This window comes from Octopus bimaculoides, chromosome Z, assembly GCF_046866305.1.
Source record: "Octopus bimaculoides isolate indiv1 chromosome Z, ASM4686630v1, whole genome shotgun sequence".
In the NCBI taxonomy this organism is placed as follows: Eukaryota; Metazoa; Mollusca; class Cephalopoda; order Octopoda; family Octopodidae; genus Octopus; species Octopus bimaculoides.
Genome location: NC_142944.1, coordinates 28,078,732 through 28,188,731, shown reverse-complemented (window position 1 = coordinate 28,188,731; position 110,000 = coordinate 28,078,732). Strand labels below are relative to the sequence as shown.

The 110,000-nt window shown below is 36.5% G+C and overlaps 1 protein-coding gene and 1 long non-coding RNA gene across 3 annotated transcripts; one reads left to right on the top strand and one right to left on the bottom strand.

The window, feature by feature from the left end:
* Positions 1-1,637: 1,637 nt before the first annotated feature.
* Positions 1,638-4,231, top strand: LOC149132187 (uncharacterized). Its single transcript, XR_016244728.1, has 2 exons — positions 1,638-2,666; positions 3,757-4,231. It is a non-coding gene; the product is annotated as an uncharacterized LOC149132187 (long non-coding RNA).
* A 12,945-nt stretch (positions 4,232-17,176) lies between these two features.
* Positions 17,177-74,230, bottom strand: LOC106874705 (RWD domain-containing protein 4). 2 transcript variants are annotated; one of them, XM_014922524.3, is made up of 8 exons: positions 73,537-74,230; positions 73,304-73,438; positions 39,870-39,932; positions 39,556-39,636; positions 26,766-26,875; positions 24,762-24,807; positions 22,883-23,005; positions 17,177-17,452 (listed from the first exon to the last, which is right to left on the bottom strand). In XM_014922524.3, exons 3-8 carry the CDS (start codon positions 39,891-39,893, stop codon positions 17,255-17,257), a joined length of 582 nt encoding a protein of 193 aa, XP_014778010.1. In that variant the 5' UTR covers positions 39,894-39,932; positions 73,304-73,438; positions 73,537-74,230; the 3' UTR covers positions 17,177-17,254. The 2 variants fall into 2 exon arrangements, with proteins under 2 accessions (XP_014778010.1, XP_014778019.1); XM_014922533.3 differs by having other exon boundaries at positions 73,304-73,435; positions 73,537-73,992.
* Positions 74,231-110,000: the final 35,770 nt, after the last annotated feature.

Sequence of the window (110,000 nt, the reverse complement as noted above, 5' to 3'; positions counted from 1 at the left end):
CGAAAACGGGTGGTATACGCATTCTTTACCTCCGCCCATGTTGTATATATATATATATATTTATATACATTATACAGACATATAAATAAATACGTAAAGCTTATATATCTATAAATATGTGCGTTTGTTTCGGTGTGTAAACATATTTGTATACACGTACATATATATATAGATACCGATGTAGGTACTCACACTATATTTACATGTGTAAGCGTTTCGATACACAAATGGACTAACGTACGAGTGTGAAAGCAGCGCGCGTAATTTTGAGTTCTTTATATTAAATTCAGTATATATATATATGAGTGTGCGTGTGTGTAGAAGTATAACGAAATTTAAATGTAAACTGTAATAAAATCTCATAATAAACGGGATATAACTACATTTGATCATAACAGGATGTATATAACGAATACTTACTGATGTTGTTATAAGATTAAAAAAATGATGAATATGAATAAAATGAAATGGCGGCAAGTTAACCCGGAAGTAGGTAGTTTTCCCCCTTTATAGGACTCTCTTATAATCCTCCTGTGTCCTGCGTTGTAAAATAAATATTATTGTTGTGTTTCTTTGTTTTTCTTGTAATTCTTTTTGTATAGTACAGAGACAACTGAGTAACGCCGTTAGTAGGAGAAGTTGGGAAGGTGAAAGAGGAGTTTGAAGTGTAGAATCAGAATAGAACAGGGGACACTAAGAGAAGTGAAAGCACTTGTGAACATGACAGGATTTAATAAACAAGTAAAGGAAAGTAACATTTGAGAAATGAAATAATGAGAAAAGTGAAAAATGAAACAACCCGACACCAGTACATTATTTTATTGTATAGTTTGATGCAAGTTATTCTGCGACGCTCCTATCTTTTCAGATAGTTTATCTCTTCTTACACTATAATATATCCTTTAAAAAAAAACTAGCGTGTGGTTTCTCTTAGATTTAGGCAATATCTCTTTCGCAGAGGTGCCTTTATCTAATTCCTTTATCAGTTAATGTTGATTTCAAATTTTGGCACAAGACCAGCAATTTCGGGGAAAGGACATGTCGATTAAAGTGACCTTACTACTCTACTGTTACTATTTTATCGATCCCGAAAGAATGAAAGGTATGATAGAAAGAAAGGTGGCGACCTGGCAGACTCATTAGTACACCGAGAAAAAATGTTAAGCGGTATTTTGTCCGGTTTTTTTTTTGGTTTTTTTTTCGTTCAGAGTTCAAATTCTGTTGGAGTTGACTTTGCCGTTCATCCATTGGGGGGGGGGGGGGGGGCGATAAATTAAGTACCAGTGAAACACTGGGGTCGATTTTAATCCACTCATCCCCTCCCCCAGAATTTCAGGCCTTGCACCTATTGTAGAAAGGCTATTAAAAAAAATGAAATCACTGAAAGTAATTGCTCGGATGAAGTTGTTACTATGTTGGCATACCTACACAAGTGTGCTCTCCGCCGACTTCTTTTCCTCATAATTTCCAGAAAATTGAGTATTTTTTTTAATGAAATTTTCAACAAATACGTTTCAAATTATCTGAATTTGATTTGAAATGATTTTTTCCAATAGTGTGGAAAGGAGTTTCGGAAAATTCACGAGTCAGCTTTGTTTCCTCTTTAAGAAAAATGAATATCCCTCTTTGGTAAAATTTTCTACAAACACCTTTCAGCTGATTTAGGTTACCGTTATATCGGAATTTAATGTGAAAAATAAGATTGTTGGTCACGCATACATATATACATATATATTACAATTTCTTTTTTTTTAATTTCAAGTTCCATTTTGGAGATGTGTATCAGTATATATGTGTGCAAGACCACCAGTTTTTTTTTGGGGGGGGGGGGGGCATATTAAATTCCGATATAATAGTAATTTATACCAGTGCTAAATCATCTGTTAATTAGGTTGACGGAAACATATATACTAATAAAGAAGCAAGTCCGAAAATAGCCAAACTTTCGAGCTAATCTTAACTGACGAGGCAACGGAAATTGCTAAAACTAAAGTCAGTATTAAGAATTCTCAATTGGCATTTTTCGGACGATTAAGGTCCCTGTTACGTATATGTTTACATCTATGTATATATTTACATCTATGATTACAGCATTAGAGCATTTTAGCTCTTATTTCTAGCAGTATAAGTGTTTCTAACACCCTAGTCACATTTAGTGACAATTATAATTCACCTTTTTGGTGAAACATTGCAAACTGCTGTTTATATTAATTTTTTGTACACACATTAACAAATCGCTAAATCATCCATTAATTTGGATGACAAAACATATATATTAATAGAGGAGCAAGTATGAAAATAGCCAAATTTTCGAGGCAATGGAAATTGCTGAAACTGGTGTCAATATAAAGAATTCTCAATTGGCATTTTTCGAATGATTAAGGTCCCTCTTAGTGTATATGAGCGTTGAATACAACATTAGAGCATTTTAGCTCTTATTTCTAGTAATGTAGGTGTTTATAACACCCTAGTCACATTTAACGACAATTATAATATATATATTTTACATACATATATATAACAAATGGTAGATTCAGAAAATGGAATATGTGAAAATCTTTATTGCTCATAACAATTATTTGGACCCATCCTGCATCGATCCCTCGCAACTGGGATATCATGCAAGTGGTATTGGTGCATCACTCAGTGTAGACGTTTCATATCAGGTGATGTTATAAAGGGCATCTCATTAAATCAACCCTGTTTTGCTCAGTTTTAATACAGTATGTTGTTAGTGGCTGTATGTTTAATCCGATGGACAGATATATTCCATTTTCCATCTATATCATTTGTTATGCTTGTCATCGCATTACTTAGCCTGTTGGTAATACTTTTACGTGATTAAAGAAAAAGACGGAGAGGGAAGCATCCATGACATAAGATAGAGCGAATATAATTGTAATGCTTTTCACATGATTAGTTGAAGGAAAAGAGAGGAAAAAGAAAAGGGAAAGAGAAAAAGTGGGTAAGACAAAGAGTGAGACAGAAAGAGAGATAAAGATGGAGAGAGAAGCATCATGATATGAGATAGGATGAACGTCATAATTTTAGCAGAGAGATGATGTTCTGATGGTGAAGTTAAAGAAAGGCACACAGATGTATGTGGTTGTAATGGTGGTGATAAGATAGTGAAAAGTGTATTTTTTTAAATTGAACTAAGTTTTTTATATCACCTGTCACTTAACACATGCACAAAGTGCAATTCCGTGAAATATTCACGCTTGTTTACATGGCAGATATATGCAATTTAACTAAAGGTTGTATCATATGTATGGGATATTTTTTTTTTGTTTATGGGGAAAATAGAAATATGAGTGCTGTGTATTAAGTCTATAAAATTGTGCCTAAAGTGTATATATAAAGTGCATTAAGTAATCATTGTGTAGTGAAACCTCTCTCTCGGGTATTTATTTACAAATGCGAATGTAGCAGGTATCATCTAGCCTTCAGCTTGCCTTGGACCCTGCTGTGTCCATCACCCTGATTGGCTCTTATTTGCGCAACATTTGTCTCCAGTTTTGTTTCGCGCCAGGGTGAACATCAACCAATTGTGACCTGATAAGGTCACGTGAGAGAGTGTTTTTCTGCTGTTTCTGGAGCCCCTTTTTCTCCATAAATAAGCCTACTTTATCCACGCCAGTTTGTTGCGATTTTTTTTTCAGACCTTTTCAGGTCTGGTCATAGATCACACACAGATCTATGACCAGCCAGTTTCCAGTGATAATGTCAACACCACCGTTCTACTGTCTTCTACAGTCTCGTCGCCAGCGCCAACATGATGCCACTAGTTCATACTACCAACTACAACTGCGGTTCCATCTCAACACTTTGTGTGGATTGTTTCCACCTTGAAAGAACAGTCAGAACAACCTGCGAGAATCTTCTGTATTCAAGTAACCGGCTTGGTATAGAAGCCTCATCTTCACGACACGTGACTTAGCTCTGCCTAGAACCACAACCTCTTATGTACAGACATTCTATCTACTGTGGGACTCAACTATGAACTGGTATTTTCCTATCTTTGTGTTCAGGACGCTTATCATCTATGTTACAGACTCTTATTCCATGCTCTGTATTGCTCATTCACTCACACACACATATTTATGTGTACATACTCTTGTTTACACGACGGCCCATCATACATATTGTATTATTTATATTGCTGCATGCATGCACACACAGACACACAGTTGACCGCTAATAAACTTATTCTATATATATATATATCTAACGGTTGTGTCTCTCTCTCTTTCCTTGCTGGCATTTCCTCGCATCTCACATGTGAGCCCTCTTATGTTATATAATATGTTTTGTATCGACTGTGCAACGCATTAAAAGGAGCCTGTTTCCATTCATCGCCATTCTCCTTTGGTTCACAGTCATTCTCTACAATTGTATTCCAATTTCTTTCACGTTTCAATAAGTAACAGATGAGTGACTCACTTTTGATACAGACATAATACAGGCTATGATTTCAGGGTTTTTGGATAACGTTTTCAGAAATAACCCAACAGGTTTACCATTAATTCCATAAAATATTCACAGGTCCTGCTAGTCTATATCATTTGTTATAAACTCAACAAACACTGATGAATTTCTGAGGTAGATTCAGCAACAATAGTGTAAATGCTGTGCATGATTGTCAGGTATCATAGTCAGGTAGTCATAGTCATATGCAGCACTGGCTAACTATTAGGAACACACCCAATACTTAAATAATTATATATATATATATATATATATATATATATATTCAACTAGAATTCAAGGCAGTACTCCTGCATGGCCTCAGTCTAATGACTGAAACAAGTTATGTACATATATACATATTTATATATATACTTTGTCAACCAAGCATGGACTTCTTCATAATGCCAAAGTAGTATTAATATAATCCCTGGTTACATATATATTGTGCAACAGTAATCGTTTTGATAGCCCTTAATCATTGGCTTAGTTATTATTTTTATGCATATGTTTTACACTTAGGCATTTGAACATTTAATTCTTTCAAATTAAGAAGTTTTGCACCCCAAAATGTTTTCATATTGATAAAGATCTATATAATGATCTTTTGTAGATATTAAAAATTTAGGAGAATATGATTATTGTAAACTAAGTACAACTGAATGCTTTGCTCAGTGCAGACTTTATAAAAATACATTGACAAGCAAAGAAAATATGTCTCTTGAATAAAATGATTTTGTGAAATGTATCAGGTTGAGTAAAAAGTAAGTAATATTTTGAACCATGAAGAATTTGTACCTGATTTTTGCAGAGTTTTGAATTTTTTAAAACATTTTTTACAGTTGTCTGATCATGCTAACATAGACTTGCCCAAATGCATCAATAAATTAACATTGATATTTTTTTCACCATTGTTACGACCATCTGAAATGGAACTATCAAAGCACAATATTCGAGCAATTTTGCTATTCAACTTCAAAAAAAGGACATAAAGCAGCTGAAACTGCTTGTGATATCAACAAAATGTTTAGTGAGGAAATGACCAATGAGTGATCAGCTCGAAAATGGTTTAAATGATTTCGCAGTGGAGACCTGAGCCTTGAAGACCATGAGCATAGTGGACGCACTTCTGTCATTGATGATGGTCAGTTAAAGTCTGTCATTGAGAAAGATCCACACAAAACCACTTGAGAACTGGCAAAAGAACTTCAAGTTGGCCAGAAAACTGCCTGCAACCATTTGCATGTGATGAGAAAATCAAAAAGCTTGACAAATGGGTTCCACACGATTTGAGTGAAAATCAGAAAATGTGTAGATATGAAATTTGCTCATTGCTTCTTCTCCATAACCAGACTGATCCATTTCTCAACTGTATTGTAACTTGTGAGGAAAAGTGGATTCTGTACAATAATAAAAAAACATTCTTCACAGTGGTTGGACCAAAATGAAGCACTGAAAACCTTCCCTAAACCCGAGCTCTTCAAAACAAAGGTCATGGTGACTGTTTGGTGGTGTACTGGACTCATCCACTATAACTTCTTAAAACCTAGAAAAACCATTACTGCAGAAACATATTGCTATGAAATTGCCAAAATGGACAAAAAAACTGCTACTCTTCTGTTGCAGACTGGTCAACAGAAGAGGGCCAATTATTCTTCATGACAATGCTCGACCACATTTCACTAATGATGCTCCAGAAATTGAGGGAACTTGGCTATGAACTTCTTTCCAACCCAGCTTATTCCCCAGACCTTTCTCCTACTGATTACCACTTTTTCAAGCTCGTTGATGGTTTCCTGTAAGAGAAGGAGTTCAAAAATCAAACCGATGCTGAAAGCGCATTCAAAGAGTTCATCTGCTTTAGAACTCCAGTTTTTTATGCTACCAGAATAAACAAACTTGTAACTCATTGGCAAAAATGTGTCAAATATAATGGTACTTACTTTCATGAATAAAATTTCTGCATTGTTGAAAGATATTGTGATGAATTTCATGTTTCAAAATGTTGCTCACTTTTTACACAGCCTGATAAAAGGAAATTCATCTTAATTTTTCTACACTAAGATCAATCTTTAGAATCTTTTTTGATTGAATGCCTAGTAGTGAGTAGATTGGAAAGATTGGTGATGTTGAAAGGTCATATCTTAATTCAGTTCATTATATATATATATATATATATATATATATATATATATATATATATATATATATATATACATATATACATTTTATATATATATAATAAAAAAAATTTTAAAAAAAGTCGAAAATGGGTGTGTAAACAACAAACAGATGCATTAGTTTGACGCTTGGGAAGTAAGGTTAGTAGAGTTAGTGGTTGGAATGACCATCTAAGGGATAAGAATATCCATTATACTACTGGTATAAATTACTTGTTAACCCTGATAAACTCTTGTCTATATACAGAAATTGAGGGAACTCAATTATATATATATGAAGTAATGTTTTATGATTATTCTTTGTTATACCAGTTCTTAATTGAAGCAATGGATGTGACTTCTCAAGTACTGCATATCTCTAATCATCCTGGTCTTCTCTGTAAGGTTCAAAGTCTTGAAATCAGATTTCACAACTTCATCTATATCTTTCTGTCTCTACTTTTTCCACTAATTCCATCCACATCGATTGTCACTCCTTTATGCAGCTTTATATATATTCTCATATATATGCATCATATGCCTATCCTAATGCAGTTTTTTTTCTTACACACTACATCTGATTCCTCTTACATTCAATTTTTCACTCAACAGATTTAAACTTTGTTATTCAAGTACACTTATATTGCACATTCAACAGAGTATACTAGCTTTGTTCTTTTTCTAGCTTCCACATGTACTTTGCATTCAGACCCATCTCTCTCTACAATGTAGATTTTTATCTGCCTTTCATTGGGGGACAAACCTTTTGTTACCAACAGAGATAAAAGCTCTCTGAACTTTCTCTATCTGTTTCGTATTCTAGCAACTATACTCCCAGAACATCCTCCTCTACTGCTAATTAAGTAACCCAGATAACAGAGACTATCTTCTACCTCTAAAGTTCCTCTTGGCCATTCCAGAAAACCTATTTCTCATGTGCTCTAAGTGTTTATAGCTCATGTGCATCTGCTACATGCAATGTCTAGTTTCTCTGTCAACCTTCTTCTTGTGATACCGTAGCACCTTTTATGTGTCCATAGTTTGTATGGTATTTCTACCTACTCCTTCTCTACATATTGAGCAAGGTCACTCCTCTAATGGAAGTAGAGATCTGCCTGTTTCCTTTCTTACAAGAGCTTTTGTTCTTATGAAGTTAATGTTGAGATCCTTTGCTCCCACATTTTGCTTCCATACTTGGAATTTCTTTTCTAATTTTACTACAGATTTAGCTATAATAATAAAGCTATCAGTATAAATGAGTTTCCATAGACAACCAGTCTTAAACTTTTCTGTTATGGAAGAAAGGGACTAAGAAATGAGCCCTGGTGAACTACTTGTGCACTAAATTCATAGGTATACTCATTGTTAATTCTCACCTTCCTGACAGCATCTCTGTACATGGCTTTTATGGCTCTCACAAGCCATTTGTCCTTATAAACAGTCAATGTCAAACTGACTATCAAGTAATTCAGTTTCAAATCTGCTACAAGACCAAAAGATTTAATGCTACAGGGTTTTTGCTAGTTAATCACAGAATAAATTATAAGAAAGATGCTTTAACAGATTTTTGAATAGTGATGGTATTTAGTTTTGTAGATCAGAGGAGCAGAATATAAAATTGGGTAAGATAGAGAAAGAAGAGCAAATTGATTTTTTAAAATATTGACTAAAATGTTTATGTATGAAGCATCAGTACCATCCTAGATATGTAAAATACAGATTTTTCTATATTACATATTCATGCTAGATGTAATTGTGGGTTTACTAATAAACAATGCTATGATTTTGCTTTTGGTAAATTTCTTAAATGCAAGAGACTACTAGTAAGGCTTATAAAAGAGCAGGTTATTGGAGGACCTGGCTTTCCAACTGCTGTACTTTTTGTCACTAAGTAGTAAAAGGCACTAAAAATGATAAAGTTGACTATTAGCAACTGTCTCTATCATATTGGTTTCAAATTTTGGTACAAGCCCAGCTGTCTCTGTCATACTGGAAGTGAATACAGTAATCCCTCGACTATTGTGGGTGCTACATTCTAATAGGTGAAAATCTACAAAGTAGAAATAGTATTGTACTGTATATTTTTTGAAGGTTCAGAACGTTTGGGCAACACTGTTGGGCTTGAAATAAATTCACAATTTTACACACAAATGCAAAACAACACTACACACTCACCACCTGAATTTTGTTTTCCATCCAGTATGTGCGATTCTTTAATTTTGTTAACTTATCTACTGGACACTATGTATTTTCTTTTAATATATTTTAATTAATGTGTTATACAATACAGAACTGTACTGTATTTTTTATTTATTAATTCTTGGGCATGAAAATGCTTATTTCATCACAGAAATAATTAAAATCTAAAAAAATATAAATACCTATTTATCTGTAGAAACCTGCAATATACTGAGGAGTCCATGCTATAAATTTACATATATTAACCAGAAACATCTGCAATGTACTGAGGACACAATAGCTGAACCGTGACATGGCAAGTGATTACTGTAATACAGATATAGTTCAAATCTTTGAGAGGTTGCCTGTACTGCATGCTGAGATAGATATCTATAGAAAGAGATGATCAATAAGATTTGATGAGAATCTCACCAATTGAAAAATGTCTAGTTGTGTGAAGTCTGATGAATGCAAAAGGTATTATATTAATTTTCTTCATTCAATCCACCTGTTTCACAAAATCTTATCAAGGTCGGCCCTTACATTAAGGTAAGTGAGGGGGTGCTCCATCTTACTGGAAATAAAACTCCATGGCTTCAAAGTCTTCTTGAATGCTTGGCATGACAATTTGTTGCTGCAAGTTTAAATAAATGGGATCAGTCACTGCCAAAAAGAATGGCCCAATTAATTGATACTTAGCTGCACTATACTGAGACTCCAGATAAATTAACATGATATTCCTCCATAATACACAGATTCTGAGGTTCCTAGTAGGTGCAATTGAGCCATCTAATTTAAATATAGTCTCAACACTCCAATCAATCTTTGCTAGTGTGCATCTGCTACACATCTTGCTAAATACCACTTGCAAAACGCTGTTCTTTGATCCTAATTATCTTCGTTGGGAGCAAGGACTATTCTTTAGATGCAACTTTTCTGATGGTAGCAATATGTAATGGATTCTTGATTTTGAAATTCATATCTCACAATTTGCTGTACAGATTTTGTTAAACTCTTGACAATATGTCTACTGCTCCCTTTCTTGCTTTGTGAGACTTATCACTATCCACAGTCTTCCAGAACATTTCTTGTGGACATTCTGAACAGCTCCATCAATTTCAAACTTAACTCTAATTCGAGGTCATGTAGGTGGGTCTGTTTGAAACTTTCTCCTAAGCTGTTTTGTACTTCAATTGTATTTTCAAACTTCCAGTAATCTTATTCTGGCTTCCTGCATTATTTCTAACAAGTTAAATTTAAAAAGAAATGTGTTATCACCTGGGGATATGCAGTATAAAAGAGAATATTGTTGTTTTTTTTAACTAAAATCAGTATGTATTTTTTTAAACAAATTAGTGTACAGATAATAGTCTGTAGTTTACAAGCTGATTCCCTCATTTATTCAAAAACTTGTTTTTAATATTGTCATAACTTGGTACAATGCTGAATATAAACATAAAAAAGATCAATTGCCTGAATTTTAACAGAGAATGCTAAGCCCTGTCCAGTTGATTACAAATGAGGGTAGGTTGAAAAGTTCATAGGCTGACTATGAAGGAATATTGCTAGAGCTGTGAAATCTTGCATGCATTAATTTCAACCCTTCTAATTAATAACTGCATTGTTTCTTTCAAGGTAAACTGATATCTGACTCGTCAAAGAAGACTTCAAAAGTAACTAGTAGTGACTTTTCTTGAAAATGGACAAAATTTGGCATCATGGTGTTATCAAATACTTGCAGAAAAGGGTTTAACCCCCAAGGACATTCCTGCTGTCAAGGTTACTACATTATCAACAGAGAAAAAGTGGGCAGTTGAATTTAGCTACACATTTTTGCTCTGTTGATAAAGCTGGAGTATCATCTCCTAATGTAGTAACCTTGACAGCAGGAATGTCCTTGGGAGTTAAACCCTTTTCTGCAAGTATTTGATAACACCATGATGCCAAATTTTGTCCATTTTCAAGAAAAGTCACTACTAGTTACTTTTGAAGTCTTCTTTGACGAGTCAGATATCAGTTTGCCTTGAAAGAAATCAACTGAATTTAGGTTAAAATCAACTGAATTTAGGAGGGGAAGGAGGTCTAGAAGATGACCCAAGGTCTGGACATCCTGCAACTACCATCCCTGATGAAAACATTGATTATGTTCACCACACGGTGATGAATGACAGGCAATTGACTATAAATCAAATTGCCAATGTTATTAGCATATCCCATGAGAAAGTTGAAAATATTCTGCACAATGATTTATTTTTGGAGCAACTGTACCCAAATCATTAATGTTCTTGAAAAATACTTTCACATGACAAATTCCCATTTTCTCTCCTCTCTAAAAATAAAGAAAATTCAATACTGGTATCTTATGAACAATATATTTTTAACTAATTTTGTTATGCAGGTGAAATTACTTCTTTTTACATGTTAAACGCTTTTGATAAAGGCCATAATGTCATAATTTATTGTCTTTTCTACATATATATATCATAGGTGAAATTTTTATATAAGAAACCTCTTTAAGTTTAGACTGGCTCAAGCCTAAATTTATAACTAAAATTCAAGGGAGTTAACTCACTTTGACATATTTTACCAAAAATAGCAATTTCTTTCAAATTCAATTTTTTTACATTTAATAAAACACAAAAGGGTTTCAAATCTGGTCATGCTGGTAGAGGGAAACAAAAACAACCGATGGACTTTTCAAAATATTACCAATCACATAATGTTTATAAAAAAATATATATATTCTTTAATTTTTTCCTTTTATGTGTCAATCCATTTTTTTTTCCAAATAAAGGTTTAATTTATTTCACACATTTCCAAAACAGTACGTTATAAAGTTGTTGACAACCCCGATTTCCACGATTTTTCTTAGAAATGTAAACAAACATGCCTGCACATAATACTAATTAAAAATAAAAATTTTAAAAGTAAAGTAAAAATAGTTTTGCCAAAAATAAAACAAAGAAAATATTAGATTACTTAAATAGGCTTAAATGTTACTATAGTCAAACATTTAATTTAACCTACTTTCTTTACATTTGTAAAAAGATTTAACTACTAATGTTAGAAAATATTATAGCAGTTATCACTTTATTTTCATGTATTAAAATAATTTAAATTCATGGAAGCAATGACCAGTGACCGAGACCTTTGGCAATATGCTGTGCTTGAGAAGACCCATCAAGCCAAGTGAAATAGTCATGGCCAATGCCGGTGTCACGTAACTGGTACCCATGCCAGTGGCACGTAAAAAGCATCTTTTGAGCATTGGGCCTCACAGAAGCAAGGTGGTTGATGCCTGTGGCATGTGAAAAGCACCGTTTGAGTTTTGGGCTTCGTGGAGGTAATGATAAATGACTGAGACCTTTGGCATTATGTTATACTTCAAAAGAAGACCCATCAAGCCAAGTAAAATCGTAGTTGTGCAGATATTGGTGTTACACAAATGGCACCCATGCTGGTGACATGTAAATGCATCCACCACACTGAGTGGTTGGCGTTAGGAAGGGCATCCAGCTATAGAAATCATGCCAAATCAGACGAGAGTCTGGTGCAGCTTGCCAGCCCTCGTCAGACCATCCAACCCATGCTAGCATGGACAATGGACATTAAATGATGATGATGATGATGATGTGTGTATCTTTGTGTCTGTTCCTCCGCCCATAGCTTGACAACTGTATTGGTGTTTGTGTCCTCATAACTTAGTGGTTTGGCAAAAGAAACTAATAGAATAAGTACTAAGCTTACATAGAATAAGTCCTAGGATCGATTTCTTAGACTAAAACCTTTTAAAGCAGTGCTCCAGCATGGTCACAGTCAAATGACTGAAAATGTGTAAAAGAATATATATAATAAATATATATACTTCAAGGTGGTGCCCCAGCATGGCTACAGGCTAGTGAATGAAACAAGATATATATATATATATATATATATATATATATATATATATGTAAGGGACGACCGTGCGAACTCAAAAAGGAGATATGGTGACGAATGGAAAAACAGAGGACTCCTTTTATTTAAACGTGTCACACGGTCGAACATACAAATATATATCAAAGATGATATACATGATATGTTATGCGACGATAACATAGATGACCAGCAATGAAAGACCACAACCATATTAGATGAATAACAGAGATATTTATTATGGCGTTAAAGATGTATGTCTGTGTGAGAGTGTGAATGCGACATATAAGAACATAATCAAAGACAGGCCGTCATGCAAAGAAAAGTGTGTATGTGAGTGATACATGTATGTGTATGTGAGTTATTACAGCAGATGGAAAGAGAGTCAATATATAACACATGAACAATTATACCAGTTCTTGGGTACACAATAATATGAATCTGTATGTGAAGTGAGTTGGCTGAGTTTGGCAGAGCTGATCACTTGTTGTGATGTCGTGGCATCGATGCTGGGCCGTGTTTCTTGTTATACAGATGTTCGTCGCTGGCTGAGAATTTCTTGTCTGTTTAAGAACTCGTCTGTTTATTTACCGTGGTGAAGCTGAGTCACCTAACAGAATCGAAGAGAGAGATGTGCCGCGGTAGTTTGGTGTGGTGTACATAGTAAGTCGTGTTGACGCTGGTGGAGATTGATGCTCGGTAGTAGTAATCATAGAATCGTGTTGGTCATGACGATGATGCTGGATAGTAGTCGTAGACTCTTGTTGCTGATGTGGCGACGGCGGTGGTCATCGTTGGCTGGACGAAGCTGTTGAAGTGGTCGCTGGAACTGCTGCTGCTGTCGTGTGGTACACGGAACAGTTCTCAAAGAGAAACTGGACCGAGACGAATTTGTGGGTTATGAGTTGATCTATATATAGCGTTAAGAGGGCTCCAAATGCCTTCAGAATTTTACTCTATCACGTGACCTTATTAGGGGCCGTGATTGGTCAGTTTGCGTTCTGGCGGGAAAGGTTCGAAGAAGTTGCCGATTCGAATAATAATCAGTCACGTGATGACAAGGAATGGGTTCTCTACTACGCTCGCATTTATTTATATTTAAATGAGAAGATAGTATGTAATGGCGATAGTAGTTTTGTATCTAGTGACAATAGGTAGTTTCACTACATATATATATATATATATATATATATATATATATATAAGTCTATTAGAAGGATCCAGAGATGCAAACCAATATGGAAAAGGAAGTTGTAGGAGGTCAAGGATCCTTCAAACAGGCAGAGATTTAGAGACGTTCTTAATGAAGCCTTTGATGAGAAAGAAGAAAAGATAGAGACATACAACATAGAAGACAAAGTTCTTATGAGACAATCTACTGAGGGCAGCAGACTAAATCTGTGGTTGGAGATATGAAATCAGGAAAAGACCCTAGTCCATCAGGAACTACAACAGAGATACTCAAAATGTCTGGTAGGGTAGGATACAGGCTAGTCACCCATGTAATTAATCAGGTTATTCAGGAAAGCATAATCTCCAGTGATTGGTGTAGCAGCATTATAGTTAACTGCTACAAGAATAAGGGAGATGTCTCAGCTAGAAGGAATTATCAAATTACTGGACCAGGTGATAAAAATTACTGAGAGAGTTATAGCTCAATGAATTAGGAACAGAATTAGGTTATATGAAATCCAGTTTGGCTTTGTCCTGGGGAAAAGCACTATTGATGCTATTTTCATAGTCAGGCAGCTGCAAGAGAAGTACTTAGCTAAAAATAAACCATTATACTTGGCATTTGTTGATTTAGAGGAAGCCTTTGATAGAGTCCCCCCACTGTGTGATATGGTATGCTCCAAAGAGGCTAGGGATAGATAACTGGCTTGTGAAAGCTGTACAGGCCATGTGTAGAGATGCTGTCAGTAAGGTGAGTTAACCACAAGTACAGTAAAGAATTTGGTGTACAGGTAGGTGTTCATCAAAGCTCAGTCCTCAGTCCCCTACTTTACACCATTGTCCTCCAGAGGAATTCAAGACCAGCAGCTCCTGGGAACTATATGCTGATGATTTTGCCCTCATAACAAATTCCATATCAGAGCTAGATAAGAAATTCCAAGTGTGGAAACAAAACCTAGAATCTAAGGGCCTTAAGGTTAACTTAGTGAAGACTAAAGTCTTAGTAAGCCACTTCAAGTAGGTGGCTCTGCTTGATTTGTAGGAAGGATGTAGGCAGGAACTCCATATGGTGTACCCAGTGTAAGCTATGGTCACACAAGAGGTGCAGTGGAATAGGAAGGTTATCAGAGAAAGTAGTGTTCATATCTGAAAGATGCACAGGATTCATAAAAACTATAGATACTTGGGAAATTGATTCCCTCAAATGCCCTGGTGGCTCATTGGAGACAGTAGATAATTTCTGCTACCTATTTGACCAAATTAGTAGTGGGAGAGGATGTACGGGGAGTGATAGCTAGAATAAGATGGAGAAAATTCAGAGAGCTGTTACCTCTGTTGGCTACAAAAGACTTTTCTCTGAGTTAAAGGAAGACTGTATGCGTCATGTATGTGAACAGTGGTTCTACATGGTAGTGAATGAGGCTAGTATGCTCTCTTGGATGTGCAATGTAAATGTTCAAGTGCGTGTAAACAGCTCCTAAAAAAGTGCTGATACTCAAAGTGGGTGGAACTCATGGAAGTGAGAAACCCAGGAAGAGATGGGACAAAATACTGAAAGACACTGAGCCTTATGGAAGAAATGACAAAGGACCAACACTGAGCCTTATGGAGGAAATGACAAAAGACCAACATATCTAGTACCGTGTTGTTCAGAAGAAGACCCATCTTCCACAGCAGAATTATTAATGTTCCTGAAGAAGATTGGCTTGTGCTGATGCCATGTAAACAGCTCCCATGCCAGCACCACAAAATAGCATCCATGTTGGCACTGCATAAATGCATCCCATGCTGGTGTCACACAAAAAGCACTCAGGACATCCTATTAAGTGATTGGCATTAGGAAGAGTATCCAGCCCTAGAAGCAAAGCCAAATCAGACTGGAACTTAGTGTAGCTTTCATGCTTGTCAGCTCTGGTGAAACTGCTGGCATGGGTTCATGCCAGCATGGAAAATGGTTATTAAATGATGATGATGATACACACACACACAAATATACAGGCACATGAATAGGCCTGGGAAAGTCTTCTACTACAACCCAAGACTATAACTTTGTGAGCAGATTTAGTCAATGGAAACTGAAAGAAGCCTATCGTGTGTGTGTGTGTGCGTGCGTGCGTGCGCACACACATATGTGCATGTATACATACATATATAATTATCATCATTTCAAATACATGTTTATGTATGTATATATATGTGTGTGTGTGTGTATATATATATATATATATATATATATATATATATATATATGTACATATGTATATACATACATATATATATATAGTTATATGTAAAATCTTCTGGGAAGGTAACAGGGATGGAGTAGGTTGTGTGGGTATACTCCTTGCTGAGAAATGAGTGGATAAGTTCATAGAGTTAGTTAGAGTCTGTGATAGAGTACTTAAGCTCAGGCTAGTCTTGCAGAATAGTATAGTGACAACTATATCTGCCTACGCCCCACAAGCAGGCCTACCAAATGAACAGAAGGACCACTTTTATGATATTCTTCTGCAGGCTACCTCCAAGATGAGTGACAATGATCTCATCTTCATGGCAAATTTCTATGCTGTTACCACCTTACAAATATGCTTTGTTTGTATATTACTCCAACATTTCATATCAGGCCAGCACCTCTAAAATATTCTGCAAAGATGACAAAACAGTTTTAGTCAAAACCTTCAAGACATGGATACTATATATCCAAGGCAAATAAAAAAAAAAGCATCACAATAAGGCATTTCTCTCTTGAACAATAGACAGTTTAAATGTTCACATTTCTTTAAACTACAAGCCTAATAATTTCTGGTAACTTCCTTTCAAATAGGTAAGATGGGGCACTAATGTAAATGGATAAGGTATACTGAGTGATAAGCATGTCATAACTGACCTAAAGGATCTGTAAATGCAGGGAATGAAATACGTTCTGCTCATCACAACTGCCCCAGGCCAATAAAAAAAGACAACCCTGGTCTTGCTTCCCTCATGCCTTATCTCGCTCTTCCTGCTTTGGTGGGACCCCTTGACCATTGACATCACAGCCCTTTCCTCCTAGTTCACCTCATCTCTACATATACCAAGTCTGACCACAATCCTTAAGACTCAAAAATGATATACAGAAAGATAGCATGTTGGTAACAAGTCAAATCCTGCAAGCATAAGAAAAGAAACATCATATAAAATAAATATTGTATGAGTATAATGCCAAACTATATTGATCGCTTTAGACTAACACTCTCCTGTTAATATTTTCAAAAGTATTTTCTGGAAAACACTGAAACAATGAATTTTTTAAACAAATGTGTCAACTTTATTGCAGCTTTTTTAAAATATACACATTTTTTTATAATGATAAGGCAAAGAAATTAATTTGTATGCAGCTTATTTCCAGTTTGACTCAGATGCTTGATAACATCAACCCAGTTGGAACCACGAACAATTTCACCTTGATTTCCAACTCTATCAAATAATTTTTTCTTTTGATTTTTGGTTAGTTGTTCTTTTTTTTTCTTTACTTCACACTGTTTTTCTTGTTTAGGACTGTCCTCTTTTATGTTCTCAACCTTGAAGGAAAAAGGAAAAAAACAAAAAGATGAAAAACTACTTACTGAGCCAGACTTCGAAAATTTAAATGTTTAGCAATTCTGTACACTTAACAATCAATGTTTAAAATTTAATAATGGTATTGTTAGGTTATTGACATTTTACATCTTATATACTTATTCTAAATTTCTGCCCCTTGAATAACTTGGATATTGCATCACTACTAGCAGAATAAAAGTTGTTAGTAAAATCTGGGTATATTTAAGCATAAAAAGTTGATAACCATCCACTAGCAATATTGAGATCAGTCTTTCACATGAATCATACTTTTTTAAAAATCTTTTTATTTACTTTTCAAGTCTTCTTTTGACCTTCAAGTATAATCTCTGAAAGATATTTCTCTTATTTTCTATAATGACATGAGCAGGAAATCATACAGTATGTCATTGACTTAGCGTTTTATCATTTCCTCACTGAGGCTCAGCAGCCTGTGATCTGATCTCAGCAATTTTAATTATTCTCCTACTATTAAACTGATTAGAAATAAAATTGTTGAAGTGAAACAGATTAAAGTAGCAGGCTCAAAAAAGATGAAAATAATTTTTTCTTATAAAAAAACAAAAGTTTTAGTTAATTTTTTTTCTTGTTTTCTAACCAATGAAGTGCATTTATAAAACAGCTTTATCAAGAGTGTTTTCTTCAACAAATGCACAGACATCATATGTTAAGGACCACTTGGTTCATTAGTATTCCATCACTAGTATACACACTTCAACCTCTGGTTCACAGGTATGCTGTCTCCTCCCACTGGAGTCTTTTCTACTGGAACTGGTTGGTCTTGTACCTCCACCTCAAAACATCCAAAATCCACTCATCACTTCACTTCTTAATACCCTTGGTGCATCCAACTGCCACTTTCTCTACACTAACCCCAATATCCAACCATTTCTTCCCCAGAACCTCCTGGAACTTCTTCCCCACAGGGGTTAAACTTCAACAGTTTGAACAGAACATTAACATTGTCAAACTCATTGGTCTTGGAGGGCCTGCAAAGGTCATGAGTACTGCTTTCCTCCAGATTCAGCAAGAGAAAAAGAACACTTTATGACAATTTTAAATGCAGGCAAATTCATAAATTATTTTGTATCTCAGTTCACAGAAAAACATTTTCAGAAATGTTTCTATTATATGAATGAAACCATTTTTTGATTATAAAAATGCTAACACCAGTAAAATAATACTGTTAATGATAATTCATTTTATTTTTGGCACAAGGTCAGCAATTAATTTAAATTAGACTGGCTAATTCTATCCACATCTATACCATATGACAAAGGTAAGAAATTCTGCCCATTATGCAATACGGAACTGTTCTTCATTTTATTCTCGAAGAATAAACTGGTGAACACGTTCATCGAAAACTCATACAGATGTAAACACTGGCAGCAACACGTATTTTTTTCCTTCAGGTAAAAAATACTTATTTATATAACGTTGACAACTCAACTTGTAACATATTAGTTCCTCAAATAATTCAAGAGACACATGTTAATTATACCTTTATATGTAAAAAGATATGGTAGACTTATCTCGCTTGATGTATGTTATCTAAACACTCTTAATTTTTGAACCCAAATTAGAACACCAATAACATCTATAAACATATACTAAAACATTACTTTCAGTTCAACTAAACATAAACATTACTTCCATCGATGCTCAATTAACCTTATTCATTTGATTTCATAGCTCTTTCATACATCCATATCATTCATTTATTACTTTGACTTTATTCAGCAAAAACAGTAGTTATTCATCCTGTTCCAAGTTATATTAGTGGCATTATTCTACGTCTACGAATTCCATTTGTCCTCTTAAACTTTCTTAGACACACCTAAGATTCTGAAAACAATCCTAGTTCACTTGTTTACATTCATCGTAAGATGAATCCAAAACATATAAATATTCTCTTCTCTCTGCTCTATGATGTATAAATTACTGTACAATATAACATTCTATTTTATCTCTTGGTAAACCCTTGCACCAACAGATATAGAACGTGATTACTGAAGTAAACTTTGGTAATAATATTAACTTAGTCTTTACAAGTAATTTTTACTCCTTTAACCCCTTCTTCTTGTCCCTTTCATTTCCATCTAACTTAACATAATCTATCTCTGTAGATTAATAGACCACCAATTACCTTTATTAATTGTCAATTATTTAATATCTTACTAATTAATATAAGCATCATTTTCCTATACATATAGCACTGCTTTAATATCAATCACCACATGGCTACCGTGTGTATATACGTACAAATGTGTGTATATATATGCATGTATGTGTCCATGTGTATACATATGTGTGTGTGTGTATATGTGTATGCATGTGTGTACACATTTATGTATATGTATAGAGTTGTGTATGTGTATGTATGGGTGTATATATATATATATATATGATTATATACATTTATGTCAACACTGCTTGTATAAATACAAGTTTAACTCCCCTTTGCGGTACCATTATACATAAAACACAATTCTCCCATTTTTATCGGGTTTAAATCATCTTATAAACTCCTAATTCTAAATTCCTTTTCTCCTTCTTTTCTCCCCTCCTTGTCCAACGTACTGTTTCATAGCGTTGCAACCTCCAACGGTTTTTTCAAATAAGTTACATAGCAATCTTCTCTAGCTACAGTTATCACATTCGATTAAAATGTCTTACGGTTAAGCTAGTTCCTAGGTATTTCCCTGAAGAGAAGATTACATCTTTATCAACATCACCTATTCTTTTGGAAGGAACCATTTGTAATCTTCGAAACATATGTTGGAAATAAAAGTATGCAGTTAACATATGTGTTTTACTCCATTTACATACATACATTATATATATATATATACACACTAGTAAACGCACCCATCCTTTGGATGGGTTAAGTTGCTTTAGTGGTATTTCCTTCACCTTGTTCCAGGTGCCACCTGAGCTTGGCAAGCTGTTTGCTCAGTGGTATTTCCCATGAACTAAATTTGAAAGAATCGGTGTTCAGCATTGTTGACAGGAAGTATTGAGCCTATCCGATGATAGGTTTGGCCCTGAGTTTTGAATGTTGGCTTTTAGGAGTCTTCGTGAATGGGTTTGTGACTGAACCTTGTCATCTGGAAGGCAGAGTTATAAGTGCGAATTTTCTGTATAAATTGCTGCAAATCAGGGTGTTGACTAAGGAGTAAAGAAAGCAAAGGTTGAGGAGTGTTTTGCAGGTGAGGAAAGCAAACATTTCCATTTGAGCAGCATAGGTGACTGGATTCTCCAACCCACTTGAGGGCCTAGCAAAATGGACATATTACAGACATATCCCCTGTAACAATTTCTTGATGAATGGCATAATCCTCAGCAGGATCGTAATCAAGCACCTTTGATGCCCATCGACTACTTAATGGCTTCCAATGGTTATCGTCATCTGCCAACCTCATGGCAGAAGTGGAAGTAGCATTGTGTGCTTGATAGATAGCATTCTTTTCTGGGGCTTCTTTGGCCCTCATGAAGTGGATGCAGCGTTGCATGTCCGATGGCATATAGGGTTTCTACAGCCCTTACGACAGCAGCATACACTCAATAAGTTTCACACTGCTCTGGAGTAGCTGCAGCACTTTTCAACAGTCTACAGCAGGGGGTTTTCAAACTGTGGTCCGCAAGGACAAGACAGGGGGTCCGTGGACAGCAAATACTTTTTATGGGCAATTTGATTTTATATGTTTTTTAATCGAAATCTTTTAATTGACAATAAACCTATTTGTTAAATACTGTTAAATAAATAAATGTAAAAATATATGTTATTTTAAGCAAATATTTATGTATAAATTTCATAAGCATTTATAAGGGGGTCTCTAAGGTAAAGCCTGAAATATAAAGGGGTCTGCAAGTCAAAAAGTTTGAAAACCCCTGGTCTACAGGACCTCTGGTCCTCAGTTTTCTTGGCCTGCCAGCACTGCTGCCTTGCCACTGTAGAAGGCTTTCTACCAATGCATGCTCTCTTTTTAGGTGGTATGCCTGTATTATCTGGAAAAGGAAAATGGGTTTTAGTGTACTAAGTGATTACCGATTCTATTACAGGCTAACAAAAGCCTCTTTATTCTGTCTTCCTACATAGCCTGCGCATAAAGTAACAGCAAATGTCACATAATGTGAAATTGGTATGGAGCTTTCTGAAAGATACCTATAACTTTCACTAGCGGAAGCAAAACTCTTATTTAAAGGTTGATTCTTTGGGACGAATCATATGTGATTGTTTCAAAAAGGCTAGAACAACAATGCTAAAACATATTTGAAATAATGGACAACAGTTGAAATATCATAATGGATAGGTATGTAGTGACGTCATTTGGCGCCAAAATACAGTCACCATTACTGCGTTTTCATCCACGCATGCGCAGGGAATAGTTCCGGAAGGAACACGGGAAGAGTCTCATGCGCATACGTGGAATTCAACATCTAAACGTTCCCGCTCTTTTCATTCTCTTTTCTCGCCGGCCGGCGAAGAGGTAACACAGGTCCAACAGAGCTCTCTCACATGAGCATGGTCGTATCAAGCTGTCTCTCCAACATTCCAACTCTGGGGACAGCTCACAACAACATTCCGGCGTCTCAGCAACCATGCCTATTTTCCTCCATGAATAAATATTGTTATGTTTCTGGTTTAGAGACTGCGTTATCCGTTCTTAAATTTTTCCTTAAAGTTTGATGTGAGGAATTAGTTATTTAACCTAAAGGTTGAATAAAGAAGATATTTCTTACAGGTAAATAAGCATCCTGAAAGTGAAACAACGCTTTGGTAAACAAAAGCATTAACAAATAGAAGAGAGGAAAGGGAACATCACCTTTCAAGTAACTCAGAATAGGTAAAGGTAATCTTGCCAAAGTTTAATTAATGCAGCTTAAATATGGAGATTAAGATTGTTTGGTATTGGATATTCATTGCGTACAGTGTTCCTAGTCAATTTAATCAATTGCAGGTGGACAGTGGAAATAAATAAATAGACAAAATCCTTACACTTTCATATTCTCTGGTCTGATGCCACATAAAAAGTACCCAGTACAGTTTCTAAAGTAACTGGCGTTAGGAAGGGAATCCAGCCATAGAAACCATGCCAAAGCAAACATTGGAGCCTGGTACAACTCTCTGGTTTGCCAGCTTCTGTCAAATCATACAACCCATGCCAGCATGGAAGATGGATTTAAATGAAGATGATGATGATTGTTGTAAAAAGATGGTAGATACATAAAGACAAATGGCTGTTTATAATTAACTTTACAGATGTATTTAATTTCACTTTAATATGGTTAAAACAAAACCAAACTGTTAAGACAAAAGTTAATGCCATAACTGACTGGTCTTTATTACAGAATGAAAAAATTACTAAAAATAAAAACAATAGTACATTTACCTCAGGTTCAGCAGTAACAGGCACAAGAACAGTACTTGGTTGATAAACCATCAACATGCCAATATTCTCCTTAACCCATTCAAAAAGTGTATAAGTCATTGCACACCCTAACATTTCATCTGCCTGAAGAAAAAAATTAGGTAACCACTTACATTTACTGAATTTTAACTATGTTTACTAAACTATTTTCTTACACATAAATCAAGATTTAAAAAAAACCAACTTAAAATAACTAAATATGATTAATTATTTAGAAATTTGTTAATTGTTTACAAACAATTTTACAGGTAAGTTTTTAAATCTGTAACTTGAAATAAAAGAGTCACATTTGAATGAATCCTGACACTAAACACTCAGGAAAGCCTTCCAGTGTTACCAATTCTTTTGTTAGTTTGTTTAATGTTGAAGATAACACTGGCTTGGTAAGCAGTAGCATGTGTCAAAAGAGACGAAAGAAAATGTTTAGTCAAACATGACATCCTAAAAAATGTTGAGATTTGAGCATTTCAACATGAATATGAAACTGACACAAGAAAAATTTGATGATATATATTTGATAAAAACTGTGTACATCAACTTTTAGAAAATCAGTGTATCACAAATTCAAATAATATTGCAGGAATGGTACTAGTGATATTTGGTGGGGAAATCTTTGGCCAAAAGCTATAGCATTTTCAAACCCTTATAACTGAGAGGTAAAGATGATAAGAAGAAAGTTCCAGAGAGATGCAGTTCTTGGGTAAGACATAAGAAGAGGCAGCTGCATCAACAATTTTAAGAGGAGGTTGTAGAATTAGAAGCAACTTCCAGAAAGTGATGGGATAAAGCACCAATTATTGGGATTATTTTACTAAATAGCTTGTCTCCTGTAATATTGTGGTGAGCCTCCTCTAGGATATCTTTTTAACACTATCTTCTGACAATTAATGGCAGAAGGTAGATTAATAAGCAGTGAATCAAAGACGGCACTCATATCAACATCAAAGTAAATAGAGAAACATGAGTCAACATTTGTTTATTGAGGCACAGGAATTATACAAGTTATCTTTCCAAACTCAGAACTATATTTTAGTAACATTGGTATTTTTTTTTTGTTTGTTTTGCAGTCTCATATAAAATAATTTTTTGCTTTAATCTTGGAATTAAATGGTTTTGATTTACTGTCAGATGACTTTTGACCAACCCTGTATATAGAAGCAGGGACACATTATTAAATGCAACATTAATGTAAAAATGTTTAGCCACATCAAATCCCAGCTATAAGTAAAACGTTTTCTAAAATATAATTTGTTTTGCATCTTACAAGCAGAGCAGTTGATAATACAAAAAATTAAACTGTCATTCACTTAATATTTTCTGATTTATCACTAAAAAGTTCATTATAGTCCACATTAAATACTTAACTCAGAAACAGTCATCCTTAAAAATATTTGACTTCATTAGAGAATTAGATAGTAACTTGATAGTGTGTAAATAATGCAATGGATGCAAGAAATGGAAGCTAGATTGCTAGGATGGTTTGCAATAATTAAGTTGTTGTTTATATAACATAAAAAGAGCTGGAGAGTTCCCTAGTGATGGCACCCTGGACAAATGAAAGAAAGCAAAAGAGAATCAAATGAATGTTGTTCTTGTTTGGCTCATTTCTACATTTTAAAGCCAAAACAGTAAATTTTATAATTTCTATCTTTTCTATTGCTAATCATGTGACTCATCAAGACAATAGGTGTTGTAGATTCATCAGATATTCAACCCCTTAAGCTAACAATTTTTATTCTCCCATTTGATTTGTAAATCCATATCAGAAACTATGTGAAATGAAAAGTATAGTTTGCTGTCAACTTATAAATATGAAATACAAAAAATTTGTAGAACTTACTTTCTCGTTAATTTGTTGAAATAGGAAATCTTTGCACTGTTTCTCTCTGAAGTAGAAAGTAATGTGAGAAAAGACATAACCAACTTATATAGTTTATTGAATAATGATAATACATAGAAAAGTTATCTATTCCATATACAAATTAGAAGTAATTAATAAGAATCTTAACACAGGTATACAACAGTATTTGAAAAGAATTTTAGCCAGAGAAAAGCAATTATATCAATTAAATTTCACTACTTTTGCAAATGTTTTCTAGCATATGAAATACATGCTCTTTCACAATTAGATTTATATGAATTATTATTTTCTTAAGGAAGACTTGCATCCATAAATTGTAATGGATAAACATTAGAAAGATTAATCTAAATTCTAGTAGATGAAATGTTTTGTGGAAATACATTTTAGGTGGTGTTATAATAACAAAAAAAAAAAAAATGTAGTGTTTAATTAGAGTGTTTTTAGCTCTGGTTGAAATGCAAAAATTTTCTTGTGTTATTTTACATAAAGCTACAGTTTGAAACAACTTTTGATGTATTTCAAAACAATTTTCTACATAATTTAAACAGATTTCTAGTATTTATTTTCTTGGAAGATCATTCAATAATATCAAGAATTTCATTTACAAAGTATTTTAAATAGAAATGCTTCTATAGCTAAGAAGCAAACATTGAACAAGCTTTAAAATGAGGTGTGTATTTTAATAAAGAACATTAACCCCAATCATTATTCTTTAATCAAATTTAATACTTTTCTTCAAATTTATTCTGCATGAGGAACAGAAAAAATTAGTTAACAAAAAGAATAAGCTATTCAGTGCAGCGAAAAATCAGATTAATGTTTTTTAACCTCTAATGATCTGCATAATCATATTCTTATATTGGTTTCAGCCAGAGGCTGGGGCCATACTGGAGCACCACCTTTAAAACTTAAATATTGGTTTCAAATTTTGGCACAAGGTGGTAATTTTAGGGGAGGGGGTATGTTGATTACATTGATGCCAGTGATCAACTGGTACTTATTTTATCGACCTTGAAAGAATGAAAGACAAGTTATTAACCTTGGCAGAATTTGAACTCAGAATGTAAAGATGGAAGAAATGCTGCTAATGACAGTGTGCTGATGACTCTGCCAGCTCATGTAGATTTTATAATCATACATAATAATGATGTACATTAAATTAAGTTTTATACTTAATGGCAAAAATTGGTAATTGTTGACATTTTTTTTTTGTTATGTCTAAATGACAACAGTTTCATGTAGATAATTTTAGCATTAAAATATATACATACACTACATGAAGAAGTCTACATTCATATATAGCTGATCTTTAGCTGCACAGAACATCAAACTGATACATAACTGTAAGTTTTGTATTCTAAATATAGGGTACACAGAACTAATTACTTACACAGTAATTTGCAAATGCTAAGTAACTTGAAAAGATTGATTTACATACTGTCTGCTAAACTGAACATCAATATAATATTTTAAATATTCTGCAGAACATACCCATATAAAGACCTAATATTTAAAATCTATGAAGAAATCTTTGTTATTTAGCAAATGACTCTTATTCTATGATAAACAAATGGTTTTTTACTTCTTTTATTTAAGCTCAAGGTCAATTTGTTAAAGAGGAATATAGTTGATTCAATTGACTGCAGATGGAATAAAAGTAAAGCCAACTCTAGCAGGATTTGAACTCAGAAAGCAGAAGAATGTAATTAGGTATAATTCTCGACTGCTTCTGCCATTTTGTTATTTAAACATCTTTAGTAAATATGAGGATATATAACAAACTATTTTTCAAAGAACCATTAGTTACACAAATGGTAGGCAATTTTCAGAAAAGCACTTTATCTTAGAATATGAAAAAATATACAAAAATGAAAATTTCATCTGTATATTGATACTCAAATGTAGTGATCTAAGATTACATGTGTATGAAATTATATGTTTTCTTTGGTCACAAGAGTATGCAAAAAATTCTTAGTTACTTACAAATGATTATTATAAAAAGCATCCAAATTAATACAGGGAACTTCATCAGGGTATTTTTCTCCCCAACTGATTTCAATCAATAAGGACTGAGATGATCCATCTTCACCACACTAAAGCAAGAAAAAAAGAAAAAGAGATAAAGAGATACTGTTTGAAATAAATTGGCTAAGAGCTTAAGTTGCTTAACTTAATTTTGATTACAGAATTATATCTTTACAAAGAGAAACTACCATGTCAAAGGAGATTTTTACTTGCTTCAATTCAACTCTAGACAAAAATTTATAAAATTATCTAAACTATAGTTACTTATTATAATATTTAAATATATGTGCTGTGCGTGAGAAGACCCGGCAAGCCAAGTAAGATCGTTGCCAGTGCCCCTGGACTGGTTCTTGTGCGGGTGGCACATGAGATGCACCATTTTGAGCGTGGCCGTTGCCAGTACCGCCTGACTGGCTCCCGTAGGATTTTCAAGCGAGATCGTTGCCAGTGCCCCTGGACTGGCTTGTGCGGGTGGCACATAAAAGACACCATTTCGAGCGTGGCCGTTTTCGTGCGGGTGACACGTAAAAGCACCCACTACACTCTCTGAGTGGTTGGCGTTAGGAAGGGCATCCAGCTGTAGAAACTCTGCCAAATTAGACTGGAGCCTGGTGTTGCCATCAGGTTTCACCAGTCCTCAGTCAAATCGTCCAACCCATGCTAGCATGGAAAGCGGACGTTAAACGATGATGATGATGATGATGATGATGATGATGATGTTTTTTTTAAGCATAAAGAAAGCACTATCTGATCAAATATGACAAATGCTTAACACTCAGTCTATTAAAGGTGTGGATATCTTTTTTGAGAAGTGAACTACATGAGACACACCTCATCATCAAGTAGGCAACACTACTAAAAAATATCAAGGCCATTTAGAAAGTCCAGCAGGCTGCAGGTTGTCCATGACTGGTTTATTACTTAGAAATTTTTGTTGTCATTGTCATCACTATATGTCACTCCTTCCATGCTGGCATGGGTAGCTTGAATTACAATTCACTTTGTAAGAGATTTTTTTTCTTCCCATTTTCAGTAGTTTATTTTTACTCCTACTTTTTTAAATTTCTTCTTGCTCATTCTTATGAGCACTTTTTGCTTTTGATATTCTATTCCTTTATCCCAGTACTTTGACTGATACTTCTATTGGTTTAAAGTAATTGTGATATGCAGCTGAAATAGTTTGTTGAAATATTTATGCATACTGAATGATATTGGATAATTATGGACACTAGTTTAGTTATGCTGACAAAGGTGAGAGAGAGGCTAGTTAATTACATTGTTCCCTGGATATTTATTTTATCAAACCTGAAGGGATGAAAGACAAAGTAAACCTTGGTGAAATTTGAACCCAAAATGTAAAGTATGAAGATATGCTATTAAACATTTTGTCAGGATTGCTAATGATTGTGCCTGCTCATAGAAAAAAAAAATTGTAAGTGAAGAGTGCTGACAACTGAATCAACTCCAATAAAAGTTAATCACTTGCCTAAGTGACATTAGCAGAGTAGTTGCTTAAACAGTAAGATTGGAGATTGGGATTATATTTAGCTTGCAAACAATTGTTGAGTGGCAGGATGATAAGAAAGGAAAGACAAAAGAGTATCCGTGGAAACTGAGAAAAATATTGAATTCTAAGATGAATGTGAGAAATGTAATTTTGGCAATAAACTTGTGCACAGTTGTTCAGTATGGCACTGGAATTCTTAAGTGGACAGCAGATGAACTGAAGGAGTTGGACAGGAAGACAAGAAAATTTCTAACAATGCATAGAATCCATCATACACGTGAAGACACTGAACACTTACACATGAAGAAGTCAAATGGAAGAAGGGAACTGATAACTGTGGAAGACTGCATGCATATCAAACTTGGGAACTTGGTGAGATATCTTTACCAAATTGAGGAAACTTTGTGAAGGACAGATAGAGATGAGGGCAGATTAAAATCAAGAAAAGAGAAAAGAACAAAACAAGAAGTACAAGAAGGACATGAAAAAGCACTAGTCAAGAAGGGACTATGCATTCAATTCCATGTAGCCATAACTGAGTTGCTGGAAAACATAGGTGGGGCTGCTTGAAGAAGAGAACACTGAAAAAAAGAGACTCAGATCACAATACTGGCAGTGCAAGACCAAGCTTTGGCCACAAGTTGGAGGGTCAACTTTAGGAATTAGCAAGTGTCTCCACTGTACTGAATTGGTAATAGAGTTGATGAAACCACTGCCCATATCATGAATGAATACCCTCGACTTGTCCAAAACCAATAAAGGTTGTGGCGACACCATCATCATCACTTAGTGCCCATTGAGTTGGCTGGTTTGACAGGAGCTGCACCAGGCTACAATGTCTGTTTTGGCATGGATTCTACAGGTGGTTGCCCTTCCTAATGGCAACCACTTTACAGAGTGCATTGGATGCTTTTAACATGGCACCAGCACCAATGCTTTTTACATGGGAGCAGCACCAACAGGGTCACCAAGTAATTTGCCACTACTCCCTCCTTAGCTGGGAGGAGGGAGTAGTTGCAAGGGGTAGTGGCTTTGTGCCAGTTGATGAGAGATTAGAGGTATAGAGGGACAGGGGTAGGTGTCCTCTTGTAGAGTAGATACATAAATACCCCAGCATGGGTTAAAAAGTAAGATAAAGAGAACGGGTAAGACAGAAAGTAAGATAAAGAGGGCAATAGTTAGTGAGATGGTGGCAAAGATGTGTTGGGACATGCCCTCCAGAGAAATTGGAGGTGGTTAGAATATGAGAAATGATAAAATGGTTTAAACCAAATCACTTCAATTGTTTCTGTGCATTAGTTTCAGCTGGTAATTGCTGGGTGCTTCACATATTACACCCATTCTTGTATTAATGATTCAACAATAACTGTGCACATACATGTCTTCAAATGAGTGGGTTTAAGAGCACTGCTGGATCACCTACAGTTTCTCATTGTTCTATACTCATATTCTATTTTTAGAATTCTGTTGGCAATGAATAACATGGAAATACTAAGAGATACAAATGATAAAAGATACCAAATAAATAAATTAATTAATGGAAGTGAAAATGTAAAGTCTAAAATAAATAGACCAAAATATGTGAGAAAAACAGCACCATGATGCAATTCACTCTGCCAGACATTTGTGTACTGCTGGCATTCATGCCAGAAGCTCCAATACTAACATTTCAGAGTGTTTGGATGTCAATTCGAGGACCGAGAATGATAAAAATCAAACAACCAGTCAACATCATCTTGGCACACAGCCTCAGACTCAACATAGAGGCCTACATCAAGTGCCCTGGGTCTAGAGGGTGACTGTTGGAAGACCCTGTGTCTGGCAACAGAACTCTGCACCATGCCACACAAGCAGGAGAACCCAGTCATGGTTGTAAGACAATTTCTGCGACCACATCACCCCTAACATCTGGTCACACTGCAACCCCATTGATTATTATATGTGGGACACAGTTGAGTAAGAAATCAACAAAACTCCTTGTAACCCCAAATATGAACTGAAGGCAAGGATTATGGCATCATTCACCAGCTTAAACAAGGAAATTGTCCAGAAGAGTTTCAGGAGATTTCGAAGTTGCCTAGAGGCCATAGTTGAAGCCAATGGCAATTTTATTGAATAAATTTACTCTTTAATATTTCAAGATATTTTTATGTAATTTTGGTAAATATATCTGTTAAAATGAGATGTCAGTGTTATTTTCACTTTTGCATAATTTAGATGACAGTTTATTCACCACACCCTGTATATATATATCTTTATTCAGGAAAAAAACTTTTTCTTCATAAAAAAATTTTTTTTTCTTTTTTAGGGATATGTTATCCAAGCGGGCATCAGTTTTGTGCTATTATCGAGTGATGATTCTGGATATTATTCATGTGTTTATTTACTAATGTTCTTGGTTGGTTTATTTTATCATTTTAGTACTTTTCACTTATGAAAGTCCAGTTGTCTCTATGGAGATTTTATTTTTTCTGATATAGGAGAAATAATTAATAGTTTAAAGTAAACAGAGGATATACATAGAATAATCGTTTTTTAATCATAGTGAAGTCAATAAGTTCTTATTTTTTTGACTACATTACGTTTCAGCCAATTGTTATTGTCCATATTTGCACCTTTAAAGTGCATTATGATGTTATAAAACAATGGCCTCTTCTGGGCTGCTATTTTTTTTCTTCGCTTCTCTCAGAAGGAGAATATATTCCAACCGATTGGTAAGCTTTTAGTTCTTTTGCTTAACTGCGTGTTGGATGTTGTTCTAAAAAGTTCAAAATTGACTTTTTGACCCTACTGGTCAAGGGAAGAATCTGCTGCCAAGAAACTAGGCCATGTTACTATTCCACACTTATTGGTTTATTTTATTCAATCATTGTTTCGCCAGTGTGGTCAAGGTCTTCATTTTTTGCTGCTACCAATCACATATTTTGTTGACACTCTATATATTCTATTACTACTATTTGTACTGTCCCCCAGCTTTCACCCTTAAGTTTTCCTCCTATAAGTGTTATTGATTATAATATTAATATATCTTTTATAGATATTATTAATCTGGTTATATATATCTTACTGTTGCTGTACTATATTTAATTATATTTTGGAATACTTCTTTTGTTGTACTACTGTTGGTATCATATTTTATCATGTTGGTAATGTATTATGTTACTATAATATTTGGATATCATGTTGGTAATGTTTTATGTTACTATAATATTGGATAATTCAATTTCCTATTATGTTAACATATATCTATATTTCCTAATTTATATCCTAAATATCACATATTCTACTTGTGTTTCTTATATGTCTTATCCCTAAGTTTCTTTTACTATTATTTTATTATCTTTATACCTATTGTATGTATGTTTAACATTATATACACAACATAATCCTCTTTCCTGCTTGCTATTAATTGGTTTACATTTTGATGTAATAATCTGGTAAATTTTTTTGATGCATAGCTTGCATCTTTTTCTCCCTCTACTGTAAGATTTTGCTTGGCTAATTATTTCCCATGTATTTTTAACTTTAATCAACCAAAACCTAGGAAATGAATATAAAGATGTTAGAGGCTAATGCATTTCTAATTAATATTGGATGGTTACTTAGGAAGTTAATATAACTTAAATTAGAATTAGGTTTTCTGAAAGGTTCATACAATCCGGTTGTTAAATTGAAGTTAACGTCTAAGAAGTTAATTGAATTATTATCCCTCTCAATAGAGATAGAAAGACCATGCCTTTTGAAAAATTTATAAAATCTTTTCTTAGGTAGTTCTAATTTTCTATTGGATGCATTTTTTATAATGAAAAGTGCATCATCTTCATACAATCCTCCCCCAATTTCAGGAAATTCATCATGCAGGTCGAACAGAAAATAGACTCCAACAAGGTCAGTCACTTGGGTGGAGTCTGCGGTGCCTATTGTGATATCAAAGCAACTGAGTGTCCTTTCTAGAGTCCAGAATTTGTTGTCAAAATTGGTTATGGATTTATGGGTCGTTAGGATAACGTTGATTCCATTCATGCTAAGATTAATCTATTTCTATTAAAATAAGGACACTATTTAATATAATGAAGTTAATAGAGTAATAATAATTGTCGATGTCTATTTATAAGAATTTATGTTTGTCCTTGTTTGGAATTTTAGTGAACCAGCTAATAGCTTCCTGAGTGTTAAACCGTAGTTCAAGTGATATTTTCTTAAGTATGGATATATATTTATCTAAAATTATTTTGCTTAATCTACCTAAGTCTGACTTGCTGGGGCATATTTACCTAACTTCATGGTTGGTTTGGAAGTTATCATTATGGTCTTTTAGTGTTATCTGAGGTCTGACAGGTATGAATGGTTCAGTTTTATCATTGATGCAATATTCAGACATGATCTTTTTAGCATCTAAATTAATTGTTCTAAGTACATCTGTTTCCCTTGTATGGAAGGGTTATTCCATTGGGGTGCTTACCATCTCTACTGTCTACAGTTGTGATGGGAAACCAGATGTTCAAACCCACTTCTAATTATGTCATTCAGAGTGTCAGCTGAACCCCCACCAAGATGGGTTGATGCTGTGTACGGCATCCAGAATTCAGCTTCACTGTAGCACACATTTATCACCTCCAACATGAACAGGTTGATCTCAAACCCAAGAAGCTTTAGGGCTGGGATGATCTGCTGAAGGTTCCCAACTACAGACTCAGCCAAGTTATCCAGGGTTGCATCATTAGGTACCAGACACTGAAGGGTGAGTGGACTAATCAGGCAACAACAGCCAATGCAAAAAAGAGCACACCAAGTAGGTCGCCCTACTGGATACCTTTAAAAGAAGTGATCCTGTTGTCAGCAGCCATTAATGTGTTATATGCAAATGGGCGTAATGAGGGAGCACATCTTAGACATGTCTCCAAAATGTGGTTCTGCATATTACGGTTCAAATCAATTTTTTATATTCAGCTTCAGCAGGAGAGCAGGAGGTGTATGCTGTATGTTGCGTCTGGCCACATGGGTAGCAACCTCACATCCACACTTGGCCCCCACCACCAGCTGGACAGGGCTTAGTGCCTCCCTTGGGTTATCCCTAACTGATCTACATGTTACCTTGACTACAAATTGTCAAAGCACATTAGCCACCACTATCGAATAGATGTTTCTGTTTTACTTCTTTAGCATGATGAATTTGGCTGAGAAGAGATCTTGGGTATGGCAGGAGAGGTCCACATAAAGAAGACTGTCTGTTAAAGCAAATGTGCTCCTGCCTTGGCAGAGTGTATCAAGATTAAATTTCTGAGGTGGCTGGGTTGCAGGTCATCTATTCCACCACTGCTGCTCACAGGGAAAGATCTCAAAGCAGCACATCATCACAGGATACAGCTGTAACTCGGTAGTAACCGAGTCACCAATTTTTATAACGAGCTGAAAACTCGTTAATATAAATATTAAAGATGGAAAGGAGAAAATAGACTTACAAGATTAACTCAATGTTTATTGAACAAGAGAGGTGCGAAATTTAAGATGTGACTTGTTACAATATACATGTCTGAAGAAGACATAAACAAGCATGACAAAATCCAAAAGAACTGGTAATATATACTTTAAAGGTGTTCTATGAAGAGATCATAAAATTGCGGTATAATTCAACATGAAAGAGGAATGACATTAATGTTGTGTAAGTTAATGAAGATTTCTGAGGGAATGCCAAAAGTCATATTCACTTAATGAGTTCATTGCACCAGAATGCTTTAGGAAGTTGATGTTGGGGTTGGTTGCAATAAGAGCTGGTAGCAGCAATATCATCGAAGTCTGTGGTGATGAATCACAAATAAGGGAGTTATAGCTTCATGAGGTAAATACAAGCTAGGCTGGTGAGCTGAGTAAAACTGCTCTATTTAAAGAAATTGATAGGCTCCAAGGAGAGATGAAAATTTTTCCGCCAAGAAAACACGTGATCCATTTTAGTGCATCTGATTAGTTAACCATGTAATTTGGCACAATTATTTAGGAGACAATTTGTGCCTAAAAACTAACCAATCAGAACAATGGTTATGATCTGGTCTTTATAGCTAAGTGTTTTCTGCTACATCCAAACAACAACTATAAATCAAAGGGAGAGAGAATAATTTGCTTTCTGTTATTTTGCCAATCTGTTCAGCTACACAGTCTTGTAGTTCAAAATACACGATTATTTATTCAGATAAAATATTTGGTGTGATTTGCTTCATCTCACAAAGTCAAATCTGGGAAAAACACTACTTTTCAGCGTTACCTCCATTAATTTTGCAGTTATGCAGATAAAAGTTTTTTTTTTGTTGCTCCACTATTAACAACATTCACAAGTTTTGCTATTTAAATCATTAACTTAATTCTCAAGGGTGAATGGAAACCCTTTCATTTGTCATTATACTTGATCTTTCAGTTTCTATATTTTAAATAAATCTGATCACATCCGGAATGCTCCAAATGTGACAAGGAGTAACTTTTATGGTAGACTGCTTTCCTTGGAGATGGGATGGATACATGACAGCGTATTTTAAAAGATCCAAGAAGATCTATGTAGAAAGGAAGGGCTTGAAGAATTTAGTGACTATAGGGGCTAGCTCTTGGGTGCAGTCCTTCAGGGTAATGAAAATAATATTATCAAGCCTGATGGTTTGAAGTGACTAGAGGTGCTTTTGAACTTGGAATGTGTGTTTCGTGGTGAGTTTGAAAGGATGGAACAAGATAGACTTGAAGGAGGTTTGACAAGTAAAAGCAGTGTGGAGTTAGTTCAATGCAAAACGAGCAGCATAGACCAAGGCTTTCTCTGTTCACAGAAATATTTATGTTGTGCAGTGGAGAGAAAGCAGATTCTGCAAAGTTGTTAGAAATACTTGTAACAAAGGACCTAAAGGCTTGGTTGTAATTTGGAAGGTATGATAGCTTGAAAGCTGTACAATGCACGAAGTCATCTTTTATGGAACAGATATTTATAAATGCCAAAACCTTCCTTGGCGAAGAATGTACACCCCAACACAGATTAGTAGTTAGCAACTTCGGGATCAAGGCAAAATGGGTGCCCAGAAGTAGACTGGCTTGGAGGAGAAGGGTGTGGAAGCTTAAAGACCCTGCAATTGGATGTAGATTTAGAGACATGCTACTCGAAGCATTTGACGAAATAGAAGGGGATATAGCTTCATACAACGTGGAAGACAATTGGAGATTTCTGCAGGACAACCTGCTGAGAGCCACTGACCAGATCTGTGGCTGGGGTAAAGTCCCCTCTCGACCCAGAGTAACGTGGTGGTGGAACAAGGAGGTAGACAGGGCTATTAGACAAAAGAAACAGGCTTAGAAGGACTGGAAGAACGGTGGTAGCAGGGAATTGTACCAATGTGCCAGAAGGGAGGCTAGGCGACAGGTTTATTTAGCCAGAGGGGAAGCAGATAAGAAAAGATTTGCCAATGTTCTGCGCCGTGAGGACCAAAGACTCGAGGTATTTCGTGTTGCAAGACAGTGTAGGAGAGAGAATAGTGATGTTGTAGGAGAGAAATGTGTTCGCATGGATGATGGTACGCTTGCACTAAATGAGGATGCAAAGAAAGAGGTCTGGAGATGCCACTACGATAGATTGCTTAATAAAGAGAATGAATGGGAGGAAGAGAGCCTGCCGTATGTCGACCCAATAGAGGGACCAGCTATCCGAGTTGACAGTACCATGGTAGATAAAGCAATTAAGAGTATGAAGACAGGGAAAGTCCTCTGCCCATCAGGAATCACTGCAGAGATGCTCAAAATATCTGGCAGTGTCGGCTATAGCCTAGTCACCCATATTACAAACCAGGTGATACACGAAGGAGTCATACCCAATGACTGGTGTAGCAGCACCATAGTCAACTGCTACAAAGGTAAAGGTGACGCTCTAGATACAAATAATTACAGAGAGATCAAGCTGTTAGATCAGGTTATGAAAGTTACGGAGAGAGTCATAGCCCAACTAATTAGGGAGCAAATCAATTTAGATGAGATGCAGTTTGGGTTCGTGCCAGGTAAAAGCACCACTGATGCCATATTTCTAGTAAGACAGCTGCAGGAGAAATACCTAGCCAAGGATAAACCTCTATACCTGGCTTTCGTTGACATGGAGAAAGCCTTTGACAGGGGCCCCCAATCCCTTATCTGGTGGTCAATGAGGAAACTTGGGATAGAAGAATGGTTAGTGAGAGCTGTGTGAGCCATGTACAGAGATGCTGTCAGTAAGGTGAGGGTTGGAAATGAGTACAGTAATGAATTCCGGGTAGAGGTAGGGGTCCACCAAGGTTCTGAGCTCAGCACCCTCCTATTTATCATAGTCCTCCAGGTGATCACAGAGGAATTCAAGACAGGTTGCCCCTGGGAGCTACTCTATGCTGATGACCTTGCCCTAATTGCAGAATCACTATCAGAAATAGAGGAGAAGTTTCAGGTGTGGAAACAAGGACTAGAATTGAAGGGCCTTAGAGTCAACCTAGCTAAAACCAAAATCCTAATAAGCAGGAAGGTAGATAAAACACAAACCCCTTCAGGCTTTTGGCCCTGCTCAGTATGTAGAAAAGGAGTAGGTAGTAACTCTATAAGATGTACCCAGTGCAAGATATGGACACATAAGAGGTGCAGCAATATCAAAAGCAGGTTAACTAGCAAGTTAGTTTTTGTATGTGGCAGATGTTCAGGTGCAATAAACACTGTAAACAAACAGGAAACGACTTCTGTCTCATTCCAGGGAGAAAAACTAGAGGTAGTCGATTGCTTCTGCTATCTGGGTGACCAAGTTAGTAGTGGGGGCGGGTGCGCTGAAAGTGTAGCTGCTAGAATAAGAATAGCCTGGGTAAAGTTCAGAGAGCTCTTACCTCTGCTGGCGACAAAGGGACTCTCACTCAGAGTAAAAGGCAGACTGTATGACGCATGTGTACGAACAGCCATGCTACATGGCAGTGAAACATGGGCTGTGACTGCTGAGGACATGCGTAAGCTCGCAAGGAATGAAGCCAGTATGCTCCGCTGGATGTGTAATGTCAGTGTGCATACCCGACAAAGTGTAAGTATCTTGAGAGAAAAGCTGAACATAAGAAGCATCAGTTGTGGTGTGCAAGAAAGGCGATTGCGCTGGTATGGACATGTGGTGAGAATGGACGAGGATAGCTGCGTGAAAAAGTGCCACACCCTAACAGTTGAGGGAACCCGTGGAAGAGGTTGGCCCAGGAAGACCTGGGCTGAGGTGGTGAGGCAAGACCTTCGAACATTGGGCCTCACCGAGGCGATGACTTCTGACCGAGATCTTTGGAAATGTGCTGTGCGTGAGAAGACCCGGCAAGCCAAGTGAGACCTAAATCCAGGGCCTCTGCCAGCCCACTTACGCATACCTTTCCTACATTGGACACTAAACTTCGCTTGCGAAGACTTGTTGAGGCAAGTGAAATCGAACTAAATTCGACGACTGGCAGCTGGGCCAACGTCGTCTCCTTTATTGGACACGAAACTCAGCTTGCGAAGACTTATTGGGGCAAGCGAAAGTGAAATCGAGATAGCACCTGTGCCCAGCGTCGCCTTTCTGGCACTTGTGCCTGTGACATGTGTAAGGATTTTCAAGCGAGATCGTTGCCAGTGCCCCTGGACTGGCTCTTGTGCGGGTGGCACATAAAATACACCATTCTGAGAGTGGCCGTTGCCAGTACTGCCTGACTGGCCTTCGTAGGATTTTCGAGCGAGATCGTGGCCAGTGCCCCCTGGACTGGCTCTTGTGCGGGTGGCACATAAAATACACCACTTTGAGCGTGGCCGTTGCCAGTACTGCCTGACTGGCCTTCGTGCGGGTGACACGTAAAAGCACCCACTACACTCTCAGAGTGGTTGGCGTTAGGAAGGGCATCCAGCTGAAGAAACTCTGCCAAATCAGATTGGAGCCTGGTGTTACCATCCGGTTTCACCAGTCCTCAGTCAAATCGTCCAACCCATGCTAGCATGGAAAGCGGACGTTAAACGATGATGATGATGATGATGATGATGATGATGATGATGATACTAGTTTGCGGATATACTGTCTAATATAGACCACCCAATTTTTCTGAAGGGGGGAGAGCACATTACAAGCTTTGCTTTTTGACTTAACAGCCTCAGCACAAGTGTGTATGAACTACTTAGGGTAGTTGGGTCATTGGGTTTTGTTGTATGCAGGATGTGAAGGGATATGCCTAAAAGGATTGTTTCAGTCACTTGTCTAGAAGAATATTTTCCTGCCCTTGTGTATATTTACTGTTGAGATGAATTAACAAGCTGACTGACTGGAGAAATCTCAAGAGTGTTACATAAGTAATAAGTGTTCTGAGAAAAAACATAATAAGGACAATAATTAGAGTATTAAAATATCTGAAATGAGTTGTAGTCATTGTTATTAAGATTATAATTTTCTAATTTCTTTTAATGCTATAGTTAACATATGTAGCTAGATATGATCCTGGAGAGCTTGAAAATAGGGGTTCATAGTTTGAAGTATGAATCCCTATTATATACATTGTAAGATAAAGTTAATAGTCAGCAATGTCATAAACTTAACAACTAAAATATTGCCAAATAAGAAACTATTTTGTATACTAGGCAACTACAAGTAGATGTTTAACCATAATAAAATAGAGCTGATGATTAAAGGTGTTCCAGCTGTAACCTGTTCATTTTCCTTGTATATCTAGAACTGTCCAATGCATCTTCATTTTTTGAAGGCATCTCAGAGATTTGGCTGCTATTTCTTGCAAATTGAGCAACCATTTTGCTTTTACAACTTGGTGTTTTCAATGAAGATAGAAAATGTGAGTGTGAGAAATATGAATGCAACATGGGATTTGCACCATTCATACATTTACCAAGTACATTAGAGATGCAAAGTTAATTAAGATTGGACATAAACTTCAAACTCCATGTTTGCCACTTCTTAATTGGGTAACAAAAGTTGCACATAAGAGTTGCAAATCAAAACCTGCCATTATTACAAAGAATTATAAATTAAGAATGTAAATAGTTTAGCAAGAGGCATAAATTTAACTATGCATGTGTAAAATGACTGCCAGGAAGAATTGACATATAAAGTAAATGCCTTTTTAATTTCATAGCTATTCTTGAAAGTACACAACTAGAAATACTGTCTTTAAATTCATTGTCCTGGTATAAGCACTGAAGTTTGTGTTTGCCTATTCAAAATCTTCTTGCAAAATTATACATGTTGCCAATAGATATAATTACCTTATACTGAAAGGTTGTATTACTAATTTTTTTAAAACAGTCATCTCCAGCATAAATGGATTCCAAGACTTCGAGCTCCTCCTAGAAAGCAATAAATAAAAAATAATTTCAAGAATGTTAATACAAAATAAAGATTGTCATTAAAAATTATTAAATGTCACATTTTGGTTAAAGAATATCAACAATTTAAAAGTGGAATTTTTGAAATTATATACTTATTCAAAATAGCACATATGTGATGAGTATAGTGTATTAAAAATGCATTTAATTGTAATTCATTTCAAGTTATATTTAGCAATCAAATTTCTATTTACCTGTTGTAGCTCTAGATAATTCATATTTAATCATTATTAGAAAGTATCCACTCATGGAAGAAACTGAAATAAAAAAACATATAAATGAAAGTATATGTTATACGCTAAATGACAAACTGAAGAAAACAAAAATTATTATTAAAGAAATAAGATTTCAAATCAGAATTCTCTTCCTACAAAAATGGAGATGATGTCCAGCAAGATGAAATACTTTTTAAAGAAACTCCAACATCATAGCTTGCTTACTTTTCAGATTTGTTAGTCACACATGTAGAATAGTATATAGCATTCTATATTAAATTGGGGGCACTTAGAAGAAAACCATATATTTTTAAATGTATGCCATTTGCATTTGAAATCTTTTATACTACTTTGCTGTGGAGTCTCTACATAGCTACAAAAGGCAGACAAATTTCCCTCAAATCACACTACCACCTTAATAAGGGAAGCTGATATTGTCATAGATATACAAAAAGACATTCCATTCAGCAAGAGTCTAACTTTTTGGACAAAAAAAATCAACAGCTTTCATGATAAATACTTAGGAACAGTTTGGGGTTTGAAAGTAGCAATTTTTTAATGTAAGGGAATTTAAGTTCACTTGACATTATTAGTAAATAACTTCTACTGGTCAACAAGTAACAGTGGGGAAAAATATATTATATTGAATTCTATAGAGTAGTAAAATATAAAATGTTATCATAGATACATAAGTATATTCTTTTGTTTGTTTTATGTCCATTTCCTTTACTAAGCATGGATTGGATGAGACAGTTTCATAACCTGAGACCCTTCTTGTTGCAAGCAAGGGTTTTTATTCTACATCATTGAAAGTGCATAGCTATCAAATAATTTGTTGAAGAAGAATTATTAAACTTCAACAGTTGTAGCTCATTTGTGTGCAGAATGTAAATATACACACAGACATATGTGCATGCACAAACATGAACACACCAGGCTTTGCATAATTTCACTCATGAAGAATTGGTCAGCCTGGACTATAAGAGAAAACATCTGCTCTAGGGGCCATGCAGTGGAACTGAACTTAAAACTCTATGGATGAGAAGTGAACTTCTTAACCAAACTGCCATGCCTGTGATATTTATAATGCTTGATCACTAATGATGTCCATCTCTTTACAAACTAGATAAAAATTTTAGACTTTATGCATTACACAGACACACTTGAGAGGAGTCATTATCAAATTAATAAAGCCCACAAAAACAATACTGATACATGAAAATAAATGCAGGAATAAAAAAATAAAAATATAACGACTTTATTTTAGAAATCAGGTTATATTGCTATTTAAGGTATAAAAATATAGATAGAATAAATTAACCATATCTCAGAAGTCAGAACATGATATCACGGTCTAACCCCTTATTTTGTATCTCCCCCACTTACCTCTCTCATTATCTTTTAAGGTCTTTTGTCTCAATCTCTGTCATCCAGTCTCTTAATGATTGTAAGTTAAGCATAATTGCTTTGTCTTTTAGAAATTGTACTGAATATTATTATACCCTTTCCTCTAATTTTTCAACTACTATAAATACTCCCCTCATCCCTTCCTGTCACTGTAATGTTTTTCCTATATTGACAACTAACCTGGTTAAGAGAATGGGCTACTAACCCTAAGATTTCAAGTTCAATTCCAGGGAGTGACCTGAATAATAATAACAACATCGAAAAATACCTTAGGAATGAGAACCCAGGCTCAAAATTTCCTCAAGACACCTGATGAAGGCTGAAGGATATATCAGCTGAAACATTGTGTTAACAACAAACAAGACAAATATCCGTCAAATGTAAATAATGTAAAGATGAAATGGTCAGCAAGTATGCTATACTGCAACTCAAGCATGAAGTATGAGCCACAAGAAACATGAATTGCATGATGGTACTTTTAACCTATGACACCCAAAAGGACTACATCAGTAACCTACAAATCATCACTAGAAAAATGAACAAATGCTATCAACATTGCTATGCCAAGAAGTGGCTTGTAGGAGCACCAAGTTCTGAGGCAAAGTCATGCATCCAATAATACAGGACATTTCAGAATTTCTTTAAAAAAATATGCTCTGACAGGAAGTATCAGAAGTATGATACTTCATGAGCTGCTTTCTAAAATACAGCATGCTAAAAAATATTATCTAGAGAAGACAGGGGCAGATCAGACCTTTGATTCTGTACACCTTATAAAATAAAGAAATAACAGTAATAACGTCAGTGAAAAATAAATATTAGGTAAATTGCCTTTACATATTTATCACTTAGAAAATATTTTTCATTTTTAACTTCATATATAGTATGCACTAGAAATTTTGACCTTTAAATTTTTGGAAAAGAGTGTGGATTATACTCGAGGATTTACGTTATATATTATGCACATATGTATAACACATACATGTGTGTGTGTGTGTGTATGTGTGTGCAATATATATATATATATATATATATATATATATATATATATATATATATATTTTATATAAGTTAACTCTCAGGCCCTTTCATTCTAGACCTTGCTTCCATACCTAAAATTTCTTCTCTAGTTCTGATAATGAGTCAGTGATAAAAAAAAAGTCCCAAGGGCAGCCCATCTTAAATTCCTTTGTTATGGCCTGGGGGACTATGATGAACAAGAAGTGGCTGAGAGGCAATCCTTGGTTAACTCCTATGGTGAATTCATTGCTATTCTTGTTAACTTTCAACCTACTAACAGCATCCATGTACATGACTTGTACAGCTCTCACTAACCACTCATCTATCCTTAGTTTTTGCATTGCCTACAAGATAAGGGAATAGGGGAGCCTGTCAAAGGGTCGACAAAAGCCAAGTACAAAGGTTTATTTTTGGCTAAATATTTCTCCTGCAGCAGTCTCTCCAGGAAGATAGCATCAGCAATGCTTCTCCTTGGCACAAAACCAAACTGCAGCTCGTCTAGACTAAATCTTTTCCTAATTAGTTGCGCTATGACCCTCTCTATAACTTTTATCACCTGGTCCAACAATTTGACACCTCTGTAATTACTTCTGTCCTAAGTATTACCTTTAACTTTATAGCAGTTGACTATAGTGCTGCTACACTGTCCATTGGGGATGACTCCATCATGGACAATCTGATTAACTATACGGATGACTAGGTCATATCTCACTCCACCAGATATTTTAAGCATCTTAGTGGTGACTCCAGTTGGGCCGGGGGCTTTCCCTGTCTTCATATCCTTCATAGCTTTATCTACAATACCACTGTCTATTTGGATAGCTGGTACCTCTGTTGGGCCCGCATTAGAAACACTCTCCTTTTCCCATGTCTTCTCTACATTTAGCAACTATTCATAGTGGCACTTCCAAGCCTCTTTCTTTGCAGAGTCACTAACTTGTCATAAGATGAAAGTAAACATTATAAGATGAGGTTTTAAACAAAATGAAAGCAATGTGTGAAAGCTAATACATATGGAAAGAGAGTGTCAAAGAGTATGGTAAATATATAGACTGGTAGTGAAAGACAAGGACTAGCAGAGTTGTCAATCTAAAAGTTAAGTTATTTGTCATAGAAAAATTAATTTTATTATTATTAATGGACAACCTTCTCTTTGGAATGCAGATTTCAAAAATCAAATTCATTTTTCTCAAGGATGCACCATTTCAGAGTCTTTTTGGACTAAACACACACACACATAAACACATATACTTTTATTTTTTATCTTTTACTTGTATTCATTAGACTGCAGCCATGTTGGGACACTGCCTTGAATTTTTAGTCAAATGAAATGACTCTAGTACTTATTTTTTTAAGCCCTGTACAAGTGGCAATTGTGGTGGAACAAACACACATAAACATTTATATACATACAACAGGCTTCTTTCAGTTTCCATCTACCAAATCCACTCACAAGGATTTGGTTAGTCAGAAGCTATAGTAGAAGATACCTGTCACACAGTGGGACTAAACCCGGAACTATGTGGTTGGAAAGTAAGCTTCTAACTACACAGCCACCCCTGCAACTATATACATTCGCCATATTGGACCACTAAACTCAACACGTCTTATTTCATTCTCTCTATTTATTTATTTCCTCTTCTTCCTTTCTGTCGAAGAGCATAGGCACAAAATGTAAAAGACTTTTCCATTTTTCCCAAGCATCAAACTAATACACTTGCTTGTTGTTCCAACATCTATCTTTTTCTTTCTATAAATTTGAACTATCATCGTTATCATCACTGTCGTTTAACGTCCATTTCCATTCTGGCATGGGTTGAACAGTTTGACTGAGAATTGGCAAGCTGGGAGGTTGCACTGGACTCCAATCTGATGTGGCAAGGTTTCTACAGCTGGATGCCCTTCCTAACACCAACCACTCTAGGAGTGTAGTGAGTGTCTTTTACATGCCACCGGCACAGGAACCAGTCAAGCGGAACTGGCATCGGCCATGCTTGAATGGTACTTTTTACATGTCACCAGTATGAGCACTAGTTAGGCAGCACTGGCATTGGCCACACTCGAATGGTATTTTTGTACATACAACCGGCATGGGTTCCAGTCAGACAGCACTGGAATCAACCACAACTATGATTTCACTTGGTTCAACAGGTCTTCACAAGCACGCCATATTGCCCAATGATTGAAGGGTGCTTTTAAACAGGCCAGTTATGCGACACTGACATTGACCACAACTAAGATCTCACTTAGCTAGCCGGGTCTTCCCAAGCACAGCATATCTCCAAAGGTCTCAGTTGTTTGTCTTTGCCTCTGTGAAGCCCAACATTCAAAGGCTGTGTTTCACCACCTCATCCCATGTCTTCCTGGGTCTACCTCTTCCACAGGTTCCCTCCATTGTTAGGGTGTGACACTTCTTCACAGAGCTATTCTCATCCATATGCACCACATGACCATATCAATGCAGTCGTCTCTTTTGCACACACCTGATGCTTCTTATGTCCAACTTCTCTTGCGGGGCACTTACACACTGCTGTGGATGCACACTGACATTACACATACAGCAGAGCATACTAGCTTAATTTCTTTCAAGCCTACGCATGTCCTCAGCAGTCACAGACCATGTTCCGCTGCCGTGTAGCATGGCTGTTTGCACACAGGCATTGTACAATCTATCTTTCACTCTGAATGGGAAGCCTTTTGCTACCAGCAGAGGTAGGAGCTCTCTGAACTTTGTCCAGCCTGTTCTTATTCTAGCAACTACTGACTTGGTCATATAGTTAACAGAAGCTATCAACAATTTGGAATCTGTTTTCTGTACATTTTCAGTGTTTATTGTACCTGTGCATCTTCCACATACAAAAACTATCTTCCCAGTTAACCTATTGCTGCACCTCTTATGTGTCCATAGCTTACACTGGGTACATCTTATGGAGTTTCTACCTACGCTTTTTCTACACATCAAGCAGGGCCATCAAGCTGAGGGGATTTGTGATTTGTCTGCCTTCCTACTTACTAAGACTTTGGTTTTAGCTAGGTTAACTCTAAGACCCTTTGATTCTAGGCCTTGCTTCTACAACTGAAACTTCTCTAGTTCTGGTAGTGACTCAGCTATGAGAGCAAGGTCATCAGCATAGAGGAGCTCCCAGGGGCAACCTGTCTTGAATTCCTGTTATTACCTGGAGGACTATGATGAACAAGAGGGGGCTGAGGACTGATCCTTGGTGAACTCCTACTTCTACATGGAATTCCTCATTATAATCATTTCCAACCCTCACCTTACTGACAGCATCCCTGTACATTGCTTGTACAGCTCTCACCAACCACTCATCTATGCCTAGATAAGGGATTGGGGGACCCTGTCAAAGACTCTCTCCATGTCAACATATGCATACAGATACACAATTCTTTATCCGGAACCTTTGGGGACAGTTCTGTTCAGAATTTTGATTTTTTTCGGATTTCAGAACTAGCTGTTCCAGATTGTAAACTAGACATCAAAACAGACGTCCTACTATGGTAGCATAAGCACGTGTATACATAATCACAATCAGTGGGAAAAATAAAGATTACAAATATTATTAGTTTATTTTTAGAGTAATATACTGGTAAATGAAATAGTGAGATAATTAAGATCACAAGTAAAAAAATACATATAGTGGGATAATTTAAAACCAAAATATATGATCCACAAGTACAAGTTTACACATTACCATAATATTTCTGTAGAGAGACACATAAGTATTCACACTAATTTGAATAAAGAAAGACTACAAATGGTTTATTTATATGCTTGAGTCATAAATTGGTTCAAACTAAGCTAAATATGTAGTTGCAGTTAAGATATGGAACAGGGTCATTCAGTGTCACCAACATTGTCATCAGGTTGCGGGTGAACTTCTGATGATGGGGCAGGAATGAGACTCTCAAGTGATGAAGTAGCACTATGAGAGAGGGCATTTTTAAAGACTTCTTCAAGTGTCATCTGTCAAAGCAATGTCTCTTTAATTGACTAAACTCCCATAATCACTTGTTCATTGATAAATGCATGTTGTTCAAGGCCAGCTATTAACTGATCACAAATTTTCACCGTATTGTCTACAGGAATTTTTCACCTGTGTTCTCTATGTCATCATCACTACCGTGTTCATTCTTATTCATATTTAACATCATTTTAGCAGTTTCAAGTCGTAGTAACTCCACTTTCTGCCTTATTGTTAATGATAAATGTTTCCTTTTCTTTGGGTATCTGCAGTTCTTTTTGACATTTTCAGGGTAAATTATATACAAAGTCACAGGAAACAACACGAAGACATCAAATAGCAAATGGACATCTCTCTACAAGCACTGGGCCATACTTGTTGCTTGGCAGTAAGTGGTGGCCAGCCTGTCGGTTTTGGAGGCTTTTCAGATTTTAGATTTCTGGAGGAAGGATTGTGTACCAGAATATATATATATATATATATATATATATATATATATATAGGGAGAATTCACAAAAAAACAAAAGATGAAGACTTATTTCTTTTTATTAAAATTTTCATTGCATCTTGCAACCTTTTCAATAGTCATTAACTCTGTCTGTTATCAGAACTGCGTTCTTTTTGTTTTGTGTGTTTGGGTGCATGTGTATGTGTATGTATTTGTCTGTATGCATGTATGTGTGCATATATGTATGCTTGTGTAGACATTTGTATGTATGTACTCTGCAGGTATGTGTGTATGCATATATATATGTATGCATGTGTAGACATTTGTATGTATTCTAAATATCCATGTGCTAGTGTGTTCATGCTTATGTTTGTGTTTTTGTATATGTGTGTGTATCTGTGTGCACCTGTCTCCTTGTGTGTCAAGTATGGGTTTGTGTGGCTATATAAACTGGGTATTGGGGTATGACACCTATGTATATTTCCTATTTAGTACTGGGGATATTTCATTAATGAGGATGTACTCGTGTATTTGTCTGAGTGTTGGGTCCTTTGGGTGCTTGGATAAAATGTGGGTGTCAAGTTGACCCAGTGTGCCTCTATGTTGGTCTTTGGCATGTTGGAATAGTATGAAGGATTGTTTTTTGTTGTCATATTGTCTCAAATGTTCATTCAGTCTCTGCATTGCTTCTAGATGTTTCACCTATATATCTTATGTTCATGTCTTTACAAGCACCTCTATGCACCTTATGTCCTACATAGTTGTGATCTGATAGTGCTCCCTCGCTTTTCAACGATCTTAAGTTCTGTATATGTTTTTTTGTTTCATTAGGTTCGCATAGTGGGGCAATGTTGTTCATTATCCTAACTAGGTCTGCTATCAGTATGTTGATTTTCATGTTGTGTGACAAAGCTGAGCTCTTGTGAACAATATATTTAGAAGCTATAGGTTTCATGTAATAAGAGTGGAGGAGTTGGATTCCATTGTTCACAGTCTCTAACCAAAATTTGATATCAAAGACAGTGAGTTTATTGTTAGGGTGCCTAGTGGGGTAATCTATAGTTACCTTGATACTTTGATGGATGGAGTTAGCTACATACTGGATGCTTTCCATTATGCTCCTTTCGGTTTTTACATTGCAGTTACTAGAGTTTGTCCTAACTAGAACGTTAATGTCATCTACATGCCTACAGTAAAGTAAAACGGTAGTGGATTGTTCTACTAAGGATTGTTTTAGTTTTCTGTCCCACCAAGTCATGAAGAGGCTGGCTGCATCTCCAGCCACACTGACACCAATGGCTGCACCTTGAACCTGCATGTATAGCTTCTTGTTAAACTTTACTATGTGGTTCTTATGTTAGACCCTATTGCATGTGCAATCATTCTTTTCATCTGACTGTTGTTCTCAGGGTCTTGGGTGGGCGTGGTCCAGCAACTCCAGCGCTATCTTTGCCACCAAGGTGATAGTGGGTGGTCTTCCTCTCTGTAACCTGATAGGGCAGAATCTACTAAAGTCATGGTTGTCTAGATATAATTTCCCTCTACCCATCTGTAAACAGATTTTGCTGTGGAAAAATGCATTGAGATTATCTTTGAGAGTGAAGAAGAGTTCTGTGAAGTCAAAACGAGGGATGTGGGTCTCTGCCTTAAACTAAGCTAAGACAGTAACTATCCAGACAACCATGACCTTAGTTGATTATGTCCCACCAGGTCATTGAACTTTGGTTAGAGACTCAACAACAAAGTGCAACTCCTCCACTCCTATTACATGAAACCGATAGATACTAACTATGTTGTTAAGAACTCAGCTTTGTTACACATGAAAATCAACATACTGTAGCAGACCTATTTAGGATAATGAACAATGTGTCCCTATTATGCAAACCCTATGAAACAAAGAAACGTACAGATTCTCATGCACTGAATGCAATTCTCTGGCTATGCTCAGAAAGATAGGGTTCGGGTATACAGGGTGCCAGAAAGAAGTTAGATAGCATTATAAGTAATGAAACCAGTGGTACCTGCCTTAGATATAGAAGTAAAGACTGGAATAGGATACAAAGAGTTTGTGACAAAGCAGATTGAACACATGGGACAAGACTGACAAATATCAAGGTGTGATGTTTGTAGAGGCCACAACCCATGGAGAACTAGCCCATAGATTTAGGAGAGCTCTGAAGGAAGCTAAACTCAACATTAAGATCGTTGAAAAGCCAGGGAGCTCCATCAGATCACAACTATGTAGGACATACTCCCTTTGAGAATACCACATGCACCAATGATAACTGCATGGTATGTAAGATTAAGCCTGGCATTAACTGTAGAACTAGAAATGTAGTCTACAGCATAAGGTGCAGAGATGGTGCTTGTAAAGAGAACATAATATACATAGGTGAAACATCTAGAAGCAATGCAGAGACTAAATGAACATTTGAGACAATATGACAAAAACAATCCTCCATACTCTACCAACATACTAAAGACCAACATGGAGGCACACTGGGTCAACTTGACACCCGCATTTTATCCAAGCATTTGAAGGACCCAACATTGAGACAAGTACAAGAGTACGTCCTCATTAATGAAACATCCCCACTATTAAATAGGAAGTATACATAGGTATGACACCTATACATAGGTGTCATACCCCAATACTCAGTTTATATAGTCACACAAACAAACATTCAAAGCATGTGGGAACCTGTATCAATTTCGTCATATACTGTTTGGAGTCACAAATGGTATATGGTATAGCTTGTTTTCAACATATCATTGATAATCTTATCAAGCAAAACAAAACTAGAGGATACCTTCACCAACGTTGACATCACAATAAGCGAGCACAACAGAAGAGAACATGATGAGAATTGTGAAAGATTCCTACAAGTTGTGAAAACATACTTGCTTACCTTCAACGATAAGGAAACAGTCATTGCCACAAGGACTCTCATGCTCCTGAGTTACAAAGTGTCCAAAGGGATAATCAGACCAGATCCAGAATGGTTCTACTGCTTATGCGAGCTCCTGTCTCCTCAAGATGCCAAAGTACAAGAGATGATCATCAGGACGTTTGCATATTATTCTCACTGGATCTCTCATTTTCCTGAGAAAATTGCAGCCTTTATACATAAGAACTTTCCCCTCCCTGATATTGTCAAACAGTCATTCTGGAACTTCAAGTCAGAGCTTGAAGGCACTGCTTTGGTCACCATTGACTATCAGGTACCTTTGGTTGTGGAGGCAGATGTTTCTGACACTGCTATCACCGCAACCTTGAACCAGAATAGATGACCTGTATCCTTCTCCAGAATACTTACTCGCAGTGAAATGGAACTCATTCCTCAGTAGAAAAGGAAGCCCATGAAGCTCTTTGTAAAAGGAAGCATTACCTTATTAGAGTTCATTTTCAGTTAGTGACCAACCAATAGTCCATGGCTTTCATGTTCAACAATGAACACAAAGGTAAAATCAAGAATGATAAGATATTATGATAAAGGATTGAGCTATCTTGTTTCAAATACAATGTTGTTTATTGGCTGGGTAAGGAGAACAAAGCTACAGATACCTTTTCTTGGGGTTACTGTGCATCTTTAACCCCCATGGACCTTACACAGCTCCAAGATTCCTTGTGTCATCCAGGTATGACGTGATTGCGCCATTTTGTGTAGTCAAAGAATCTACCATTTTCCACCCATGATGTAAAATCTGTGACATCTCAATGTCCCACATACGCCAAACTGAAGCCTTGATTTTCTGTGCCACTAGCTGTTGGAGAGGTTATGTATAGACTTCAAAGGTCCACTAATCACAACAATTATCAATTCACCATTATTGATGAATTTTCTTACTTTCCGTTTGCATTTGCATATTCAAATATATCAGCTGTTACTGCCATTCATTGTCTCTGCCAACTATTTTTGATTTTTGAACTCTCTTCTTTCACCTATTCTGATCATGGCGTTGCCTTCATGTCAGCTGAACTGAGACAATCCCTCCATGGTAAAGGCATAGTGACCAGCAGGATGACCACAAACAATCCAGTGAGGAATGGCCAGGTCAAAAGGCTCAATTCAACCTTATGGAAAACCATTACTTTGGCTCTGAAGTCTAAGGGATTAAGTGCGAGTCACTGGCAGTGCATACTCCTTGATGTTTTGCACTCTATTCACTCCCTCCTCTGTATGGCCATTAACACCACGCTTCATGAGAGGCTGTTCAGTTTCCACTGCCACTCAACTTCTGGGACCTCACTACAAGAATGGCTAGCAAAGGGTGGACCTGTGCTCCTGAAGAAACAACAGCAGTTCTCAAAATATGATCCAGCAGTAGAAAAGATTGAATTACTAAAATGCAATCCACTGTATGCCTATGTATGCTTATCAAGCTACAAGAAGGAAATGGTTTTGTTGAAACATCTGGCTCCAGAGCAAGATACGCAATTTTCCAAAACACCGACCGAGCTTGATACCCCATTGCACAACCAGAAACCTGTGAACAATCTTGAAGTGGAAACACTGGCAGTTGAAACCAGAACCAGTGGTAATGATCTTGAAGAAGAAACTAACAGCTCAGAACTTGATAATCCTGAGCAATCAAAAGCAGATCAACTCAACAGCATCTACACTCATACAACTTGTGAAGTTGAAAGACATAAATTATACAGAATTTTGTAATGCCCTATGTTATATTTTGATGCCTAAGAACTTTATGAACTCACCTGGTAGTACTCAGATTCTTCAGCGGGAGAGAATGTAATAATTACTGATATTATTACTATAACTATACATGTTATATTCACTATTGTTAATATAACTACAGCCAGGTGAAAACAAGGCTTAGAAATGGTACTACTGACAGATACTGTACTCTCATCCTTAGAAGAGTAAAGCCTATTTACGGCCAATCTTTTCAGCCTTCTGTATTAACAAAATTTAGAATTGCTACACAACTACAACATTATCATTAGCAACGCTGCTGCTGCTATTCTTGTTAGAGTTGCTGTCATTGCCTTTAATATTGCCATTCCTGCTACTGTAGTGGTAGTTGGGAAAGCTGCGAGTGCTATTTGGGTCAGATACCACTTCAGCCTCAAAAAAGACTCCCTTGGTTTCACATTGGTTTCCCACAGGACATCTGCAGTAGTCCCTGTATGAGCATCCTGCCTCTGCTCATGGTCTAGGTGTGTTAATTAAAACACTTAATATTGAGGGCACAGCTAAAAGAGACTCTTAAGTTGTTGTCATCATTATCATTATTTAGAATCTACTTTCCATGCTGGTATGGGTTAGATGGTTTGACTGACACTGGTAAGCCATAGGGCTACACAAGGTTCTAATCTGATTTTGCATGGTTTCTACAGCTGGATGCCCTTCTTAACGTCAACCACCTCAAGAATGTAGTGGGTACTTCTTACATGCCAGTTACGTGGCACCAGCATTGGCCATTACTAAAATGGCTTGAAGGGTCTTCTCAAGCACAGCATATCACTAAAGTCTTGGTCACTTATCTTTACCTCCAGGAGGCCCAACATTCAACATTCAAAGATCATGTTTCACCACCTTGTCCCATGACTTCTTGGGTCTACTCTTTCACATGTTCCTTCCACAGTTAGATATAGGCACTTCTTTACACAGCTGTGCTTGTCTCTTGGCATCATATGACCATACCAATACAGTTATCTCTTTTGCACACTGCATCCGATGCCTATTATGCTCAACTTTTCTCTCAAGACAGTGTTCATGTGTGTGACTTTATTGGCTTTTCTCATCCTGAATTTACTTAAGAAATTCCCTTCAACTAGCTTTCACCTCTATAGAGATGTTGTTTTGGCAAGAGAAGAATGACAGATAGTTAAAATGGGAGTAGAAGGGAATAGTAAAGGATGAACAAGAGTAGAAACATGACTGATAGTAAATGTAAGTTTTTTGGTGGGTGACAAGAAATAGATGTGGCTTTGGAAGGAGGAGGTGATATGGCAGAACAAAATGGGAAGAAAGTAGTGATAAAATATAAGGAGATGACATGTAAGGGAGAGAGAGGTCAGATATGAGGTATGGCAACTATAAGATATAAAAGGAAAGATAATTAGTAGCACAGAAAGGGTGATTGGTGGAAAATAAAATGGGAAGAGATGATTTTGAGAATGAGTTATGGATGCTAAAATGAAGTGGGATGACTGGTAGCACAAAAAGAAATGATATATACATAGTGCTGCTCTCATATGAGTACAGCAGCTGAATAGTGGTATACTGAAGAGAGCGATGGAGAGATGGAAGATGAGAAGATAAAAGGGCATGAGGATAGTGTGTACAGACATAGCCATAATTATAATGCCCCTTTGACTTCAATTTTACTGTGAACAGCCAAACTACATAGTAGTGAGACATGGGCTGTGACTACTGAGGATATGCGATGGCTCAAAAGAAATGAAGCCAGAATGCTTCGCTGGATGGGTAATGTCAGTGTGCATATATAATGGAGTATAAGTGATTTAAGAAAAAACTGGGTATATCAGGCATCAAATGTAGTGTGCAAGAGAGAAGAGTGCACTGGTACGGCCATGTAATACATATGAATGAAGACAATTGCATCAAGAGGTACTGATCTCTAATCGCAGAGGGAACAATTGGAAGGGGTAGATCCAGGAAGATGTGGGACAAAGTGATGGGAAAGGATCTGTAGACACTAGGAATCACAGAGATGATGACAGAGGACTGAAACTCCTGGCAGTTTGTTGTACTTGAGAAGACATCAAGATAAGTGAAAGCATGGTTGTTCATGCATACAGGCTTATCCCTTGCATTCTTCTCCAGTTGATCACTCCTAATCTTGAGGGTTCATGGGTGCTGGTACGACATAAAAAGCACCCATACTAGCGCCACATAAACACTCCTGTGCTGGTGCTGCATAGAAGCACCTAGTACACTCTGTAAAGTGATTAGCATTAGAAAGGGCATCCAGCCATAGAAACAATGCCAAAACAGACATGGAGCCTGGTAACCCTTCAGCTCCTGTCAAACTGTCCAATCCATGCCAGCATGGAAAATGAATGGTAAATGATGACGATGATGATGGGTCTTCTCAAGCACAGTGAATCACTAATCATCTTAATACTTTGTCATCTCCTCCACAAAGCTTCACTTTGTCTTCCCAGGTTTCGTTCCACAAGTTCCATACAATTTAGTGAAGAACATTTCTTTATATAACTGTATATATATATATATATATATATATATATAGATGTGTATATATATATATATATATATATATATATATATATATATATATATATATATATATATATATATGTAAAAATATGTGACATTTATTCAGTAGCCATGATAAAACTCCGAATTTCAGATGCCAGCGAGGGAGCCCACGCCAACATCTCTTCAGTAATACCCATCGTTGATCGGGTAATTACTTTTACTGTTTCTTGGGAGCCACAAGAAAAAAATATGTAATAACTGAAGTAGAAAAAAAAAAATGAAATTTCATACATGAACTTCTGTTTATTATATGACAATAATAAGTGAGTTGTATGTGTTATTTTATTTATTAATACAGTAATGGCAATTATATAATATTGTTATAAGAGAAAAAGCATGTAATAATTGAAGTAGAAATATGATCAATTTCATACATGAACTTCTGTTTGTTTATTATACAACAATAATGAGTTGTATGTGTTATTTTATTTATTAAAACAGTAATGGCAATTATATAACACATACATACAACTGCTTACAATAATAGAGATTACTGTATAACTTTGTCTATGTTCATAATTTTTGGTTTACAATATTGAAAAATATGCCAACAAAGAAAAGATGTAATCTCTACAGAAACTGGTATAACTGGTACGCAAGGAATGAAGATGGTGTCACCTTTACCACAACCAGTGAGAATATTTGCTGCAATGCAGTTCCTCATAGGTTTGTGCACAATTAGTGTTGTACCATTGCATAATTTTTGTTGAGACAAATTAGGCAGAAGCATAATAGCTTCCCTTGAACCATTTACTTTCATTTTGGGAGATAAACAAACTAAAAATAACACAACCACAAAGTCTCTCTTATATATATATATATATATATATAAAAAAGAAAAAGCATAATAGTTTCCCTTGAACCATTTACTGTCATTTTGGAGGACAAACAAACGGACAGAATCTCTCTTTTATAAAGATATAGATATATATGCATCACAGGACAATACTAGCACAGTCTTCTCTCTTACACTACATCTGATTCCTCTTATACATAATTTTTCTCTCAATACATTTGTACTTTGTCACCTAGGCATTCCTACACTGCGTCTTCAACAGAACACACTAGCTTCATTTCTTTCTAGTCTTTGAATATCCTCTACATTCACAGTCCGTTTCATTACCATGTAGTATTGCTGTCTATACACAAACATCATATAATCTGTCTTTAATGCTGAGACCTCTTGTTAGCAACAGAACTTATAGCTCTGTAAACTGTCTCTTACTCTAGTAATTATATTTCTTGAGGATCTTCCTCAACATGTAGGAAATAAAAACTATCTACAACTTCTAGGGAGCCTCCTAAATATTTAAGAATATCTATTTTTCTTGTGTTCTTAATGTTCATTGTCCCTGTGCATCGGCCAGATACAAACTCTACTGTTACTGATAACATTCCTGTGATTCCACTGCACTTTTTGCATGTCCTTAGTTTGCACCAAGTATACAAGGCATCAAATGTAATGTGCAAGATAGAAGACTGCACTGGCCATTTTTCTTTGATTGCTACTTCCGGTTTCATTAGTTGTTGACAGTAAACATCTGAATTGATTGTTTGGTTCCTAGGAAGCAGCTCAAAATGCACAAACCCTTTGTAATCCCACCAAATTTACAGCACAACCATTTTTGATGTAATTCAGCTTTCGATGTGGTTTGTGCTGGTTCATTAGGCTTGGACCATGATTGTTTTCAATTGATGTTATTGTAGGCAATCCATTTTTCATCACCAGTGATGAGTTGTTTCAGAAAAACTTCAATTTCATTGTGTTTGAGATGCATATTGCAAATATTGATTTGTTGTGTTAAGCAAATCTCTTTCAATTTATGTGGAACCCAGATATTGAGTTTCTTAACAAGTCCAACAAATTTTAAGTGATTCTCAATTGTTGCATGTGATACATTTAACCTTTCTTCAATCTCTCACACAATTAGATGACAATCAGATTCAACTATGGCTTTGATTCAGTCATCGTCAGTAGGTCAACCAGAATGTTGGTCATCTCTGAGTGAAAAATCTCCAGAATGGAATTTTTAAAATCATTCTGACATGTGTGTTCTGCTAAGTAATGAACACATAAACTTCACATATCTTTTTGTGAGCCCCAGCAGTTTTCTTTCCTTTACAGAAATAAAAAAAGCAAAACATGCTAAAAATGTTCGTTTTTGCACTCCATGTTAAAACTGACACTGAACAGCTGTAAACAAAATTACGTGCAATTTGCTTCTAAAGTAAGCTAAAAGTAACAGCTATCAAATGTCAAAAGGAAAAAATGGTAACACTGACAAAAGTCATTCAAAAAAATCGCAATTCTATCTATTTATGAAAAACGAAATTACCTCCTTGCCAATCCAATATATACACACACGACAGAAGTAAATAGACACCCTTATAACCATTAAAATTTATTTAAATCTCAAATTATACATTCAAATTATTTATTAATTATTATAATGTGAATATTTAATATTTAGTAGACATGCCCTTTGCATTTTTAAATGCAAGGATCCTATTAGGCATGTTATTGATCAAATGGTGAATATTCTCCTGAGGAGTTTCTTGTCAAGTTTCATGCAGTAATCTCAAAAGATCTGGCTTTGAAGATGCTTTCTTGTTCTTTTTATGAAGTGTCCTGTCCATTATGTCCCAGAGGTGTTCAATGAGGTTCATATCTGGTGACTGGCTTGGTCATGGAAGCTTTTTAATGCCATTCCTATCCAACAAACCCCATCTTCCATAAATAAAGAGTCTTCTTTAATCATTTCACCACTTGAGAAGATTGGAAGAAGTCCTTTCTGCAATATGGACATATATTTATGAGTTTATGTTTCCCTCACATTCCACCAGCTCTGATTGACCATTGCTCCAAATTGCTCCTCAAACCATCACAGAATAGCTGCAATCTCTTCGCATCAAATTCTTAATCACAGAGTCTCCAGACCCACATTCGACCACTGTCAGAAAATTCAGCAAATCTGGACTCATTAGAGAATATGATAGTGTCCCAAAATGCTAGTAGCTTCTCCACCATCTCACTGGCTCAATATTTTCTCTGCTTGATATTGGCTGGTCAAAGAAGTTTGTGAAGATACCTGACAGCTGTTCTGGGACTGATATCAACTTGTTCTGCTATGTCAGAGGCCTTGCAATGAAGATTATTCTCCATACTTCTCTTAACGAAAGAGGATCTTGTAGAGGGCCCTGGTCAACCTGGGCGAGGTGATGCAGACTCCTTCTCTTCTTTGGTGAAGTGCACAATCATTCTATTAATTGTAGAAAGCAGGATCCCAAGGTTTTCTGCAATTTTACACTGACTAAGTCCACCTTCAGAATGACCCACAATACAGCCTCCTTGAAATTCAGACAGTTCCAAGGATTCTTTTGTATGTGGCATGATTAAACAGTCACATATAGAACCTGAAACATAAAAATGTCAATTAATAAAAAATACAAGTTAGAATAAACATAAAATGATGTTTTATTTACTTCTGTCATGTCTGTGTATATATCACAAATAATAGAGATGGAAAATGGAACATATGAGAAACCTTACTGCTCATAACAATCGTTTCAACCCATCCTGCATTGATCCCTCATGGATGGGATACTGGTTGTGGTGCATCCCTCAGTGTTGATGCGTCTTGTCAGGTGATTTTACAAGGGGTATTTCATTAAATAAACCCTGTTTCACTTATTTTTAATACAGCATGTTAGTGACTGTAGGTTTATGCTGTTGGGCAGGAATGGTAATGGACAGATTCCGTTGCAATGTTATAGATGGTTGTCTACATGTATTTAGTAAATAAGAAAAACAAAAATTTAAATATGCAATAAAGTAAAAAATCATATGCATAAGTACACATATAGATACTTCTGTAGCCCCACTTGTGGTCCTGTGTACAAACACACTCTCACATGCGCAGTTAAGTAGATGTCATTAAACTTGATGAAAAACATCCAGCCAATCTTGTCTCCTGCTGCAAAGCCAGGCACAGCAGGTTCTGCATAACCGGGTTGGTTGTCCTTGTTGGTCATATCTTTTTGTGGCTATGATACACACACACACACACATATATATCTCAACATATGCTTATATATATATATATATATATATATATATATATATATATATACATACACACACACACACACACATTCACCCACTCCCACATATATATGTATATGTATACTTTGGCCCTTACACTCATGCCTCTATGTACATTTATGTATGTAGATAGGCACATACACGTAAAAATACCTAAATACATATATTTACAGATGTATATATATATATATATATGGTGGTTGTCTACTCCTTAAACAGAGTTTGACCACCTCCTGCACCTACACCTTAGCCCTTTCATAGCGTCTGATGTGGCTTTTTAAACCAGACAGTGTTTTGAAAAAACACCCACACAGATTGCACCTCTGATTTTTACTACCAATACCTGCAAGTAAGTTCTGCTCATTGTGGATCCTAACATGTCTTTTAAGACCCCCATTGGATTTGCAAACCCTCTAGCACACACCACATTCAAACATGTGCACAGACATATAATCAGAATAGCTGGATGAGGTTTGTTTTCCATGGGTTCGCAGGTGAGATTTGAGGCCAGCCAAGGACAGACATGGTCTGTCACAGACTGTGCACACAAAAAGGTCCTTGTCATTCACCTTCTCAGTCTTTACATTTTTCCTTAAATATCTCTTGAGCCCTGCTTGCATCATCCTGGCCTCTTCAAATATATATATATATATATATATATATATATATGCGAGTAAAAATAAATACAAAAAAGGTAGATTTTTTTGTATGATTGTGTATAGAGGAATATATTATTTTGCTTAAAAGAGTTCCAACACTGTCTGTTTTTTATGTTTTATTTATATTCCTGCAGAACTAATGTGGGGTATAGAATATGGAATATACAATATACAATATAAAATAAAATAAAATAAAAATGGATGGCACCATGAAAGAAAGTATTGAATGTAGATGAAATATTGAGTGTTCAATATAAAGGATCAAATATATAAATATATAAATATAAATATATATATATAAAGGCGACTCGAGTTTCAGGGCTATTTCCCTTCGTCATGGCCGGTATGACAGAATAGTCTGTTAAAGTCTGTCATACCGGCCATGATGAAGGGAAATAGCCCTGAAACTCGAGTCGCCTTTATATATATATATTTATATTTATATATTTATATATTTGATCCTTTATATTGAACACTCAATGTTTCATCTACATTCAATACTTTCTTTCATGGTGCCATCCATTTTTATTTTATTTTATTATATATTGTATATTGTATATCATATTATATATTGTATATTCCATATTCTATACCCCACAGTTCTGCAGGAATATAAATAAAACATAAAAAACAGACAGTGTTGGAACTCTTTTAAGCAAAATAATATATATATATATATATATATATATATATATATATATGTATATGTATATACTACACACATACATGTACACATTTATGTCTATGTACTCATCTATATCTCTATCCAAGTTTAGTTGTGACATAGACATGTTCCAATATTGTATTCCACAGGATGTGTCAAGTAAAACTTGACAATTTAATAAAACAATGAAACAACATGGTATAATATAACATTAATACAACAATAATTTCATGTGCGTAGCGTAAACTCTAATGAACTGGTCCATTCATGCATATAGTTTGGATCAGCAGTCTATTATTATATGTTCATGAATAGACAGTTCATAATGGTATTAACAGTGTTGCGAGTTTATAGGTGTTGATTGAATAAACACTCCACAATGTAACATATTGTCCATGGAAAGCCCCATAACCAGAATTGTGATATCCTGTGTTGCTGAGCGGAGGATGGTGATGTATTCATAACTCAGAAAGCAGTCCATTAGGACAGGCACAAATGTATGCAGGACAGTGAACAAATAGGTACCATACAGTATAGCAGACCTATGAAGTATCTAAGTGATGTTTTTTCACAATGTGTATCTCAGGATGTTTAGAAGTTGGGGGAAGTTTTGGTTAGTTATCTAAAAACCTAGGTAATCTGTAAATGCTAATTAAGTCAGTGATTATACCAAACTGTGCCTATTATATTGGGCAAAAGTGCATTTCTTAACATGCAAGCATTCTACTATTCTTTCTGAAAATTTATTGATGATCAACAAAATAAATAGCAATTCCTTGGAGCATAATTTGCACCTCCTGGAGAGGGCATCATATGGTTGTGCATGCCTTATTATGGACCAAGTCAGATCATATTTTATCTTAGAAATAATACATTTCTAAATCTCTCAGAGAGATTTATGTAGTAGTAGCACAATAAAATGATAGTATGTTGTCAACTTAATGTGACAGTCCCATGAAAGGGAAGCATACTACTGTTATTTAGCCCTAGGAAACACCATTTCCTGTTGGACTTGACACATTTCCTGTGTCCTTATGCTTTCAAAGTGGAGACAAGCACCTCCACCCAGCAAAACCAGCATCCAGAGACTAGTTTCAGAGTCACTGCACATCATCAGTCTGGGGTAGCATGGCTTGCTAACTGAATTCTTTATTACAATAATATATATCAGATACAGAAAGGACATTAATAGGACAATACAAACAAAAAAATGTTACTATGAGTTCAAATGAACCTTACATTTAAAAATTTGATGATAATATATATATATATATATATATATATATATATATACAATATTGTTGACTTTTTTTTTCCAAAGAGGGGATACATACAGCTGCCTGAAAAGCCCAGCTGCTATCCTTTCTTTTTCCAACGTTGATCAAGAGGGGTTACTAGCATCCATCTTTCTCATTGTTTCTCGAACATACTTCGCGACAGGATTCTCCTCTCCAGCCCTATCTTGCTCTTCTGATGGTATCTGAAGTAAAGTAGCAAACCAGGGCCGGAGATGAAGGATCCCATCACAGGGTTGGTGAGTTGGTTCTCATCAAATCCCAGAGCTCCTCCTCGAGCATCATCGTTTCTGTGCTCTACCATCCCTCTATACAAAACCGAGGTGGTGTTCCCACTGCCAGTCTTGCCTGTCTTGTGGATTAGCATGAGTGCCTGACAACACTCATTTTGCCATTCAGTCAGATTACGTCTTTTAATGAAACTGGGTTTAAATCGCTCAAAGGAAGCTGGTCACGGAAAGAATTCCTTGTCAGTGGATTCCACACCTTATCACCCTCCAGGTAATGCCAGAGATGCCTCAGCCTCAACGCATGTCTGCGCATCATCAGCCAGGGCATCAACAAACCCACCCTTTAGCGGTTTCTGGCAGCAAACGGAGCACCTCACAAGTGCCTTTCCCCCTTTCCACAAAAAGTCGAAAAGGAGGTGCTCCAACTTGTTTAGCCATGAATTGGGGCAAGGGACAACGGTCAGGCAGTAGGTGATTACAGATGCAAAAAAAACACCTGTACCACCCCACCTCCGATCTTCTGGACCAAGTCCAGACTAGTGCCTTCACCTTGTCTTCCACCTCGCTCCAATTTTTCTCTGTCTGGGAGTCCGGTCCAAACCAAACTCCAAGCAACTTAACAGGACCATCTGTCCAGTGACCCACGACACTAGACAATATTGACTTGGCTCCTCCAGGTGCCGAGGCGCAAGCTGACGGACTTGTCCTTGTTAACTTTTGCCCCTGCCACCGCTTTGTATCCTCTGAGAGCATCTTCTACACGAGGTAGTTGTGCTTCATTGGCCACGATGAAGGTGACGTCATCCGCATAAGCAGAAACAGACTTACCGCATCCGATTTCATTAGGGTTGCCTCCCAACTTCTCCAGCCTCCACAGCAATGACTCAAGAGCCAACACGTACAGAAGCAGAGATAAGGGACATCCTTGACGAACTGAATGCTTGATCGAAAACGGCTCCATCATGTAACCGTTTATCTGGACTGTGGACTCGATGCTGCTGTACATAGCAGAGATCCACCCGTGAAAGCCAGGGCCCAGCCCAGCCGCTTCGAGGACTGCAGCCAGGTACCGATGGTCTACCTTATCGAATGCTTTACTTTAGTCTAAATGGACCATTGCCCCACCTTTGCCAGATAATTTACCAACCCTATCTAAGGTGTAGCAGATAAGGTGAAGATTATCCTGGATCGACCTGCCTGGGATTGCACATGTCTGTGCCTTCCCTACAAGTTACTCCACAACAGCCATCAACCTTTTCGCTAACACCTTGGCCAAAATCTTTAACTCTACATTAAGTAGAGTTATGGACCTGTAATTGCTAATACTATCCCCCTTGCTCGGGTCTTTCTGGACTAGTGTCACCACTTCCCAGCTCACGGAACTGGGAATCCTCCCATTCTGTTGCCAATTTGTATAGATGCCCGCCAGTATATCCCCAAACAAGTCCGGCATACAACAATAAAACTCATAGAGCAGACCATCCAGCCCCGGTGACTTTTCCCCAGCGCACTTGGCCAACACCTCTTTTACCTCCGTGGGAGTGATCAGTCCTTTACAGCACTCCGCCTCACGTGCCGAGAGTCACGGCCCACCAGCTAGGAAGTCCTTTAAGGCCTTCCCATGTTCAAGCGAGTCTCCCCCCCCCCCCCCGAACAACTGGGCGAAATGCTGGTGAAAGACTTTCTGCATCTCCTCCTGTCCATAGATCTTGTGCCCCTGTTTGTCTGTTAAAGACTTTATAGAGGCCTTTTTACCTCTCTGACTCTCCACACGACATGCCCTTCTGGCAACATTAACACCTCGTTTCCCTGCACGTAGCTTAGCTCTAACTCTGCAACCTTCATGCTTGGAGTAGAGGTGATGGTACAACACCGTCCTTGCTGCAAGCACTCTAGAAGCAGAGTCAGAGTCCATAGCCTTGTCTAAATTCTTAACTAATTCCCCTTCTATGCTAGATCTATCTAAACTTAGCTGATTGCTAAATCCAATAGACTCTAATCAAATGGCTCTCTTGAGGGTGTGCCACCATCTATTATTAATCATGGCGCCACATAGTGCCCTCTGTACTAACTCCTGTACTAATCCGGTCAAAATAAACTTTCATCTTCCAGTACCTGGGTTACTGTCCATGACATTTATCTACATGTACCTCATACGTCAAAAGTTTGTGATCTGTGTAAGGTGCAATAAAAAATCGTGGACAGCTAAAAGTATCTCTATCTCTTTCCTTCACGAATACTCTATGCATGCAAGATCTGCATGAGCTGTCGTTATTACTCCACATCCACTGTGGAACGCTTGGCTCATCCAGTCTACTAGATTATAGCTCTCAAGTAGACACTGGTGGCCAGGATTCCCCTTCCTATCAGTCAAGCCAAAACTATCCACCTGCGCATCAAGAATAGTGTTAAAGTCTCTTAGAGACAGGCCTGGAAAGACCAGAAAAAGGGTGGAAGCAGAGAATTATAACAGGGAGCCAGAAAGGAGGTTAGGCAGCAGATTTACATAGCAAAAGGAATAGCAAAAGGCAAGAAGTTTGCCAATGTTCGACAACATGAGGATCAGAGGCGTGTGATGTTCAGGATTGCAAAGCAGTGTATCAAAGAGAATAGAGATGTGGTAGGAGAGGAATGTGTACTCAGAGAAGAAAGATGCATGGAAATGCCATTATGAAAGGTTATTAAATGTGGAGAATGACTAGGAGAAGGAGAGTCTTTCAAATATCGAAACAATTGAAAAACCTGCCATCAGAGTTAACAGCAGTATAATAGATAAGGCAATTAACCCTTTCGTTACTATATTTCTAACCAAAATGCACCCCTTATGAGTTTCAATTAAGTTCTAAAATAATCATGAATTTAGACTAGTTTCATTAAACAACTGTAACTTTTTTTACTTATCAACATATTAATGTGATTTTTGGAATGCAATTGAAGAAAAGGTTCTTAATACTATTGCATAACTTTTGTCTCAAAGCGGTTCTAGTTACAGGTAAATTCAGTAAAATATAAAAATATTTAAATTTTGTTCAAACATCACCATAGAAAATAAGTCACCAGCTAATATTCTATTGGGTATGCAACAAAATTTTAATATAAAAGAATTGTGAACATCACGAGATTATCAGCTGAATTTAATGCACATAAGAACAGGTTGAGGTAAAATAAAATGAAATACTGGAATTTGTTTTTGAAGAAAACTAGAAAATTAAATACATCAACTAAATGAAATAAACTCACAAACATGAATATACAAGAACATATATAATAAAGATTTACAATAGAAAGTAAATGTAAAGTTGTCACCTTACAAGCAAATTAAAATTACAGGTAAATTAAAAGTAAAGACGAAGTAAATTTGAAAAATATTTATACAATCTAATCATAGATATATACAAAATTCACACAATATTTCTGTCAGGGAAACTGTAAAACATGCCACTCTACAACCTTATAGAATGCACATTGGAAAAAAGTTTCAACTGGCTGAAATATTGGGAGTTTTTCTTTGTTGATGCAGACATTCATGGCACTGTCTTTTGCAACCCTCGATTTTTTTCTAATTGATAGAGACTGGCTGAACTCAGATGGATATCTCTCTGGCAGGTTTTGCTTTTCCTTCCTACAGTTGTCTTTTTGAAGGAATAACCTGCCCTCAACTATGTTTCTCTATCTGCTTGGAACTGCAGATGTTCACACCACTTTTGAGCCCCCTTGATTTGGTATATAATATAAATGCATTTACAATGCTCATGCTTACTATATACCAAGATAGGTATCGCCACCATTTACTACCCAGTCTATCAACCGGATAATAACTCACCATTTGGTTCAGCCAATCTACACTGCCCATGTACCTGTTATAATAGAATCATCTATACATGGTTGTGCACCGGTAGATGGAAAATTTATTTGCCTCTTATCTCTGTATGCGGTCACTAGCAGATTTCCTTTCTGCTGTTGGATTATTTCATCTCTTTTTTAAATTTTGTTTTTTTTATATCCAATGGCAGCCCTTTTCTAGTAGCAACTACTGTAGTACATGTATACGTTGTCACAGTCTAAATCCACTGCAAGTTTGATTGAACTGAAAAAATAATAAAAATCAGTCAAAAAATATACGGCCCTGGTTATGGTATAGAAGTGATAAATTCCAGACCATACCGTACCTTAGGCCATGCTGACTAACATTATTATCTCTTTTCCCAGTATAAAAACTAAACCTACAGCAGTACCCAGTATTGATCTTCCATTTCATGGGCTTTCCTGGCATATATTGTTGGAAGTGTACCCTTCCTTCATACCCCGCCATGCCCTCATTGACGGATAGGTATCTATTAGGGTTGTAGAGTGTTTTATATGCAATTTGAACACAGGCAATGAGGGGTCTTATTTTAAATAAGGGATCAAAGTTTGGTTCTCCACGTACTGGGGTACTGTAGTGTCTCTCACATGTAAATACTGGTTCAATTTCACAAATTGTGTCCTTGACATAATACTGGAAATGTACTGATCTCCAAAAGGTTCCTGATTGCCCCAGTAATTTGTAATTCTGGGTAATTGTCTTATACCCATAATAATATTTATGGCAAAAAATGCCCATATTTCTTCTACACTTATGGGAAGCCACAAGCTATTTTTTTTTTCCAGTTTGTTTACAGTCTGCATAACAGTTTGTTTCTGCAGTGATGGGCTTCAAACAAGTTTACAGGAAAAAAGAAAAAAATGTCTAATGGTTTCACTTCCTGAAAAAGACTGAGTAGATCCAGTCTCCTCAGAAAAATTGTTGATAAAAATATTTTTAAACTGCTTAGTCCATTCAGGTGTAAAATCGCCCTCGCTGTTGCTATTGCCACTTTCAGTTTCTTTAGAATTGCTGCTTTCAGTTTCGGATACGGAAATAGCCGATTCATTTTCATACACCACATATTTTTGTTGTTCATTCATACTTTTGCTCGGTTTCTCTATATCTTCCGTTGGAAAGTCCTCAAATTCAGAATCACTGCTTGATAGCATGAAACTCCTATCCATTTTAAAAGTTGAAAAAAATCACTGCAGCAAAACTGTGGAAAAAAATCTCCCAAAATTCACAGAGTTCAGATATCAGGTCAAACAATGTCGGATACTATAACTCAATCATCATCATCATCATTTAACATCAGCTCTCCATGCTAGCATGGGTCAACTAACTACAAATTGAAATCTCGTCTCCACAAATGTACTAATGAGATTTGTGCTGAAATTCACAATTAAATAACAATGGGTTTGCTTGGCCAGCTACGGTCGGGTTGGTCATTTGAGCCAAAAAATATTTTAGCCAGCTGCAGCCAGATTGGTATCAAAAGGGTTAAGGATATGAAGACTGGGAAAGCACCTGGACCATCGGGTATCACTGCCAAGATGATTAAAATATCAGGCAGTGTGGGAAACAGCCTAGTCACTTGCAAAGTTAATGAGGTTATTCAGGAAGGCATCATCCCCAAAGACTGGTGTAGTGGTATTATAGTTAACTGCTACAAGGGTAAAGGTGATGCCGAGATAAAAACAACTGCAGAGGTACCAAACTGCTGGACCAGGTCATGAAAATTACAGAGTTATATCTCAAATGATTAGGAATAAAATTAAACTAGATGAGATGCAGTTTGGTTTATTTCTAGGGAGAAATACCACAGATGCCATCTTCCTAGCGAGACAGTTACAAGAAAAGTATTTGGTCAAAAGTAAATCATTGTACTTAGCCTTTGTCAATCTAGAGAAAACTTTCAGCAGGGTTCCCCGCTCTCTTATCTGGTGGTCTCTAAGGAATCTAGGAGCAGAGAAGTGGCTTGTTAAAGCTGTGCAAGCCATGTACAGCAATGCTGTCAGTATGGTGAGAGTCAACTTTGAATAGTGATGAATTTAGTGTACAAGTTGGAGTTCACCAGGGATCAGTTCTTAGTCCACTCCTGTTCATTGTTGCACAAAGTGTAAGCAATGGACACCTAAGAGATGCAGTGGAATCGTATGAAGGTTAACAGATAAGGTCACTTTCATGCGTGGTAGAAACAATAAGCACTAAGAGTACACGGGACTTAGACTCTCTCAAATGCCCTCTCTCATGAGGTAGTAAATAGTTTCTGCTATTTAGGTGACCAAATTAGTAATGGTGGTAGATTCTCTGAAAGTATTGTTTCTAGAATAAGAATAGGATGGAGGAAGTTCTGAGAACTACTACCTCTGCTGGCAATAAAAGGACTCTCTGAGTGAAAGGTAAATTGTATGATGCTTGTGTGAGAACTGCTACATTACATGGTAGTGAGACATCGGGTCTGAGGACATTTGTTGACTGGAGAGGAATGCTCCATTGGATTTACAACATCAGTGTGCATGACTGACAAAACACAACTGTGTTGAGAGAAAAGTTAGGCATAAAAAGGATTAAATGTGGTATGTAGGAGAGGAGAATGCGCTGGTTTGGACATATGATGCATATGTGTAAAGACATCTGTATACAGAAGTGCCTGTCACTGAAAGTGGATGGTACCTGTGGAAGAGGGAGACCAGGAAGACATGGGATGAAGTGATAAGGACCAATCTCAGGATGTTGGGGCTCACAGAGGAAATGACAATGGACTGAGATGTTTAGTGATATGAGGTTCTATCTAGAGAAGATCTGCCCACATCAGTGAAACAGTGCAAGAAGCATTGTGTCCCACTCACATGTAACAGCAAACTTTTCACATACCCTATCCCAAGAAACTGAACTAATCTCCTCTTCTAAACTGCATTTTTCACAATTTCCTTCAGTCTCATAAAGATTATGTGGGTAAGCAACAGCTAGTGGAGATGCTGAGTGGGTATAATTGAGGAAGGAGTGGGAAGGTTCTTTTTAGCCAACAGGTAGCCCTTATCGTCATAAATACATACAAATACATGCAAACACACACACACATATAAGTACATTCATATATAAATGTGCATAGACCCACAGGATACATATATAAATATATACTCGTATACACCCACACGTACATATATAACACTATCTATATAAATATGTGCACATGTACATACATAATTTCTCCTATGCACATATGCAGACATATAAACAGACACACACAGTCATATGTGCGCACATGCTCAAACATTCTTCACAAAGGTGGCGGTGAGTGTAATAAGAATGAATTGAAATTGTACACATTTGTGTCACATACCTCTCTCATAATAACTTTGATGAGAATTAAAACTTATTTACCATTACTAGTAATAATACAAAGAGATTAATAGAGAGACTCTATAAAAATCTGACAGAAATTTGAAATTTACCATTTATACTTATAAACAATATAGACTGATCAATAGAGAGCCTCTAATTATCTCTGGCTGGAAGTGAAGTTACCTACAGTACCTGTGAGACAGATCGATCAATAGAGAGATGCTTAACATCTTTGAAATTTAGAGTTATATACAATTTATACTTATAAGATAGAAAGAAAGATAGGTGATGGGCTGTGCATCTGAATACAATGTCTTTTTTTAGACATTCATTTCCCAGATATGCAGTTTTATTTATGTTACTATCAATTGTATTGTAAGCACCATAATTATCATTTTTGTAATTATTATTATTACTAAAGCTGTCATTATCATTGTTATCATTACTGTCATTATTGTTGTTGTCAATATTGCTAATGTTAAAGATGCCATCCAAGCAGAGAAAGAAACTTTCAAAGCTTAACTTAGAAACAAACCTCCCCTTTCATGCATGAAGTACCCTGAAATATGAAAAGTTGTAGATAGTAAAAATGCCGAAGGGAGGACTTTGGGGTTAAGCTGGATTCTGATTTTAGATTGACCAATACAGAATTCTGGTAGACCATCCATTGACTTTGTAACAAAAAGCCACTTCAGTACCTGTCACTAAGAACTCAGCTGTGGTTCTCTCTTCAGAGAACCCATTTCAGGGAGAAGGAGAGAATGCTTTGCTAATCTCCTAAAATCTTCTGGTGGATAGAAGTGCATCTGGAAAAGAATAGCTTCACAGAGGCTGAAATCACAGGGGTAATGAAAGCATTAAAATGTAGCAAGGATGAAATTTGGCTAGAGATGTTAAAAGCTTTAAATAGAGATATTCTCTGGTTGACTTGTGTATGCCATATAGCTTGAACCTCTTGAGAGATACCAAAGCAACAACAATCAAGAGAGATAATCCCAATTTTTAAAAAGGGAGATATGAGAGAGTGTCCTAATTATAGAAGAATCTTGTTGAACCTCCCAGCAAAGTCTATACTAGGTGTCTGGAAAAGAGATGTAGGGAAATTGTTAAACCCAGCTAGCTGAAGAACAGTGTGGCTTTCATTCAGGATGCTGCACAATGAACCAGATATTCTCTCTATAGCAGTCTTCAAGAATTTGGGGAATATTACTAAGAAGTGTAAGCTTGCTTTGTGGACCATGAAAAATATATGACCACATAACATAGGAAATACCATGGGAACTTTTGCAGAAATTTGAGATTAATGGGCAACTTCTGGTTCCTGTGAAGTCCCTATATGAATATACAAATGCCCAGATGTTTATGTTCTATTATATGTGCTAAGTTGAAATCTTTCAATGTAGGTGCAGAGATTTGGTATGGTCATATATTGTCACTTCTCCATTTTGCATTTTTATGGAGTGGATTGATATGCACTGCCATTGTGGAAGTGGTATCACAACTGGTGGGTGTAAGAAAAGTCATTTAATATTTGCAGATGATATGGTGCTATTTGGCTCATCAGGTGATCTCTAGCATGCACTTAGTGGGTTCCCTGCAAAATGCTGCAAGGCAGGGATGATGAGAATTAAGTGTTGTGAAGTTGGAGACATTGGTCCCCTCAAGAAAGTCTTTCCAGTGCATTCTGCATGTAGTGGAACATCACTGAGAGAAGTTTAACTATTTTAGGGTTGTCTTCATGAATGATGGGAGGCAGAAGGCTGTGTTGGATGCCAAAATTACAGATGCTGGCACAGTAATGAACCATCTGCAGCATTCAATCCTCAGAAAAAAAAGAGGTTCAGAAAAGCAAAACTTGTCTTCAATTTGATTTTTGTGCCTATGAGTAATGACTGAAAGTGTGACTTCAGATACAAGCGACCAAAATAGAGATCCTCAGGTCTTCAGATAACATTTGTTGACAAGCTCAAAGGTCAGAGAGTCTCTCCAGGTTGAGCTGCTATTTCGCTGCATTGAGAGATCATAACTCCAGTTCTATGGACATTTAATCAGAATGCTGCAGGAAAGGATTGCAAAATGGATTCTTCCAGCAGAGCTAACTGGCAGAAAATCTAAGGGTAGGCCACGAACAAGAACGCTGGATAATATCCAGTCTCAATCGGTCCCACTTGGGAGACCAGTAGGAAAGTGGTTGCTTCTAATAGCAACTTTTGGAGAAGGTACCTGAAGAATCAACTCACCTGACCCTCATAGGGACAGTGGGTGGAAAAAAATGGATGGATGTATATCCTCTGTACCTGGTATTACTCTCCCCACCTTAAAAAGAGCCCAAAATGTACACAACTTACTGGTCTGTGGCTCCCTTCCTTTGCTTTAAGCTTCATTGCCACAGTCTGTTTATCACTAATACAACCTCCCTCACAGGATTCAAGCACCACACTGTACAAATCCTTAACTCTTTCTCTTGCACCTCTATGAATGTCATCCACTATATCAAATGCAGTGTTTGTGGGATTATATACATTGGCCAGACTGATCACCATCTAGCTGACAGATTTGCCAAGCACTTATATAATATCCATCTTCAGAAACAAACTCCTGTTACCTGTCATTCTGCTCAGCAAACCACTCCACATGACACTTTAGTGTCTGGCTTGGTCTTACATAACAAATATGTAATCTCTAGACTCTGTAAGGAACAATATTTCACCTTCTCACTACAGACTCATATGCCATTTGGATTCAACACAACATCCACCTTCTAGTAAATGCTCCAGGCACATGCACAAACATGTAAGCTAAAACACATACATGGATATAAACATATACATGCCAACCAACTGCCAGGTTCTTCTCACACTCTTTTCTTATTTCATCTCTCTCACCAGTTTCATTCTCCTCTCTGCACACATACACATTTATTTGCACACACACATATACATGAATGTATATAAGCATAAGTAGAACAAAAAAAATCCTCACATATACAGGACTCACACTATCTTTCCACCAACTTAGCATCCCTCAACAAACATGCTACTCACAACCTTTACACATATATACACACACACACACATGTAATCACGCACCTATGTATTCATACATGCATATTCACACACACACACACAGACCAATTAGCACTTTTTCCATTGATAGCCAAATTTTTTTCTTTCTCAAATTTTCTGCCAGTTATTTTCAATCATGTAGCTAAGCTATCTACATGCTTGTCTGATTTTCTCATGATTCTCCATTTCTATCACCCCTTTTTCCTATTTTCTGAACTCGCCTCTGTATATCTGACAAAGGGCTATGCTTAAAATGTAGTATTTTTACTCTACTCTTTTAAAGTTTTTTCCTCGAGTGTCACATTAATTAATATTCACTGTGAACATCCACTGGATTTTTGGTTTTTGTGTTTGAATTTGTCATTCATTATTGATTTGCCTACACACACACACATGTATATGTGTGCAGACATGTGTGGGAGTATGCATGTGGGAATGTGTGTGTAGGCATGTGAGGGATGTGCTGCACACATATGTATGTGTGTTCATGTGTTTGCTTATGTGTGCATGCTCCTGAATTAGGGGTTTGGAGGGATGCACAAGGCCGTGGGGGTCAGACAACATAGGCACTGGTGGTTAGAACCAAAGTAATTTGGGAAAATAAAAAAATGGACTTGGATATTCCGAGTAAATGTTAAAAAGTCACTTACTAAATGTTGTTATTACAGATTTCTTTTTTGAATTGCTGAAGAGACTAATCTTTTGAAGTTATTACACTAGTCTCATAAAAACAAAAACTTATCTTTCATTTGTTTCAGTCGTGAAATTGTAAAGAAATTTTAGTTGAATGAATCAACCCAAGTACTTATTTTTTAAAAGCTTAGTACTTGGTCTATCAATCTCTTTTGCCAAAGCACTAAGTTACGGGGATGTAAACATACCAACAGCAGCTGCCAAGAGGTGGTGGGGTCAAACACAGATACAAAGACACACACACGCGGATATTTTTTCTCTTTCCGTTTTTTACATTCTCTCTCCAATATTTTCCCTTTCAATCCTTTCTGTCGAAGATCATAGGCTTGAAACGTCAATGACTTTTTCAGTTTTCCCGAGCGATAAACTAATACACCAGCTTGTTCCTTCACTTGTCTTCGTCTTTTGTTTTCTGCAAATTTGAACTATATATATATATATATACATACACACACACACGACAAGTTTCTTTCAGTTTCCGTCTACCAAATCTACTCAAAGATTTGGTCGACCCGAGGCTTTCGCAGAAGACACTTGCCTACAGTGTCACGCAGCGGAACTGAATCCGGAACCATGTGGTTGGGAATCAAGCTTCTTACAACAGCCATATTTGAAAGTAATTACAAATAGAAAACTAATTTCAAAATATATGTGTATAATTTCTTGATTTAATAACTTCAAAAAATTAAGTTGTGCAGCAATTAAAATTAGAAATTTAAACACTGTGAATTTTAAACATTTACATATTCGTTTCGCTCAAGTGTCGCCGGCATTAAACACACAAAATTTCATTAAAGTAAAGATGCAATAAATGCTGTATATTCGACGGCTTATTGCATATAAAAAACAATGACTAACGGGATAAAAACTTGGTTTTGGATAAAGTTTGTGTTGCACAACTTTGGTAGTGGGTAAACACATGATGTCAAAAAATAATAACAGTTTATGTTTGTATTTCGCCACATAAATCTCCGTACTGAACCCACTACATATTACGAGCATTTTCAAAATCAGGTATTTCAGTATTCAAGCTTCCAAAATTAACCGAAGATGTCGAAACACTGAACAGACAGTCTTTCGCGAAAGAAAAACTGCTATAAGTCGTAATTGAAAACTTTGTGTATTCTACAGAGCTAACAAAAGGTGATATTTAGACTGGGTAATACGCGTGCAAAGCAATTCAACACAATTCTCTTAACACGGATAAAAATAATCATAATTACGAAAATATTCCCAATATAGAATTCTTAAAATTGTAACGATTAGATTTATTTTTAATATCAAACCTGAAACAAAAGCATTTCGGAAATACTTTAGATTGTTGTATATTCTTCATGTAAATGTGATTTTGTAAAAAAAAAAAATAATTAGTTGCACTAACACATACCTGTATAAAGTTATAGATGGGCGCCATCTTCGTTAGAAAAACATCAGTGGAACCGGAAAGAGTAGCGGTTTGAATTGCCCACAGTTATGGCTCTCGGCAAGAGATTTTGGATAATTTCTGTCGTAAAATTTACTGCTGGAAATAATATAAATAATATCGTTATACATCATGGTAGTTCTACTATATTCGTTTTTAAAGCTGACTTAAACGGTATGCAGAAATAAGTTAATTACCCTTTAGATCGTATTATAATAATAAAAAATGCATTTGTCGGTTGCGATCTTAGACTGAAGTTAATTTGAATTGATACTATTCGGCATTTTTTTCTTTTCTTTTCCCTTTCCTTTTTTCAGCATTGGATTGCGATCTGCGGAAAACCACCTCGAAGGGTTTTAATCGAACAAATCGACCCCAGTATTTATTTTCAGTCTGATACTTTTTATACTGGTTTCTTTTATTGTTTTATTGAACTGTTTAGTTACGGGAACGTAAACAAGCCAACAACAGTTGTCAAGTTGTTTGTGGGACGCGCGCGTCCACACACACACACACATGCATTTACATGAGACGGACTTTTTTCAGTTGCCGTCTTCCACCAAATCCTCTTGCAAGATAGTGGTCGCCCGGAGATATAGTTGAAGACACTGGCTCAAGATGTCACGCAATGTGACTGAACCCGAAACCATGTGATTGGAAACAAACTTCTTACCGCACACCCATACCTTTCTTATTTTACCTTACAAGTTAAATATTTTTGTTTACATATTTCACTAATAAATCATTCGGACATTCATTTCCGTTTCATAAACAATCAATCGAACTTTGCGTAATAAATCATTCGGATTCTTATCATTATACAGATAAATTAGATCACGTTCTTGCTTACTGTATTTGCCGGCATATGACACACGCATAAGACGTACCCCTGTTTTAAGTATATTTTATGGTAAACACGAAAGAAATATATGAAAGCTGATAGGCTGCGTGATGTTGCTGAAAGTCATCATTGTTGGTAGTTTGTTTAAATGTCTGGGTTACAAATGTGGAAGATTGTTGGTGTGGCTGCACTTTCTAACGAATAGTCACTAATGTGGAGAAAGTTTACTGGTGGTGAAATATTGATGTATTATTTATCTGTGTTGACTCATAAAACCAAATCCAACATTATTTAAATAACAGAAATATGTTACAATATTTATATTTTTATAGTTGTTTGCCAGTAGTGTATAGTGGTGTGCTAGAAGTAAATGTACTTCATAATTACATTAATAACAGAAAAGATGGGAATAATGTTCTGTCCACCTAATCGAAGATTCCTTTAATCCAGGGCTGAGCTGCTATCAAGGAAATTTGTCTTTTTATAGGGCTTGTTGTTTGTGCATTCAAAGTGTGCCTCTGGTTTGTTTATGACTAAGAATTAGCTGGCTACTTATTTGTGTGATGAGAGATGAGGACATTATGTTTATACTGTACATACTGGGAGAAGTGCATCGAAGACAAAGTAATTCTCTTAAAAACAGGGACCAAGAATCCTGCATTTGTCTATCTTCTTGAGAACCGTCTTGAAACTCTGTGCTGATTCTGGCACAATTTGCCTTTATAACCCCTGTTATGAGGGAACATGATAGAACATTCCATAATATGGGGTGATATTCCAATAAGCTGATTGATTAGTATTCAAAGCACATCACTTCATCTAAGAATGATGTGAACCTTGTTACTAAAGTGTAAAGACCGTGTGATCAGGAGAGGTGACGAGGAAATGGCTCCTTTAGCACATTGCACGGTTGATACAAATAAAAATACGAAAAGCGGATAAATGAGTATAAGTGCCAAAAGGAAAAGAGAGACACAACCGTTAGAAGGTTTAAGAGAACATTTTATTGATATTGTAGTGTATGCAAGTGATTAGTAGTAAACGGCTTACCTCGTCTTCCTTCCGCCGCACGAGTCTGTCCTGTTGTATCCTGTCTTCGCACCTGGCCCGACCCGAAGAACGATAGAAATAGCAGCTGCCTCTCCCTCACCTGGACAATTGCCTCGCACATCTTCACGTTGCAATGCCCCCGCTCAAAAAGGGCATGAAATCCCAATCGAGGCTCCATCTGCCCCTCTTCCTCTTCTGGTCAGCTCCCAGTTCCAGTCAGCTCCCGGTTCCGGTCAGCGGTCTGCTCCCCAGTGGCTGACGTCATACCACAGATATGTCAACATGTATGTCTGTGTGTGAGTGCGACATATAAACACAATAATAGACAAGCCGTCAGGCAAACAAAGTGTATGTGTATACAAACATGTGCGTATGTGTATGTGAGAAATACAGAGCATAGAAAAGAGTCTATAAGGAAGTTGAGAGAAAGTCCAGACACAAGGATGGTAAATACCAGTTCGTGGTCAAGGTACACAGTAGTTGAGGTGCTGTAACAAGAAGTTGTGGCGGCAATGCAGAGCCAGGAAAAGGCACATGTCGTGTAAGAAGTTGACGCCTCAATGCTGCGGCTGGTTACTTGGTACAGGAGGTCTCGCAGGTTATAATCACTGTTAACCATGGTGAAGTAATTCACAAACAGTGTTGAGAGAACCTGTGCGAGTGCTGTTGGTGGTGTGTACATAGAGAAGTTGGTGTAGTTAAGAAGATGATGGTGGCGATGAAGATGGAGTTTGCCGTGAGCTGTTGGTTAAGTGTTGCATCTCCATGAAGCTGCTGTTGTCGTTGCTGGAACTGACTGCATGCTCTGTGGTCAGCGGCTAGACATCAGAAGGTATGGAGCCAAAAGGACTGACAAACTGTGACAGTGAAAAGCTAGTTATTTATAAGATACTATCGGCTCAAACTGGGGTTCAGAAAGACTGTCCCACGCAACCTTATCTGAAGGCTGCAATTGGTTGGATTACATCTTGGCACGCAATAGAACAGGAGACAAAATGCACCAATACCAACCAATCAGAGTGGTGGACACAACAGGGACCAAAAGTGCGGCTGAAGGCTAGCTGTTATCCATTACATCCGCATCCATGTATATATAACAGAGAGAGAGAGAGAGAGAGAGAGAGAAGTACGCTACAAAAGCTATTGGTTTCAATTCTAGGCCTTGCTACACTGAATATAAATTCAGTATTGTGACAGTATACTGGACCAAAGTAAGATACCATAAATTTATCTAATGATTTGTAGGTACGTGGTATTTCGTTACGCAGCTATAATATACTATAAAGTATATTGAATGTTTTTATAAGTCAATACTGTGTTCTACTGCATTAGCAGTGCTTTTTACATTATTTTAAGGTTATTCCTACAGATATTCTATAGAAATTATAACCAGCAGTGATTTTTTTTGTTACAACATTTCGTATCAAGACGTCAGCAGTAAACAATGAAATTGAAGACAAAAATGGGTAATGAGTGTATATGCCATATTTCAGGAAATGTTGCCCCTTCATCAGCATTCATCTAAACCATTCTCACCTCCAAACACATTGCTCATATAGCCACCGCATACAGCAGTGTTAAGTTATTGGATATACCAATATACATATTAGACGTATTCCTGGAGTGATGCAGAAGAACATGGTAGACTTATAAAAACATTTAATATACTTTATAGTATATTATGGTTGCATAACGAAATCCCACCTACCTACAAATCATCATTCTTTACATACCAGCTTCAGGAATGTGTTTAACATGTAAATTGGTACATCCAATAACTTAACACCACTGTATGCAGTGGCTATATAAGCAATGTGTTTGGAAATGAGAATGGGTTAGATGAGTGCTGATGAAGGGGCAAAGATCTCTGAAATATGGTATACACACGTTACCCATTTTTGTCTTCAATCTCATCATTTGTTTACATCTGACATCTTGATATGAAATGTTATAACAAAAAAATCATGTGCTGGCTATAATTTCTATAGAATATCTGTAGAAATAATCTTAACAAAATAATATAAATTTATCATATATAAGCTATGTTATACAAGTACCATTTAGTTTTTTTTCATTTTTTTTTTTCAGATTGACTGTACAGTTGTTTCATTTTGGTCAAGAGAATTGTGATACAGGATATATATCTCATATTTCTGGCTATGATATTTTGTGTAACAATGATCAGCTGCCAGAGTGACACATCTCTCTAGAGTCTTGTTGTCATTCACTCATTAGAAATAGTTGACAGGCAGATGAAAGTTTAATATTCCTTTCATCCTTCTAGAATTTTCATTTAGATAATTAAAAAGTGTTTCTTAAAGGTAACACAGTCATTAAACAACATAAGACACACACAAGGTGGGGGTTACGTATGTTATTGAAGGAGATATAATGAGATGATTTAACCCCTCCACATAATTGCCGATGTACCATAAGCAACTTTTCATGGTTGTACTAATAAACTGTGATATTTTGACTTGGTTTCAATATTTTATTATTAGTAACAATTAGTGTGTCTAGCTGACTTATGCTCATAATACAGTTGCACTAGATGCAGGGCAATTTTTTGATATATTTAAAAATAATAAAAGTACATCTTATAAGGTACATACTATTTATTGTGTAATTATATACATAAAACATTATGCATTAAAATTCGGTGATTGTAAGAGAATTGGCTGAAAAGTTCATAGGCTGACCAAGATAATCTCATGGAATGTGACCAAAGTTTTTAATAAAATCCCCCTTGTGGTCCACACACTTCTTCCATCGGTGTTACAGTGCTTGGATCCCATTGATGAAGAAGCTTTTATCCTGTTGGTCAAAAAAGTCATCAACAACAGATAGTCAGCAAGTGGGCACAGTACGCTCCATTGATCATGTAACCCTTTTCAAGACAGTTAATAAACACAATGCCTTTTGCATCCGAAAAAACTGCAAATGAAGCAACTTTGGACTTCTTTGGAGCAGATGAGGGGGTTGTTTCCACAGCATGGGTTGTCTATTTGTCTCTGGCTCAGAGTGATGAACCCAACACTCATCCTGTGTTAGGAAACATTCAAGGAAACCAGCTGGATCTCTCTTAAACAGTGACAGATTTTCCTGTAAAGCCTAGTGTGCTTTTTGTTAGATGTCAGATGTGACACCTATTGTGCAGAATATTTTCAACTATCTCGTGGGATATGCTAATAGCATTGGTTATTTGATTTATAGTCAATCGACTGACATCCATTACCATGTGGTAAACATGATCAATATTTCCCTTGGTAGTGGTAATTTGAAGAATATCCAGGTGTTGGGTCATCTTCAAGACTCTCTTTCCCCGCCTAAGTTCAGTTTCCCATTTTGCTCTGCTGATAAAGCTGGAACACCAACCTCTACTGTAGCAACCATGTCAGCATGAATGTCCTTGGGAGCTAATCCCTTTTTTTTTGCAGGTACTTGATAACACCACAATGCCAAATTTTGTCCATTTTCAAGAGAAGTTGCTACTTGTTACTAGAGCCAGATGTTAGTTTACCTGAAAAGAAACAATGCAGTTATTAATAAAAAAAGAGCTGAAATTAATACATGCAAGATTTCACAGTTCTAGCATCAGACTTCATAGTTAGCCTATGAACTTTTCAGTCAATCCTCATAGTTGAGCAATAAGATAATAAAATGGATGAATGAGAATATTAGCTTTTCATTTTCAGTTCATCAGTGTTGTAGTTTTAAAAGATTTCTATGAAATGTAAAAGAAAACATAAGTAACATTGGAAAGTTTTATTCATAGCAGAAGAAAGTGTTAAGAGAGAAACAAGAAAATCCCCGAGAAAGTGATGCATGTGCTAATGTTAGTGAAGACAGTTCTTTTATAACACAGCATTTTAACAGTTGTAAGTGTGGAGACTACCAAAAGTAAGAATTTATAGGCTACTAGCAGTATAACCCGACCTTGTCCGGGTGTGACTTATTACGCCATCTATGATAAGTCTTGCTAGGTGAAAATGAACTAAAAAAGAAAGCCTTACAACGAAAAAACCCTTATGATGTAAATATGTTCATAATTCAAAAGACGATGAAATTAATAGGGAAAGTCTGAAGGTTGTTTTGTGTAACATTATTAAGCATACGTAAATTTCATCCATCTAATTGGCTATAGAAATGCTTGTGCAAAACAACTTTTTGCACTGCCCTGATTATACATAGCAGGGTAATCCCTTTTTGCAGGAGCTAGGATGGCAATTTGTGATGAAGCAATTGCTGGCGATCTGTTGCTACACAGTTTTGCCAGAATTCTATCAGATTGGGCAGAAGATGTTGATGCACCATTTTGCATTATGTTCAAAGTAGCTTCTGGAATGTGGTGAATTGCTGCAGTCTGTTGCTGTTATTTTAAACCGGTTGCTGTCTTTCCCCAGCAAACTCTCTTCTTTAGAGGCATAATCTATGTATATATTAAACAGAACAACAAAAGTTATAATAGATGGCAGGGTTGTTACTTTTCACATATCTGTAATTTTTCAGATTAACACCCGCACGATTGCCCAACCCTAATCCTAAACCTAATCCTAACACTAACCCTAACAATAACTCTAAACCCTAACCCTAACCCTAAAACCCTAACCCTGACCCTAAAACCGTAACCGTAACACTAATCCTAACCCCAAACCGTAACCCTAAACCCTAACCCTAACCCTAAAACCCTAACCCTAAAACCCTAACCCTAACACCGTGGTGAAAATCGTTGTATATTTACAAAACATTGACGAACATGAGTTATATTTTACTGAATGATTGTGTACTTGCACGTGTATGCGTTTGAGAGAGCGAGAGAGGAAGAGGTAGAGAGAGGGGGAGAAAGGAATAGAGGTACTTAAAAGTTTTCTTATGACAGCTTCTCTTCACTGCCTATTACTTCATTAGAAATCTACGGATGCACATAAGCACATAATAGAGAAAAATGAAACAAATATGGACGACTTGCTCCAAAACACCACCGAGTGGGGAACACTTCTCAAAAATAATCTGCAGTTGTTTCCTTCAAAATTCCTACATGCTTGAAATGTACATACATCAAGGTATATTTGTAGAAAATTTCACGAAAAAATATTCATTTTCCTGGAAGTTAAGAGGAATTTAAGTGGAATTTCCGAAAATTGTCCCCCACTCCCTCCCAAAACACTTTCACTGCATAGAAAATTTCATTAAAAAATATTCATTTTTCTGAAAGTTATGACCTTCCAAAGTCGGGGGGTACAACTCTGTAGTTATGCCACATTGACGAACATGAGCTATATTTTTTTGAATGATTGTGTTTACTTGCACGTGTATGCGTTTGAGAGAGCGAGAGAGGAAGATGGGGAAAAATGAATAGAGAATGAGAGCAATGTGTATGTTGTTGTCACAGATCCCGTATGTGTGGTTGTGTGTGTTTTTACGTAACAATGTTATGAAAAATAGGTAAAGAATACCGAGAGGAAAGTTTAGTCTATGACTTTGTATGTATCACTTTCTCTCTCTCTCTCTCTCTCCCTTTTTTACTCTTACTCTCTATATTATATGTTGAGCGCGTGTGTAAGAACGCGTTCCAGGTAGAAGGGAAGAAATATAAAAGTTGCTAGAAACAACAGCCAAATCTCCCTTAAATCACACAAAGTAAACGGAATTTTAAAAATCTAATTACTGCACTGAAAAGTTCACATCGAGAAAATTCCATTGATGTAAAAATTATTACGAAAAGGTGGAAAATGTGGATTTCTATACACTTTTAAAAAGGCTTCACACAGACACACAACTTCAGCTTTATATATTAAGATTATGCTTTGTTGCTTGTGTCATTAAGCTCTTAACACTCAGACTGTCTGCTTATCAAGCTCTCTCTTTTCTCTTTAGATCTATTCTCTTTTTATATGCTCCAAAACAAATCTGATTGCACAGATCTGTGGTAAAATCCTCACTTGAACATCCAGAAGTTGTTTACATATAATTTCATTAGCCAATTTTATGCTGGTATCATTACTCACTCTGCCAAAACTCCTTTTGTTACTCTTTTACTTGTTTCCGTCATTTGACTGTGGCCATGCTGGAGCACCACCTTTAGTCGAGCAAATTGACCCCAGAACTTATTCTTTGGGAGCCTAGTACTTATTCTATCGGTCTCTTTTGCCGAACTGTTAAGTTACGGGGACGTAAACACACCAGCATCGGTTGTCAAGCGATGTTGGCGGGGGGGGGGGCAAACACAGACACACAAACATACACACACACATACATATATACGACGGGCTTCTTTCAGTTTCCATCTACCAAATCCACTCACAAGGCTTTGGTCGGCCCGAGGCTATAGTAGAAGACACTTGCCCAAGGTGCAATGCAGTGGGACTGAACCCGGAACCATGTGGTTGGTAAGCAAGCTACTTACCACACAGCCACTCCTTAAGAAGAATTTTTTAATTGAAAGCCAAAAGATTCAGTATTTGTATTAATGTGTAGACCTGCTATGCTAGCACTGATGAGTCACTTCTATTCTCAGTAGCCACATCAATTCCATTTTGTACTGAAGGACAAGGTCATATGAAAACATTCCTATTCAGTAAGATTGACAAAGGTGAATGGGAAATCAAGTATCCTGCAGTTTAAGTTAAGAAATGCAAAAACCAATCTGATTCCTTTGAGCATGCATGAATTTGCATGTGCTCACATGTACACAAAGGCTTCCAAGCAGAAAGAGAAAAACGTGATTTCCTGAAGGGGTTCCAACTGTAATTATCCTACCTTTTAAAAGCGTTTTAAACATGACCTTCCTATTTTTCTTCCAGCACAAATCACTTTAAAGTCTACTACATGGACAGCTATAGGCATAGTTAAGAAGTTTGCTTTGCATCATGTTATTTTGGGTTCAGTTCCACTGTGTAGCACTTTGGGTAAGTGTCTTCTACTAGGGCTTTAACAGAAGACAGTTTCTAGCTACCAAATTCACTCACAAAATATTGTGAGTGAATTCTGGAGATAGAACCTATCTATTTCTCTCTCTCTCTCTCTCTCTCTCTCTCTCTATATATATATATATATATATATATATATATATATATATCCCTCTCTCTCTCTCTCTCTCTCTCTCTCTCCCTCTCTCTCTCTCTCCCTCCCTCTCCCCCCCTCTCTCTCTGTCTATCTATCTATCTATCTGTCTGTCTACCTATCTATCTATCTATATATATATATACTAAGACCTAAATTGTTCTCAAAACGAAATTTAGCGGAATACCAAAGCGTAAGCGGGCAAGACACTTAAAATTACTGAAAAAAATTATTATAATAATAATAATAATAATAATAATAATAATAATGATTTTTTTCGGTAATTTTAAATGTCTTGCCCGCTTACGCTTTGGTATTCTGCTAAATTTCGTTTTGAGAACAATTTAGGTCTTAGTAGACACAAGATGTGATCTATTTCTAGCACATTGAATGTCCAGGTTAGTGGTCAACGTTATATATAAAAATATACTTTAATCCCCTGAGATTGCAGATATTGTTTCTGAATCTCTTTGATTCTTTAAATGTGCTAGCTTCCTGGTAATTAATCGATATTAATTAATATATGATTTTTTACCCTATGTTTTAATATATATATATATATATATATATATATATATATATATATATATATATATATATATATATATATATATTGTTCTGTTTATATATTTGTTTTGCAAGATTTTTGATGTGAAATCGTGTGTTGAAACAGATGTTGTATTTGGGGATGGTCATATTGCCAGTTTAAACTGGCAATATGACCATCCCCAAATACAACAATATATATATATATATATATATATATATATATACATAACTATAAGTCTAGTTTTTATTTTATCCATCAGTGTTTCTCATCATTTGACAACCAATTTGTTTCAATTCTTATCACTCAGTGGTTTGGTACAAATGGACCGATAGAATACGTAGAAAGTTTAAAAATAAGTAATAGGGCCGATTTGATAAAAACCTTTCAAGGAAGTGCTACCAGCATGGCCATAGTCCACTGACTGAAGCAAACAAAAGAATAAAAGAATGACTACATTGAATAATACAGGTCAGGATGTGCTGCTGGAAAAATATAATATGGGATAGAATGCCTTTGATGACAGACCTTACTGGTCCAGGACTAACCTAGTACTAACATCTAGCAATAAATTTGTGTGTGTGCGTGAGTGTGTGTGTAGCTGTGTGTGGCAGTGTGAGTGTATGTACTACTCTTTCCCAATATGTTAGAATTAGCAGTTACATTCTTCGTGAATTCATAAATTTCTTTGTAAAAATTAATCCAAAGAAAATTTTTTGTAAACAGGCATTATTTTAATTAAGATGAAACAGATATAGTTCACCATAATACAATTGCCTGAAAATTAATGGGTTCAGATCCACACCATGGAAGAAAAACATATCTCAATATTATTAGAGGGCCAGATGGGAGCTGATGACAAGTTTGTTTACTAGCATGGCATCCATCCTCCAATGGATGCTCTGACTCTTACTCATTTATGAAGTCATCATCACCATCATAATCATCATTGTTTCAGAAATTTTTTCATGGCAAGAAGCCCATCGTATATATCTATGTGTGTGTGTATGTATGTACAATGGGTTGGGTGGTTTGACAAGAACTGGCTAGACAAGAGCCTGTGCCACACTTCTGTGTTTCTTTTTATGGCTGGATCCCCTCCCTAACACTCACCACTTCACAGAGTGAGCTGAGTGCTTTTTACATGGCACTTGTAGAGGCGAAGTCAGTTTTGGCATGGTTTTTACAGTTGGATGCACTTCCAAATACAAACCACTTAACAGTGTGGACTGGGTGCTTTTTAAGTGGCAGCAACACTGGCAGGGTCACCAAGTAACTTTGCAAGACAAGGAATCTTTGAGAGGGGAGGGGCATTGGAGGAGGTGATCTTGTGTCAGTTGTTGAAAGGTTAGAGTGTGACAGAGAGACAGGAACAGATATTCTGCTGTAGAGAAGATACTTGGTTATCCAGCCAGAGGGAAGGAGAGAGAGAGATAATGAAAGGGAGAGGAACGGTTCTGCATTATTTTTTGAAATCAGTCTTGATAAGCAATCAGCATGGCCTAATTTTTTGGATGGTATATACACCATCTTGAAATCAGAGTTAAATAATATTGTATCCCAGTGTTACAACCTATTTGCAGTATGGACAGGAATTCCTTTTTTCAACCCAAGTATTGAGAATAATGGACAATGATCAGTCTATAGATGAAAACTTCTACCATGCAAAAATCTGTGAAATTTTTTCATGGCAAGAATAATCACTAGAGCTTCTTTTCAATTTGACTATAATTTTTGCTGTTGACATCAGAGGACATAAGGCATGAACCACCGCCTTCATGTTACCATCTTTATATTACATTACTGCTCCTATACCATATTCAGAAGTGTCTGAAGCTACAACAATCTCTGCTGCGGGATCAAAGTGTGCTAACAACAAATCAGATGTTAATATTTTTTTAATTTTGTCAAATGCCTTTTGACAATTTTCTCACCAATTCCATTTCATGTCTTTTTTCAGCAGATTATTCAGTGGCACCCTCACCTTACACATATTTGGAATATAATTTTGGAATAATTTGCCAGTTCTAAAAATGCTTGTAAGCTCACTATGTTTGTCGGAGGGGGCATATTTTTATAGCATTTGCCTTTGGTGGGTCTGGTCAATGTCCATTTCTATCAAGGATTTGTCCTAAATATCTTATTTTCAGTAAGAAAAATTCGCACTTTTCTTCACTCAAAGTAAAGCCGTAATCCCTAATTTTTTTAATACATATTTTACCTGCTCTATGTGTTGATCCCTGGATTCACTTTCCATGAGTATATCATCCAGATATGGAATTGCGAATTCACAGTCAGCTAACATTGCATCCATAATCTGTTGAAAAATTGCTCGTGCGACTTTTAAGCCAAATGGTAAACTGTTGTATTTATGCAGTCCTTATGTGTATTAATTATTATGCATTTAGAACGTTCATTGTCCACTCTAATTTGTAAGTATGTGTTAGAGAGATCCAATTTAGAAAATAGCTTGCCACTGTTTAATTTTGCAAAAATATCCTCCAGAGTAGGTAGTGGATAGTGGCATGTTTTAAGACATTTGTTTAAACCAGTGGAAAAAAATAAAACACACACTATTATTTTATTATTCTTTTTCTTAATGCATTTAGTTGGTGATGTCCATACAGAATATTCCACTTTTTAGATAACTCCAATTTTTTCTAGTTTCTCTAACTCTAAGTTTATCTGTTCTAACACTGCAAATGGTACAGTTTGTTTTTGTTTAAATGTCAGTATGGTGTTTGCTTTTATTTGAAACCACACCTTCGTTTTGGTACACAAAAGTTGTTTTTCAATTCGTCTGATGACTTATTTGTACTGAAGGAAAAATCATTTACATTTTTGCAGAAAAAATTTATGGGGAGGTTCCATAAGTTAAATAATTCCATCTAGTCAGTACAACACAAGAACTTTGGCTTTTAAGGTTTTTTCACCCTTAAAATATCATTTTTTTTCTTGAAACATCATGGGCAATTTTTGAAGTTTCATTTAATTTAGGTCTCCTGATTTTTCCCATGTATCTGTGTTTATTATTGAGATGTCACTGCTTGTATCCAGTTGTAACTTTATGTTTGTGTTATTAATTTTTACATACACACATTTTCTTTGAGGCGCATTTGCTGAACTGCAAAGTGACAGGGATGTAAACACACCAACATCAGTTGTCAAGCAATGGTGATGGGGACAAACACAGACACACAAACATACAGACATACACATGCACACACACACACACACACATACACACACACGACAGGCTTCTTTCAGTTTCCTTCTACCAAATCCACTCACAAGGCTTTGGTCAGCCCAAGGCTATAGTTGAAGATACCTACCCAAAGTGCCACACAGTGGGACTGAACCTGGTACCATGTGGTTGGTAAGCAAGCTACTTACCACACAGCCACTCCTGCAACTTTTTATGGCCTATTTTACCACACTTGAAGCATTTTATATTTTTAAATGGACAGTTATTTTTAAAATGTAGACCATCACACCCATAACATGGATTCGGTCTTGATATTTTTATGTTATCCAATACCGATTGACACACTTGAACATGAGAGCAATTTTTCTCTTCAGTTTTATTTGCATCATGTCGTAGATTTATAATCTTCTGACATTCTTCTGCTACTACTTATAATGTTAAATTTAGGTCCTGTTCTAATTTTGTTAATATCCAAGATCATATACTTGCATCTTTGTTTGCAGTAAGCCCTTGAACAAAAATTAAACACTTCAACATGTATGCGGTCAACTCATTCAATTTGAATTTCTCACACTTTCTGTTAACCACTCTGGCATAGGTGATGAATTCTTCATCATCTTTTTTGATCAAATTTAAAAAATTCCCAGTGAGCATTGAACAGGGAACTTCTTTCACTGAAAATTTTCTCACCTGGCTTCTTCAGCAGAATATAGTTACTATAATTTTCATGTTTGGCAGGGGATAACTTTCTTAATAGTAGTCATGCTTTTTTCTTGTCAGTCCAACTTTTACACTCTTCTTTGAAGATTTCTTCATATCTACGAAGTTGAAGTATTTTCAGACTCCTTCAACATTGATTCCAGCAACTGTTAGTTTTGTTGTTGCTGTTGTAGTTGCTGATACTGCAGTAATTGTTGTTGTAACTGTTGTTGCTGCTGCTGTAGTTGCTGTTATTCTTGCTGCTGTTGCTGTTGCAACTGCACCACAGAGGCATATAAGTTTTCCAAGTTAAATGATTTTTCTTTTGGCTTTGTAGCAAAAAAAAAAAAAAAATTTTAAACATCCAATGCAAGCTTCAAACAACTTGTTGCCACTTTTATGTCCTTGTATTGGATATATAATTTAACAAAGCAGGGGGTAAGTAAGTATTTACATGACACACTACTATTATTATTATACAAGACTCAACACTCTATATCATCAGCTCACAATGAACTGCTTACCAATCTGAACTGCCAATCTCTCACTGTTCTTTAATTTATAACAGTGAATCAGTCCACCTTTAGTCACTTGTGGGGTGGGGTGGAGGGTGATCAGAATCTTTCCACAACAGGAGTGTAACAATAATCCAATATGAAACAGTTAGCAGAGGTCTACAATACATCTCATCCAATTTACAGGTGCAAGCATGTTTATATGGTTGAAAAGTTTACTTTCTAACCATGTGGTTTCAGGTTTAGATCCATTACATGGTATCTTGGGCTAGTGTCTTCTGCTATAGCCCCAGGTTGACCAAAGCCTTGTGAATGGATTTGGCAAACAGAAACTGAAAAAAGCTCATCACATGCATGTGTGTGTGTGTGTTTGTGCAAACATATGTATTCATACTTGTGCATGCATGTATGTGAGCTTTTTAATATCTGCACTTCTCTCAAAATTGGTGAGCTAGATGTGATAACATTGTTGGTATTTCCCTTGTCAATCATCTGTTGACTTTGTGCCTTCAAAGATGTGTAAAATGAGAAATCAATAACCTAGAAGCTCATTAAAGTTTGAAACAGGAAGGGCATCCAGCTGTAAAACAATGCCCCAATAAAATCTTTTTTCTAACCCATGCTAACATGGAAAAACAGATCTAAAAACAAATGAACAAATACAGTATTCTAAGACAGGGACGCACAAATCACCAACCCAAGGTACTATGTGAGGGATGCTTTTACTGGAGATGTAACTAAATTCACATGATAATTGTTGAACAAAGGGATTAGTTACTACAGAAATACCCACACTGTAACCAGGAAGATTATCTTTGTGAAGGAGGGAAGACTCAATAATTTGCTTTTCACAATACATGACAGGGTGATGAAAGCTGACTTAGATAAGCAGATTAAGTTTCCATCACATATTACCCAGCCTTTGTTGAGATGAAATATTATCTTGGTTTTTCAAACAAGAAGGCAACTTTTCAATAAGAGTTAACCATACTCTTGGAGGAAAGGATAGAGGAGGCACAAAAGGGGGAGAAAGTAAATAACAAGAAATTGATGGAAGACTGTTTGAGAAACATAGTGGACCAAGTATTTGTGGTGAAGGAGGTAGCTGAAATTTGCATTCTCTCAGTAATACCTATGGAGCACAGAGTATTACAGGAATAAGTAGAAGAGCCACCAGGAACAATGTAGAAGCTACTGAGAAATTATCCAGATGGCTTTAGCTGTCAAAAGATGACAGGTGATTTGTGTCCCAGTAGAATGCCACTTAGATTAGATTGGGTCACCTAGATGAAAGGTGTATATTGCTTTCTATAACTCATGAGGAAAAAACAAATTTCTGTTTACCATAATGCTTATCAAGTGACTTTAATCATGTGTTGTAATATATACAAGCAGGACCCATGGAAAGAGCATGGGTAAATCAACATTTCTGAAAACATTATGTTGATATATTAAACTCAGGCAAAGAATTCAAATGAATTCTCTTGAAATCCTACTGTTTAATCAAAACTGTACTTCTAAATATAATCAAAATGAACTTAGAAGGTATTGTTTATTTACCTTCTTTTAATATGTTTGACAGATATGATGTGCTTTATAGCTTAAGGAAATAAAAGCTGATTTAAAATGATAAAACATATTCAGATATTTATATAAAAAAAAGGACTACACTTTTTATTCTACTGTCATGTTTTTCAATGGTAAGTCAAGCAGACAGATTTTACATGTTACATGTGATGTGATCACTTTTACATCTCAGGACTAACAATATAACTAACCTTGCCTGTGCTGATGCCATGTAAAAAGCACTCAGTCCACTTTGTGGGGTAGTTGGTGTTAAGAAGGGCATCCAGCCATAAAAACCTTGCCAAAACAGACACAGTAGCCTAGTGTAGTCTTCTACCTGGCCAGCTCCTGTCAAACTGCCCAACCCATGCCAACATGGAAGGCAGACATTAAATGGTGATGATGATGATGATGATATATTTATAGATAGATAGATAGAGAGAGATTGATTGATCTAGATACACGGGATTAAAGGAACATAACCAATGTTATATCCTCTTGCGTCCCCCTTATCAATGAAAAATATTTTCGTTTTTTTTTTAATGTTCTAATTGCACATGAAGTCCTTAAGCTTTTCTGGAACCTTCCTTATTCTCACAGGGTGGCCAGATGTCACTGGTAGTTGGTCAGTTTTCATCTGTGGTGGTGTGTGCTGGGCATGCTGGACTAGAACTGCTAGAGCACTAATGTTTGTTGTGGGGTCAGCACCACTGTAGGCTGACACTGGTAGATCATTGTCTCTGGTCTGTTGGACCGGTTAACAGAATGTGACCTGTTTTTGTGGTCTGTATATCTCTTGCAGGTGTCATCTGATGAGTCTTTCATCATTGTGCATTCTGACAATGTAACTACGTTTCCCTGCATTTATCTTCAACTGTTGCTGGATGCATGTGTTATTTTCTTGAAGGACAGAAAGGTCTTTTGCATTTCTACTGTAGTGCTGTTGTTATTTCCTACTTTTGTTGGAAAATAGTAATCACCCTAGATGCATAGCCCAATCAACAGAGGAGAACATATCTACCTGCATTTCAAGTCTTTCAGCAAATGACGAAATATTCAAATTAAATGAAGATTATTATAACTTAGCACTCGAGAAGGCAGGAACAGGGAAAAATTTAATTTCTGCAATGAAAACATCATCATTATTATCATCAGAAGCAGCAGCATTTAATGTCTGTTTTCCATGCTTGCATGGGTTAGATGGTTTGACTGGAACTGGTAAACTAGAGAGCTGCACCAGGTCCCTGTCTGATTTTGACATGGTTTCCATGGCTGGATGCTTTTCCTAATGCTAACTACTCCAAGAGTATAATGGGTGCTCTTTACACGCAACCAGCACAGGTACCATTTACATGACACTGGCAATGGCCATGACTAAGATTTCACTTGGCTTCACAAATCTTCTCAAGCACTGCATATCACCAAAGATCTCAGTCACTTGTCATTGCCTACGTTAGGTCTAACATTCGAAGATCATACTTCATCACCTTGCCCCTCACCTCCGTAGGGCCTAACATTCGAAACCAGCAATGGCCACTACTGTGATTTCATCTGGCTTGATTAGTCCTCTCAAGCACAGCATATTACCAAAGGTATTAGACACTTGCCATTACCTCCGTGAGAACCAACATTCAAAGATCAAGCTACCAGCAACAGCCATGACTATGAGTTCATTTGGCTTGATGAGTTCTCTTAAGCACAACATATCACCAAAGGCCTCAGTCACTGAGAATAAATAAGATAGACAATCTTAACATTAGTTACAGAATACTTGATAACCAGAAAAGCATTACAAACTATGAAGTGAGGATGAAGACAAAAACTAAAGGTGGAAAGTTTGAAAACATAGAACATAATGGCAGAGCACGTAACAACAAAAGGAAGTGTAGGGATGTAAAGGGATTTGTACTCCATACAGAATTAAATAGCCAGAATAGCAATGGAAGCATTAATAAGCTGTACCTTAGTAAGGGAGCAAACTACCATGGAAACTCACACACTCACACTGTGCAAGCAACTAATGGATACAATAATAAACAACCTACACACCAGAGTAAGAACCATGAAAATAGAAGTACTATCACTTTAGTGAGGAATCAAACATGAATCCAGTTTTCTTGCTTGTGTTAAGCTGTATGTATGATGGTGTGACAAATAACATTCAATTAAAGTTTAGATAACAAATTTTTATATAACTATGCTTTTACAAAAAGTGCATGTGAAATAGTAAAAGGTGTATAAATGTGGTTATTTCATAACTAGTGAAAATTAGTTGGTCAGTAATTGGTTGGAGAATAAGCCAATTGGCATTAATGGTTAAAGGTTGATCTTATGTGATTCATGCTGGAACAGAAGTGAGTAAGGAATGTACTGGCTACAAAATGAGGCAATTGTAATGGCTAAGAGCAAAGTGAAGCAACTGCTCTGAGAGCCAGGAGTCAAGGGCTCAGTCCAGTGAGAGTTGCACTGAATAATAATATAGAGAGAGGCTAGATGTCTGTCTGTAGTTTATATATCTTTCGAGCAGAAATGCTATGTCGTAAAGACTGCTGGGAGTACAGTACCATCAAAGTGCCAACTACTGACAACAGAATGAGGGAACAGAACTCTGCTCTGTTCCTTTTATTATTATTTAGCCATAACACTTGCTACACAACCCTGGAAAACTCTCTAGTGACCAAAGAAAGAGTAGATGGAACTGCTAGAAAGTGCAGTATCAAAATGAAATCATTAGGTGCATTGAAAATAACTTAGTAAATAGGGAAAATAATTTAGAAAAGTAAAACCAATGTCACAAATAATAATAGAATAGATAAACTAGTCTCTGTGATTGCACAAAAAATAAAAAAATGTCCATTAGATTCTAAATGTTAAATCAAAAACGTTATTTACAGATGTAAAGTTACCTCAGAGAATAGAGAATACTTTTATATTGGTACAAGCTCACTTTCTGTCAAACAAAGATTTGCTAATCATTTAAATATATTTAAGGATAGGGGAAAAATAAATAGTACTAGCCTAAGTAAGCTAATTTGGTCACTTAAAGATAATAATGAGATCTTTTCAATTGATTAGGAAATAATTAGTACCGCTAAGCCTTATAGAATAAGTGGAAAGAGATGTGACTGAAAAGTAGAGGAACACTACCAAATTTTCACTTCAAAATACATATTAGTAAACACAAGACAGGAATGAGCACTGAGATGTCTTCACACATGCAAATGGACATTTGGACAATTTAAATGAAAACATTACACAATACTAATAAAGAAGCAACTCAAACCCCCCAAAATGGATGAAAGCTAACTAAATACTTCTATGTAGACAATGTACTCAATACAACAGGTGGCACACAGAACTATTAGAAAATACAAAGAGTACTGTGGAAACAAAAACCCCTACCTTGACCTATTTAAGACCATGCTCCACCTACAACTATGGAAGGGTGGATCCTAAGTAAAGTTCCTATTAATAGCAACACCCCTACCTTCTACTGAAAACTAAACAACAAACTCTTTCTTCATCCAGTTTAATTTGAAGCATACCTAAGGTACAGACCCTGACAAAACTGCACTGAAAATATTGCAAGGTTGCATTTGCAACAGTGTACAGTTGCTGCAGTGGAAACAAGTCGAGATCATGGTACTATGCTGTAAATAACTGTAAAATAAATTATTGATGTGCAAATCTCCATTCTCCTGTTTATTAATGTTATCGAGCAAGATGAGCGTGGCCGTTGCCAGTACTGCCTGACTGGCCTTCGTGCGGGTGAAACGTAAAAGCACCCACTACACTCGCTGAGTGGTTGGCATTAGGAAGGGCTTCCAGCTGTAGAAACTCTGCCAAATCAGATTGGAGCCTGGTATAGCCATCTGGTTTCACCAGTCCTCAGTCAAATCGTCCAACCCATGCTAGCATGGAAAGCGGACGTTAAACAACAACGATCCCTTATCTGGTGGTCAATGCAGAAACTAGGGTTAGATGAGTGGTTAGTGAGAGCTGTACAAGTGATGTACAGGGATGCTGTCAGTAAGGTGAGGTTGGCAACAAGTACAGTGAAGAATTCCAGATAGGGGTAGATGTCCACCAAGGATCAATCTTCAGACCCCTTTTATGGTCCTTCAGGCAATAACAGAGGAATTCAAGACAAGATGCCCCTGGGAGCTTCTCTATGTTGATGACCTTGCTCTGATAGCTGAGTCACTATCAGAACTAGAGGAGAAGTCTCAGGTATGGAAGCAAGGTTTAGAATTGAAGGGCTTTAGAGTCAACCTAGCAAAAACCAAAGTCTTAATAAGTAGGAAGGCAGACAAACCACAAACCCCTTCAGGTAGATGGCCCTGCTCAATCTATAGAAAAGGTATAGGTAGAAACTCCATAAAATGTGCCCGATGTAAGTTATGGACACATAAGAGGTACAGCAATATCAAAGGAAGGCTAACTGGAAAGATAGTTTTTGTGTGTGGCAAATGCTCAAGAGCAATAAACACTGAAAATGTGCAGTAAACAGCTTCTGTCACATTCCAGGAGGAAAAACTACAAGTAGTTGATAGCTTCCATTACCTAGGTAACCAAGTGGATGCTCTGAGAGTGTAGCTGCTAGAATAAGAATAGCCTGGGTGAAGTTCAGAGAGCTCCTACCTCTACTGGTGAAAAAGGGCCTCTCACTCAGAGTAAAAGGTAGACTGTATGATGCATGTGTGTGAACAGCCATGCTACATGGCAGTGGAACATGGACCGTGACTGCTGAGGACATGCATAAGCTTGCAAGGAATGAAGCCAGTATGCTCCGATGGATGTGTAATGTCAGTGTGCATACACGACAGAGTGCAAGTGCCCTGAGAGAAAAGTTGGACATAAGAAGCATCAGATGTGGTGTGCAAGAGAGACGACTGCACTGGTATGATCATGTGTTGCGTATGGATGAGGATAACTGTGTGAAAAAGTGTCACACCCTAGTAGTAGAGGGAACCTGTGGAAGAGGTAGATCCAGGAAGTCCTGGGATGAGATGGTGAAGCACGACTTTTGAACGTTGGACCTAACTGAAGTGATGACAAGTGATCAAGACCTTTGGAGATATGCTGTACTTGAGAAGACCTGGCAAGGAAAGTGAGATCGTAACTGTGGCCTATGCTAGTGCAGCATAACCAACCTATTTAAGAGTACCCTTCAATCATTGGGCAATAAACTGTGCTTGTGAAGACCTGTCTAGGGAAGTGAAGTCATTGTTGTGGCCAATGACACTACCATCTGATTGGTGCCGGTGGCACGTAAAAAGCACCATTTGAGTTTGGCCAATGACAGTGTCGCTTGACTGGTCCCGTGCCAGTAGTACATAAAAATCACCATTTGAATGTGCTTGTTACCAGTGCCGCCTGACTGGCTCCTGTGCTGATGACACACAAAAAACACCATTCAAGTGTGGTCGATGCCAGTACTGCCTGACTGGCCCTCATGCTGATGGTGCATAAAAAGCACCCAGTACACTTTCAAAGTAGTTGCTGTTAGGAAGTGCATCCAGGCTCAGATTGGAGCCTGGAGCAGCCTTCTGGCTTGCCAGCCCTCAGTCCAACCTATGCCAGCATGGAAAGTGAACATTAAAGGACAATGATGATGATGATGATGATGATGATATATCAATATATATATATACATATACATATAAAGATCAAAGAAAGAAAATCGAATTCACAAAATTCTTTATTCAAAACCACTAGAATTGTTTCAACTCATTCTCAAGGCTGTAGTTCATAGGTGAGATGCTGTGCAATCAATTGTCTTGCATCATGTAGTAGGTGTCTCTTCAGGTGACTTTTTAAAATAAGTTTTTCACTGTATCCTCTCACCATTTCACTTTGCCTTATAATAATGTATAACTGGGTAAGTGTGGCACTCTAGCAGTTCTCAGGCAAAACTGAGAGGCAAGATATGCTTACAGTCAAAAAGTAAAAATTAATTGATAAAATGCATAGATAAATAAAAGATATATAAATAAAACATACATGAAATTAAAATAAAAATGAAATTAAAAATCAAAATAAATTAAAATCAAGGCATTCATCCATAGAAACCATGCCAAATCACACTGGAATCTGGTGCAGCCTTCCAGCTTATCAGCCCTGGTCAAACCATCCAACCCATGCCAGTATGGACAACGGATATTAAATGATGAAGATGATGATGAAAGAAAACATACAGGAAATCAAAATAGAGCTATAAATAGAAATATAAAGAAGTATTAAAGGAGTTTGTTTGGCTATCAAATTTCCATTAGAAGGATTAAGAGAAAAAGAATTAGATAGATGAGGAAATAAAGTTAGGAAGGAAATAGTAAACAGTTAGAAGCTAGTATAGTGATAAAATGTGACTGGTCATTTAACACACGCCAATCACCTCTAAAACCTTCCATTATAGGCCAAATGTACTTTCTTTCAAGTCTACATACCGTCTGCTTACAATAGCTGTGTGTTTCCAATTTAGAGTTGATTTATTACCACTGTAGCGTATGACTTAAGGGAAATTTCCCTTAAGTTGTACGCTACACCACTATTAATATATTTCATTGAAGCAATCAGAAAGAATGTGCTATTTTGTTTGTTAAAAGGTTTTTGTGGGGTAAGTTGTTCTACTCTATCTCTGATTTTAAGTTTCATATTCAGGTTTTTTGCCTCTATATAGATTAAAATATAAGTGGAGGGATTTGTTTCCTTAAATGCTTTGGTTATGTTATCGACTTGCAGCTTGTTAAGTGTGTAGTCACCTACCTCATAAACATTATAACTCTGAAAGACCATACTAAAAGAATTATATACACACTGCATATAATTCCTCTTATGCCCAACTTCTCTCTCAATACACCAGTGCTCTGTTGCGCATGCACACTGACATTGCACAGCCCACAGAGCATACCAGCTTTGTTCTTCACCAGCCTTTCCATGTTCTCCACATTCAGGACCCATGTTTCACTACCATGCAGCATCACATCTGTCCAGCATTTGCCATGATAGATCGCTAGCCACTACACATTCTTTATTTTCTCTGCATGTTTCTTTCTGTGTTCCTTTCTGTGGAAGAGCATTGGCTCGAAACGTTAAAGACTTTTTCAGTTCCCAAGTGTTAAACTAATATATCTGTTTGTTGTCTACACCACCTGTCTTCGTTTTTTGTTTTTTTGTGAATTCTCCCTATATACATACATACATACATACATACATACATACATACATACATACATATATATATATATATATATATGTATATATATATATAAATTTAATGCACAATATATGGATTCAACTAATCCAGTGGTACTTACAAAAATGCCCCTTTAGTGAATCAGGCAACAAATCACATGGTAAACCAATACAGAGGGGTATAATGTATAGTCCTATGCAGTTGAAATCCACTAATTCCAATTAGTAATGACTAGTTCACTAGGAATATATGAAATATAAAGAAAGTCAGGAGGTATGAGATAAATATATATATAATTCACCATTTGATATCCATAAAATTATGATCATCTCATTGCCAGCATCATGGAAAAATAATTTACTTAAGTGCATAATCAACTATTTTACATATCTGTATTAGTGTATATGTTATAAATTATATAGTACTATTGTACAATCTACAAGGTAATACAGCAATCTAGGCTAGCTCTTGAGGTCATAGAATATCATGGTTACATCCATTCTTCAACTCAATATACATATCCAAAAACAAAAGTCATCTTCAAATATTAATGTATGGAAGACAATAATTAAAATAGTTTTCTATAGAAGCAGTGGATTGTGATAGTGGAAATGAAGAGTGCATATTATATGATGGAGAGCGAGTCAGATAGTTTACCATTAATAACCTAGAAGTATTTTTAATAGAGAGAGAAAAGAAATGAAATGAGAGAGGAGTTTGTAGATAGTGTGTTTACAAAATATAGGGATTAATATCAACAAAAAGAGAAATAAAATGAAAGTAAAAATTAGGATGAGAGGGAGAAGACAGAGTAAGAGCAAAAGAAGTTAGCATGGCAGTTGGGAAGACATTGAGCCATATAAGGCAAACAAAATATAATGAATATTATCAGATAGAAATAATAATGATATACATTAATTAACACAGTGTTTAGGAATCATCATCATCAAAGTTCGAAGAGTGTTTTTTACATATCACAAGCATTGGTGCCAGGTTTGCGACACTGGCAATACTGCAACTGTGATTTCACTTGGCTTGATGGGTCTTTTCAAGCACAGTATATTGCCAAAGGTTTCAGTCACTTATCATTGCCTCCATGAGGTCCAGCATTTGAAGATCATACTTCTATAGGAGAGTTGGTTATACATCATTAGATGTATACCTGACTTTCCTATATAAAATTAAGAATATAAACGGAACGCTGAACTCCAGACTATCAACTTAAACTGCATTTATTCAGGTGGTAAATATATACATCTTTAGCTCTTGTTGTTACAGCTTCTGTGTGTGTGAGTATAGTTGTTGGGACGTGTTGTGTAGATGTGAGCGAGCTGTCGAGTGTAAGTCCGAAAGATGGAGAGTGACAGCTATACACGTAAAGAGACTATCTCCAGGTTGGAATGTCAGAGACACTGCTTGACACGTCCATGCTCTATTGCTGGCCAGCAAGAAAGAGAATGAATTGAGCGGGAAAGCTTGCTTGTTTAATTCCACGCATGCGTGAGACTACGCATGCGTGAGACTATGCATGCGCACGGCGTTACTACAGGGCTCCCTTGCCAGTGCGAGAAACGCACAATAATATAAAATCTGTTAGAACGCCTGAGGCAGGATGGCCACTGAAAACCACCCACAAGATGTGGTACAAACACACACAAAGAAAAATGAAAGAAATGAAATGTACACTCGTGTGATACATGCATGCAATGTACAAATGAAATGACAATGACAAAACAACCGTGATGTCAACTGTCCAGGAAACTGGAATCACGCGATGTAAAAGTCTGATTGTTTGTTTTCCCTGAAAGGAAAGTAAATATATGAGTGCACAAGTGTGTGTGTGAGAAAAAACACAGAACATAGTAAAAGTGTCTGTAGAGACAAAAAAATCCAGTTCGTATAAAAGTTACACAAGTTGATTTTTGAATGTCCGTACTCAGGAAGTTGTGGTCAAGGAGCAGAGCTATAGTTGAGCGTCAGAATGCTAGTTGTGACCGGTTACCCGGTACGGAATATTCAATTCGGCTAGCTCTTACTGTTGTGCGTGAGTGGAAACATCCACTCTAACAGAGTCGATAAAACCGAGTGTGTTGATCTGGTGTGTCCCTGGTGGTGGGGTTGTTGGCGCACGACATTGTGGTAGACAGTACATTGATGGTGAAGACGTCAGCGCAGGAACTGTAATATAGCTGTGTTCTGTATGTGTGGTGGTAATGATGTTGACAGTGGTAACGGGTCAGTTGAAACTTGGCGACGTCGGGGGGAATGCTTGTAGTTGGTAGTAGTAATTGTTGTCGTCACGGTGGTAATCTTGGTTGAACGAAGCTGGTGGCGAAAAGGCTGTTTGGTGATGAGTGTTTGAAGAGGAGCGCTTTTACAGACAGTCGACAGACAAATCTCTGTACGACCATTAGCGAAAACCTTGAAGAAAATTTTCTTAACCCAAGATGAAAAAACGACCGTGCGAACTCAAAAAGGAGAAATGGTGACGAATGGAAAAACAGAGGACTCCTTTTATTTAAACGTGTCACACGGTCGAACACCAAAATATATATCAAAGATGATAGACAAGTAATTATGTTATACTACGGTAACATAGATTTTGTAAATACCAGTAATGAGACGATAGAAAAGACAACCATATGAAATGAATAACAAGAGTTATTGTGTGGCATAAAAGATGTATGTGTATGTGAGAGAGTGAATGCGACATATAAGAACATAATAAAAAACAGGCCGTCTATATGTATGTGAGATAGAAAGTCAGTATACGAGAGTTTTATACCAAGTTTTTTGAGTACACAATTGGAAAGTCGCAGGCTGTAATTCTTGTCTGTTTATCGTGAGTGGAAAAATCCACTCTAACAGAGGCGAGTAAAAACCGCGCTTGTTGATGTTGGTAATACGTGTTGACTATGGTTGGAGATGTTGGTGGCGTAGTAATCGTGTTGGTCATGACGATGATGCTGGTTAGTAGTTCAGTCTCCATGGCCGCATTTGTTCTTTAGTCGGGTTCACCAGTTATAAGTTGGTAGTCCAGAGTCCATGCTGCGTTTGTTTCTTCGTCGAATCACCACTTTATAAGAAAGTGGGTTATTGCAGCTCAGCGGGCTGCGTGTTCGAATCACGTCGGGGGTCACCAGTATAGGAAAGTTGGTTATACATCATTAGATGTATACCTGACTTTCCTATATAAAATTAATGAATATAAAACGGAACGCTGAACTCCGGACTATCAACTTAAACAGCATTTATTCAGGTGGTAAATATATACATCTTTAGCTCTTGTTGTTACAGCTTCTGTGTGTGTGAGTATAGTTGTTGGGACGTGTTGTGTAGATGTGAGCGAGCTGTCGAGTGTAAGTCCGAAAGATGGAGAGTGACAGCTATACACGTAAAGAGACTATCTCCAGGTTGGAATGTCAGAGACACTGCTTGACACGTCCATGCTCTATTGCTGGCCAGCAAGAAAGAGAATGAATTGAGCGGGAAAGCTTGCTTGTTTAATTCCACGCATGCGTGAGACTACGCATGCGCATGGCGTTACTACACTTCATTACCTCATTCTATGTCTTCCTGGGTCTAGCTCTTCCACAGGTTCCCTCCACAGTTAGAGACTGGCACTTCACACAGCTGTCCTTCTCCATAGGCATTGCATGACCATACCAGGGCAGTCTTCTCTCTTGCATACTACATCTGATGCCTCTTATGCCCAACTTTTCTCTTAAGACACTTACACTCCATCATACATACACACTGACATTGCACATCCAGTGAAGCATACCAGCTTCATTTCTTTCAAGTGTATGCATGTCCTCAGCAGTTGCAGCCCATGTTTCACTGCTGTGTAGCTTGGCTGTTTGCTTGCAGGCATTGTACAATCTGCCTTTCACTCTGAGGGAGAGGCTCTTTGTTACCAACAGAGATAGGAGCTCTCTGAACTTCACCCAACCTATTCTTATTCTAGCAGCTACACTCTCAGAGCATCCACCTCTGCTACTGACTTGGTCACTTAGGTAACAGAAACTATCAACTACTTCTAGGTATCCCCCTTGGCATTTGATGGAGTCTATTTTCTATACATCTTTAGTGTTAATTGTATCTGTGCACCTTCTACACACAAAAACTATTTTCCCTGTTAACCTTCCTCTGATATTGCTGCACCTCTTATGTGTCCATAGCTTACACTGGGTACATTTTATGGAGTTACTACCTATGCCTTTTTTACAGATCAAGCATGGCCATCTACCTGAAGTGATTTATAATTTGTCTGATCTCCTACTTACTAAAACTTTGGTTTTTGCTAGATTAACTCTAAGGCCCTTTAATTCTAGACTTTGCTTCCATGCCTGAAATTTCTTCTCTAGTTCTGGTAGTGATTTGGCTATAAGAACAAGGTCATCAACTCCCAGGGATAGCCCATCTTAAATTCCTCTGTTATTGCCTGGCAGACTATGATGAACGAGAGGGGGCTGAGGACTGATCCTTGGTGAACCCCTACTTGTACCCTGAATTCCTCTCTATGCTTGTTGCTAACCTTCACCTTATTGACAGCACCCCTGTACATGGCTTGTACAGCTCTCACCAACCACTAATTTATTCCTAGCTTCTACATTGACCACCAGATAAGTGAACAGGAGAGCCAGTTAAAGACTTTCTCCATGTCGACAAAAGCCAGATACAGGGGTTTATTTTTGGCTAGATATTTCTTCTGCAGTTACCTAACCAGGAATATAGCATCAGTCATGCTCCTACCTGGCACAAATCCAAACTGCATCTCATCTACACTAACTCTCTCCCTAATTAATTGGGCTATGACCCTTTCTGTAACTTTCATCACCTGGTCCAGCAATCTTATGCTTCTGTAATTATTCCTGTCTAAGGCGTCACCTTTACCTTTGTAGCAGTTGACTATGGTGCTGCTACACCAATCATTGGGTATGACTGCCTCATGAATATATAATGATATAAGACAACCAGAAATGTAAAAAGATGTACTCATAGATAATTTATAATTACTGTTACTATCAAAATAGGGTTAAAATTGAAAAGGTCTGTATATCCTAGGTGGTCAAGTAGACTATACAATCAGTTCATTGTGTTTATTTAGGGGATAAAGTAAAAGAATGGAAAGGAGGTTATAGAAAATATGTATATATATATATATACATACATAAATAATAAGGGTGGCCTGTTAGCAATTTTTCAACCAAAAGGCGAAAATACATACATCATTAAAGCAACTCAAGGCGCTATTTAGCACCAGTATTACTAGAAATAAGAGTCAAAACAACTTATATGTATGTATAGAGTGTTTGAAGTGGTGTGCAGATATTGTACATTGAGAAAAAGGAGGCAGTCAGAATTTTGGATAGTTCTTTATTAGCGCTTTCGTTTGTTTAACTGAACTCGTCAAGAAAAATTTTAAATCAGAATAATAAAGACATCTAGAAATATGCGGTGAAGGAAAATTCAAAATCTTTCCCTTCTATAAATGTTCAAGAGATAACCCAAAGTTATTTTATTAATGGTAAAGATGATGGATGGAAAGAAAACATTTATACTACATTGTTACTGTTGTTTCTGAATGTGGTTCCAATATTGATGATATGATACTCATCTCTGTTTATGCCAACAAAATAAATGGTCAGATATATGTGTAACATTGGGATTTTGGTAATTGTTGTTCTTATAGACTCACAATACTTATATATATCCAGGAAAAAATACTAGAGCCATTTTACCACTGATTAAGAAGGATGTCTAATGTAGCTACTTGGCAAAGTAATTCATGTAAAAATATCTCTTTTGAATTATCTTATTCAAGCAAGCAAGAAAGATAAATTCTACAAAATGATGAAAGATGCTAAAAATATATTTGAGCAGGTCCTGGTTTGTTATATAATTTATGTCTTACAGAGTAGTGGTTTCCAGCTATGTATACAATGTATGTCTTCATTATTTGCATTATTTACAATTGACGGATATTTGTCCTCATCTTGTTTATTGTTAACACGTTTCGGTTGATATACCCTCCAGCCTCCATCAGGTGTCTTGGGGAAATTTCGAACCTGGGTTCTCATTCCTAAGGTATTTTTCAATGTTGTTATTATTATATGACATCGGGACAGTATTCAAAAGTAATACAATACTTTGCAAATATCTCCTTTGAGTAAAACCACCAGTAGAAGAGAATATGACTAAGAACTGCATGTACTCCATCCCATGCAGATGTGGTAGGTTATACAAAGGCAAAACATGTCGCCCCCTCAAAATAAGAGTAGAGGAACATTGTAAAGCTGTGACACGGGGAGATATTGATAAATTGGGTATAGCTGATCATGTATGGAAAAATGGAGACCACCTCCCCCTGTGGGATGAAGTTAAGATAATAGACAGAGAACACCACTGGAAAATATGAAAACTAAAAGAAGCAGCACATATACTAGGACACAACAACCTCCTAAGCAGACCAAGTGCAGATATGAACAGCATATGGGAACCAGTATTAAGGAAGGATAGGAGAATATTAGATTTATAAACTCTAAAATTCACTCCATAATTGCCCATGGGCATATGGCGTAGTGGTTAAGAGCACGATTCCAGGCAGTGACCTGAATAATAATAATAATTATTATTATTATTAATAATAACAACAGCAGCAGCAGCAACAACATCGGAAAATACCTTAGGAATGAGAACCCAGGTTCGAAATTTCCCCAAGACACCTGATGAAGGCTGGAGGGTATATCAGCCGAAACGTTGTGTTAACAACAAACAAGATGAGGACAATTATCCGTCAATTGTAAATAATGTAAATAATGTACATAATTCCTCATCTCTTAAATATAGAAATATATATCTTATTGTGCAACTCATTCATGATGTTTGATTAAATGTATATAGAAAATAGATTGAATTATAAACAGTACCATATTCAAATTATTTTTATATTCTGATTTTATTTTCTTAATTTATCAATGTTGTACTAATGAAATATTTAGTGCTTGTTTGTATAAAACATGGGATTACACAGAATATGTGATTTGGTTCCACATGTGTGAGATCTGGAATTATATTTTAAAATCAATCAACATTAAGGAGGCATAAAATTGGTAGACCAAGTCATAAAAGTTATTGAGAGGGTTATAGCTCAATTGATTAGAAATAGACTTAAACTAGATGAGATGCAGTTTGGTTTTGTACCTGGGAAGAGTACCACAGTTTCCATCTTCCTAGTGAGACAGCTGCAGGAAAAAGTACTTGGCCAAAAGTAAGCCATTGAACTTAGCCTTCATCAACCTGGAGAAATCCTTTTATAGAGTTCCCTGCTCTGTTATATGGTGGTCTCTAAGGAAATTAGGAGTAGAGGAGTGGCTTGTTAGAGCTGTACAAGCCATGTACAGTGGTGCAGTCAGTAAGGTGAAAGTCAGCCATGAATACAGTGATGAATTTAGCATACAGGTAGGGGTTCACCAGGGCTCAGTTCTCAGCCAACTCTTATTCATTATAGTTTTCAGAGGAATTCAAAACTGGGTGCCCATGAGAACTGCTATATGCTGATGACCTTGTTCTAATTGCAGAATCTTTAGCAGAATTGGAGAAGAAATTCCAGGTATGGAAACAAGACCTGGAATCAAGGGGCCTTAAAGTAAAGACCAGAGTTATCAGTAAGAAAGAAGATAAAACTCTCTTTCCATTAGGTAAATGGCCCTGTTCAGTATGTAGGAAGGTTGTAAGAAATTCCATTCACTGCACCCAGTGTAAACTATGGACACATAAGAGGTGCAGTGGAGTCACCGGTAGATTAACAGATAAAGTCTTCTTTGTATGTGGCACATGTACCAGAAACAATAAACACTAAGAGTACATGGGACTTAGATTCTCTCAAATGCCCAGGAGGCTCACTTGAGGTTGTAGATCGTTTCTGTTACCTAGGTGACCAAATTAGCAATGGTGGAGAATGTTCTGAAAGTATTGTTTCTAGAATATGAATTGGGTGGGGGAAGTTCAGATAGCTATTACCTCTGTTGGCAACAAAAGGACTCTCTCTCAGAGGGATAGGTAGACTATATGATGCTTTGTGAAAATATCTATACTCCATGGTAGTGAGACAGGGCTCTGAATGCAGAAGACATGTGTAGACTGGAGAGAAATGAATGTAGTATGCTCTGTTGGATGTACAATATCATTTCCTTTGCAGTAGTGCACCTACTTCTGTCTTCATTTCTGATCTCCCTCTCTCTCCAGCCAGGCAACTTTATATCTTCTCTACAGCAAGACACCTGCTTCTGTCTCTCTACCTCACTATACCCTTTCATCATCCAACACAGGATAACCTCATCCAAAGCCCCTCCCCTCTCAAAAGAGTTTTTTTTCTTTTTGTTTTGCAACGTACTTGGTGACCCTGTCTGTGCAGATGCCACTTAAAAGCACCCCAGTCCAAACTGTAAAGTGGTTGGCGTTTGAAAGGGCATCCAGCTGTAAAAACCTTGCTAAAAATGACCTTGCCTGTGCTTGTGCCATGTAAAAAGCACCCAGTCTACTCTACTGAGTGATTGGTGTTAGGAAGGGCATCCAGCTGTAAAAATCCTGCCAAAACTGTTACAGAAGTATGGTACAGGCTTCTGTCTGGCCAGCTCCTGTCAAACCATCCCACCCATACCAGCATGGAAGGCAGACGTTAAACAATGATGATGATGATGATGATGATGATGATGATGATGATGATGATGATTATTAGAATGAATGTACATTTTCATTGGACTTTGAACTCTTTTTATTTTCATACTCTATAGGGGTGACTGTACTCACTTATGAATCACTTTTCTTCTTTTCTTCTTCCTCTTTTTTCTTATCTTTCCCATCCTACTTCTGAACATTGACATTTAGCCACTACCTCCTACTATGTATATAACAAGGAAATGTGTATATTAGCAAATATGTTGATAGGTATACAATGAGACAGGAAAGAGGAGAAAAAAAGAAAAAAGAAATAAAAAATGCTTTCTGGAATTGGAATGAAATTTCAATGGGTTGATCACATCAAGCTGAACAGAAATCTTTCCCCTCTGTCTATCCTTCCCCACCAACTTTGCTTTTCTTCTTCTTTCTCAATTGTCCTGCTCCCTATCTTCCTCTCTTTCTCCCTTCCTCCAAAAAACAAAATTTTCTCCTCTTCTAAGCAAAACAAAACAAACATCTACTCTTCAATTCATATAAAAGACTAGGAAATGTTCTGTTTTTATTATTTTGGTTTTAATTTTTTTCTTGAAAAGTTCAGTTAAATGAATGAAAGTGCTAATAAAGAATTATCCAAAATTCTGCCTTTTTTTCTCAATATATAGTTATAAACACACACACACACGCACATGATTCATATTCCAGGGTGATCCCTAGAAATAGTACATATTTTCTGTTACTTAGGTGACCAAGTCAGGAGTTGTTCCAAAAACATACCTTCTAAAATAAGAATAGGCTGGGCGAAGTTCAGAGAGCTATTACCTCTGTTAGTAATGAAAGGCCTCTCCCTCAGAGTGAAAGGCAAATTGTACGATGCCTGTGTACAAACAACTATGCTATATAGTAGTTAGACATGGCCTGTGACTACTGAAGATATGTGAAGACTTGAAAGAAAAGAATCCAGTATGCTTCACTGGATGGGTAATGTCAGTGTGCATATATGAGAGAGTGTAAGTGATTTGAAAGAAAAACTGGGTATATGTAGCATCAGATGTAGTGTGCAAGAGAGAAGACTGTGCTGGTATGGCCATGTAATGTGTATGAATGAATACAGTTGCATCAAGAGGTACCAATCTCTAATTATAGAGAGGACGTGTGGAAAGGGTACACCCAGGAAGGCATGGGATGAAGTGGCGAGAAAGGATCTACAGATGTTGGGACTCACAGCAGAGATGACAGAGGACTGAGACTCCTGGCAGTTTGCTGTGCTTGAAAAGACACATCAAGCTAAATAAAAGATGGTTGCCCTTGCATAAAGGCTTGCCCACTGCATCCCTCTCCAGCTGAGCATCTCTAATCTTGCAGGCTTGTAGGTACTAGTGTCACATAAATAGCACCCATGCCAGTGCTATGTAAAAGCACCCAGTACAGTTTGTAAAGTGGTTGGCATTAGGAAGGGCATCCAGCTGTAGAAACCATGCTAAAACAGACATGGAGCCTGAACAGCCCTTCAGCTGGTCAGCTCCTGTCAAACTGTCCAACCCATGCCAGCATGGAAAACAGATGTTAAATGATGGATTATGATGATATATATATATATATATATATATATAAATTAAGGTACTCAGAAATCTGGATGTTTGTACATTTACAGATTTTTATTAATGTCACATATTAAATAAAGCGCTTTTCACCTAGTTGTGTAGGATTTTCAATTTGAAAATCCTACATGACTAGGTGAAAAGCGCTTTATTTGATATGTGACATGAATTAAAATCTGTAATTGTACAAACATCCAGATTTCTGAGTACCTTAATTTTTTTCTATATAATTTCTGTACATCACCTCCAAACCTTCAAATATATATATATATATATATATACACACACACACTAAAAAGTATATTATTGTATGTATGACACTATGAATATACATGTCACGCGCACACACACACACACACACACACACACACACACACACACACACACACACACACACACACACACACACACACCAAGATAAAACCCACAGAAACAGACATACAGACATAAATCTATTAAAGGAGAGTTTAGAAATATACAGTTAATTATATAAGACAATTAGATATATAAAAAGGAATTATAAATTGTTTATAACAATTGTTAATATCAAAAATATGTAAAAAGTATAACCTGATCTATAGTAGAAAATATATCAATCCGCATTATTAATCTCTCAGCAAATGTGAATGTATTTAAACTAAATGAGGACTTTTATACTTTTGCATTAGAGAAGGCGATATAGAGAAAAATTAAAATTCTTTAACAGTAGTAATAATAGAAATAATACAAGTAGTGGAATGGACCATACTAACAATAATCATAATAGTATGCATAATATGAAAAACACCACTAATCAAAAAGAGCAGACAGTTGGAAGAGTTAAAGTCAGAAAATCTGTGCAATTAGAATATAATAGAGTACTTAGAAACAAAAAAAGAAAACAAATTTACTTGAAAATGTGCCAATTAAAGTACAAAGTGGCTTAGATATGAATGGACTTACTAGGGTAGGTAAACAATATATAAACTCTATAAATAGTAATATACAAATAACTGACAAATATAATGTCAAATATAATAGCAAACAAACCCAATGCTGTAATAAGAATCAGATAAATAGATTACACACTTTTACAAAAAGCATAGGTAAAAATAGAAATACATACCCCAGTAACATGGATACCTCTAGCTATACTGAATGGTACATAATTCTCTTCAGAAAACAAATAATTTCCAGTATTCCAAAATTGTTTTATTCAGCTTTGACTAAACATTTTCCAAAAGACAGTAAATACTATAGAATTTTTAATAAACATAGAGTTAGATTAGATTTCTGCAATAGCAAAAATCTAGCACAAATTATAGCAGCACACAACAGCTTCCATATAAACAATACCAATAATAGTAACTGGAATTATAATTACAGATCAATAAATAGCAACAATGTCAATACGAGTGGACAAACCATAAATAACACAACTAAGTATCAGGATAGGAACTATGGTCTGACAATAAATAAAACTGAAGAGACCTGAGGGAACTCCACAATTAACCTGGAAGAAGAAGATGTAAATCCTAAAAAACAAAGTACTCAGAATATTGTCTATGTGGAAAGGACTAATAGTTTAGAAGACAGACAAGAGAATATAGAAATCATATCTAGAGTAGGTGAAGAGGATACTAGTAATAGAAGTAATAGAACTATTAAATGTGATCGAGCAAGAAACAGGGTCTGCCTGCTTAACTCTAATTGTTGGCTTTAAAATTTCTTAGACAGATGTAAGATTATCTCAGAGAATAGAGAGTATTCCTATAAAGGAGCTGGTTTGTGTTATATTAAGCAGAGAATTGCCAATCATTTAAGTTCATTTAGAAATAGGGACAAAATGAATACTACCATCCTTAGTAAGCTAATTTGGGCATTAAAAGATAGTAACAAAGTATTTTCGATTGCTTGGGAAATAATTAGTAAAGCAAAACCTTATAGATGGGAACAGGCTATGAGATGTCCACACTGGATTAAATATACATTTAAATGATTTAAAGAAATATAACTTACCATCTATAGTAATTATACAAGTTAAAATAATGATTGTAATAATTACTGATATTTATGCAAATAATACTAATAAATATAATTATAATAATAATAATAACAATAATATTAATTGAGGGTATAAACCCAAAATTAGTGAAATGACTCTGAATAAATAATGTACGCCACACAGTATAATGTATACAAAACTGCTACAATTAATTGTAATATAAATAACCAATTTAAAACCACGATTCAGCTGTAATATCAGTAGAGGTGATTATAAGACCAGAATTCAATTCGATTTAAAAAGTAACGCTATCACCTTCAACTGAATACCAATGCAGGAAGCTTGTTTGAATTAATTCACTTTGAAAACGTTGTAAGTGATGGACCCTTGATGAAATTTCAGTGACTAGGATGCATAATTGCAAAAAACAAAGCAATGTATATAGTTGCTGCAGTAGAAACATATGTTGGTCATTGTTATATTTGCTGTAGAAAACTTTTTAATAAAAAAGTTTTCAATCTTCACTCTTCTCTTGGTGTTCAATTATATATAAAGCTCAAATAATCAATTTACATTCACTCCTCACATGACTGGCAACCAACAACAGTTAACCACAGAAAATGATGGCCCCGAAACATCCAAAACTAAATAATATACCTATAACAATGAACCTACAGAACCTGCACACTAACAGCATGATGAAGCCACAATCAATTATAACTGGAATGACAGGACAACCACTACACAACCTCCGGTCACCAACAACAGCCACAAATAGGTGCTCCTGCAGGGATAAATTCAATTGCCCATTAGATAATCTTTGCATGATTTGTAACATTGTCTATAAATGCACTGTGCTCACGAGGGGAGGCTCTTATGTGTACATTGGTACCACAGCTGATTCTTTCAAGAATTGATATAGAAATCATGTTTCTAGTTTTAAAAAACTGAACAAGAAACATGTGACATCACTGGCAGATTTTCTATAGCAACTGAAAACCAACAGATTAAATACGAGATTTCATGGTCAATTATATAATATGCAAAACCCTACAACACACATTCTAGGTGTCTTCCATGGGGTGCATGGGAGCCATGGAATTGGTTCTCAAAATGAGGTGGGGGGAAAAGGCTTCTGGAGTTCTGAGATGCGAATGACCTAATGACCTGCAACACCAGCATTAGGAAGTCAGCCAGTCACCTGATAACCTATAAATTCAGTGACCATGCTAGCCATATTGACTACATTCTCACCAGAAAGTGAGAATCATGGTTGTTTATAAATGCAAAGTCCTCCCCTAGTGAAGATGTATCTCTCAGCATAAGCTACTCATTAGTGACTTCAAACTACAAGCATGAAAGATGCCAAGAAGTAAGCCACTTTGGGAAAGAAAGATCTGGAAGCTAAGGTATATTTTGAAAAGTCAGAAATTCAGAGCTATCCAAACAGACGCATTTAATGACAAGGAGGTACAGGCTTGTAACATAGAGGACAACTGGAAGTTTCTATGAGAGAATTTGCTGAAAGCCACAGACCAAACTTCTTCTCAGCAAGTCTTGCTGTACCTAAAATGAAAAATCCATCTTGCCTTGTTGTAATCCATTATGTTTTGAATAGTCCCGCGCCAAATTCAAAACAATTTCAGTGCATAATATATATATATATATATAAGAACGAGTAAATATTAAAAATAAATACTCATATTATTATTAT

Excerpts from the sequence above, each read along its gene's own strand:
- LOC106874705 (XM_014922524.3), bottom strand. The coding sequence starts at position 39,893 with ATGAATTATCTAGAGCTACAACAG. Across the intron at positions 23,006-24,761 it reads TTCAACAAATTAACGAGAAA|GCAGATGAAATGTTAGGGTG; the intron begins GTAAGTTCTACA and ends TTTTTTCTTCAG. Across the intron at positions 17,453-22,882 it reads CTGTTACTGCTGAACCTGAG|GTTGAGAACATAAAAGAGGA; the intron begins GTAAATGTACTA and ends TTTTCCTTCAAG.